Raw genomic sequence first — 137762 nt, forward strand, 5'->3', positions numbered from 1 at the left:
GGGAGGACCCAGGAGGGGATCCAGGAGGGAGGACCCAGGAGGGAGGATCCAGGAGGGAGGACCCAGGAGGGAGGACCCAGGAGGGGATCCAGGAGGGAGGATCCAGGAGGGGATCCAGGAGGGAGGACCCAGGAGGGGATCCAGGAGGGAGGACCCAGGAGGGAGGATCCAGGAGGGAGGACCCAGGAGGGGATCCAGGAGGGGGACCCAGGAGGAGGACCCAGGAGGGGATCCAGGAGGGAGGACCCAGGAGGGAGGACCCAGGAGGGGGGACTCAGGAGGGAGGATCCAGGAGGGGACCCAGGAGGGGGGACTCAGGAGGGGGGATCCAGCCCCGTGTTCACTCAGCCGGGGGCGCTGTGGGCCGGAGGCCACCGCGTTCCTGCTTCAAGGGCTTCCAACGCCCAGAGACAAGGCCACAATTTAAAAACAGGAACGCAGTGTTTTTCCTGATTTCCTGGAAAAGCTGTCTTCAGGGTCAGAGGTCAGCCAAAAATGGGACAAACAGGACCGGCCGCTCGGCGGTGCTGACGCCACTGCACGTGATGTCACAGCTAGGTCCCCCAGGAGAGGATCCGGGATGCCCATGTGACGTCACAGCAAGGCCCCCCAGGAGCGGGTCCGGACTGCGGGGGGGGGGGGGGCGGACACCGGGGCTCCGGGGCCGGGGCGGGGGCCAAAGCCTGGGGCGCCCCCCGCCCCGGGGCCCGGTCTCAGGCCGCGTCGTCCGCCCAGCGCGGCCTCCACTGGGCCCCGGGCCGGCAGGGAGGGCCCCCGCGCCCCGGCCCCCCGCGCCCCCAGGCCCCCTGGCCCCCGGCCCCCCCCCCGGCCCCCCCGCCCCCCCCCGGCCCCCCCGGCCCCCCGGCCCCCCGGCCCCCCGCGCCCCGTCCCCAGGCCCCCCGGCCCCCCGGCCCCCCCGGCCCCCCCGGCCCCCCGCGCCCCGCCCCCCGGCCCCGCGCGCCCCGGCCCCCCCCCCCCGGCCCCCCCCCCCGCCCCCCGGCCCCCCCCCCGCCCCCCGCGCCCCCCGCCCCCCGGCCCCGGCCCCCCGCGCCCCGCCCCAGAGGGAGGGTTCGGGTTCGGCGCCGAGCGGATCCTGAAAGTTCAGGGAAAGGGGAGCCCGGCCTGCGGGGCGCAGCGCATTTCGCCGCCGTTTCGGGTTTTCCTTTCGTCTCCGCGGCGGCGGCGGCCACACGGGGGCCGCGGGGACGGGAACCCGCCCCTCCCGCCCCGGGGGCGGCGCGGATCGGACCCGGAGCCGGACCCGGAGCCGGACCGCGGGCTCCGCATCTCCGCCCCGCGCGGCAGTGCGCCCGGCGGCCACCAGGGGGCGGGGCGGCCCGCGCTCCGGCGGACGGACTGCGCATCGGCCCTCCGCCCCCGCCTGGCGCGGCCCGGGGCGGCCCGGGCTGAAGGGATCGGTCCCCGGGGGAGCCCGGGCCGCGGGAGGGGGTCCGCAGTGACAGCCACGAGGGGCAGCTGAAGGAGCGGCTCTTCCTGGCGCCCAGGCCGCTGTCCCGGTCCCTCCGGGGGGGGGCGCGCCCGGGCGGCACCGCGGACCGGACCGCACTCACCGGACCCGCCCGCACCCCGGCTTCCGGCTCCGGGGCGGCCGGCGCAGCGGGGCCTGGTCTCCGCACTCGGGAGGGGCTGGGCCACCCGTCACCCCTTTGGAAGGCGGGTGCACCGACCTGCCTTAGTCAGCGCCCAGGAGCCACACCTGCCACCCTGCCCCGCAGGCCACCGGGACTAAGTTCATCCACAGCCACAGCCACAGCCACACCGTCAGAGGGAGGGACAGGGCGGCATCGCCAGTGATGAGTCCGCCACCAGCTGCCTCCCGCCGGCCCCACACGGGTTCCAGCCCACCCTGGGCCTGTGCCTGACCAGGACCTGAACCCTGACCTCCTGGCTCATAAGCTGATGCTCAACCACTTTAATTCCTGCCGGGCATGGAATACATTCTTAAAACCCGCGTGCACGTGTTCAAAGTCTCCGGAAGAATTTCAACAATGTATCCTGAGGACGGAGTTCATACCCGAGTCCGGCAGGATGCCTGCACTCCGCTCCCAGGAAACCCACACACAGCCCGCCCCTCACGCCCGCAAACACCCACCCCGGCCTCAGGAAGCAGCCGCCGCCGGTTACAAAGTTAATGTTTATTATCCTCTGATAGATACGCAGGCAGAGCTCTGCTATGCACGTGCGCGTGGGCCTCACTCGCGCTGGATACACTTTATAATGCGAGGAAGGCACCGACACCCACGGCGCGAAGGCAGACACGCAAGGGTTCGAGGCCGAGGCCACAGACAGGCCCCTCGGGCCTGAGGGTTACAGGTTAACACTGAGGGGCGCAGTGACTGGTTAGTGGGGGTTAAGGGGACCCGGCCGGGACACTTGAGGGGCACACGCCTGGAGCCCCAGGACAGCGCCCTGTGCCCGCTGGTGCCAGAGGGACCAGGAGCCGGGCAGGTCCTCCCCAGGCTGAGCCGGCGGGCGGCGGGCTCCCCGAGGGCCTGTCGTACCGCCCAGACCGGCTCCTGGGCCCCGGGCGCCGGTGCACGGGAGGCACGCTGCTGCCGGGCTGATCCACGGTGCCCGGCCTCTCCGGCGTCGGGAGGGGCTGCGAGCAAGGCTCAGGCCCGTGACGCCTGTGGGCTCCGGCTTCCCCACAGGCCTGTCCCTCTTCGTCCGGGAGGGCGGGCGGCCGCAGTCTGCCCTCCGATTCCCGCAGGGACTGCGGACGGCTCCGGGGACCGGCCCTCGGGCAGGGAGGAGGCGGCCGCCCGGCCCGGCCCCGGGCGTGAGGAGGCGGCCGCCCGGCCCGGCCCCGGCGGGTTTGGCACAGAAGGAGGCACTTTGCTCGGTGCTTTGGTGGGGGCTGGGGGCCACCCCCTCGCGGCCCAGCCCCTCGCCGAGCGGCCGGCTGGTTCTGGGGCCGAGCTTGGAGGGAGGAGGTGGGATGCCGCAGGGAGGACCTGCAGGGCCACCAGCTTCTCCTGAGCGAGACCACGTGCAGACGGGCACGCCCCTCTGGAGCCCTCGGCCACGGCGGGGGCGCTCCCGGCGGCTCCCTCCCACGGACCCCACGGGAGCCTGCCCTCCTCACCGGCCCCGCGGGGCTGGCAGAGCCCTGGAGCCCACTCCGCCCAGCAGCTGCTGGGCCGCGGGGCGGTCCTCTCGGGAAGGGCGGGGCGGTCTCGGGGCTGAGGACGGGAGTGGGGCCGCGGGGCGGCGTGCGGGCTCAGATCCTCCGCGGGGAGCCGATCATGACCTTGGACACGAAGTTGACGATGGCGCTGGCGGGCTGCTCAGGGTCGTGCTCGGCGAACAGGTGGCACACGTTGTCCGTGGCGCTGCCTTGCTTCCGGGCGACAAGCCCGAAGACTCTGCAGGGAGAGGGGGCTCAGGCGGCCGCGCCCGGGACCCCAGCGGGAGGCCGCTGCCCCCGGTGACGCCCGAGGGAGGAGCAGGTCAGGGCCGCCCGGGCCCGCCCGAGTCCGGCCGCTGTCCTGAGCTGAGCCCGGCCCTCGGCGTCATCGCAGGCAGCACGGCCCGCGGGCAGCACAAGGCGAGTCCTCGCCCCACACGTGACCCTCGCCGGCCCCTCCCGGGCCCGGGCGGGGCACCCCACGCCCCTCAGGGCGGGATGGGGGAGGCTCCGCCTCCCTGTCCCGGCCCTTCTCCCTCTCACAGGGGGAGGGGTTCGTGTGTCCAGCCGTCCCAGGCACCAGGCCACCCATGGTTTGCACGTTTCCGGCCAGAGAGCGGCCAGCTGCTGCCGGAGTCGACCCGGGGACCCCGGAGGCCTCCGAGGGGAGCGGGGGCTCACCGGCACTCCTGGCCGTCCGCGATCCACCTGCGGGAGAGGAGAGCGTCAGGGTCTGTGCGGCTGGGCGGGGCCTCGCACGGGGGCGCCGGTCTTACTTCCTGTCCTGCGGGTCCAGCGCACAGAAGATGACGCTGCTCACCGGGTAGTGCCTCCGGAAGAAGAGCCTGCAGGGGGGGAGGCGGTGAGGGAGGGAGCGCCGGCCGGACATGGCTGAGCCCGGCCATGGGTCCGGGGCTGAGGGGCGGCGGGGCTGGGGGCACGGAGAAGGGCCGTCCCCGAGGGCGGTGCACGGGCACATGGTAAGTGCTCGGGCTGTGCACGCTGGGCTGGGCCCGGAGCGCCGGCCTGCAGGCTCCGGAGAACCGCAGCGACCCCTCGGCCCCGTCTGGGCCGTCCCGGCCTCGGTTTCACTCCAGCCTTCTGCACCCGCACAGCCTCCGGGAGGACGGGGAGGGGGCCGGGTCGCTCCCCTGGGACGCCCCAGGACGCCCAGGGAGGCCGAGGGACGCGCCCACGTGTGAGCAGAGCCCGCCCACCCCCACCCGCCGGCCCGCCCGCGGCTCTCACTTCCGCTGGTTGTCCGTCAGCGTGATGCCCTGGGCCGACACCTTGAAGTGCACGACGGTGGACAGGGGCGGCGGCTGCTGGGCCAGCGCGGTGCTCAGGGCCTTCTGCACGGCCTGCGGGCCCGTGAGCGACTCCAGCTCCGTGGAGCTCAGGTACCACACGTTGCAGGCTGTGGGCGGGCGGGCGGGGTCAGTGCGGACATGGCGTCGCCCGGCCCTGGGCTCAGGGACTGCTCGACCGCTGGCCCTGCCGGGTGCCCCGGAGGCTGACACCCTGCCCGAGGCGCAGGGAGCGAGTGACGCAGACACACGCGCCCCAGGCCGGACACACGCGCCCCAGGCCAGACACACGCGCCCCAGGCCAGACACACGCGCCCCAGGCCAGACACACGGGCCCCAGGCCGGACACATGCGCCCCAGGCCGATGGAGAAGACATACGTGCCCCGGGCCAGACACACGCGCCCCAGGCCGGACACACGGGTCCCAGGCCGGACACACGCGCCCCAGGACACACACACGCGCCCCAGGACAGACACACGCGCCCCAGGACAGACACACGCGCCCCAGGCCGGACACACGCGCCCCAGGCCGGACACACGGGTCCCAGGCCGGACACACGCGCCCCAGGACACACACACGCGCCCCAGGACAGACACACGCGCCCCAGGCCAGACACACGCGCCCCAGGCCGGACACACGCGCCCCGGGACAGACACACGGGTCCCAGGCCAGACACACGGGTCCCAGGCCAGACACACGCGCCCCAGGCCGGACACACGCGCCCCAGGCCGGACACACGCGCCCCGGGACAGACACACGGGTCCCAGGCCGGACACACGGGTCCCAGGCCGGACACACGCGCCCCAGGCCGGACACACGGGTCCCAGGCCGGACACACGCGCCCCAGGACGGACACACGGGTCCCAGGCCGGACACACGCGCCCCAGGCCGGACACACGGGTCCCAGGCCGGACACACGCGCCCCAGGCCGGACACACGGGTCCCGGGCCGGACACACGTGCCCCGGGCCGGACACACGTGCCCCAGGACAGACACACGCGCCCCAGGACAGACACACGTGCCCCAGGCCGGACACGCGCGCCCCAGGCCACTGGAGAAGACACACTGGCTGTGTGTGCCCGGCGTCCGGGGGCTGGACAGGGCTGACCACCCGGAGTGAAGGAACCTCCTCGGGGTGTGTGTGTGTGTGTGGGGGGGGGGGGGGGGCAGGCACCATCACGGCCCGGCTGGAGCTCCGAGTGAGGCGGCGCCGGGGGCAGCGTGTGGGGCAGATGCATGGACGGCGGTTTGGGAGCGCCCGGCGGTTTGGGAGCGCCCGGAGCTCGCGCGGCAGCCTGGCCCTGGTCGGAGCCTTACAGAGCCGTGTCAGCGGGTGGCGCCGAGGGGGCACATTCACGGGGTCAGACGAGCCCCGCATCGGGGTCCCTGGAGGTCTCACCTCTGCGGGGACCGAGGACACCGTGCCCACGAGGCAGCCGGCGCGGTGACATCGGCCACACGGCGTTGTAGGGGGACACGAGGGAAACGAGTCCAGGAGGGCAGGTCCCCCATCCTGTCTCATGACGTTTCCCCCAAACTCAGCACAGACGTGGCACGAACCCCACGGAACTGAGCCTGGGGCGTGGCACTGATCCCTAAACTGGGCCACGGCAGAGCCCAGGCACATTTCCGGCCACGGGCCACGTGGAAGGAACTGTTGGCATTCAGAGGAGAGGAGACCCAGACACCAGAGGAGACCCCACATCCTGCCGCTGCCCCCCGGGGGGACCCACCTGCGCCCTGCTTCAGCAGCTCGGCCGCGGAGCTGGCCGCCGTCTGGGCCGGGCTGTCCGTCACCTCCTCCAGCGGGTCTGCGGGAAGGAGAACCATGACGCCGAGGCGCTGAGCCGGCTCCCGAGGAGAGACCTGGCCGAGCGCCCGGACGCGGCCTGCTGGGCGGTCGGAGTTCCTCCCGGCAAAGCCGCCCGGCCGAGCCCGCCACCCGCGGAGGAGAGCGGGGACCGGCCACCGGGGCTTCCTGACCCTGGTCTCAGAGTGTCCACAGCAGTGACTCCACCTCCACCCACGGCACTTCCAGCGAGGACGGGCGTCCTGCGGCCCAGCAGAGACCTGTTTGCTGCGCGGCGAAGGCACACACAGCCCTGCCTGTGGTCCGGCCCGGCCGCTCCTCCCGAGGCTGTCCAGCCTCTGTGCAGCCACCCACCCCAGCACCACTGACGGAAGGAGCTCGTGCCCATCGCTGTGTCCGATCGGCAGAGCAGCCCCGCCCGTACCTCGGTCGGGGATGAGCAGCTTGCAGGGCAGCGCCAGGGGCGTGATGGAGTGCTGGCACACCAGGGCCGTCAGGCTCCCTGTGGGCGGCCGGACAAGGGCACGGTCAGCGAGCCCGAGCGCCCAGGAGAGCCCGCTGCCGCCTCGCCGCCCGTGGAGGGACTTTGTGCAAACGCCAGCAGACGGAGGGGTGGGTGTGGGGCGGCGATTCGTGGCAGACACGCGCCCTCCCCTTGGTAAGAAAACCGCCGTCTGAGGGGCCGGCCGCCCGCAGGGGGAGGCTCGTCCCCCTGCCCCGCGGCTCCGGCCCCGGCTCTGCATTGCTGAGCGTGCCCACCGGTTCCCTCGGGGGGAGGCCCCCTCGGGCCACGTCCGGCCGCCCTCACTCACCGAAGTAGGGCTCATTGGAGCAGCCCTTGAGCCGCACGCCCTTCGGGGTGCACTCGACCAGGAAGTGCCGGACCAGCTCGTTGGCCAAGTCCCCGGCTGCGGAGGTTACAGAAAGGAAGACAGTTAGAGACCGAACGGGAGGGTGGTGGTCAGAGAGAGGACAGCGGTCAGAGGAGGACAGCGGTCAGAAGGAGGCGGGGTCAGAAGGAGGCGGCGGGGTCAGAAGGAGGACAACGGTCAGAGGGAGGAGGCGGGGTCAGAGGGAGGACAGCGGTCAGAGGAGGACAGCGGTCAGAAGGAGGAGGCGGGGTCAGAAGGAGGACAACGGTCAGAGGGAGGAGGCGGGGTCAGGAGGAGGAGGCGGGGTCAGAAGGAGGAGGTGGGGTCAGAGGGAGGACAGGGTCAGAGGGAAGACAGGGGTCAGCGGGAGGAGGCGGGGTCAGGAGGAGGAGGCGGGGCCAGAGGGAGGAGGCGGGGTCAGAGGGAAGACAGGGGTCAGCGGGAGGAGGCGGGGTCAGGAGGAGGAGGCGGGGTCAGAGGGCGGAGCTGCTGGAGAGGCCGCTCTGGCACACCCACACGCAGGCGGACGGAGGCGCCATCTCGGTCCCCTGAGCAGGAGGCGGTGCGTGAGGACGAGGGTGCCTGGGGCAGCGCTGCGCACAGTGTGCCTTTTACAGGGGAACGGTGGAGGGAGGAGGTGGGGTCAGAGGGAGGACAGGGGTCAGCGGGAGGAGGTGGGGTCAGAGGGAAGACAGTGGTCAGAGGGAGGAGGTGGGGTCAGAGGGAAGACAGTGGTCAGAGGGAGGAGGTGGGGTCAGAGGGAAGACAGTGGTCAGCGGGAGGAGGCGGGGTCAGAGGGAAGGACGAGGACGAGGGTGCCTGGGGCAGCGCTGCGCACAGTGTGCCTTTTACAGGGGAACGGTGGAGGGAGGAGGCGGGGTCAGAGGGAGGACAGCGGTCAGAGGGAGGAGGCGGGGTCAGAGGGAAGGACGAGGACGAGGGTGCCTGGGGCAGCGCTGCGCACAGTGTGCCTTTTACACGGGAACGGTGGAGGGAGCCCCGGCCGGCCGGCGGGGACCTGGGGCAGCCGGGAGGGCCGCCCGTCAAACAGTAAGAAATAAAACACAAATGGCAGCTCCTTTTGAACGAGGACCGTGTGACCAGAGCGCGCCGCAGGCGGACAGACAGAAGACCCTGAGACACCGCCCGGCGGCCGGCACCCACCTTTCTTGTGCAGCTGCAGGACGGAGGGCGGGGGCGTGGCCACCTTCATGGCCAGCCCGTAGGCACCGCGGAAGGAGTGGCTGTCCCGCACGACGAAGGAGCCGGGCTCCTTGTCCCTCAGCATGGCGATGGCTGCGGGAGGGCGGGGTCAGCGGGCCACGGGCGCCCACGCAGGCCCTGTTCGCCCCTGCCCCCGGGGCCGGCGGGACCCGTGCGGTCCTACTGGAGGCCCCTCCCTCTGGGTCACAGACCCACCCACATAGGGGCCCGCCCTGAAGTGCTACTCAGTGTTCAATCCTATCTAATAAAGAGGCAACATGCAAATTGACCCTCACTCCCTCACAAGATGGCTGCCTATAACCAGGCTGGCAAGGGGTTTAGTGAGGGAACAATCAAATGATTGAACAGCAGGCTGCTGGGGCAACCAGGCCAGCAGGGGGGGCAGTTAGGGGTGGTCAGGATGGCAGAGGGGCAGTTAGGGGTGATCAGGTTGGAAGGGGGCAGTTAGGGGTGATCAGGCTGGCAGGGAGGGGGCAGTTAGGGGTGATCAGGATGGCAGGGGGGCAGTTAGGGGTGATCAGGTTGGAAGGGGGCAGTTAGGGGTGATCAGGCTGGCAGGGAGGGGGCAGTTAGGTGCGACCAGGCAGGCAGGCAGGCAGGTGAGTGGTTAGCAGCCACGGTCCAGGACTGTGAGAGGGAAGTTAGACTGCCGGTTTAGGCCTGATAGCAGCAGTTGGCCATCCCCGAGGGGTGCCGGACTGGAGAGGGTGCAGGCTGGGCTGAGGGCCTCTAGTGTTGATACAAACTCCAGGAGGCCCGGGGATGGCGCGCCAGCCTGGCCCAAAGCCCTCCGAGGACCACCAGCCAACATGGCCGACAGCAGAGCTGGCACGCCGGGTCGTCTTTCCCAGGCGACGTGGGCATCCTGCCTCACTGCTCCCCAAACCTCCCTGCGGCCTGGCCGGGCCTCTGAGGGAGGAGGGGCGTGCCGGGACAGCACCCTCAGGGAGCCGTGCCAGACCCAGCCCACGTCCCTCTGGTAACAACCAGGATTTCCTCCCCAGGGTTTAGTGTTTATGGAGAGAGGAGAAAACCAGGGGGTTCAGGCATAAAGTCACACAAATCCCAGCCCCGGGGCCTCTCGGGCAAAGAGCAGACGGGGAGGGGCAGGCAGGGACGCGGTGACGCCGGTGTCCGTCCCAGGCCCTCACAGGCCCTCGGGCAGCGGGCGGGAGGCCCAGCAGCCGGGACAGCTGTGTCCCATCGTGCTCCTGCGGCCGCTCCCTCCGAGCTCTCTGCTCAGCTCAGAGGCACCGGGCGCACAACCCGTCACACGGCCACTGGCTCCGCAGGCCGGCCCCTCCCCCCTTCCTGAAGTCCCCGTGGCTCCGACCCTAAAGGCAGCGGCCACCGCTGGGCCCGCCTGGGACGTGGCCTCCTGGGACCGGTGAGCTCCCCCCGGACCCAGCTTCTCCCATCCACCCTGGAGTCGCCAGGCCAGCCCTCCCTCCCGCCCGGCCCCGCCCGGCCCGCCCCACGCTGACCGAGCGGCACGCACCCTGCTCCCTGGAGATGTCCGCCTTGTACCAGAACTTGGAGGTGTCCTGCACAAAGCTCACCGTCACCTGCTTCTCTCCCGGGTTTTCTGCGAACGGATTAGATGGTGGCTGGGGGCGCGTGTCACCAGTGCTCACCAGCGCGGCAGGGGCCCCCCCTGGTGTAACACGGGGGAGACACGGAGGCCCGCCTCTGGGAGCACCCAACACGTCCCCCAACAGACGGGCTCGCCCGGCCCACGTGGCTCAGGGGCCGAGTGTTGACCTAGGAACCAGGAGGTCACGGTTGGATTCCTGGCCAGGGCACAGGCCCAGGTTGTGGGTTCAATCCCCAGTGAGGGGTGTGCAGGAGGCAGCTAATCCATGATCCTCTCATCACTGATGTTTCTCTCTCTCTCTTTCCCGCCCTTCCTCCCTGAAACCAATAAAACCCTATCTGAACGCCTCTTAAAAAGAATGGAGTTTTCCTTCATTTAAAAAGCAGACAGACGGACAGACAGACAGATGGTACAAAGCAAGGCCAGTTGTGCTTCCCGGGACCAAGACCTTGGAATGTAAAAAGATGAACTTGACATGAACTCATTGAATTCGAAACCAAAGCATTCCTCAAGGCCCCTGCTCCGAGGGAAGGGAGCACCCGTGGGCCCGCTGCCTCTCCCTGCGGGGGCTCCCGGACCTGAGGGGCGGAGGGTGGAGGGGGCTCCCGGACCTGAGGGGTGGAGGGGGGAGGGGGCTCCCAAACCTGAGGGGTGGAGGGTGGAGGGGGCTCCCGAACCCGAGGGGCGGAGGGGGGGAGGCGGGAGGGGGCTCCTGGGACCCACGGGGCCGAGGGGGGGAGGGGGGAAAGAGGGGAGGCGGAGGGGGGGGCTCCCGGACCCGCGGGGCGGAGGGGGGAGGAGGGGGGGAGGCGGGAGGAGCCAGCCTGGCAGAGGCCCGCTCCCCGAGGCCGCCCCGGAGGGACCACGTACCCGGAGCAGGAGCCGCCTCGGGGGGCTTGGAGAAGTCGGGGAGCACGCTGGGGAAGGGGATGCTCATGGTGCTCCCGCTGTGGGGGCTGGAGAAGCCGCTGGAGGTCGGGGAGATGGAGCCGAGGGAGTGGTCGCCCTCCGAGGCCCGCTTCTTCTCGGGGAGCGGTGGCTGCCCGGTCAGGGGGCCGTGGCCGTGGCCGTGGCCCCCCGGGGGGAAGGGGGGCAGGAAGCCATTGTCCGCAGTGGCCGCAGCTGCCCGCAGGGCGCCCGGGGCCTGGGCAGGGGGCAGGCCGCCTCCCCCGGGGGCTGCGCCGGAGCCCAGGAAGGCGGGGCTGCTGGCGGGGTCCAGCACCCCCGGGGGCTCGGCCAGCGGGTGGCCACGGAGGGGGAGCTCGGCGGGCGGGAGGTGGGGCCGCCCGGGGCCGGGGCCCGGGAGCTCGCTGGGGCCCAGCAGGCTTCGGGGGGGCCGGCTGCTCCCGGGCGGGGCGGGCGTGGGCTTGGGGCCGGTGTCCACCCACAGGCGCTCGGCAGACAGGGGGCTGTTGAGGAGGCAAAGGTCAGAGCAGACGCAGGGGGAGCAGGACTCAGGGGCGGGCCCGGCCCCGCCCGCCCGGCGGCCCGCTGACCTGTCCCCCCCGGCGCCGGGGCTGCCGGCGGGGGCCCGCGGGAAGGGCGGCCCGGCGGCTCCGGGTCCCACGAGGCTCTCGGACATCCCCACGGAGCGGGCGAGGGCCTCTGCGGACAGGGAGGCGGCGTGACTGTGTCTGCAGGAGCAGGCCCGCCGCGCGGAGCGTGGGCCGCCACCGAGGCGCACGGCGCTGACGTGGGGACCGTCTCCTTGGGAGCCGGGAGGCACAGCCACGTCCCCCGCTGGCCACCAGGTCACTTCCCGCCTGGGCAGTGTGGCCCGCGTGTCCTCGCCCCAGGGTGCAGCTGCCCAATCACTCCCATCATGCAGGGGAGAGGCTGAGAGCCTTCAACAGCTGCTGTGGGACACCCAGCCCACACGTCCCACGGTCCCACTCGTCCCACGGACCCACACGTCCCACACGTCCCACGGACACACACGTCCACGGACCCACACGTCCCACGGACCCACATGCCCCACACGCCCCACACGTCCCACGGTCCCACACGATCCCACACGTCCCACACGCCCCACACGCCCCACACGTCCCACGGTCCCACACGCCCCACACGTCCCACGGTCCCACACGATCCCACACGTCCCACACGCCCCACACTCCCCACACGTCCCACGGTCCCACACGCCCCACACGTCCCACGGTCCCACACGTCCCACACGTCCCACGGTCCCACACGCCCCACACGCCCCACACGCCCCACACGTCCCACGGACCCACACGTCCACGGACCCACACGACCCACACGTCCCACGGACCCACACGTCCCACGGACCCACACGCCCCACACTCCCCACACGTCCCACGGACCCACACGTCCACGGACCCACACGTCCCACGGTCCCACAGAACCTCCCACATGCACCGATGAGAAGCTCCTCCACCGGGGCTACGCCAGGGCCAGCACAGGCCTCCAGGCCACGGGTCTGGGAGGTTTAAGACCGGGCCTGTCCGACGCTCCCCGAATGGGACAGACCACCATGGCCCACACAACGCCACGGAGACCACGGGCGGCTGCTTTCTGCCCCAGACTGGGCTGTGAGGAACGGACAGAGAAGCCACGGAGCCGTCGACACCACAGCCTGTCTCCAGCCTAGACTTCCCCACTTGGGAGCGTGTGGAATGGAGGCCTCGGCCGGGCTGTGGCAGCCCACAGTTCTGGGAGATAAAACGGGCTCAGAGCTCGGAGCCAAGAGGCTGCAGGATGAGGGCCCTTGATGCACTGTCTCCCTGCCAGGCACTGACTCCCTCCCGGCCGAGGCAGAGCCCAGCGCGGCACCCAGGGGGCGAGCTGCCGAGGAGCCACATTGGAGCGTGGGCTGGGCACTCTCAGGGCCGGAGGCGGACGGACAGACCCCGGTTCTGTGGGTGAGCCTCAGGGAGACTGCCCACCGGGCCCGGCGGTGCCACAGCCTCCTGGTCGGCCCCGGGACAGACTTCCTCAGGGTCCTCATCGCCAGCAAAGCGGCCGGTCCTGCCGCACCGCCCTCCCTGCCGCACCAGGGCCCGCCTCGGGGTCCTCGGTGTTGGGACTCTGACCTGCCGCTTCCTGGTTCCCGGCGCCAATGGGTGGCCTGGCGGGGGACCGGGCGCCCTCTCTGCACCCCGGATGGGGTCCGGGCGCCCTCTCTTAGCCCGGCTCCCCCTCCTGCACTTCCTGACCAGGGCCAGCGTGGGGTCAGGACCTCAGAGGCTATTTCAGTCCGGCAGCGGGCTGGGCCGGATGGTGCGGCTCCTGCCGTCCACTGTTTACATCGCGTGCGAGGGAACAGGAAGAGGAGCCGGGACACGAGGAGGGAACAGCCCTGTAGTGAAGCCGGGGGGGGGACCCCGACATCAGGTTTACCCCAAGACCCGGAGCTGGGCACAGCAGTCAGGCTCACAAGGAGAGGCGGGCATGTGCTGTTTATGAAAAACAGCATCGCCATTCCCATGTTCTGTGTTCCCGCCAGAGTGCTTACGGAGGCCTGAACATCGCTCACTGACAGTCACTGTGACTACCAACGGCCGCCAAGCTCCTGCGTGACCTTCGGTGAGAACGGGGTCCTTAACCGAGGTCCAGACGGCACCCGCCCGCCTCCGCCTGGGACCACAACAACAGGCACATCCACGATAAACTGAGAGCGAGCATCTTTCTCCCCCTCCCCTCCCTCCTTCCCTCCTTCCCCTCCTCCCGCCCCATCCTCCCCTGCTTTCCTCTCTCTTGCCCTCCTCCCCTCCCTCCTTCCTCCCCCTCCTCCCCTGCTTTCCTCCCTCCTTTCCTCCCTCCCTCCCCCCCCTCCCTCCCTCCCTCCCGCCCTCCTCCCCTCCCTCCTTCCTCCCCCTCCTCCCCTGCTTTCCTCCCTCCTTCCCTCCCTCCCTCCCGCCCTCCTCCCCTCCCTCCCTCCCTCCCTCCCCCTTCCTTCCCTCCTCCCCTCCCCCATCTGCTAGCATCTCCGTCCCCCATGGTGTCCCGCCCTGCACCGGCCCTGGGCACACAGGAGAGCCCGTCCCCCTCCCGCTGCCCTCAGGGGCCCGGGCTCCAATCCGGGATCCTGGCCTGACTCCCCCACATTCCCAGACCCCAGGGCCCAGGCACAGCCTCGGCCTCCGGGACCTCCGGTCGCTCAGCCCGGAGCCCTCCTCCTGCCCTCCCCCCATCAGGGCGACCCGTGTCTCCCCGCTCCCTGCTCCTCGCTGCCGCTCTGGCCGCCGCGGCCCCGGACCACGAGGCTCACACGGAACATTCGGAGAAGCAGCCCCTCGCTGCCAGCACCGGGAGGGGTTTTAAAAGCAGCCTTTGTGCGGGAGTCCTGGCGGAGTTCCTAACCGGCCCTCCTCCTGCAATCCTCTGTTAATTGTCTGTGAACAAGGGGCCCTTCACAGCCGGGAGGGGGCGGGCCGGCGGAGGCCGAGGAGGTGAAGGCCGAGGCGGCGGCCAGCGCCATCGCGTGCTTTTCTGCAGAAAACCCACGCCCGCGTCTGCGGCCTCACGGCTCCGAGCGGCCGCGGTCACCACCTTCCCCGTCTCCGCCTCCTCTTCCCCAGCCCGCAGGACCACACACACACACACACACACACACACACACACGTGTCTCCCGTGAGTCCCCGGAAAGCTCTTCTAGAAGCCTCCGGGAGCCCACTCCCCCGACGGGCGGGGGTGCCTGCCCGGGAGCGACCCTCCACCCATGGCCCCGCTGTGGCACCGGAGAGAACGCCCGCCCGCCCGCGGGCTGGAGGGCGCCTTCCTGGCTCAGGCTGACCCGCAGGCGCCCGGGAATTCCCTTCCCTCGCGGGCGGTCTCCCGGCAACGTCCACCCGCAGAAGGACAGCGGGTCCGAGCGGCCGACATCCCCCCGGCAACCCGGGATTCGGCCGGCCGGCGCCTGCAGCTCCACGGGCCATGCTCCTCCCTCCGGCTCTGGAGCCGCTGGGCCGGGTGCCGAGGGGCCTGGGCGAGGATGGGCCACGTGGAGCTGGGGGTGCTGAGGGCGCCCAGAGCACCCGGGCTGAGAATGGGGGCACCCAGAGCCGGGTCTGGAGATGCTGAGGGGCGGGGCACCCCTGGGGCTGGGGAAACCGAGTCCTCCCCTCCCCTGGGGAGCACTCCCAGGAGCACTCCGTGGGCGGCCGCCACCACGTCCACCAGAGCCTCATCCACGCCGGCAGCTGTGCCCCGCCCGCCCGGCGCACCGACTGCCTTCCGTCTGCAAACCCTCCCTCCCCGGAAGCGGACACCGGCTGCCGGTGGAGACGGCGCCCCAGGCCCGGGCGGCACACGGCAGAGCTTCCCCCCTGAGGGTGTGCGGCCGGGGAGGACCCTGGGGGAGGGACACCTGGCGCCTCCGCCCGCAGCTGCCCGTGACCCCCTGCGGCCGTCTGCCACGGAGCCGGCGGCGACAGGCACGCCGGCCGGCCGGCGGCTCCGTGGCTGAGCATCGCCTATGAACCGGGAGGGCGCAGGTTCAATTCCCGGCAGGGCATCTGCCAGGGTTGCAGGCTGATCCCTAGGGGCAGCCGATCCACAATTCTCTCTCGTCAGTGATGTTTCTCTCTCCCTCTCCCTTCCTCTCTCCCTAAAAACGTAACCCAGATAAAACCTTTTAGAAAGAAGAGCAGACCCCGAGGGGAGGCCCCGTGTCCCCAGCCCCACACCCGGGCCTGCGCCCAGAACTGGGCCCAGCAGGGAAGGGTGGCTGCTGCTCTGAGGCCTCCACCGCACAGTGGCAGTGTCCCCCCGGGCCCCTCCCTGACCCCCCGGGAACACGGACCACACCACAGGTCCCTCCGGTCTGCACTGAGTCCAGCCCAGCTTCACCTCCGTGGGCACGGCTCACTGCCACGCCCCACGCCCCGTGGGCCACCGCTCCCCCAGCACAGGGACGCGGCCCTCCCTCCGCACGCACAGCCCGTGCTCCCCGTGTGAGAGCGCTCGTCCTGAGCAGACACCTCGCTGCAGGCGGCTGGCTGGGGGTCCCGGGAAACCACACGGGGGGGGGGGGGGTGACGGAGCCCGAACCACAGGAAACCGAGCAGACAGGTCCGCAGGCGGGCGGGAGTACCAGAGGGTGACCTCTGACGGCGTCTCCCCAGGCAGTGCCGCGGGGTCCCCTTCCTTCCGCAAACCCATCCCGCCGGCGGCCGCTCGGCCACCCTGTCCCAGCGCTGGCTCCCTGGGGTGGGGGTCAGAGGGGGACGCGGAAGGACGAGACCACCCCTGCGAGGCGGAGGGAGGGCACGGACAGCCTGGCCCCGTCTGTGCGGCCCGCGGACGGATGCGGCAGGCACATTTTTTCCATTTTTCTGCGTTTCTCGGTTTCAGCAAAAGAATGTGCTGCTGCGAAGCAGGGCGGCCAGCCCACATCTGTGAGCCAGGCTCTCGGAGGCAGGAGGCAGGAGCCGCTCAGACAAAGCCGTCTGAGCTGCCCTGGGGCAGGGGGACAGCCAGAGCCTCAGGGACCCCAGTGTGCTTCCCTCCGAGGAACTGGCAGAGCCCCCCCCCTCCGGTTCCACCCCTGCCCCCGCCCCCTGGCTGCAGACCCCACAGCCACCTGGTCCCACCCGGCCCCTCCCCCAGATCAGGTTTCAGCCCGGGAGGGGGGCAGGGAGAAGGGAGAGGGGCGGGGAGGACAGACCCAGTGGCAGGAGCTGCTGGTTGGGCTGAGCTCACCTGGGTGCCGGGCGCAGTCTGTCCAGGGAAGGGCCTGGGGCCGGTCCCCCAGGCCCTGTGTGGCCAGCGGCTCCCACACCCACTGGGCAGAGCCACTCTGATCCTGTCCCGGGGGAGCTGGGCCACCACCCGGAGGCCCATTCACAGACGCCCTGAGCCTTGGCCTGGGCGGAGTGTGTGTGTGTGTGTGTGTGTGTGTGTGTGCGCGCGCAGGGCGGAGTGTGTGCGTGTGTGTGTGTGTGTGTGTGCGCTGGGCGGAGTGTGTGTGTGTGTGTGTGTGTGCTGGGCGGAGTGTGTGTGTGTGTGTGTGTGTGTGTGCTGGGCGGAGTGTGTGCGCTGGGCAGAGTGTGTGTGTGTGTGTGTGTGTGGTGAGGGGGGCTGGGGCGGGGTGGGTGGGCCTGGCGGTCAGTTCGGTCTGGGCACAGTGGCTCCGCCCGCTCAGCTCTGTGGTCGCTTCCTCTGGAGTCCTCCCCGCTTCCTTCTCCTCCCTTTCATCTCGTAAACCCCGCAGGGAAACCCTCTGCTCTGCCTCTTCCCTTCAGTCCGCCAGCGCCACCCGGGGGTCGCCCCCAGGACCTGCCCTTCGGGAGCCCCCTCGCCAATGGGACCTGGTTCCCTGGCTCCATGCTCACAGCGGAGAACCGTCTGGCAGGCACCAGAATGGCCAGTCAGCCGTGCCCCTGCCCCTGCCCCTGCCCCTAGGGGGGGCACCCCCAGGCCCGCTCAGCCGGCCGGCCGCCTGCCTGAGTGCTGGGACCTTCCACCAGCCCGTGCCCTGCCCAGCCCGCAGGCCCTTCCTGACCAGGTGGACTCCCCGCCCGGAGCCGTCTGCGGACTCACCTGCTGGGCCCCTCCTGCCAGCAGGCTGCTCACACTCTGGCCCTTTCTCCCTCTTCTCTGCTCATACTCTGCCCTCTATCTGAAAGGTCAACCCCACACACCAGCTGGTGAAGAACTCCTACACATTCGTCAAAACCCATTTCAAATGACCCCTTGTCACAGGACGTGGGACCCTGTCCCCTCAGGCAGCGCGTGCTCCGTTCCTGTACCTGGAAGCTACAGGAACAAGTCCTTGGAGCAGAGGGCTCTGTGTGTGGGCGGCAGCCACCCCTCCCCTCGCCTGCCTCACGGGTCGGGCACAGCCCACCAACACCCCTGCCAGCGCGGACACCGCCCGCTCACGCCCTCCCGGACACGCCAGACGTCCCTGCCCGGCGGGCACCCCCGGCCACTCCGGGCACCGCAGGAAGGCCCGGGCCCTCCGGTGAGGCACTTCCTCTGCTTGTTGTTTCCTGTCTCGGGCAGAGGCTGTCGGAAATGCAGGCTCAGCGAGGCGGCCCAGCTTTCCCACGCCCCTCGCTCCTGCAGGGGGAAGGCGGCCCAGCGCCAAGCCCAGGAAGGGCTGGGACGGACACAGACAGACTGACAGACGGCGCTCCCAGGGTGGGCAGCGGCGAGGGCCGAGGGGTGGGTGTGCTCTGGGGCACGTCACACAGAGTCTCCGAGACTGCGTGGCCCACGGGCGGGACCATGGCCTCCCTCCGGGGGTCAGGCGTCCCTCCCCGTCCCTCACCACCGGCTGACCCATCGGAAAACAAAGCTAACTTTTCACGTGGCCTTTTCCTCATGCAGAAAAACAGCCGTGACCACACCAACACGCACACACACGGTACACACACGTGTCATGGTAAGTCTACGGGAACTGAAACGTGGCAGGATCTAACCCAAACAGGATGCTCTGCCAGGGCCCCTCTGGCAACGGACACCCTCGTTTGGGGCCCCCAGGTTCCAGGGTGAACACCCCAATGTCCGTCTGCGCCCCCACGGCCCTCAGTGACTCAGAGGGCTGACCCTCCTCAGCTGTCACCCCAAGGCTCCCCACGAGTCCCGCAGGGCCTGGGCCGGGAGGACCGCCCCGCCCCCTCCAGGTCCGCCCGGCCCGGCTCGCCTGGGAAGGAACGGAGGCCGCAGGGCGCCGGCCGGCACCCGGAAGGGAAGCACCCAGGCTCCACCGGCCAGGGCGCCCGCACACCCCCAGCCGCCTGGGGACCAGGCCCGATGTCCACGGCCTGCGGGCCCGACCCAGGCTCAGCGAGGCGGCCGGCGCTCGGAGGGTCAGGCTCAGCTCCGGGGCCGCGGGAGGACGGGAGGGGGCGCCCACGCAGCCAGCCTGTCTGGTCCCGCCCCTCCCGCCCCGGGCCGGAGCAGGCCGGCCGGCACGGAACGCTCCGGAAGCTGTCCCGCCGGCGGCTGCCGTGCCTGGCGCTCGAGGGCCGTGCCCGGCGTCGGGGACACGAGGGCCAGGGCAGCAGGGCACGAGGCCAGCGAGGCCGCCTCACCCACGCAGGAGCGCGGGGCCTCCCGCCTACAGGGCCCGGTTTCCGCCCCCGCCCCCGAGGCGGGTCCCGGGCGCCCTCCCTGGTCCTCACCGTAGGGTGTCGGCGGGGGAGACAGGGGAAACGCCGGGGTGGGCGACCCGCAGCTGCCGGTCTTGCTCGGAGAGAAGGCCCTGCCGTCGACCGCCCCCTCGTCGGGGGTCCCCATCTGAAAGGGACACGGCCGGCCGGGCCGCCTCGTCAGGGCCTGAGGGTGGGGACGGGGACCGGGCTGGCTCCCCACCCACAGCCCCACCCGGGGGTCAGGGGCAGAGGGACCGGGGACAGGTGGGCGGGGAGGGCCTGCGGGGGAAGGAGGGGCTGCGGGGGGAGGGCCTGCGGGGGAGGGAGGGCCTGTGGGGGGGGGCTGCAGTGGGGGAAGGAGGACCTGTGGGGGGAGGGAGGGCCTGTGGGGGAGGGAGGGGCTGTGGGGGGAGGGCCTGCGGGGGAGGGAGGGCCTGCGGGGGGGGAGGGGCTACGGGGGGGGAGGGCCTGCGGGGGAGGGAGGGGCTGCGGGGGGAGGGCCTGCGGGGGGAGGGCCTGTGGGGGAGGGAGGGCCTGTGGGGGGGGGCTGCAGTGGGGGAGGGGCTGCGGGGGAGGGAGGGGCTGCGGGGGGAGGGCCTGCGGGGGAGGGAGGGGCTGCGGGGGGAGGGCCTGCGGGGGGGGGGAGGGCCTGCAGGGGAGGGAGGGGCTGCGGGGGGAGGGCCTGCGGGGGAGGGAGGGGCTGCGGGGGGAGGGCCTGCGGGGGGAGGGCCTGCAGGGGGAGGGGCTGCGGGGGAGGGAGGGCCTGCGGGGGGAGGGCCTGCGGGGGGAGGGCCTGCGGGGGGAGGGGCTGCGGGGGGAGGGGCTGCAGGGGAGGGAGGGGCTGCGGGGGGAGGGCCTGCAGGAGGAGGGCCTGGGGGGGGAGGGCCTGCGGGGGGAGGGCCTGCAGGGGAGGGAGGGCCTGCGGGGGAGGGCCTGCGGGGGGAGGGCCTGTGGGGGAGGGAGGGGCTGCGGGGGGAGGGCCTGCGGGGGGAGGGCCTGCAGGGGAGGGCCTGCGGGGGGAGGGCCTGCAGGGGAGGGAGGGCCTGCGGGGGGAGGGCCTGCGGGGGAGGGAGGGGCTGCGGGGGGAGGGCCTGCGGGGGGAGGGCCTGCAGGGGGAGGGGCTGCGGGGGAGGGAGGGCCTGCGGGGGGAGGGGCTGCGGGGGGAGGGCCTGCGGGGGGAGGGGCTGCAGGGGAGGGAGGGGCTGCGGGGGGAGGGCCTGCAGGGGGAGGGCCTGGGGGGGGAGGGCCTGCGGGGGGAGGGCCTGCAGGGGAGGGAGGGCCTGCGGGGGAGGGAGGGGCTGCAGGGGGAGGGCCTGCGGGGGAGGGAGGGCCTGCGGGGGGAGGGCCTGTGGGGGAGGGAGGGCCTGCGGGGGGAGGGCCTGCGGGGGAGGGAGGGGCTGCGGGGGGAGGGCCTGTGGGGGGGGGCCTGCGGGGGAGGGAGGGGCTGCAGGGGGAGGGCCTGCGGGGGAGGGAGGGCCTGCGGGGGGAGGGCCTGCGGGGGAGGGAGGGGCTGCGGTGGGAGGGCCTGCGGGGGAGGGAGGGGCTGCGGGGGGAGGGCCTGTGGGGGGGGGCCTGCGGGGGAGGGAGGGGCTGCAGGGGGAGGGCCTGCGGGGGAGGGAGGGCCTGCGGGGGAGGGCCTGCGGGGGAGGGAGGGGCTGCGGTGGGAGGGCCTGCGGGGGAGGGAGGGGCTGCGGGGGGAGGGCCTGTGGGGGGGGGCCTGCGGGGGAGGGAGGGGCTGCAGGGGGAGGGCCTGCGGGGGAGGGAGGGCCTGCGGGGGGAGGGCCTGCGGGGGAGGGAGGGGCTGCGGTGGGAGGGCCTGCGGGGGAGGGAGGGGCTGCGGGGGGAGGGCCTGTGGGGGGGGGCCTGCGGGGGAGGGAGGGGCTGTGGGGGGAGGGCCTGCGGGGGAGGGAGGGCCTGCGGGGGGAGGGCCTGCGGGGGGGGCCTGCGGGGGAGGGAGGGCCTGCGGGGGAGGGAGGGGCTGCGGGGGGAGGGCCTGCGGGGGGGGCCTGCGGGGGAGGGAGGGCCTGCGGGGGAGGGAGGGGCTGCGGGGGGAGGGCCTGCGGGGGGAGGGGCTGCGGGGGGGGCTGCGGAGGGGGCTGTGGTGGGGAGGGCCTGTGGAGGGCTGCAGAGGGGCGTACCTCCTTGGCATCGGCTGGCGACAGGAAAGGTGGGGTCCCCCACCCGCACTGCGGGAAGGCGGGCCCTCCCACGTGGTTGTCGTACTGCCCGAGGCTCAGCTTCCGGAACCTTCTGCGCAGCAGCTCGTCGCCCGGGGAGCCTGTGCGAGAGACGCTGCGTCTCAGGGGCCGCCGCAGGCTTCTCAGAGACAGGGCTCCCGGCCACCTCCGGCGGCACCTGGAGGCCTGGAACACGGCTGCACACGGGAGGGGCCAGGAAAACCGAGAGCGGACGCTGACCCAGTGACGGAGCGAGTCCCAGGGCCGGGCACGGGGGGGGGGTGTGTGTGTGTGTGTGGTGAGGGCCGGGCACAGGGAGGGGGCAGGGCCGGGCACAGGGAGGGGGTGAGGGCCGGGGTACAGGGAGGGGGGGTGAGGGCCGGGCACAGGGAGGGGGTGAGGGCCGGGCACAGGGAGGGGGTGAGGGCCGGGTACAGGGAGGGGGGGTGAGGGCCGGGCACAGGGAGGGGGTGAGGGCCGGGCACAGGGAGGGGGTGAGGGCCGGGTACAGGGAGGGGGGGTGAGGGCCGGGCACAGGGAGGGGGTGAGGGCCGGGTACAGGGAGGGGGGGTGAGGGCTGGGCACAGGGAGGGGGCTGGGCTGGGCACAGGGAGGGGGTGAGGGCCGGGCACAGGGAGGGGGTGAGGGCCGGGCACAGGGAGGGGGCAGGGCCGGGCACAGGGAGGGGGTGAGGGCCGGGCACAGGGAGGGGGGGGCAGGGCACAGGGAGGGGGGTGAGGGCCGGGCACGGGGGGGGGGTGAGGGCCGGGCACAGGGAGGGGGCAGGGCCGGGTACAGGGAAGGGGGTGAGGGCCGGGCACAGGGAGGGGGCAGGGCCGGGCACAGGGAGGGGGGTGAGGGCCAGGCACAGGGAGGGGGGGCAGGGCACAGGGAGGGGGGTGAGGGCCGGGCACAGGGAGGGGGGGCAGGGCACAGGGAGGGGGGGTGAGGGCCGGGCACAGGGAGGGGGTGAGGGCCGGGCACGGGGGGGGGGGGTGAGGGCCGGGCACAGGGAGGGGGGGGCAGGGCACAGGGAGGGGGGTGAGGGCCGGGCACAGGGAGGGGGGGTGAGGGCCGGGCACGGGGGGGGGGGGTGAGGGCCGGGCACGGGGAGGGGGCAGGGCCGGATACAGGGAGGGGGTGAGGGCCGGGCACAGGGAGGGTCGGGTCAGGGTACGAGACTCCCGCCTTGTGAACAGGCTCTCCCGGGAGCACTGAGGTGCCGGGTGGGGTCGGAGGAGTCAGAGGGAGACGCCTGGCCACGCTCCTGCCCCCACTCCCCCTCGTGAGCTGCCCCCGAGGGCAGACGGAGGCGCACAGGGACCCGCTGGGAGCCGAGGACCGGCTGGGGCTGTTCCTCCTGCGCCTCAGCCTCACGGCGGCTCGCCCCGGCCCCTCGGGGCCGCCTCTGGGCTCTCACGCAGGGTGCGAGGGAGTTTCCAGAGCCCTCCGAGCGTGCCGTGGCACAGGGCGACGCTCACGGCTTCCGACAGAAGCCGGGGCGTGTCCTGGCCTGACCTCTGACCTCCACCCACTGCGGTGAGTAGTTCTCCCGGGGCCCAGGGGTCCGCTGTGCAGGCCCAGGCCGTCCTCAGCCGCTCATACGGCGGGCCCTGGGCGAGCACCACCGCCTGGCGCCAGGCGCTGAAAGCAGGCGTCCAAACACCCGGCCCGGCTCACGGCCAATTCCGTGCCAGGAAGTCGAACGGCTCAGCAGCCCATCAGCACGGAGCGACACCGCCCGCCACGCGGTCACACACGGAACACGCCGCCTGAGCAGGCGGAGCCCGAGCCGCCCGGTGAGAGGAGGGGAGCACGGTGCTAGTGGGGACCGGACCCGCCCGCTGCCCGCTCTGCCCACCCGCTGCCCACCTGCTGCCCGCTCTGCCTGCCTGCTGCCTGCTGCCCGCTCTGCCCACTCTGCCTACCCGCCCGCTGCCCGCTCTGCCCACCTGCTGCCCGCTCTGCCTACCCGCCTGCTGCCTGCTCTGCTCACCTGCTGCCCGCTCTGCCTGCTCTGCCCACTCTGCCTGCCCGCTGCCCGCTCTGCCCGCTCTGCCTGCCTGAGGCCAAGAGCCAGGCTGTGCTTGGGCCATTTGTGGCTCGGGGTCAGCGGTGCACAGCCTTCCTGCCAGGAGGTCACGGTCATTTCCGGTGTCACAGAGGTCAGACTTTGTGTCTGTTTGCTGATAGGAACCTGCTGACCTGACCGCCCTGAGCGCAGGGCACCCCTGACGGCCGGCTTCCTGCCGGAGGCGGGCACTGGGCGGACATCCTGCCGCTGAACGGAAGGCGAGGACCGCCGGGGCCTGGGGTCTGGTGGCCGTCAGGGCCTCCTCCCCGTCCCCGAGTCAGGGTGCACAGAGGACAGGCGTGCTCTCCAGGCAGAGCTGCGGCCACGCCCCGGCCGGTGGCTCCGTGGTGGGAACACCACCCCCACCCCCACGGCGGTGGTTCGATGCCTGCACACGCCTGGGCTGGGCTGGGCTCCGGGCTCTGGTTGGGCCCATGCAGGAGGCAGGGGTCCACGTTCTCTCCCTTCCTCTCTCTGAAGCCAGTGAGGACGTGAAAGATCTTTAAAGGAACAGTCCCGGGAACTGAAGGGTGTGCTTCCCACACCATTTCAGCACCCTCCAAGGAGCGGCATTCCCCGCCCGCGCTCGGCCCTTCCTCACGAGCGCCAGGAGCCACCAGGACGCGTTCCCTCCTCAGGAAAACCTACGAAGCTAAAGCCACTGGGTGGTCCCCAGCCTGACCCCCTCCCGTCCACACTGCAGGTCACTGCCTGCCACTGTGGTCACCTGGCCTTCCGTCTGGCTGGGCAGGACGGCCGGGCTGCTCCTTCCACTGCATCTCGATATGGGCCCTGCAGGCCGGCTCCTCGGGCACGGCCCTCGGCTGCAGCGTCCCCACCGGCTGCCTGTCCTGTGCTGGGCCCTGGAGCTCCCGTCCTGGGTCCCGCCATCTCAGCCTGCCCTCCGGAACCTGCCTCTCCCCATCGTCCCTCCGCACGCCCCCACCCACTGACAGGACCTGCCGGGCGCTCAGCCCCCTGCACCTGGGGCAGCACAGGGGCCTCCCTGCCTGGCCTGCGCCCAGGGCCAGCTGCCGCCTCCACCCGCTCCCTCCTCGCTGCCTGCACAGCGCAACGCGGGTGCGCCAGGAGGCTCAGCTCACCTTGCGGCCCGGGGGCCCTGCCGGCGTCCTCTCCGCGGTCCTGCAGGCGGCCGCTGGCCCGGGGCCCGCCCCCCACGCCGCCGGGGGCCGAGGGGCTGCTGGCCAGGCCGCCCAGCTTGTTCAAGTGGGTGGGGAGGGGCTCGAAGGTGGGGTCCAGCTCCAGGATCAGCCTGTTGAGCTGCTCGATGGAATGGTCGATGTCCAGGGTGGGGGAGCCGGGGGTGGGGTCCGGGCCGGGCTCCGGGCCGGTCCCGTTCACCACGCAGACGCCCGGGAGCCGGGCTTTGCCGGGGGCGGGCCGCTGGGTGTCAGGGGGGTGAGGTCCGGAGCCCACGGCCACTCTGCTGCCGGCCCCCTGGGCGGGGGCGGCCGGGTGCCCCGGCGGAGCCTGTGCCGCGCGGGCGCTGTCCGCCGTGCCGCGGGCGACGAGCCGGGCCTCCCCCGCGGGCGCGAAGCTGTACTGGTGGGTGGCCACCATCTGCTGCTGGCGCACCCAGGTCTGCGTGGGGTAGCCGCCCGGCTCGTAGGCCTGCGCCTGGGCCAGCGCACAGGGCGCCCGCAGCTCGGGCCGCGGCAGCTGGGGCTCACAGCCGCCGAACGCCTCCCGCCCGCACAGGGGCCCCCCGCCCGGGCCCGGGTCCGCGCCGTGGGCGCCGTGCGGGTCCTCCCCGGCGCTGCTGCCAAGCCCGTCCGACAGCAGCGAGTTGTGGCTGCTCTGGCGGCCGGCGAAGGGGCCCAGGGCGGCGGACGGGTGCCCCTCCGAGGAGGACAGGGTGCCCACGCTGCCCGCGCTGCGCAGGTCGTGGGCGGGCACCTCGTCGTCCAGGATGTCCGTCTCCCGGTCCTTGGGCGTGGCGTCCCCGTTCACGTGGACCTGGGCCGGCACGACGTGGCGCGTCCCGCTGACCCTGCCGCCGGCCTCGGTCATGTCCTGGAGGGGGGTGCCGGGGTCCTCCAGGCCGAAGCCGCTGAGCAGCTGGTCCAGCGCGGCCTTCTCCTGGGGGCTCAGAGCCCGCGGGCCCGGGGGCTCCTCGGTCCGGTCGGTCCGCGCCGAGGCCGTGGAGTGGCCCGAGTCGCTGCTCACCGACAGGGCGTGGTCGCTGTGGTCGGGGCTGCCGGCGGGGACGGCGGGCTCCGGGGCGCTCCTCCGCACGGTGGCGTACAGGCTGCCGTCCACGGGGCCCTGCGTGTGCAGCACTGAGGAGGGGGGGAGGCGGTCAGTCAGGGGCGGGCTGGGCATCTGTCCAGACAGGCCCGTTCCCAACGGACAGCCCGCAGGACCAGGCCCGGCTCTGCCCCGGAAGCCACGGAAGCAGCCCAGGGATCTGTGCCAGGCCCCGATGGCTCTGCCTGTTTCTTTTTAAAATGAATTTTTCTTTTTTCTTCTTTTAAAAAGATTTTTATTGATTCAGAGAGAGAGAGAGAAACATCAATGATGAGGGAGAATCATTGATCCGCTGCCTCCTGCACACCCCACACTGGGGATGGAGCCCTGACCGGGAATCGAACCCGGAACCCCTCAGTCTGCAGGCTGACACCCCATCCAGCCAGGGCCACGTCTTTTTGTGCAGAGACGGCCACTCAGGGCCCTGCCAGAGGGCCCGCTGGCTTCCCCAGCAGGTGGGTGCTGAGCTCAGCTCTGCCTGCTAACCCCGAACACCCAGCAGGAACGTGCCCTGAGGACCGGGCAGGCCTCCCTCCCAGTGGGAGCCCCTGAGCGGGCACTCCCGTTGGACAGACCGCACTGGATCTGCTCACGCCTGTGTGTGTCCCTGAGGGAGGGAGACACTGCGGCGTCTCTGGCCAGGAGGGCCAGCGGCAAGAGGGCAGACTCAGACACGGCCCGCCTGCCCTGGGACACGGAGGCGCAGCGTGGAGGGCCGGAGGAGGAGCGGCCTCATTGCAGGCGGCGGCTGCGTCACCGACCCCACCCACCCCGACCCCTGGCTTCTGACAGGCACTTTCTCACAGAGGGGAGAGGTTCTCAGAAAATACTTCCAAAGTCACCTGAGAAAACAGTCCTTCCCATCACGGCCGAGCACAAATTAACCAGTATCCACCTGTGCACTCAGGCCTGTGCCCAGGTGTGTGCTCACACGTGTACTCACAGGCGTGGCCAGGTGTGGGCTCACACGTGTGCTCAGGTGTACGCTCATAGATGTGTTACAGGCACTCCTTCCAAATGCTAAGCACCGAGCCCCAAAGGTGCAGAACTGAATGTAATGCCCCAGCCCAGCTTCCAGCAAAAAGTCAGCCCCTGGGGTCTCCCTGCGCCGCCTCTATGAACCTGTCCTCCTGGGTGACAGGTTTACTTAAAAAACCAATGTTTTGCCTGGCCGGTGTGGCTGAGCGGTTGAGCATCGGTCAAGCCAGGAACCAACAGGCCACGGTTGATTCCCAGTGAGGGCACATGCCTGCATTGCAGGCTCCATCCCTGGGGGGAGGGGGTGTGCAGGAGGCAGCCAGTCATGATGTGTCTCTCTCTCTCATCAATGTTTCCATCTCTATCCCTCTCCCTTCCTCTCTCTTGCTTAAAAAAAAAAAAAAAAAAAAAAAAAAAAAAAAATTATTAAAATAAATCAATTTTTAAGAAAAGCAACTTTGTGCCCCCTCCCCTGAAGGTCTCCGCGGAGAAGCTGGCCGTCTTTGGCAGGAGGGGGGCATTTGCATCTACCCTCCCCCCTTTTTCTGAGTTTCTTTGGAAATGCCCCCCCCCCAGAACCTCTCCTGAGGAAGCGTGCGCCTCGAAGACGAAGGCGGTCCTCCGAGGCAGAGGGGGGCCAGGGAGGGAAGGAGCAGAGGGGGGCGGGGCCAGGGGGCAGAGGCGGGAAGAGGAGGATGAGAGGGGTGTGGCCGGGAAGGCTGCTCTAGGTGTGCTACTTCCACGTCAGAGGAAAAGGGAGCCCGAAACCCGGTGGGGCCCAGGGCTCGTCCCAGCACCTCCGGAGCCAGGGCGGCCGCGGGAGTCCCCACAATGCGGGCCACAGCGGCCGGGAGCCCACAGGGGAGGACCGGAGGCTGGGGCTGCGGGCTGCGGGCTGCGATGGAACCCGCTGAGCCCCCCCAGGAATTCCATCCGCCTCGTCTGCTTCTGCCCCTTAAAACGCAGGAACCCCAGACCCACCGCTGTCTGTGCCGTCAGCAACTGAATGTTTTCCCTGCAGCTCCACACGCACACGCCACTCCTTAGCCAAGACCCGACCCCGGTCCTGAGGCGGCTCCTGTCCCAGGGAGGCCGGCTCGGCAGCCGCTGGGCGGACGAGCACTTTGGCCCCGGCCGGTCCCCATGGCCGCTCAGCTCGCCCAGGCTCAGCCCGTGAGGGACGGCCCCCGCCCGCCCGCCTGCCCCGCTGCGGGATGGCTCCTCTGGACACAGCCCAGCAGCCCCCGGGTGCTCCCAGGGACTCACTCCCCTGGCCACCAGCCAAACCACCCGGTACGTCCAGTACACCCAGAACCACCTCCACAGCTCCCCATGGCCACGGAGGCCCACGGCCTTGGCCCCCAGGAGACGTGTCCAGAGGAGAGACAACCCACCATCTGCCTGTGTCCAACGCTCTGCGTGAGCACAGCTCCACGGGCTCCGCTCTGCCAGGCCCAGGGCCCAGGGCCGGGAGGCGGGGGGAGGGGCGGAGAGGGGGTAAGGAGGGAGGGAGAGGGGGGCGGGCCAGGGGGGAGGGAGGGACCTGCAGGGAATGACCTGAAAAGGAAGGGTGGGTTCACAACAGGCCAAACTGCTACGACTGCACTATCAGAGTGAACTCCCCTGCATGCAAATCACACCTCAATGTAAAAATCATCGTGAGCCGAAATCGGTGTGGCTCAGTGGACAGAGTGCGGACTGGAAGGTCTCGGGTTCGTCAAGGGCATGTACCTTGGTTGTGGGCACATCCCAAGTAGGGGGTGTGCAAGAGGCAGCTGATGGACGATTCTCTCTCATCGATGATTCTAACTCTCTATCCCTCTCCCTTCCTTTCTGTAAAAAATCAAAAAATATATGTATTTTTTTAAAATGAAGTGAGCCCAGCTGGCGTGGCTCAGTGGTTGAGCATCAACCTATGAACCAGGAGGTCAGGGTTTAATTCCCCATCAGGGCACAGGCCTGGGTTGTGGGCTCGATCCCCAGTAAGGGGTGTGCAGGAGGCAGCCGATCAATGATTGTCCCTCATCATTGACGTTTCTCTCCCTCTCTCATTCTCTCTGAAATCAATAAAAATGTGTTTCAAAAAGTAAAATAAAAATGTTCATGAAATGAAGACAGACCTAAGACGCACACAGAATGAGTCCCCCTGCGGGGCTCCCTCCTCCTCTGCCTCCGCCCCCTGCTCCCCCCAGGGCCTCCCGCCCCAATGGCAGCCCGGCTCTTCCTGGGAGGCGCCTGGCCCTGACCTCCCTGCGCATTAGCCGCGCCTCCTCCGTCCACAGGCAGCTGCCCGTCTTCCTCGCCTTCCGGGCTTCCGGCACCTTCCCTCTGGGCGGCCTCTCGGTGCCTCGCTGGGGCTGCCCTGGCGCCACGGTGTCCATCCCGGGCGCAGAGGCTGGGGGACGGGGAGTCCCCTCGTGTCTGACCACTGCGTGTGCCTGACCCAGCTCCACGGACCTCACGCTCAGAGGACCGTGCTGGAGAACGGATTTAAAAAACGTATCCAGTTCCGAAAGCCCCTGCCCAGGCCACATGCAGTCGTCTGTCCCTCCCGGGTCGCGGCAGCGCTGACTGCTGCCAGATCCGCGTACACCTCCCTGCCACAGAGCCGCCTCCGCTCGGGACGACGCGCCTCCCTTTGGTGGAACTGCTTCCCGCGGGCGCAGGGAGAACCAGGCCAACAGCCGCCACCCGCCCATCCACCGCCCTGGCTTCTGGGAACATCCATTTGGCCGGCAGACCCCGGGCGGCCGACGGCAGCCTCACTGCGCCCTTGGCCTCTTTTTATAAAAACAGGAGCAGCCAAGGATGGTGACAGACCACTCCGTCCCCAGACATGACGTGCGGCCTGCCTTCTGACAGACAAACGCCACTGCTCCCCAGGCGGCTTCCAGCAGTGCCCCCAGCACCTCCTTCTCTTCCTGAGGAGGCATGCCTGGTGAGCCCAAACCCAGAGCCGGGCCCCCAACTCAGAGCCGAGCATCACACTCAGAGCCGAGCCCCGAACCCAGAGCCGAGCATCACACTCAGAGCTGGGCCCCAACTCAGAGCCGAGCCCCAAACTCAGAGCCGAGCATCACACTCAGAGCCGGGCCCCAACTCAGAGCCAAGCCCCCAACTCAGAGCCGAGCCCCGAACCCAGAGCCGAGCATCACACTCAGAGCCAGGCCCCGAACTCGGAGCCGAGCCCCCAAACTCAGAGCCAAGCCCCCAACTCGGAGCCGGGCCCCGAACTCGGAGCCGAGCCCCCAAACTCCTCGGAGCCGAGCCCGAACTCGGCGGCCTGAGCTGCCAGGCGGAGGCTCCGGGCAGTGCCACGCTGCCATGCCGCAGGGGCTGTGCGCGTGGCTGTGCGCGTGTTTTCTGGAAGCAGCAGCCCTAGCTTCTGGGAGACACAGATGAGAAGGAAGAGCAGGCGGAGGAGGCGGCATTCCAACCAGCGGCCGGCGCCTCCGGAGGGGCGTGCCTGTGGGACCAGCCCCAGGGAGGCTCCGCCGGTGTCGGGCGCGGCTCCGGCTCCGGCATGCGGCCGCCACAGCCGCTACGGCGTGGGGCACCGAGTGGCTGGCATGTCCTGGACGTGGCGACTGGACGTGGCGACTGCGGGGGCCGGCACGGCCCCTCTCCTGCGCCCCAACCCGCCAGCACGCCCCGGGCTCCGGCCTGGCAGCCTCTCAGACACGCCGCCTCCAACCTCCCATCTGGAGAGGCAGTAACAGTCCCCCAGGCGGCTGTCACCGGGCTCCCAGCCTCCCCCGCGCCCCACCCCGTCTCCCGCCTCCAACCCTGTCTGCTGCACGGCCCCAGGCAGAACGGCTGTCCGGGTGCTGGGGGATGGCAGAAGCTGCCTGCCCACACCGCACACGTGCGCGCACACACTCGCGTACACAGGCACATGCCTGCCTACCTTCCACACCGCCCAGTCCCTCCGTCTCCGTGGGACCGCTTTTCCTTTTCCGGGAAGAAAGCTCAGCCCAGAGGATCCGCATCCCGGGGGCGTGCCTCCCGAGGCCGCCGCCTCCGGCTCCCGCCCCGGCTCCCGCCCCGTGAGCGAGCACAGGAGGGGAGCAGCCTGTTGGCTGAGCGGGGACTCTGACTCCCCAAAGGCGGGCGGTGTAAACACGAGGTGGGGCTGTGCAATCAGGCTGGTGAAATTTGAACCCGGAGGCCCAGGAGGCGGAGAAAAGCTCCACGAGGCAGGCCGCTCCAGGCTCCTCGCCCCGCCAGCCAGTGCCAAGTCCACTGCCTCCGCCCAGCCCGGCGCCTGCGCCTCCGCCTGTCCCTGGCCGAGCTGTCACAATTCCTCCCCTCTCTCCCCAACGCAGGCCCTGCACACCGTGGGAGGAACGCCCAGACCTCTGCTGAGACGGGGGAGGGGAGGGGACCCCGCACCCACGACACGGGAGGGGCTGTGTGGGGCGCGTGCACCGGGCCCTTCTCTCTGCTCCTGGCTCCGTGAGCACACATTTAAAGGCGGCGGGTTTTCCTCCAGGATGTCTGAGCCTCCCAGGAGGAAGTGCCCCTGCAGGGAGGCCTGGGTCTGCCCCTCAGGAGGAAATGCACCTGCAGGGAGGCCTGGGCCCGCCCCTCAGGAGGAAGTACACCTGCAGGGAGGCCTGGGCCCGCCCCCTCAGGAGGAAGTACACCTGCAGGGAGGCCTAGGCCCGCCCCCCAGGAGGAAGTGCCCCTGCAGGGAGGCCTGGGCCCACCCTCCAGGAGGAAGTGCCCCTGCAGGGAGGCCTGGGGCCCCCCCTCACAGGAGAAAGTCCCCCTGCAGGGAGGCCTGGGCCCACCCCTCAGGAGGAAGTGCATCTGTAGGGAGGCCTGGCCCGCCCCCCCCCCTCCAGGAGGAAGTGCCCCTGCAGGGAGGCCTGGGCCCGCCCCCCCCCTCCCGGAGGAAGTGCCCCTGCAGGGAGGCCTGGGCCCGCCCCCCCTCCCAGGAGGAAGTGCCCCTGCGGGGAGGCCTGGGCCCGCCCCCCCCTCCCAGGAGGAAGTGCCCCTGCGGGGAGCTGGGCCTGCAGTCACCGGGGTCAGTTCTCAGTCGCCGGTTGAAGGAGAAGCACTGAGTTCTCAGGAGCCCAGGAGCCCTCTGTGCCCACGGACACGGATCTCCTCCTCGGCCTCCCCGTACACCGGCACACACCGCCCTCCCTGCTTCACGGCGGCCCCACAGAGGGCACGCTTGGAGGTGTGCCGAGAGCAGGTGTGGGGAAGGCCGGCTGCCACAGCCCCGACCGACCCCGCCGCCGACCCCGCCGCCGTGCGCCACGAGAGGGGGGAGGGGCCGGCCGCTGGGACAGGCCGGCTGGTCCCTTACTGACCGGCACGCCCATCGCCGCCCCGCCGAGAGCCTGGTCCTGGGGACCGATCCCCCCAGCGTGGCAGCAGCCAGCCCCGACGCACCTTCCCCGTGGGCGCCCAGGTTCTCGTACGAGTCCCAGCGGAGCAGGGGGTCGGCCGTGTCGAAGTCCACGCTCACGCCGCGGTCGCCGCGGAAGCGCTCACAGCCTGCGGGCGGGGGCGGGCGGTCAGCAGAGCCGGCGGCCCAGGCTCCTGTGGGCGATGGGCTGCTCCTGGTCAGCCTGCCCTCGGGCCTGGCACCGCTGTGCAGCACCCGCTGTCCGGACAGCCCCCCGGCTCTGCAGGAGGAAGGCCGCGTGGCCCTCAGAGGCTCCCGCCTGAGGGGGGCCGAGCCGGAGGGCGGCACCTCACACCCGATGCATGCGGGGTGCACGGCTCCCACACAGGGATCTCAGGTGCAGACGAACCCTGAGCCGGAGGGAAAAGGGCTGGTGGCTCTCCAGGGTATTTTCAGAAAAAGGAGAATCTGCTTTAAACACAAACGTGTGCCGACGCCAGAGCGTGGATCTTCTTCAGACACATGGGTGTTCGTTAAGGAGAAGAGTAATTTGGTATAATCGTCCCAGGATCAGCTTAAGGAGAGAGCTTAGGGGACAGGACGTGGCCCATCCTCGCCACTGTCTATCAGCCTGTGATTAAGACCTGTATCAGGAGCCTGCACAATGTGGGTACAGCACCAGCCGGGGACTGAAGGGTTGCAGGTTCGATTCCGTACCTGGGTTGCAGGCTGGTTCCCGGACCGATTGGGGGCAACCAACCGATGTGTCTCTCTCACATCGATGTTTTCTCTCTCTGTCTCCCCCTCCCTTCACTCTCTAAAAACCAATGGGAAAAATATCTTCGGGTCAGGATTTAAAATAAACAAAAATTAAAAAGCCTGTATCGCGAACATTTCCAAACTCGGGTGAAGGTGGGAGACAGCCCGGAGACCCCACGCCCCCCGCAGGCAGGCCCCGCCCGGCGCCCACCTTGGATCCTCTCCGGGGAGGCGGAGAACAGGAGCTCGATCTTCCCGCCGGCGGGAAAGCGGTCATCTGCAACGGAGAGCGCTCAGCGAGCAGCGGGCGGGGACAGGGCCACGGAGGCCGCGCCCCACGCCCGACAGGCCCGCGCCTGCACGGAAACGCCGTCCGTCTGTCCTGCCGTTGGTCAGTTCGGTCCATTGGGTCGTTAGGGGGAGGGGCAGGGAGGAGAGGATCCCACAGGCCCCGCGGCGGGTGCCCCCCGCCGTCCGCCCGTCCGCCCGTCCGCCCGTCCGCGGGCTCACCCTGGCAGGCGCTGTCCAGGTCCTGCTTGCCGAACACCAGGCTGCAGCCCTGCACGGCGCCCGTGTGGAACTGCAGGCGGAAGATGACGTCACGCGTGGCCGAGCGGTACTTCTTGTGGTAGCACTTCACCTGTGGGAGCGGAGAGGGGCTCAGGACAGCCCCCGCGGGCCCTGGAGCAGGGCCGGGAGCAGGGCCAGGTGGAACCCCGTGCACAGTGCCCAGCGCTCAGCCCTCAGAGGGCCGCCCCGGCCTGCAGACACCCCGGAGGGCAGTCTCTGGGAGACATGTGCCGTGTGGAATCCACGGCCTTTCTCCTCTACATCAGCACACGCCCGTGATGAAGCTTTTCGGCTGTCGGCCCTCTCCGTGTTCCCACAAAGGCAGCAGGTGGTCATTAGCATGTGTGTGCAGCGTGTGTGTGCATGGGCTGCGGTTAGAGAGACAGCGGGCACAGGGAGGGAGAGAGGAAAGCAGGGGTGGGGGAGACAGAGACACAGAGAGGGAAGGCAGAGATGGGCTGTGAGGTTCGGAGGGTGATGAACGGCTAGGATGCGGCGGCTGTGGGCCTGCACACCCCTCCAGCCTCGCTCGCTCGCTGACAGCCACACGCGCCTGCCCGTGCGGGTGAACGCCGAGTGGTGACGGCGCGCACGGGGGCGGTCCCTTTGTGAGGCTCTGACTGCGGGACCCTGAGCTGCTTTTGCAGATGCTGGTTCTCACAGCCCCAATCCCCGGGCCTGACCCTGGGCCCATCGGGGCAGCTCCACTTCCCTTCTCCACCCGCAGCAGCCAGCCCCGGCCCAGGGAACGAGGCTGGAGGGCGCCTGGAGCCCTGCCCGGGTCAGCGTCCGCCAGTCGGGCTCCCCACGCCCTGGGCCAGCCTCCCCAGCTGCATCCCCCCTCCCCCCCATCATCTCAGCTTCCACTGGCAACACAGACCACAAAAACTGGGGGCCCCCAGTGCACCCTGACGGGAGAGTCGGCATTTCACCAGCTGTGGGATGGCTGTCTAGACAGGCCTCAGGAATGTCTCCTGGGCAAGCGCCCACCGCAGAGCTGGCTGTCCCACAGCACGCGCGGGGCCTCCGAGCCCATGACGCAGGCTCTGCGCCTTCATCCCGCAGGAGCATCAGCAGGCGCTGCCCCAGGACACAGCCCCGCGCTGAGCCCCCCCCCCCCCCCCCCCCCCCCGCTGAGCCCCCCGCTGAGCCCCCGGGCTGAGCCCCGCGCTGAGGCCCCCCCTCCCCCGCTGAGCCCCCCGCGCTGAGCCCCCGGGCTGAGCCCCGCGCTGAGCCCCCCGCTGAGCCCCGCGCTGAGCCCCCCGCTGAGCCCCCGCCCTGAGCCCCCCTCTGAGCCCCCGGGCTGAGCCCCGCGCTGAGCTCCCCGCTGAGCCCCGCGCTGAGCCCCCCGCCCCCGCTGAGCCCCCCGCGCTGAGCCCCCGGGCTGAGCCCCGCGCTGAGCCCCCCGCTGAGCCCCGCGCTGAGCCCCCCGCTGAGCCCCCGCCCTGAGCCCCCCTCTGAGCCCCCGGGCTGAGCCCCGCGCTGAGCTCCCCGCTGAGCCCCGCGCTGAGCCCCCCGCCCCCGCTGAGCCCCCCGCGCTGAGCCCCCGGGCTGAGCCCCGGGCTGAGCCCCCCGCTGAGCCCCGCGCTGAGCCCCGCGCTGAGCTCCCCGCTGAGCCCCGCGCTGAGCCCCTGGGCTGAGCCCCCCGCGCTGAGCCCCGCGCTGAGCCCCGCGCTGAGCCCCCGCCCTGAGCCCCCGGGCTGAGCCCTGCGCTGAGCCCCGCGCTGAGCCCCCCGGGCTGAGCCCCGCGCTGAGCTCCCCGCTGAGCCCCGCGCTGAGCCCCCCGGGCTGAGCCCTGCGCTGAGCCCCGCGCTGAGCCCCCCGGGCTGAGCCCCGCGCTGAGCCCCCCGCTGAGCCCCCCCCCGCTGAGCCCCGCGCTGAGCCCCGCGCTGAGCCCCCCCCCCCCCCCAGCTGAGCCCCGCGCTGAGCCCCGGGCTGAGCCCCGCGCTGAGCCCCCCGCGCTGAGCCCCGTGCTGAGCCCCTGCCCTGAGCCCCCGGGCTGAGCCCCGCGCTGAGCCCCCGGGCTGAGCCCCTGGGCTGAGCCCCCCGCGCTGAGCCCCCGCTGAGCCCCCCCCTCCGCTGAGCCCCGCGCTGAGCCCCCCCCTCCGCTGAGCCCCGCGCTGAGCCCCGCGCTGAGCCCCGCGCTGAGCCCCCCGCTGAGCCCCGCGCTGAGCCCCGCGCTGAGCCCCCCGCTGAGCCCCGCGCTGAGCCCCCGCGCTGAGCCCCCGGGCTGAGCCCCCCGCTGAGCCCCGCGCTGAGCCCCCCCCGCTGAGCCCCCCGCTGAGCCCCGCGCTGAGCCCCCGCGCTGAGCCCCGCGCTGAGCCCCCGGGCTGAGCCCCGCGCTGAGCCCCGCGCTGAGCCCACGGGCGATGAGAGCAGCCCGGCGGCCGGGGGACTCATGGACCGTCAGGAGGACGATGCACAGGAAGCGGGAGGTGGGGTCAGGGGAGGCCGGTGACCGCGAGGAGCCAGGTGCAGGGAGAGGGAAGCCTGCCTCCTGGGCGCTCGCAGGAGCAGAACACAACGGTCTGTCTCTGCGCCCGGAGGCCTGGAGCGTCCCGGACGGAGCCTGCAGCGGGCCGAGCCGCCGCGGCCATGGCTCGCGCACACAAGACGAGACACGCAGGATGGGACGTGTGTACCGCGGAGCTGGCCCTGCTCCCAGGGCCTCCCCGCGCATTCCTCCCAGTTACATAACGCGGTGTTTACGGCACTGGAGCCGCCCTCCCGCGGGCGCGGTGACCTTCAGCGCCAGGTGAGGGCGCGGCGGCCTCACCCAACGGCCCGGGGTGAAGGGGTGACAAGCGCAGCGCCACGCGCCACGGGGCCTTCCCGCCCGCCCAGGCTCGGGAGCGTGGCCTGGGCCAGGCCGGCCTGCCTGCCGCGGCTCAGGAGCCTCTCCGAGGGCCTCGGTGCCGCTCTGGATGGAGAACCAAAGGCTGCCGCCAGAGCGGTCCAGGAAGGCCGAGCGCATCCACGTGCGCCACCCGCAGCGCGCGGCCCCGGCCTAACGCGGCCAGGCCGGCGCAGGGAGCACACGTGTGGCCGCGGGTCACGGGGACCCAGAGAGGTGGCCGGCGGGAGGGGCACCGGTACCATCTAGCCTCTCAGAGACTCAGCAACCAAAGACCTGCTGCTCCCGGGACACGCCCCCTCCCAGGAACACGTCCACCCCGGGACACGCCCCCGGCTCCCTGGACAAGCCCACCGCGCTCCGGGACACGCCCACCCCTCTCCGGACACGCCCCTCCAGGGACACGCCCACTCCGGGGCACGCCCACCCCCATCCCGGAAGGTCCCAGCATTTTTCTTCCGGTGCTGATTCCTCAGATCATTCTCAGGAGGGATGTACTCTGTCCGTTGGGTAAAGGGGCTCCCCTCGCATTAACCAGCTCCTGAGGTTCTGGGCCCAGGTTCACGGTCACTGTCTCTGACTGCCTGAGTGGTGGCCGCACTCACCATGACGTCCCCCTTCAGGAGCTGGGCCGGCTCGATGGCGATGTAGATGCGACTCGGGTTTTCGGGGCCCACGTTGCTTTGGAAAAACAAGGAGGTTGTGGTCACGTCATCGCAGGGCTTCAGGGAGGAAGGCGTTTCGAGAAAAGCACCACCCCGGGGCCCGACCAGCTTCCGGAGCCGCGGGGACATGGCTCAGGAGCGAAGCTGCCAGCGGGCAGTGCTGAGGCCTCGGCGGGACTGCAGGCCCCCGGAGGGCAGGGGCGCGGAGGACACGGCCCCGCCTTGGCCTCTGGAATGAGCGGAGGGGGCGCGGGCCGGGCTGGGGCCATCGCGTCAGAAACAAGCAGCTGGTTCCCAGGGCGCCATGGGGCGGCGAGCACTCTTTCTGCCTCACTCATTTTCATGAACGTCACAAGGCGCTAGGCCAACACCAGCCAGCCCAGAACGGCCAGATTCTGAGCATGCTCCGGCCGGCTTGGCTCACGGTTAAGCATCAACCTGCAAACCAGGTCACAGTTCAATTCCCCAGGGCACAGGCCCGGGTTGTGCAGGCTCAAGCCTGTGTGGGGCGTGCAGGAGGCAGCGGATCCATGGCTCTCTCATCATTGATGTTTCTCTCTCTCTCTCTCTCCCCCTTCCTCTCTAAAGTCAATAAGAACATATTAGAAAGAAAAGTAAGTTGTAGAGCGTACATCGATCCTCTCTAAATGCAAAGGAGAGAGAAAGGCCGCCATAAAGGCCACCACAGGGACGTGCCTCCTTCCCCCAGCAGCGGGCCCGCCCTCCGTCCACCGCAGTGAGCCTGACAGCCGGGCGGGGAGGTGGGAGGCGGGGAGGTGGGGAGGAGGGGAGGCGGGGAGCCTGACAGCGGGGCGGGGAGGTGGGAGATGGGGAGGTGGGGAGGTGGGGAGGCGGGGAGGTGGGGAGGAGGGGAGGCGGGGAGCCTGACAGCGGGGCGGGGAGGTGGGGAGGTGGGGAGGTGGGGAGGCGGGGAGGTGGGGAGGTGGGGAGGCGGGGAGGCGGGGAGGTGGGGAGGCGGGGAGGCGGGGAGGCGGGGAGATGGGGAGGCGGGGGGGGGGGGGGGGGGGGGCGGAGGCGGCAGTGAAGCCAGCCGGGGACGCAGCACCAGCCGGCAGGACACTGACCTCGGCGTCCTCTGCCCACGCCCCTCCCGCACTAGCCCGGAGGCCGCACACTCACTAGATCCCCGAGGTGTAGACGGGCTGCATGGCCTGGTAGAGCTTCAGGAAGGGCCGGCACACTGCGGGGGGGAGGGGGGGTGTGATCGCCCGGGAGTGCGAGGAAGCACGCAGGCCCCGGGAGGGTGACTAGAGGAAGGCGCACTGAACAGCCCCACTCGCTGCTTCCGGGCTGGACTCAGCACCGCAGTCGGACGGCAGCGGGAGGGGCCCAGGGTCCTCTGGGCTGTTTGTCCTTCCTGAGAAGCAAGTGACCCACCACACAGGTGGCCTGTCCAGTCCTGACCAGGGCCCTCAGGATGGAGGGTGCCCGCCCAGAGGGAACGGGGAAGGGGGTCCCGGCGCCCGCCCGTCCAGCGGGGACACTCACCCCCGCCCACGTCGAAGTTGGGGGTGCCGTGCAGGATGACGAAATGCAGGAACAGGGGTGAGGCATTCATCTTCACCGTCCCCGACAGCAGCCCGCTGAGGAACTGGACGTACCTGCAGGCACAGGCAGTGAGCGGCTCAGGGGCACCTGGAGCCCAGCCCGTGGGGACTGGAGGGGGGCTGGGCCGGGCAGCCGGTGTCTCTGGTGGTGCCTGCACGCCCCCGTGTGCACATTCCCATCAGGGGACGGCTCTGCCCGGCCGGCGTGGCTCCGGGCCCACTCCCAGTCAGGGCACAGTCCTGGGTTTTGGGCTCAATCCCCTGTGTGGGGTGGGTGGGGGGCAGCTGATCCACGATTCTCTCTCGTCATAGATGTTCCTATCTCTTTCCTTCTCCCTTCCTCTCTAAGTCAAAAAAATATATTAAAAAAATAAAATAAAAACAATTAATGGGATGTTCCCTCGCTGGGCCCTGGGGCTCGGGGTGTGGAGGGACCGAGCAGGGGCCCAGCCTGCCACGCCTGATGCTGCCCGACCACGGCCCCCTCCTCCCGGGGCCTGACTCCACGTACAAGGAAACCCCCAGTATCTGACCATGGCGTGGACCCCGCCCAGGCCGGCCGCCCTCCGGCCGGACACCAGCAGGCTCAGCTTCGTTATGTTTTTAAAACCTCTAAGTCACGCCGCAGTGCACGCACTGTGCCCCGTTAGTTCAAACAGAGCGGCTGGATCTGTGCATGAAGCGCCCAGCAGGCATTTCTGCACGTTAAGCCACGTTCCGCCGCCGGCTGCCGGCGCTGCTGATGGTGAGGAGACAGGCTCCACCGAGCCCCTCGGTCGCCCGGAACTAACAGGAGGAGCGCCCGAGGTGGCATGGGGCGGAGGGATACAGGGCGGGGAACGGGGACCAGAGGCCCGGCTGCTGCGGGGCCCGGCCGCCAGGGGCTACGGCAGAGCCGCCGGGTCAGCAGGAGGCCGGCCTCCTCCGCCCAGCGAGCCGCCCTCCGCTCCGGGCCGCTCGGCCGCCCCGCGTCCACGCGGACACGCACCGCTTCTGGGAGGGCTGCATCAGGGCCGAGACCTTGTCGTCGAAGAACTTCTTCATGGCGAACCTGTCCAGGGCCTGGTCGGCGCTGGGGGAGAGACGGCTGTCAGAGCCGCGCCCACAGGTCCCGCTCCGGGCGGCACCAAGCCATCAACCTCGGCCCTCTTCCCGGTCCCGCCCCACGGACACGCCGAGGCCGGACCCGCCCCGCGGACACGCCGAGGCCGGACCCGCCCCGCGGACACGCCGAGGCCGGACCCGCCCCACGGACACGCCGAGGCCGGACCCGCCGAGGCCGGACCCGCCCCGCGGACACGCCGAGGCCCGACCCGCCCCGCGGACACGCCCCGCGAACACGCCGAGGCCGGACCCGCCCCGCGGACCCGCCCCGCGGACACGCCCCGCGGACACGCCGGGGCCGGACCCGCCCCGCGGACACGCTGAGGCCGGACCCGCCCCGCGGACACGCCCCGCGGACACGCCGAGGCCGGACCCGCCCCGCGGACACGCCGAGGCCGGTGGGCCCAGCTGCAGCCCACACCCCGAAGGAGACAGCGGCCCCCCAGGCCCAGGGGCGCCGCTGGCCACTCGCCCGGGCTTCGGAGGCTCTGGCGAGATGGGCGGGCGGACCACTTAGCGCCACGGGAGTGGACACACCCGAGGCCCAGAGGCGTGATTGGAACCCACAGGGGCGCCCGATGCTCCCACGGGGAGTCCCAGCCTGACACGCTCAGAGGTCAGACCACTCCACGCCGGCTCCTCCGGGCACCCCTCCCGGCTCCCCCACCCCGACCTCAGCACAGCCGTGGAACGTGCCGGTCAGACAGCGTCACAGGCTCACGGCAGCCCAGAGCTTCCTGGAAAACCAGGTCCGCATGTGGCCTCTGCTGGGAGACACGTGCTCACGGCTCCAGACACACGTCAGAAATGGGGGCCAGGCTGAGGTGCCGAGCAGACGGGAGGACGGCGGCCACCCCATTGGGCCGCCGGAGGGGCCGGGTCCCGGAGTTTTGTAGAAAAGCCCCTGCGCCCCTCGTCTGGAGGCCCCTCGTTTTGGTGGCCGGGGCTGTGCTCACGCTCGGCCAGCTGTGAGTGGGGCCTGCCTCCCTCGCGTCTCCAGGAGCTGGTGCCCGGAACTTTCCGTCTGGACCTCGGAGGGAGTCTGTGGCCCGGGCGCACCGCTCCCTGACGCTCCGGGGTGGCAGGCACGCTGACAGGCCCCCGTGGCTCTGCCGCCCGGGCGCAGTGGCGGGAGGGGCGGGCAGGGTGGGCGGGTGGGGAGCCACCTTCTGCCGAGGGCCCTGTGGGTGCGTCTATCGTCACCCGGGCCACACTCCCCGCTCACGTCGGCGGCTGCGCTGGGTCAGCGTGCCACGGACCCACGCCATGGCGGGGCCTGCCCAGCCGCAGCCGGCGTCCCGCGTCCCGAGAGGCTGGGCCGTGGACGGGGCAGCGTGTCCTCGCGGGCCGAGCGGGAAAGGCGGCTCTCGGCCCGCTCGAGGGTGACGGTGAGGAAGCCCCACCAGCCCGCCCGGCGGTCGGTGCAGACAGAGCCGCCTTGTGGGGCAGGAACACGGGGGCTCTGTGCAGGGGCCGCGGGAGGGAGCCTGGTCCCCGGCCAAGTGCCGCTGGCCTCGCCGAGGGCTGGAGCGGGAGCGCACACAGGGCTCATTATCCGCTCCTCCCGGGCGGGCGGGCGGGCGGGCGGGTGTTCCTCCCGGGGCCCCAGCTCCGTTTCCAGGGAAAACAGAGGGAGCAGGCGGCCTCTGCAGGGAGGAGGGGCTGGCTCCCTGAACTGGCTTCTGTTTCCTGGGACGGACGGACGGACGCAGAGGCACAACGTGGCCACTGAGACGCCGGGGCCGCGCAGGGCCGAGTGGACGGGGGTGCGCACGGGCTCCGGGGGTCTCGGGTGCCTGCGGCCCCCTTGCTCGCTGTGCTCCCATGGGGGGGCGGGAGCGGCAGCTCGTCCCTGCGGCTCATCCTGGGACGGCTCTTCCAGCTCCAAGAGCCGGCCCCGCCGCTCCTGAGCCGGCGCCGGACCCCACCAGCGTGTCCTCCTGTCGGGGGGAGCCTGACCTGCCTCCGGGGGACTCGAGGGACAGGATGCGAGTGCCCTGGCCGGCGTGCACACCCTGAGTGCGGCCATCTCTCCCCGGCCGTTCCCAGGGAGCGGGCTCCGCTCCTACTTTGAATATGGCGCTGCCCCCTGCAGCCCGGGGGAGGCAGTGCGTGCACGGTGTCTCCCAGGCCCCAGGTGTCAGCGTGTCCACGCGTGCACAGGCCTGTCCCCGACCGGGAGCATGGCCTCCGCCTGAGCTGGCTCTCCCGGGGCCGCACAGGGACAGGCCCGGCCTCCCGCCGCCCGGGCAGTGCAGCCTACCTGGCGGAGACGTTGGTGAAGTGCATGTAGCAGGCGATCACCACGCCGATGCGCCCCTTCCCGCCCTGCGGAGACAGGAGCGTCAGTGTTCCCGCCCCTCGCGCCGGGCTGGCTTCCCGTGGGTGAGGGCGGGCCAGCACGGGGCCAGCAGCCCGGGCAGCAGGGCACGCACACGGGCCCAGGGCAGAGGCGGTGCTGCCCTCCCACGGCCGCTCGGCCCCGCGAGGACAGAGTCCCATCGGCGGGCGTCCTGCCCACAGGCCCGGTCAATGACCAGACTGGGGGGTCCGAGCAGCACACTGGGTGCCTCTCTCTCTAAAAGGGGCTCCTGAGACCGGACACCTGCTCACGTGCCCGGCCGTGCGTGACCGAGGCCACTGCCCTGGGGACCTGGTCCACAGGCCGCTGCCCCCCGGCCCGGAGGGATTCTGGGAGGGAAGGGCGCCCCCCCCCCCCCGGGGCAGGAGGGATTCTGGGAGGAAGGGCGCCCCCCCCCCGGGGCAGGAGGGATTCTGGGAGGGCCCCCCCTCCGGGGCAGGAGGGATTCTGGGAGGGGAGCCCCCCCCCCCCGGGGCAGGAGGGATTCTGGGAGGGAGGGCGCCCCCCCCCCCGGGGCAGGAGGGATTCTGGGAGGAGGGCCCCCCCCCCCGGGGCAGGAAGGGTTCTGGGAGGGCCCCCCCCTCCGGGGCAGGAGGGATTCTGGGAGGGGAGCCCCCCCCCCCGGGGCAGGAGGGATTCTGGGAGGGGAGCCCCCCCCCCCCCCCCCGCCCGGGCAGGAGGGATTCTGGGAGGGAAGGGCGCCCCCCCCCCCCCAGGGCAGGAGGGATTCTGGGAGGGAGGCCCCCACCCCGGGCAGGAGGGATTCTGGGAGGGAAGGGCGCCCCCCCCCCCCCCCCCCGGGACAGGAGGGATTCTGGGAGGGAAGGGCGCCCCCCACCCCGGGGCAGGAGGGATTCTGGGAGGGAAGGGCGCCCCCCCCCCGGGGCAGGAGGGATTCTGGGAGGGAAGGGCGCCCCCCCCCCGGGGCAGGAGGGATTCTGGGAGGGAGCCCCCCCCCCCCCCCCCCCGGGCAGGAGGGATTCTGGGAGGAGGGCCCCCCGGGCAGGAGGGATTCTGGGAGGGAGGCCCCCCTCCCCCGGGGCAGGAGGGGTTCAAGGAGGGCCCCCCCCCCCCCGGCAGGAGGGGCTTGGGGGGGACCCCCCCCCCCCCGGGGCCCCCTCTTCCCCCCCCCCCACGCCCGGCTCACCCTGCAGTGGATGACGACCACGTGCTGCGGGTCGCTCTGCAGCCAGGACTCCTGCGCCTTGCAGATGGCGCACACCTTGTCCAGGGGCGGTGCGTGCAGCTCGGGCCAGCCCACGTCCAGCACCTGCGGGGACGCTGCCTCAGAGGCGGCCGGCGGAGACGGGCCCGGGGGACAAGACGCCAGGCCTCACCCGCCGCCGGCTCCCTGGGCGCCGCCCTGTGAACCGGAGTCAGGGTGCGACTCCGGATTCGGCGCCCAGGGGGGGCGTGCAGGAGGCCGGCCAACGGCTCTGTCACGGATGCCCCTCTCTCCCGCTCCCTTCCTCGCGAGTAAATTAGAAAAGTGCAGCCACGCCTGGCGGGGACGGGCAGGGGCCGCCCTGCTCACCGTGGCACCTGCCTCGGCCGGCGTCTCCGCAGACACACGGACCTGGAGAGGCCCAGGGCCAGGCGCTGCTGACCTCGCCATCGAGTCAGGGGGGAGTGAGCGGCCGGCGCCCGCAGGACGAGCGTCGGGAGAGGTCACCGACAGGGAGGGCGGGAGGGGGGGGCGGGGGGGGGGCGGGGGCGCACCTTCCGGTTGAGCCGGGTGAGGTCGTATCTCTTTTCCGAGAGGTTCAGCACCTGCGAAGGGGAGAAAGGAGTCGGACGCTGAGCTGGGCTGACACATGGCACTCAGCGCAGTGTGCAGGGTCAGAGCGGGACACAGGGGATGGTGTCCAGGTGTGCGGTCGTCACAAAACAAAAGGAACATACAAGGCCCTCAGGAGGGGCTCCGGCTGGAGGACCGGTCCCTGAGAAGCGGGGACACACACACACACACACACACGAGACACGGAACACCAACCTCGCCCCCCGCTCAGGAGGAGACCATGTGTGACGGGATTGGCAGGCCAGGCCACCGGGGCGTGTGGGACACGAGGGAGCCTCCCCCGCCGCCCCTGCCCTGCCCGCCCCCTCACTGCACTGTGTGCTTTAGGGACGGAACCTCTCCCACAGGCAGCCCTGCCCAGCTCAGGGAGCCCCACCGTGTCTTATCCACCCCCTGAGGGGCAGGACAAATGCGCCCGGTGCTCCTGTAACCAGCTCTGTCCCATGACCCTCGGCTGCCTGCCCTTCATCACGGCGCTCAGTCCCCACGTCTCAGCCAGCGCAGTGCCCCGTCCTCACGTTTACCGTCCCCCGTGGCCCGCTCAGCGTCCCGTCCTGTCCCCCCTCAGCGTCCCATTCCCTGACCCCCCTCACTGTCCCCGTCCCCCCTCAGCGTCCCATTCCCTGACCCCCCTCACTGTCTCCGTCCCCCCTCAGCGTCCCATTCCCTGACCCCCCTCACTGTCCCCGTCCCCCCTCAGCGTCCCATTCCCTGACCCCCCTCACTGTCTCCGTCCCCCCTCAGCGTCCCTTGTCCCCCCTCAGCACCCCGCCTCCCCCCGCTCAGTGTCCCCCGTCCCCGCCTCAGCGTCCCCCGTACCCCCTCAGCGTCCCTCGTCCCCCCTCAGCGTCCCTCGTCCCCCCCTCAGCACCCCGCCTCCCCCGCTCAGTGTCCCCCGTCCCCGCCTCAGCGTCCCCCGTACCCCCTCAGCGTCCCTCGTCCCCCCTCAGCATCCCTCGTCCCCCCTCAGCACCCCGCCCCCCTGCTCAGCATCCCCCGTCCCCCAGCTCACTGTCCTCGCTCCCTCACCGTCCCGCCCCCTCACCAGGTAGTTGTCGCCGTGCTTGGACCGCAGCATGCGCGTCACCTCCTGCAGGCTGTGCAGGTAGGCCTCCTCGGAGCAGCCGGCGGGGAAGGACACGGCGATGATACGCTCGGTGACGTAGGTGAGGTCCAGCTCGCGCCCGTCCTCCATGGTGGGGCTCAGCGCCGGCCTAGGGGAGGGGCGGTGTGAGGGACCCGCCGAGTCTGCTTCCGGTGTGGGCTCGTCAGACGTGCGGACGGTATCGGCGATCCGATCCGTGCTCAGGGCCTGGGGACCCTGCAGGGGGCCTCGCAGGAGGCGGGTCCTCTGTACCCCCCTCAGCCTGGCCTGTGGGACCCACCCATCCCCGTCCCGTCCCTGTCCCGGGCCCATCCCGTGCCCCGCTGGCAGCTCAGCCCTTGGCAGTGGCAGTGAGTGGCAGGTGTGGGTGCAGAGGCCCGACGGAGCGGCACCCTGGGGTGGGGGCGGGGGCGGGCGGCCGGAGCTGTCACCTGAGATGGGGACGCAGGTGTGAGGAGGGCAGGGGGAGGGAGCGGAGGAGCCAGCAGAGGGGGCGCTGCTAGGCGAGGGCTGTCGAGGGCTGGCTGTGCGGGCAGCCAGCCCAGACCTCCTCCCGCTGCTGGGGGACCGAGCTGGGCACCCCAGGCCGGGGGGTGTGTGGGACGGAGGGAGAACCTCCAGGCGAGAGGGCAAGGTCCCCCGCACGGGGGCAGCCGCAGTGAAGCCAGAGGATGTGGGCGCCAGAGCAGGTGAGCCCAGCTCGGCCACGGCCACTGCGCCAGCTGTGGGGCCACGGCCGCTGCGCCAGCTGTGGGGCCACGGCCGCTGCGCCAGCTGTGGGGCCACGGCCGCTGCGCCAGCTGTGGGGCCACGGCCGCTGCGCCAGCTGTGGGGCCACGGCCGCTGCGCCAGCTGTGGGCTTTGTGGCGATAGTTGTTCTGTTTACTACCTGAGTTTCTCTCTTCATTTGGAAAAATTCAAAAACACATAAGATGGCTTCTTAGCCTGGCAAGCACCCATCCTCTGGCTCAGAAACTGACTCACACCAGATCCCCTCCCCCCCCCCCCCCCGCCTCCCACCGAGGCTGAGGATCCAGGCACCCTTTAGAAACACCTGCGCCACGACCACCCTCACAGCAGCACCGCCCCGACCCCCGGCACTCAGCCTGGCCTCTGGCGCCGACCTGGGCCCTTACCAAGGGTCCCCTCCCTCACGCACACACACAGGGAGAGCCTGCCTGCCTCTGTGAACACGTGGGTCCAGAGAGGGCGTGCGCCCGCTGCCGCCGGGCTCGAGGGGCCTGCACGCGGGAGCCGGGCTGTGGCTCTGACGGGGCGCGTGCAGCTCCGGCACACGCCAGAATCAGGTCTGGGACCCCCAGCCCTCTCACAGCCGCCAGCCGGATTATTCCCGGAGGCAGCCACGGCCCAGGATCGGGGCTCTGAGCCGGGAGACCGCATCAGACACGCAGACGTGACGTGGACACGTGTCCCCTCCCTGTGACATGTGCTTACAAACAGGAGACCCGGTGACTGCAGTGAGGGAGGCCGGTCAGGACAGGCGCGCAGGCGAGGCGGGGACACTCACCTGGACGGCCGGCGGCAGTGGGGAGAAGCGGACAGCGAGGCGGGCCCCGGAGCCTGCGAGGAGAAGCACGGTCACCACGGCCTGGGGCCTGCGCCCACGTCAACCCGGGAGGAGCGGGCGCCCTGGTCACAAACGAGGTCACACGGCCACTCCTGTCACGTCACCGGAGGATGTCCGGTCTATCAGGCGATCTGGCCCCGGGGCAAGTGTCACAACTCCACAGCCCGCAGCGCAGCACCCGGCGCGTGAGAGCTCGTCTCTGCAGACAGGAGGCGCTCTCGGCACAGCCCCACCCTCCCGGCCACTGTGCCGAGGCACTGGAAGAGGACCCGCACCTACTTCCTCCTTCTTCTTTAAAAAAACATACATTTTGCCAAAACCGGTTTGGCTCAGTGGTAGAGTATCGGTCTGCGGACTGAAAGGTCCCAGGTTCGATTCCGGTCAAGGGCATGTACGTTGGTTGCGGGCACATCCCCAGTAGGGTGTGTGCAAGAGGCAGCTGGTCAATGTTTCTCTCTCATTGACGTTTCTAGCTCTCTATCTCTCTCCCTTCCTCTCTGTAAAATATCAATAAAATATATTAAAAAAATAATAAAATAAATAAAAAACATACATTTTATTGACTCTTTTAACAGAGAAGAAGAGAGATAGACAGAAAGCTAGAAATATCAATGAGAGAGAAACATCAACCAGCTGCCTCCTGCACACCCCCCTTCAGGGATGTGCCTGCAACCAAGGCACATGCCCTTGACTGGAATCAAACCCGGGACCCCTCAGTCCACAGGCTGACACTCTATCCACTGAGCCACACCGGCTTTGGCCCTACTTCCTTCTTAAGGCCCGCCCATTGGAAAGAAGCTTTGGGTCTTCGACTGTCTATGTGTGCGTGTGTGTACACGTGTGTCATACGCCAAGGGGCACTGAACTATTGCCCCTGTGTGTGCACATGTGTGCCATAGGCCAAGGCCCCTGTATGTATGTGTGCATGTGTATATGTGTCATACACCAAGAGGACACAAACTATTGCTCCTGTGTGTATGCACACGTGTGTGTCATACACTAAGGCCCATGTGTGTATGTGTATGCGCACATGTGTGTCATACACCAAGGCCCCTGTGTGTATGTGTGTGCACACATGTGTGCCACACAACAAGGCCCCTGTGTGTGCGTGCACATACATGTGTCATACACCAAGAAGAAATGAACTATTGCCCCTGTGTGTATGCACACGTGTGTGTCATACACTAAGGCCCCTGTGTGTATGTGTATGCACACTGTGTGTCACACACCAAGGGGACATGAACTATCGCAGGAAGTGTTCCCACAGGAGACAGACTCGGGGCCGCTCCCCATTCTCCCGAAAGCCCTCGGGCCCGGCCCCTTTCTCCTGCCTCGGGGAGCCCCACCTCGGCCCGCGTGCCTGGGACCCTGCTCTGTGGACAGCCGGGCACCCAGCGGAAGGTGACATGGGCCCTGCGAGCAGGGGACGGAGCCCCTCAGACAGGCTGACACCCTCCCCCCACGGCTCCCACGGAGGACGGGGTGAAAGCGAGGCCACGTCAGGGTCCACACACACACACACACACACACACGCCTTCCGGAAACCGGACAACTCCTGAGCCAGCCCACACCAGGGCGGTCCTGCCCGCACAGAGGCGGCCCCTCGTCCACTCGGTCAGGGGTCTTCCTGGCGGACGCATTTCCTGTCCTCTGCCTGCGAGGAGGGGTCTGACTGGCCGGGGTGGCCACACAGGATGCGTTCTCGGCGGCGGACAGACCTCGGGCGGGGCGGTCGCCCGGGGCTGCACGCTGGACGGACAGCTCCAAACAGGGCGGGTCGCCCAGGAGAGCAGGAGGGGCCGGCGAGCACGGTGCAGAGGCTCCCGTGTCTGGTGAGCGGAACCCGAGCCGCCAGCAGACACACCCACGGCCGCACGTGCGGGCCGGCAGCTCAGGAGCCGTCGGCGGCAGTGCCGGGCCGTGCTGGGCCGGCGGCGTCTGCACCAACGGCTGCCCGGCGAGAGCTGGTCACCGTGAGCACAGCGGCCCGTCAGCCACCGGCAGGGCCACGCCGGGGCGCCCGGGGCGGGCACGTGGCCGGCACGGGAAGGCCCGTGACTCACGCACGCGGGGCGTCTGGGCAGGCTGCAGCGTGGGTCTAAGCCCAGGTGGCCGTTCCCAGCGGAGGACAGGGACCCTGGAGGTCGGAGCCACACACACCACACCCTCCACAGAGCAGAGCCCAGAGGGGCTTCCCACGCTGCCCATGGGGCGGGCGGGGCCGGACGCCTTTCCTTGGTCCTGGCTCCCCCTCAGACTGCCTGGCCCAAACCAGACTCGGTCCCTCTGCACGGAGACCCGTCTCTGCAGAGCAGGCCCACGGGAGCCAGTGCCCCTCCGGCCACGTGACCTGCTCCACGTGACCACGGGGAACCGAGGGCGGGAGAGGAACTGTCAACGGAGAGGAAGTGCCGTACGAGGTCACTCAGGGGCAGTGTCCCATGTCGGGCAGGCGGTGCTTCCTGAAGACACGTGTGCACATATGTGCACATGCACAAGCTCACACAGGCATACACGCGCAGCACACACATGCACCGCGGGCCTGCCCTGGGGTGCGTCCTGCAGGCAGAAGGGCCTGGAGAGCACATTCACAGGCAGCAAGTGACACCTGTGCGGGGTCGATGCCACGGCGACGGGTGAGGGGCGGGACCTGGCCGGGCCGTGAGCCTGGGTGACCTGCCCCGCCCCATAGCCGCCCTCACCCTCTTCCCTGCTCCTCAGACCCCAGCATGGCCCACTCCCTCCGCCCAGGGCCTCTGCACGTGGTGCGGGGCTCCCTCCCCCTGGGCAGCCGCTCCTGGCTGACTAACGCCTGCCCCTCCCCTCAGCTCAGACAGCCTCTTCCCGCAACGGCCCCGGCCCCACTCACAGGTCCCGCTGCCGCCTCCTCACAGCCTCCCGCACGGAACGCCCTGGTGTGGACTGCCACGCTCTGCGTCCGCCAGCCGCCGGCTCAGCGGGGGGGGAGGCCCGACCCCCGGTGCCTGCACGGAGCGGGTCTGGGCAGTGGGAGGCGTGGGTGCTGCCCACACTTCAGTGGTGAACCTCGCTCGCCCCTCTCAGGGACCGAGTCCCCGAGCGGCTGACGGACCTCGCAGTGGCAGAGCGGAGGCGAGGCTGTGGCAGCCGGTCTACGGCGGGGCCGGGCGGCGAGTTTAGGAGAACTGTCCCGGCACAGCCTCTGCTGAGCACAGTGACAGAAACCCGGGAACGCGCCCCCAGGGACCCCTGGACTCTGCTCGCTGACTGGGGGCTCAGCAGCTGTGCCAACTGGGGTCCTGTTCCCCAGGTCCCACTGGCGCTGTCTGCTGGGGTCCCCGGCTCCCCGGTGGCTGGCTCCTGGCCCTCCCCTTCCCCCAGCCCCCGGAAGGGCAGCACGCGGGTCCGGGCGGGAGGGCCGCACGGCCGGCCCCCGGCCCCCGCCCCCCGCCGGCCCACGCCCTCTCTGGCTTCTGGACGTGAAGCAGCAGAAGCTCCTTGGCAGGTGCCACCCCGGGAGCCGGGGCGAGGCCAGCGGCCGTGGCGAGGACGCCTGCATTCCGGAGCTGAGCTGCGCGCCCTCTCAGCGCCCGGGCCCTGCGCGCCCTGAGCGCCCGATCTGTCTCTGCGCACCGGCCCTGAGAGCCTGCGCCCTGCGAACTGCTCGCTCCGTCCGGGAAAAGGAACAGGGCGGACGCTGAGTAACTAACGGGAGCCCGCGGCTGACGAGGAAGCGGCTGCCTGGGGGAACCCGCACAGGGTCACGCACAGGGAACGGATGTGACTTTCCAAGGCCATGACCAGCGACACACCTGGAGGCGGTGCTCCTTCCTCCGGCTCACCGTGGGGGCGGGCCGGCGGGCGGGACACTGCCTGGGGCCCCGCCGCTGCAATCCCAGCACCGCGCAAGGCCACCCCCTCTCCAGCTGCCTGATGGGGGGGGGGGAGCACCTGGCCTCCGGGGACTCAGGGCTGAGCCGGGCTGAAGGAGGAAGCGTGTGCGGCCGAGGCGGCCTCAGGCCGGTTCTGAGCGCGAGGTAAACGCCAGCCACGAATCGAAGCCTTGTTCTCCGGCGCCAGGGGACAGGCCTGCACCCGGACTCCCCGCGCCCCCTCTGGACAGGGAGCAGCCGGAGGGCCCGCCCCACCGCCCGCGAGGAGACAGACGGGGCGCAGCTTCCCAAGGGACGAGGCCAGCCGCCCCCTCGCCCCCCGGGACAGGACACAGGACAGGGTGCCGCGTCCCTATCAGGAAGGCCCCTCAGCCTCACCACCGAGGGGGTGCAGGGACCGGAGAACTGGCGCCGCGGCAGAGGCAGAGGCTGAGGCTGAGGCAGAGGCAGAGGCAGAGGCTGAGGCAGAGGCAGAGGCTGAGGCAGAGGCTGAGGCAGAGGCAGAGGCTGAGGCAGAGGCTGAGGCTGAGGCAGAGGCTGAGGCAGAGGCTGAGGCAGAGGCTGAGGCTGAGGCAGAGGCAGAGGCTGAGGCAGAGGCTGAGGCAGAGGCTGAGGCAGAGGCAGAGGCTGAGGCAGAGGCTGAGCTGAGCAGAGGCTGAGGCAGAGGCTGAGGCAGAGGCTGAGGCTGAGGCAAGAGGCTGAGGCGAGCAGAGGCTGAGGCAGACGCATGAGGCAGAGGCAGAGGCTGAGGCAGAGGCAGAGGCTGAGGCAGAGGCAGAGGCTGAGGCAGAGGCTGAGGCGAGGCAGAGGCTGAGGCAGAGGCAGAGGCTGAGGCAGAGGCTGAGGCAGAGGCTGAGCAGAGCAGAGCTGAGGCAGAGGCTGAGGCTTGAGGCAGAGGCTGAGGCAGAGGCAGAGGCTGAGGCAGAGGCTGAGGCTGAGGCAGAGGCAGAGGCTGAGGCAGACGCAGAGGCAGAGGCAGAGGCAGAGGCAGAGGCTGAGGCAGAGGCAGAGGCTGAGGCAGAGGCAGAGGCTGAGGCAGAGGCTGAGGCAGAGGCAGAGGCTGAGGGCAGGAGGCAGAGGCTGAGGCAGAGGCAGAGGCTGAGGCAGACGCAGAGGCAGAGGCTGAGGCAGAGGCAGGCAAGGCAGAGGCTGAGGCAGAGGCTGAGGCAGAGGCAGAGGCTGAGGCAGAGGCTGAGGCAGAGGCTGAGGCAGAGGCAGAGGCTGAGGCAGAGGCTGAGGCAGAGGCAGAGGCAGAGGCTGAAGCAGAGGCTGAGGCAGAGGCTGAGGCAGAGGCAGAGGCAGAGGCTGAGGCAGAGGCTGAGGCAGAGGCAGAGGCAGAGGCAGAGGCTGAGGCAGAGGCTGAGGCAGAGGCAGAGGCAGAGGCTGAAGCAGAGGCTGAGGCAGAGGCTGAGGCAGAGGCAGAGGCAGAGGCAGAGGGCTGAGGCAGAGGCTGAGGCTGAGGCTGAGGCAGAGGCTGAGGCAGACGCAGAGGCTGAGGCTGAGGCAGAGGCTGAGGCAGAGACCGAGGCCGAGGCAGACGCAGAGGCAGAGGCAGAGGCTGAGGCTGAGGCAGAGGCTGAGGCTGAGGCAGAGGCTGAGGCAGAGGCTGAGGCAGAGGCAGAGGCTGAGGCAGAGGCAGAGGCTGAGGCTGAGGCAGAGGCTGAGGCAGAGGCAGAGGCTGAGGCTGAGGCTGAGGCAGACGCAGAGGCAGAGGCAGAGGCTGAGGCAGAGGCTGAGGCTGAGGCAGAGGCAGAGGCAGAGGCTGAGGCAGAGGCTGAGGCAGAGGCTGAGGCTGAGGCAGAGGCAGAGTAGAGGCTGAGGCAGAGGCTGAGGCAGAGGCAGAGGCAGAGGCTGAGGCTGATGTCAGAACCAGGATGACACCCTCCGCCCAGCTCACCCGGGAGCTGAGGCTCTACTTGCCGATCTGTCACCAAACCCGGACTCGAGCCCTGAGGGAGGAGGAGGCTGTGACGCTGGACATGCAGGAGGGAGGGACGGTCCCCAGACCTTCCCACAGTCAAGCCTGACCCCCGATGCGGGCACCGGCGAGGGCCACGAGGCAGAGTGAGGCGAGGTGGGCGGCCGCAGACCCAGAGCCAAGTGCAGCCGCAGCTCGGCCGGCGGGGCTCATGCGCTGGGCGGGGCCCGGGCTCCTGTCTCGGGAGGTACAGACGCACACAGAGGGCACACAGGGCGGGCGGACTGGTCCGCCCACACCCCTCCTCCCCGTCTGTCATGGGGGGGCGGGGGGAACCTCCAGACCGTCCGCACATGCCCTCCCAGGCCGCCCGGTGTACCCGCCTGAGGGAGGGACTCCCTGGCTGGGGTCCTGGTCCTGGCCCGGCATGCTCATGGCGGCCTGGGGCCACACTGCTGAGCACGGCTGTCCCCGGGAGGAGCGAGAGGGTGGTGCGGACACGGCGTGGACCACAGGCCAGGGCTCCCCACCTCACACGCGTCCACCGCCCTCCGCGGGGGCCGGCCCCGAGCGCCGTCACACTGAGCTCGCGCCCGGCAGACACCGCTCGGCGGCCGTCCGCGGGGCAGGTGCTGCCGGTTAGGACGTGCCGGACTGCAGCTCGTGCTGCTGGACGGACCGGCGGTGGGGCCTTTCCGGAACCGCGGCCCGGAGGCCGCACGGCCCGGAGGCCACACGGCCCCGGAGCCCAGCCACGCCAGCCCTCCCCGGCGACGGAGGGAGGGCTGCTGTTCGCTTTTTCCTTTTCACCTTTTAAAAAAACACATCCTTATTAATTTCAGAGAGGAAAGGAGAGGACGAGAGAGATAGAAACATCCACAATGAGCCCTGCACACCCCCACCTGGGATTGAGCCTGCAACCTGGGCCTGTGCCCTTGACCAGAATCGGACCCGGGACCCTTTAGTCCGCAGACCAACGCGCTCTCTGCCTGCTGAGCACACCGGCCAGGGCGGGCTGCTTTGTCAGTCCTTGTGGAAGTCTATTGTTTAGAGCAGAACAGGACGCCCAAAGTCACAAAGCTGGGGGTGCAGCTGCAGATCCGGGCCACGCCGACACCGAGGCTGACGCCGCCCCGGGCCCGGAGCCAAGGGGCCCGGAGACGCCGCGGCAGCGATGCAGGCGGGAACCGCCCTGTGCCCGGGCGTCTCCGGACCGGACGCTCTCAGGAGGACGGCTGCAGCGCACCCTTCGGGGGAGCCAGAGCGGTGACACCGTCACAGGGCGAGGGGACAGGGCGGCCGCTGCCCCGCGCCGGCGTCGTCCCAGAAGGCGTTGCCGTGGGGCGCGTGCTGCCGGGCCCTGTCCAGGTTGGCAGGAAACGGCCTTCACTCTGGAACACCGCGCAGAGCTGAGGCCTGTCCTGACCCGAATGCCACGCTGGCCCTGCCTCTCGGACGGAACAGTGAGCACTGAGGCCGGAGGTTAACCATTAGCCAGGCTCTGCGCTGCCGAGTACCAGGGACACCACAGCGTGGCCGGCCAGACCCTTCCCACTCGCACAGGCTACTGGCTGCCTCAAACCCGGCCGTGAAGAGGCAGTGGCGAGGGGAGCTGGGCCGGTGGGGTGGCTCCTCGCCTCTGCGGGGCGCCCTCTCCGTCTGGGGCGTCCTCTCCGTCTGGGGCGTCCCTCTCTGTTTGGGGGCGTCCCCTCCGTCTGGGGCGTCCCCCTCCGTCTGGGGCGTCCCCCTCCATCTAGGGGCGTCCCCTCTCCGTCTGGGGCGTCCCCTCCGTCTGGGGCGTCCCTCTCCGTCTGGGGCGTCCCCTCCGTCTGGGGCGTCCCCTCCGTCTGGGGCGTCCCCCTCCGTCTGGGGCGTCCCCCTCCGTCTAGGGGCGTCCCCCTCCGTCTGGGGGCGTCCCCTCCGTCTGGGGCGTCCCTCTCCGTCTGGGGCGTCCCCTCCGTCTGGGGCGTCCCCTCCGTCTGGGGCGTCCGTCCCCTCCGTCTGGGGCGTCCCCTCCGTCTGGGGCGTCCCTCTCCGTTTGGGGGCGTCCCTCTCCGTTTGGGGGCGTCCCCTCCGTCTGGGGCGTCCCCTCCGTCTGGGGCGTCCCTCTCCGTTTGGGGGCGTCCCCTCCGTTTGGGGCGGTCCCCCTCCGTCTGGGGCCGTCCCCTCCGTCTGGGGGCGTCCCTCTCCGTTTGGGGGCGCCCCTCCGTCTGGGGCGTCCCTCTCCGTTTGGGGGCGTCCCTCTCCATTTGGGGGCGTCCCTCTCCGTCTGGGGGCGTCCCCTCCGTCTGGGGCGTCCTCTCCGTTTGGGGCGTCCCCTCCGTTTGGGGGCGTCCCTCTCCGTTTTGGGCGTCCCTCCTCCGTCTGGGGCGTCCCCTCTCCGTTTGGGGGCGTCCCCCTCCGTTGGGGGGCGTCCCTCCGTCTGGGGCGTCCCTCTCCTCTGGGGGCGTCCTCTCCGTCTGGGTCGTCCCTCTCCGTTTGGGGGCGTCCCTCTCCGTTTGGGGGCGTCCCCTCCGTCTGGGGCGTCCCTCTCCGTCTGGGGCGTCCTCTCCGTCTGGGGCGTCCCCTCCGTCTGGGGCGTCCCTCTCCGTCTGGGGCGTCCCCTCCGTCTGGGGCGTCCCCTCCGTCTGGGGCGTCCCCTCCGTTTGGGGGTCCCCTCCGTGGGGCGTCCCTCCGTGGGCGTCCCCTCCCGTCTGGGGCGTCCTCTCCGTTTGGGGGCGTCCCCTCCGTCTGGGGCGTCCCCTCCGTCTGGGGCGTCCTCTCCGTCTGGGGCGTCCTCTCCGTCTGGGGCGTCCCTCTCCGTCTGGGGCGTCCCTCTCCGTTTGGGGGCGTCCCCTCCGTCTGGGGCGTCCCTCTCCGTCTGGGGCGTCCCTCTCCGTTTGGGGGCGCCCCTCTCCGTCTGGGGCGTCCCTCTCCGTCTGGGGCGTCCCTCTCCGTTTGGGGGCGTCCCCTCCGTCTGGGGCGCCCCTCTCCGTGGGTCAGGCGGGAGGAAGCGGCCAGGAGTTCCTGTGAAGAGAAGCCGAACGGCCCCGCCTTTCACTGCCGCCTTCCCACAAGTCCCGGTGCCTCTTACCCGCCGAGGCCGGCGCTGCGGGCGGGGCGGCGGATAGAAGCAGCCTGCGTGCGAGAGCGCCTGCGGTTAGAGGGCGGCAGGTGCCGGCTTCCTGGGAAGCCCTCGCCGCGGGGCCAAGGTCAGGTGCTTCCTGTCCCGGGAGCCAGGAGCGTCTCCGGGAAAGGCTGCTCCCTCCGGCGGGAACGGGTCCCGTCTCGCCAGCACCCGGGCTCAGGGCAGGCTCCCCCGTGGGGCGGCACCAGGGCTCCGGCCTCACGCCTGCCCACCTTCCTACGTGTGACCTTCACCGTCCCCACCGCCTCTCCGTGTCCTCCAGGCCTCCTGGGCACGCAGGCACACACATGCACATGCTATGCATGTATCTACGCACAGCACTGTGCACACGTGTACGCACCCCCCGCCCACGGTGCGTGCATGTACGTATCACAGGTACCTGCGCGCGCACACCAAGTGCATGCGTGTGCGTGTGCACGCTGTCAGGCGCACACAAAGGTGCAGCTGCGGAGCTCAGGCCGCCCTGGGGTAACCTGAGCCGCGGTGTCGCCTTTCACAGAAGCCGCCCCATCCCTCTTAAGTGAGACAACGGAGGCGCCCAGCTTAGGAAACACGCTTGGTTTCAGAGGATTCTCCTCGCGGGAACCACAGGCAGGAAGACCGTGCACCCGGGGAGGCCTGTACCTGCCCCAGGCTGGTGCGCTGCCCGCCCACCCACATGCTGGGCATGGCCTCCTCCAAGGACCCAGCCTCCTGGACACACAGGACTCAGCCAGGAGGGTTCTCCCCCCAACGGCCCCCACGCCCTCCCCCCAGACGGCCCCCCCCACTGCCCTCCCCCCAACGGCCCCCATGCCCTCCCCCCAGACGGCCCCCCCCACTGCGCTCCCCCCAGACGGCCCCCCCACTGCCCTCCCCCCAACGGCTCCCCCCACTGCCCTCCCCCCAGACGGCTCCCCCCACTGCCTCCCCCCAGACGGCTCCATGCCCTCCCCCAGACGGCCCCCCCACTGCCTCCCCCCAATGCCCCCATGCCCTCCCCCCAACGGCTCCCCCCCACTGCCCTCCCCCCAGACGGCCCACCCCACTGCCCTCCCCCCCAACGGCTCCACCCCACTGCCCTCCCCCCAGACGGCTCCCCCCACTGCCCTCCCCCAGACGGCTCCACCCCACTGCCCTCCCCCCAGACGGCTCCACCCCCACTGCCCTCCCCCAGACGGCTCCCCCCCCCACTGCCCTCTCCCCCAACGGCCCCCACTGCCCTCCCCCCAGACGGCTCCCCGCAACAGCTCTCCCCCAGATGGCCCCTCCACGGCTCCCCCCGCCATGGCTCTGCCCCCAGAAAGCTTCTCCCCAAACGGCTCCACCCCCATGGCTCCCCAGACGCAGGAAGAGGAGAAAGGCCGCGGAGGCTGCGGGCTGGAGGCCTTTGCTGCCCACTGACTGCCCAGCGCAGACTTGCGTCCCCGTTCCCTGTGCTCCCAGAGCTGAGGGCGCACCTGGGGCCTCATCCCGGCATCACGCGCTGGAGCCCCAAGACAAGGGTCCAGGTCAGGCCCGGACGAGTGTCCGGGTCACGCCTGAGCCTGTCTCCTGCGGGCACCCTGGGGCGCACACGCAGCACAGGGACAGCTGGGCAGGCGGGACTCAGTCCCAGGAGCCGGACCCCGCCCGGCCTCTCCCGATCCGTCACCAGAAGCACAGGCGGCTGCTGGGACCACGGCCCTCAGGAGCCACGCCTGTGACCGACAGGCCCCGCCGCGCCTGAGCCCCTCAGCCAGCCGGGCCCCTGCTCCGGCCGCGCCCCACTGCGCCCACCTCACAGCCCGAGGCCCAGGACGCCAGCCTGGACACGGCGCCGTGCAGACGCCTCTCCGGGCACGTGCTGAGGGCACCCTGGTTTAAAACAGAGGCGAGACCCCGACACGCGCAGCACAGCCTTTCTCCCCGTGGCTGCGCCCGCTGTGCCCCTGGCCTCGGCCGGGAGCTCGCTCTTCCTGCCCAGCCGCTGAGCTGAGGTGGCCAGGCAGGAGTCTCCGGGGCCGGACACCGGTGCTCCATGCCGGCCGCAAAGGAAGGAACCGAATGGGAGCTCGGGGGCCTGGCCTGGCCCCACCCAAACCGGGGAGTCCCAAGGTCACCTCTGGGGCATGGGTGTCATTCATCCAAAATGTGGGCCCAGGTCCTGGAAGGTTCTGGGCGGACACAGGGGGGAGAAGGAAAGGCTCGGTGTGTTCTGCCGGGGCGGGGGGAGGGGGAGGGGAGGCCTGGGACAGGCTCCGGGGAGGGGAGGAGGGGAAGGGCGAGAGAGGAGGGGGTGGTTCCCACGAGGAGGGGGTGCGCTGTGTGAGCGTAGCAGGCAGCCAGGCCCGAAGGGACCCAAGCGCTGCAGGGAGCACCTGCCACCAGGCTCAGCCACCAGACGGCAGGGCAGGCCCCGCCTGGACCCTGTGCCAGCCGCGGGCAGGTGCCGAGTCCCTGGGATGTGGGGACACGCCTGCCGACACCCTGGAGGGGTGGACCCCCCCCCCCCCCCCCCCCAGGTATGGAGGGAGGCCCCGCAGTGACTCCCTGTCCTCGGGGCCCTGTCCACAAAGGGCAGGGCTCTGCAGGCACTGCCAGCGGGGGCTGAGGGACCCTCTGCAGCCAGCGCCATCCGGTGCCTCCGGTCCCCGGGCGGCGGCACCTGTCCGCTTCCTGCTCCAGAGCCACGCATGGCAACAGCCGCAGACGGTGAGCATGGGGCTCCGCACAGAGAGGGGGGCTCCAGCTCAGGTATCGGGGTCCCTGCGGGGCACAGCGGGCGGGAGCTGGGCGGGGGCTGGGCGGGGGCTGGGCGGGAGCTGGCGGGAGCTGGGATGGGCGCTCACACGGGACAGGACCTGGAGGCGTGGGGGACGCCCCTCGGGGGGCCGGCCCCTGAGGAGGCCCCGAGGACTCACCTGCCCAGGGGCACACAGGGCCAGCAGGAGGGTCCCCAGAAAAGCTGGGCGTGATGAGCGAGCGGGCTCCCGCAGCTGACCCCGACTGCGGCCGAGGACGGCCTCCGGAGGAAGCGCCCGCCGCGCACACACAGCACTTCCTCCTCCACGTCTGGGACCCCGTCTGCCGTGGAGCGGGCACAGGTGCCCACGGCGCCGTGTGAGGAGGGGGCTCCGCGGGGCCACCAGGCTCAGCGCCGCCCGGCCTCCTTCCTCCCGGAGCCGCCTCCACGCAGGAGCGGAGGAGAGTCCCTGCTCCCGGCCGGAGCTGTGGGGACGGGGACGCAGCCCCTCAGCCACCACGGTCCTCCCCCAAGACGCCGATGCTGTGAGGCCCCCCAAACGCAGGCCCAGGAGTCACAGATGCGGCTCCCACCGCTGGGGCCGGCTTCCTCGTCTGCGAACCCGAGCGACGAGGGCGGGCGTGGAGGGGGCGGAGGAGGAGGGAGTGGAAGTGTGAGGGAGACGGAGGGTGTGGTGCTCTGAGGGCAGCTGGTGGCGCTGGCTGTTCTGGGCAGGAAGGGCGGTGAGGGGCAGGCAGCACCCATTGCCCAGGCGCAGCCCCTGCTCCCCCCCCCGCCCCGCCCTGTCCCGAGTTCGCTGCAGGCGCACAGCGCGGACCCAGCGCGGACCCGTCTGAGTGACCAACGTCTGTGGCTGCGGGGGCGGCAGCCGCCTCGTCCCACCGCAGGGCCTATTTATAACCCTCAGTCCCAAGTTCCTCCGGGAGCCGCGGTGCTTCCTCCAGGGGCTGCTTATTACCGGCCAGGTCCTGACTCATGTCCTCATGGGGCAGGGCACTCTGCTGGCACCCCGTCCTCACACACGCACATGCACGCACACACACACACACACACACACACACACGCAACAGCCCCTCCCCTCTCCAGAACCACCTTCTATGCTGGTCTCACCTACCAGCAAGTGCACATGTGCGCGCACACGCACACGTGTGCATGCACTTTCATGCACAGATTGTATACACCTGCACACACACAGAAGCCCCTTCACTCTCCAGAACCTCTGGCTTCCGCTCCCTCTCCCACTGGGAGGCCCGACAGGCAGGACCCGGCCTTCCCGTGCCCTCGGACCCGGGGCCGTTAGGGCGGGCGACAAAGTAAGCGGACCAGTGGCTGCGACGCAGGGGACAAGCACACGAAAAGCAGCGGCTTTGGACGCGAAGCCGGCGGCGGACACGCAGTTAGCGGGGCCCGAGGCTGATTCCATCGGACAGCACCCTGTGGCCACAGAGGGAGCGGCCCGCCCGGGAGACAGCTGGCCGGGGCGCGGCACGGGAGGAAACGGCTGTCAGCGTGGCGAGAAATGCGGAACCCAGCGCCGTGACTCAGCGCAGAGGCCATCTGCAGGGCCACGTGCGGTGGCTCCCCTCGGGCGTGCTGCGGAAGGCAGAGCCACAGGCGGGACCAGGGCTGGGAGGACGGTGAGACGGCTCAGGGCGGTGAGCGTGCGGTGACGCCCGAGCGGTGGACACGTCACCGCACAGCTGTCCAGACGCACAGAAGGCACAGCCCCTGGGCTACAATGCCGACAGCGCCCACAGCAGAGCCCTGGCCGGCTCCGTGGGCTGGAGCGTCCTCCCCATCCTCCAGGCTGGGGCTGGCTCCTGGCCGGCACTCACAGGATCAGCCAGCGCACGCACGAGTGAGTGGACAGCAGATCAGCGTCCCTCTGTCCCCTCCCTGAGATCAGTGAGAAGACTGTGTGGAAAGAAAAGAGATGCCCAGAGCCCGATGGCCTCCTCTCACAGTTTACGGGGCTGGCGGCGGGTGTGGGCACTGGGCCTCCCTACCTGCCCATTCTCGTAAACTTCAGTGCCCGAAACATAAAGCCGCCAGTTACGCCTGCAGTTCGCTGTGGGGAAGGTTGTGGAGAGCACAGGCGGGAAGACCTCGGCCACTAGGGGCGCAGTGTGCTGGCCCCCGCCAGGCCCCCCAGTGGCCAGGTGGGGTGTAATGACACCACCCACCCAGCCGGTCGGAGGGTCCCCTGAGAGTGCTCGGAGGGCCCCGAATCCATCACCAATCCCCCAGCACACTCCGATCCCGCCCGTGCATCTCCTCCTGCCGAGGCACCGGCCCTCGCAGTGGTAAACAGCGCCACGCACTCACAGAGGGACGTCCACGGCACACAGACTCGGGGCCTGGGAGGGCCTGGGAGGGCCTGGGAGGGCCGGGCCCCAGCTCAGCCACTACCGCCCGCCGGCCGCACAGGCCCGAGACGCAGACCTACGCCGGGGAGACGTCCACTGGGCACCTTGCCGGGACCATGCACAGGAGCCCCCGGAGAAGGGCTGTCGGGGGTGGGAGGGGTGTGTGTGACATTAGCGCTGCTGGGTCGCCAGCAAGTGGACACACGCCGGCCTTCCCTCCCCGCCCCCTTTGCCCCCCCCGCCCCCGCCGGTCCCAGGACGGGGCCCATGGAGAACAGCCAGTTTCCGTGTCCCGACCCCGTCCCTTGAAGAGGAAGGCAGCAACCAGTGTGACAGAGCCACACAGGGGTCGGGACACACACGCATGTGGTCACTGGGCCACGGGCTGCAGGTCCTGGTACTCAGCGTCCCTCCGCTGACCACAGAGGCTGAGCACCCAGCTTCCGTGGATGCCCAGCAGGCACCCACACAGGCCCAGGACCCCTGCCTGCGGCCCCACCCTCAGGGCCACCTCCGAGCCTGAGACACCGTGTAACTCCCCGAGGCGGGCCGGGGCCAGGCGGGCTCAGGCACGGCCGGTGCTCACCGCGGCCTCCCGCTCGCCGAGTGGACTCGGTAAAGATGTGCCCGGGCCACGTCGAGGCTGCTCGGCCTTCCTCCCGGCAGGAAGGACCGAGGGACACTTCTCCAGCTGGCGGTTCTGCAGGCACCCACCCCCTCCTGACGGAGCGAGACGCCACGCGGCCACTGCCACGTGCTCTGCCGCCGCCACCCAGCCCACGCGCTGCCCCTCCCCGCACGCCGGGCGACGGGCAGGCCCCGCCCCCGCACACTCACAGGGCCCAGGTCACCGGCGCTGGCCCTGTCTGCGGCCACCTCGACCGCACCTCGTCCTGGTCTGGGCACCGGGGCCTGGCGCCGTGTCCCCGGCCGCTAGCAGATCCAGGAAGGAGAGGGGACGCACTGGGTCCAAACTCCACGCCTCCCGGCAGGCGGCTCCGGGCAGCGGAGCCCGGGAGGGGCGGAGAGGTGGCGATGGGGCCGGCAGGGACTGGGAGGCCTAGGCCGGAGGCCTGCTCCAAGACACTTTATGGCTTTCTCATGGCTCCACTGGGGCCCCGTCACCGTTACCACGGCGACTGTAAACAAACAGGCTGCACCCAACCGCACCTGCCGACGTGGCACCTGCAGCCTCCGGTATCAGCAGCCTGTCCCACAGCGGCAGGTGGCCAGGCGGCAGGTGGCCAGGCGGACAGGTGGACAGGACAGAGGGGCCTCGCACCGGAGCCACTGTGCCTGGGAAAGGGCGTGTCCGTGTGTCTGGCTGTGTGTCCGTGTGGCCCAGTGTGTGAGTTTGCAAGGGCTGGGTTAGGAGAGTGCGTGTGGGTGTGCGGTTGACCGTGGATGACTGTAACCTCAGGGTGAGCCCAGGTGACGGGGTCGGTTGGACCCTGCAGCACAGACCCGGCCTCCGTGGCTGCATTTCACAGTCAACCCTCCTGGGGCGAGCCGGGCACGGACCAACACCTTCCCACCAGTTCCTCTAACACCCGGTGCAGCTCAGGCCACGCCCCCATCGTGTGGGTCACGTGGACAAGCGCCCAGGAACCCCATGGACCCCACGGACACGGAGACCCTGTGCATGTGTCCACACGCAGCTGGACAGCCGGACGGCTCCACTCCGACCTCCTCAGGCAGCTGCCAGGATGCCCCTGACGGACTGAGCCAAGGACGCTCATGCCCCAGCCGGAGGGCTCTCCGTGGCTCCCTGGAGTGTGGGCACTGCCTGCGTGTCCTCCCCGCTGTCCCCTGGGGGCCTGCACCCTCTCTCCCCTCAGGACGCTCGACACCTTAGACCGCCCATGCCCTCGTGCTGCCTCTTCAAAGGCCACCTCTGCTCAGAGTCCTGGGGCGGGAACCCCTGCTCAGTGTCTGCCAGGCACCCACACATGCACACTCGTACACACCCAGTCACACACGCACACTCGTACACACCCAGTCACACACGCACACTCATACACACCCACAGTCACACACGCACACTCGTACACACTGTCACACACGCACACTCGCACACACCCACAGTCACACTCGCACACACCCAGTCACACATGCACACTCGTACACACCGAGTCACACACGCACACTCGTACACACCCACAGTCGCACACGCACACTCGCACACACCCACAGTCGCACACGCACACTCGCACACACCCACAATCGCACACGCACACTCGTACACACCGAGTCACACACGCACACTCGTACACACCCAGTCACACACGCACACTCGTACACACCCACAGTCACACACGCACACTCGTACACACCCACAGTCGCACACGCACACTCGCACACACCCAGTCACACACGCACACTCGTACACACTGTCACACACGCACACTCGCACACACCCACAGTCACACTCGCACACACCCAGTCACACACGCACACTCGTACACACCGAGTCACACACGCACACTCGTACACACCCACAGTCGCACACGCACACTCGCACACACCCACAGTCGCACACGCACACTCGCACACACCCACAATCGCACACGCACACTCGTACACACCGAGTCACACACGCACACTCGTACACACCCAGTCACACACGCACACTCGTACACACCCACAGTCACACACGCACACTCGTACACACCCACAGTCACACACGCACACTCGTACACACCCACAGTCACACACGCACACTCGTACACACCCAGTCACACACGCACACTCGTACACACCCAGTCACACACGCACACTCGTACACACCGAGTCACACACGCACACTCGTACACACCCAGTCACACACGCACACTCGTACACACCCACAGTCACACACGCACACTCGTACACACCCAGTCACACACGCACACTCGTACACACGCACACTCGTACACACCCAGTCACACACGCACACCCAGAGCTCCCGTCTCCGAGAGCTCTGGGTGCTGCGCTCCGGCTGTCGGAGCCTCGGCGCGGCTCCCGGGGGCCAGCTGCACCGCGGGCTCCAGGGCGGCTGAGAGTCTGTGGCCCTCTGCCCGGGACACGGGGGCTGGGGAATGAGAGGGGCTTTGTCACTGGGTGCGTGCTCTCTGCACCGAAGCTGCATTCTCCGAGAAATGAATACGCCCCCCCCAGCCCCCGATCTAATAAGAGCGAAAGCTTATCTGCCTCTCAGCCAACTGCCAATTTCTGCGGCTACAAATGGCACAGTCAGTGATAGCTAAGACTTCTGGAATATTCTTTGAACCAAAGAATTCAATCCCCTAAGTAGTTGGCTGGGCCACCTTTAAGAAACGGAGCTAACAGCAGTGGGCTCAGTCTGCAGCGCAGGTCAGGGTGGCCGGGCAGCAACACCACCACAGACATGTGCATCCACACCCACACATGCACTCACACATCCACATTCACACCCACACATGCACACCCCCACACATCCACATTCACACATGTACACCTATACACGCACTCACATGTACTCCTACACTCCACACACGCACCCACACATGCACACTCCCACACATCCACACCCACACCCACACATGCACTCACACATGCACACTCACACATGCACACTCCCACATACCCACATTCACACATGCACTCACATGTACTCCAACACACAGATACTCATACACATCCACAGTCACACATGCACACCCATACACACTGTCATGCACCCACACATGTACATCGTTGCACATACATGTTATGCACGTGCCTGCATATCTGCATACCTGTATGCTTACATGCACCCACACCCACATGTCTGCACAGTCATGCATGCACACCCACACACATGCAGGAATGACGCGGGACAGACAGCTTCGCTGGGTGGCTCCCGTCGGCCACACCGCCATGGAGATGAGTCGCTGTCCGTGCTGGACAGGCTCCCTCTGAAGGGGACCCTCAGGTCGGGGCTCATTAAATCCTCACAGGCTGAGGGGCCTCTCTGAAATCCGCATTTCCCCACGCCCACCACACATGGGCCCTTGGCTCCCACGGCTCGGGTCATAGGTGCGGAGCACACGCCAGAGGAGCGTCGTGAGGCACGGCGCCACCCAGGCCGCCGGACCCCAGTCCTGCCCACGGGGTGCGAGCGGGACCTCCTGGCTCCCCAGAGCGAGCCCCGAGGTGAGACCCCAGGTGACCGCCCCGCCCCGCCCCGCCCCGACGCCCGCACCAGTCCACACGCAGGCCGTGGCCTCGCAGGAGAGGCCGGACGGTTGGTGGGGACAGAGGTGGTGGCCGGGCTGTGCCAGCAGCAGCGGTTTGCACTTCCTCTCCTTCGGGTCCAGTCCTCCCCGGGGAAGCATTTAGAGAGGAAGCCGCTCTCGTCCCTGAAAGGAGAGTAAGGGCTGGTTCTTCCCCTTCGTGCCTGACACGTGTGTGTGCACTGTTTGTGCTGGCCTGAGCATGAGTGCACTGTCTGCATGCATTCATCTGTGTGTGTGCGCAAGTGCACGTGTTGGTACACCTGTGTGCGTGTCTGCAACTGTGTGCATGTGTGACTGTTCATGTGGGTATGAAGTGCATGTGCCTGCATGCACATACAAAGTGTGTGTGTGTGTGTGTGTGTGTGTGTGTGTGCGTGCGTGCTGGGAGGGTGGAAGAAACCAGGTCCCAGGTCCTCCAGGCACAATGCACCCTGGGAAGCTGCCCACGGCACTAAGTGCCTCTGCACGTGTCCTTCCCAGTCGGGAGGACCAGGTGGATCTCAAGACACTGGCCCGCGGGGCCCACAGCTCCCTGGAGCGCAGAACGGCCGCCCGGGATGTGATGGGCCACAAAGGGGGCCGCGTGGGACCCGTGTGCAGAGAATGTGGGGGTGCGGACACGGTGACTGGGTGAAAACGGGACCCGTCCAGGGAGCCAGCAGCTTCCCGCTAGTCAGGTCCCTGAACCGCCCGAGCTCCCGCCTCCCCGGCTTCCTGCGGGTCCAGGGAGCACGCAGAGGCAGGGCCTACCTCAGCTCAGGGCCCTATTCCCACAACAGCCTGCAAACCGCAGCCACCCTATGAACCAACAACGCCCCAACGCCTCGGCCAAGCGGCCCGAGCCGAGCACACCGTGCCCGAGCGCGTGTGCCGGCAGCAGGCGTGGCGTGGCGTGGCGTGGCGTGGCGTGGCGTGGCCAGGACAGCCAGCAGCTCTCCTCGGACCGAGGCCGGAGGTGTTTCCCACAGCTCAGCCCCAACGCCGCGGCCCAGGAATCCCGGGGACCGATCCGCCTCGGAGCCGGCCGCTGCCCCGCTCCCTCCTGCCCGGCGGCCGCCCAGCCGTGTGGTTGGCAGAGCCGAGGAGGAAGGGCCCCGGGCGGGGAGGGGGCTTACCTGGGCTGCACATCGCCCGTGGGCGGGGGACCGAAGGCTGGAAGGGAGGAGCCTGTGCTCAGCGGCCTGGGCAGCGACACCTCCTGCATCTCCAAACCCCAGCCCCGAAGAGGCCGGAGGGAGGGCCCCGCCCCGGGCAGCGCTGGGCGCGGTGTCGGGGCCTCGTGTGCAAGGCCCCGCCGCCCCTGCGCGGCGCCTCGGTCAGACGGGCCGTGCGGACGGGGCCGACCAGACCCGGATGCCCTCGGGGACCTGAGCAGCAGGATGCACTGCGGTCCACCTGCCAATCACAGCTCCCCCGGCCGAGCTCAGCGGACGTCCACGCCCAGTCGCACTCCAGACTGACTGTTGGACTAGGTCCACGTCTCATCTCCCGCGGGACCCTCCCGGGCACCGCCAACCCGAGTGGCAGTGTGGACGGCCTGACCGTGCAGGTTTCCCGCCAGAACCCACGGGGGAGCAGCTCTGTGCGGGGACATCCCCTCCCCACGTTCCAGGCAGGACAGAGGACACGCAGGCTCCGTGTGGACCCCGGGCAGCAGTGGACGAGGGGCCTGGGCCTGGGCCGGGGCGCGAGCTGGGCTCGGGGTCTCCCCAGGGTCCGGCCATGCCACAGGGAACGGCCCGCGGACCGGCTCTGAAATGGCAGCAGCGCGGGCCCCAGATGACAAGCCTCAGAGGTCAGAACACACGCCCCAAACCAGGTCGGCGCGCAGAGACCCAAGCGTCTCAGGCCCCCTCCCTCCCCCTGCGAGCCAGCGCCCACTCGCTGGCCTCACATGGTCCGCGTGGGGCCGGGGCGGTGGCCCCGGGCCAGGGGGTGGAGAGCAGCCTGGCTTTTAAGTTCCTGGGGTCGTTTCTGAGCTGCCTGTGTGTGTGCCTCTGAGGGTGTGAAGTGACTGATCCTGCACCTCACGGGCCTGCCCGTCCCCAGGGGAGGAGAGCCTCTCAGAGACGTGCCCATCACTGAGGGGAGGGCTTCCCCTCCCCTAACTCCCCCCTCACCCCCGGCTACTGGGCTCAGTGGTTAGGCAGACCCCATGCTCCGAAAGGTCGCAGGCCGATTCCCTGGTGGTGCTCATGCTGTGTGTGGGCTCGCACACAGGAGGCAGGATTGATGTTTCTCTCTCTCTGCCTCTTTCTAAAAACCGATTAATTTAAAGCCAAGCCAGTGTGGCTCAGTGGTTGGCCGTTGGCCTATGCACCAGGAGGTGAGGGTTTGATTCCCTGGCAGGGCACGTGCCCGGGTTGCAAGCTCGATCCCCAGTGTGGGGCGTGCAGGAGGCAACCAGTCAATGATTCTCTCTCATTGTTAATATTTCTAGTTCTCTTTCTCCCTCTCCTTTCCTCTCTGAAATCCATTTTAAAAAGTTAATAAATAATAATAAATAAAAGCCAATTTAAAAAAACGTTTTTTTAAAGATGCAGATGGAGAGCAGGGGGCCCTGTCGGAAGCGGTGTCTGCCGGCCTGCGCACAGCGAGGGGGCCTCCCTCCCTGGCCTCCACACAGCACAGCCCGACCCAGGAGGGAGGAGCCACAAAGCACTAGAACTTTCCCCAGAAACCTGCATGCTGCACCCACAGGCCAGGACAATGTGCACGTCACTGGCCGCCAGCCCGACCCCTGCCTGCCCCGCCTCCCGCGTCAGAGGTGTCACTGGCAGGCGAAACCACGTGGACTCAGATTGTAGAGCGACCGTTTGATCCATGGCCGTGTCTACCACAGCGGAGGTGGCCCGCCCCCGCCCCCCTCTGGTCCACGGCGGGGCGGGGCGGGGCGGGCGGCGAGCAGACTGCCCTCGGGGGGCGCTGGCCTGGCTCCTCCGGGCCTCTCAGCCCGGGCGGAGGGAGCCTCCTCGCAGCCGCACCCGGCTGGACCGCCGGGGCTCCCTGGTCTCCGCCTGCATCACCCAGCGCCCGGACCCCAGACAGACTCTCCTTCCCTGTGGGCCCTGCGGCTCCGCCTCCCCGGAGAGCCTGCCACCGCCACCGGAGCGACGGACGCAGGCGCGGGCCGCCCCGCCGAGCCACGGAACAGGAGCGCGGACACCACACAGCACCCGCCCGCGCGTGGCTCCTGGCCCACGGGAAAGGAAGCCCAGCACCCACACGCCAGTGGCCCCGCAGGGAGCACGTGGGAGGACCAGGCTCTAAGGCTGGCACGTGGCCGTGGCTGCACAGGCAGGAGGACAGGCAGCTGTGGGCGGGCACTCGGACCCGCGGAGGAGGCAGGGCTGAGCGAGCACACGGCGGCTCGGCAGGGGACACCCCTCAGCTCACGTGCGGAAGGGGGGCGCCGGCCAGGCTCCGTGGTGAGAGCGGCGGCATCGCACTGCAGGATGCTGGCTCAGCTCCCCGTCGGGGCACGGGCCCGCTTCCGGTTCAATCCCAGGCCCTGGCCGGGCGTGTGCAAGAGGCAACCCATGGACATCTCGCTCTCACGTCGATGTTTCGCTCTCCCCCCTTCTCTCCTCTTCCCCTCCCTTCCTCCCACTCTCTCTCAATGGGAATAATATCCTCGGGGAAGGATGAACAAACAGGAAGGAAGAAAGGAAGGAAGGAGGGAGGGAGGGCAGGCTCACAGGAAGTCCCGTGGGAAAACTGGTCGCTCATGAGGAATAACAGAAACCGCAGGAATTCCAGGGGGATGAGCCACGAAAGGGCCAGAACGGGAGCGGCAGAGCGAGCACTGAAATAAAACCGGCGCCCTCCTGACCGAGGAGAAGGGCGGGTGGAGCAGGAACAGCAGAGGCTCTGACACAGGCGGCTGAGCTCGCGCCCGGAGCTTCCCCACGGCCCTGTGAGCACCAGGCCAGCGGCCGCCGACAACGGCTCAGAAGCGAGAGGGAAGGCCGGTCTGTACGTGAGCGAGTGTGAAAGGCCGTCTGCTTCTGCTTAGGTGCTTGGCCTCCACAGCCGCCAGAGGATGGCACTCGATGGCAGAGACTCTCTCGAGCAGCGGCCGGCTGGGTGTGGCCTTCAGCGGGCGGCCCAGGCTGGGAAGAGTGCCCCCACTGGGCCCATGCCCGCCCCCTGCACACGGAGCCCCCACTGAGCCCCCTGAACACTGAGCCCCCTGAACACTGAGCCCCCTGCACCCCCAGCGGAGCCCCCACACCGAGCCTCCTGCACACGGAGCCCCCACTGAGCCCCCTGCACCCCCAGCGGAGCCCCCACACCGAGCCCCCTGCACACGGAGCCCCCACACTGAGCCCCCTGAATACTGAGCCCCACACTGAGCCCCCTGCACCCCCAGCGGAGCCCCCACACCGAGCCCCCTGCACACGGAGCCCCCACACCGAGCCCTCTGCACCCCCAGCGGAGCCCCCACACTGAGCCTCCTGCACACGGAGCCCCCACACTGAGCCCCCTGAACACTGAGCCCCACACTGAGCCCTCTGAACACTGAGCCCCACACCGAGCCTCCTGCACACGGAGCCCCCACACTGAGCCCCACACCGAGCCCCACACCGAGCCCCCTGCACACGGAGCCCCACACGGAGCCCCCTGCACCCCCAGCAGAGCCCCCACACCGAGCCCCCTGCACACACAGGCCCCCACACCGAGCCCCCTGCACACACAGGCCCCCACACCGAGCCCCCTGCACACACAGGCCCCCACACCGAGCCCCCTGCACACACAGGCCCCCACACTGAGCCTCCTGCACACGGAGCCCCACACTGAGCCTCCTGCACACGGAGCCCCCACACGGAGCCCCCTGCACCCCCAGCAGAGCCCCCACACTGAGCCCCTCACAAGGAGCCCCTACACTGAGCCCCCTGCACACGGAGGCCCACACGGGGCCGACATTTCTCCGCGTTGTCCTGGACCCTCTATTCTTCCTGTCTCCGGAGCCTTGGGAACCGGCCGCTCCCAGGACTCGTGGGAGCCTTCGTTCCTCGTCGGCATGCGCTCCCAGGGAGAGAGCCCGGCACGCCGCTCCCGCCTCCCTCAGGGCTGCCCCCCTGCGTCCCAGGATGGAGGATTCCGGTGCTCAGGGCACAGGTGACCCCGGGTCTTCTCTCGCCAGGTCACCGGGTGCCCTCAAGGGTGAGACAGCAGCCCGCCGGTGTGGCTCAGTGGTTGACCTGTGAACCAGGAGGTCAGGGTTCGATTCCCCGCAGGGCACAGGCCCCGGGTGCAGGCTCGACCCCCCAGTGTGGGGCGTGCAGGAAGCAGCCGATCAGATTCGCTCTCATCATGGCTGCTTCTCTCTCTTGCTCGCTCTCCCTTCCTCTCTGACATCAATAAAAAATATATTTTTACAAAAACATAAGTCCCAGGGGTCACATGGCGTCTGGCGAAGCCGGCTTTGCTCTGTGGCCGAGGACCTCCCCAGAGGCCGAAGGGCTGCCATGCACTGAGCCTGCCTCGAAGACCAGGAACGTTTCTCCGAGTGCAAACTTTGGTGACAGCAGAAGGAAGAAACAGCCCCTGAATCATGCGGCTTTGGGGGGGGGAGGGGGCGGCAGGAAGTGTGTCCTCTCAACCACCCCCCTCCCTACTCCCCCTACACCTCCCCCCCCCCCGGCCCCCTGCAGCGCTGCTCTCTGGGGAATTCCTCTGAGCGAGGGAACCTGAGCAAACACAGCTGGCCCTGCCCAGGGCAGCGGGGGGAGCTGGGGGGGACAGGCTGCGGGGAATTCCAGGCCTGAACCTCAGAAACCCCCGGAGCTCCCTCCGCTGTGGTTTCACCCGGGAAGGCTGAGCGGGGCCTCACCTCGGCACGGCGCCCGGCCCGGCGGGACCTGCGCACACACCCCGCGGCCGCCGGCTTCTGTGCAGACCTTGTGCTCAGAGCCGCGCAGGCTCGCTGCCAGCGCCTCGGGCTGCAGAGCAAAGGACGCGGTCAGCGCCCGGGGCTGGCTCTTCCCCTCCTCGGGCCCCACGTGGCGCAGAGCCCTGAGGGGCTGGAAGGGGGCTTGCCCCGGCAGGAGGCCCTGCCAACGGGTCCTGGGGCCTCGGACGCCTGTCAGCATCCCCACACCGGGTCCCAGCCCGCCCGCTCACAAACCCCAAACCCCGGAGAAGTGTGCGGGGCCACCCGGACAGCTCCACTTCCAGACGAGAGGCTGGCACCCACCACGCCCGAGGCCCACGCGCTCGGCACCAGGACAGGAGCCCTCTACCACCAGCTCACGTGTGTGGCTTGAGGTTTACGGCAGAGGGATGACCGTGTACAGATCCAAGTCGCCTTGGAAACCAGTGCCAGGCCCTGTCCCTGATACGAGGTATGTGTCCGTCAGTAAGTCCTGTCCACGCCAATCCCCCGAGGCGGCCACTCCCCCCCAGAAAAACAATTCACCGAGAAGAGGCTGTTTTCTGGAATGTGACACCACCTGATGAGCATGGCTCAGTGTTTGAGAATCAACCTGTGAACCAGGAGGTCAGGGTTTGATTCCCAGTCAGGGCACAGGCTCAGGTTGCGGGCTCGGTCCCCAGTGGGGGGCGTGCAGGAGGCAGCCGATCTGAGATCCTCTCTCATCACTGATGTTTCTCTCTCTCACCTTCTCCCTTCCCCTCTGAAATCAATAGAGACCCAAATCAAACATCTATAGAAAAAAAATGTAAAAACCAGAGGTGAGAATACACTGGATGGGGTTCTTGGTAGATTAGACACTGCAGAAGTCAGAGTAGCAAACTTGAAGACCTCACAGAACAGCTTCCCAAAATAAAGCTGGGAAAGAAGGACCCACCTAAGCGGTGAACAAACACACAGACAGCGTCAGAGAGGCAGAGCTGTGGGGCCTCTTTAAACAGCCGAACATACCTGTGACTGGAGTTTCTGAAAAGGTGAGGGGGGCAGGGTTTGAAGAAATAATGGCCCAAGCTTTTCCAAACTATAAACCCAGAAACTCAAGAAACTCAACAAATCCCAAACACAAGAAATGCAATGGAAACCACACCAAGGCACCCGAGCATCAAGTTGCTCAAGCCCAGCGACACAGAGAGAATCATAAAAGTACCCAGCCAGGGTAAGGTGCATTACATACATGGGCCAACCATCAGCAGAACGGCAGATTTCTCAATTGAGAAAAAGGAGGCCCGGCAGACAGGCTCAGGGGTTGAGCATTGACCTATGAACCAGAAGGTCAGGGTTCGATTCTCAGTCAGGACACATGACCGGGATGCAGGCTCCATCTCCAGTAGGAGGAGGGCAGGAGACAGCCGATCCATGATTTTTCTCTCGTCATTGGTGTCTCTATCTCTCTTTCTCTCCCTCTCAGAAGTCAATAATAATAATAATAATAATAATAATAATAATAATAAATAATAGTAAGAAGACAGTGGATCAACATAAAACACGGAGGAAACTACCAACCTAGAATTCTGTACCCAGCAGAACACCTGTTAAAAACGAAAGGGAGGTCAAAAGTTCTTAAGACTAACAAAAGCTTCAACCATTCCCACCTTCCACGTGCACTGACCAGCTGACCATCTCCGTGTCCCTGCTGGTCAAGCTCTCTGCTGGTGACTAGACTTCTCCTCATGACAACCTCTACCACCCTCCACAGCAGTCCTCTTCCTGAGCCGAGCTTCACAGCAGTCCTCTCTTATCCACGTAGCTCTGCTCCTGGTGGATTTTTTGTCTGTGCTTTTTTAAATCCTCACCTGACAGTTTTTTTGTTTGTTTGTTTGTTTTGTTTTTTTTTTAAGAGAGAGAGTGGGAGGGAGGAGGGTGGGAAAGAGCAAACACTGCTGTGAGAGAGACACGTCGACTGGCTGCCCCCTGCACTCACCCTGACCTGGGCCGGGCCGAACGCCCTTGACCGGGAATCGCACCCATGGCCTGCGGTCCAAGGGCTGACGCACTGACCACGGAGCGGCTGGCCAGGGCTCTCGTGGTGCAGGTTGGTCTTGCCAAACCTGTCCGACGAGGGCAGGCGTCCGGAACCACACAGGAGCCGTCACGCTCCAGCCCCGGGAGCCGCCGAGGACAGGCCTCCTGCGTGAGCGGAGCTGCAGGGACCGAGCCAACGCGGGCCCTGTGAGCCGGGTGCTGCCCGCGGGGGCGCTGGGCAGAGTTAACCAGCTCCGCCTGCGCCACAGCCCAGACTGGCGAAGCCGAGTCGCTGCGGGCGCCCCCTGCCCCCCGCCGCCGGGACTCCCACGTGCAGCCTGGACCGAGCCACCCGAGGGTGCAGACACCAGACTCTGCTCCAGCCGCAGCACGGCTCCGCGCTGAGCATCACCCACGAACCAGGCGGTTCGCCTCCCCGCCGGGGCGCATGCCCTCTCACCATGGATGCCCCCCCCCTCCGTTTCTCTCTGAAATCAGTAAAATATACTAAAACCAACACAAAGCAAAACACACGGCCAGGGGCGGAGGGTACGGGCTCGGTGGGGTCCCGTCCAGTTCACGCTTAGACACCGGGTACGCATTCAGGCAGCTGACACACGGCCCACGGCCCCCCAGCTGCAGACAGTCCCCGGCCGGCACAGGCACGCTTCCCCCAGACCCGGCGGCTGTGTCTGCGCTCCTCTGCCGTCCGCCGTCCGCCGTCTGCACCACCCCGTCCCCGTCCCCCCGGCTCTGCCCAGCGCCGGGACGGGCCTCCGGGAGGTGTGCTGACCGAATGAATGGGCCACAGTCTGTGGGCCAAGGCAGGACACTGTGACCTTGGATTCCTCCAGATGTGATTCCACCGGGAGGGGCTGTGTCCGAGGCCCCGCAGCAGGGGGCACCGGGTGGTGGCCGAGGCGGGGGCTGCGTGCCTGCCGGCCGCCGATACCCGAGGGCCCACCGCAGACGCTGCGCCACGGCTGGCCGTGCCGATGCCCGAGGGCCCACCGCAGACGCTGCGCCACGGCTGGCCGTGCCGATGCCCGAGGGCCCACCGCAGACGCTGCGCCACGGCTGGCCGTGCCGATGCCCGAGGGCCCACCGCAGACGCTGCGGCCACGGCTGGCCGTGCCGATGCCCGAGGGCCCACCGCAGACGCTGCGGGCACGGCTGGCCGTGCCGATGCCCGAGGGCCCACCGCAGACGCTGCGCCACGGCTGGCCGTGCCGATGCCCGAGGGCCCACCGCAGACGCTGCGCCACGGCTGGCCGTGCCGATGCCCGAGGGCCCACCGCAGACGCTGCGCCACGGCTGGCCGTGCCGATGCCCGAGGGCCCACCGCAGACGCTGCGCCACGGCTGGCCGTGCCGATGCCCGAGGGCTCACCGCAGACGCTGCGCCACGGCTGCCCGCACAGAACCTCTCGCTGACATGGGGAGCAGCGGGAGCAGCCCCTTTGTTCTCACCTGAGACGCACTTTCATTTCTCCCAGAGGCGGCTGTGGTGGGGGCGGGGCCGCCGCGGGAGCCAGAGCAGGCTCGGCTCAGGAATCCAATGGCAGCTAATTGCTGGGAGCGGGTGGTGGGGAAGGAGAGACGGAGCCGCTGGTCCCCCAGGGTGTGGCGATCAGTGCCAGTCCGGACGGCGCGCGTTTTTACAAAGAAAAGTCTGTGCTGGCGTGGTGCTGGGCGGAGCCGCCCTCGCTCCACCCCGGCCTCCGGCCTCCGGACCCGCTCCCGGGGACGCGGGTGACACCCAGCCGCGCACAGGCTGGGCGGCCGGGCCTCGACCCCGCTCTCAGGGCACCGGCCTCAGGCTGCATTCAGATCTGGGCAACGTCACACATTCCAGAGAGGCAGCCACAGAGCAAAACCACCACGCAGTTCCCCGGGGAGTCCCGGGGCCCGGGGGACCCCAGCCCTCTGGGGTATCTGCCTGGAGACGGTCCAGCACTGGTGGCCACAGCACCCACAGGGGCCGCCCTTCCCACACCCAGCGTCCCCAATGTCCCAGCCCGCACCGGCGGCTGCCTGAGCTCAGCGCACACTGAGGGATGGAGGTGCTGACACCGGGAAGACTCCTCACGGACGTTTCTGGGCAAGTGGCACCATAAAGGCCTGAGGATTACACTCAGATGCCCACCCCGCCCGCCCGCACTGCTGTTTGAGACCCTGTGGGGGTGGGCATGTGACGTGCCCGTGAACCTGCACCAGCCAGCTCGGCCACAGCCGCACAGAGCTCCGTCTCTCCTTCCCCACCACCCACTCCCAGCGCCTCTGCAAGAAACACAGGCTCTGCGGGGCCAACGGCCCAGGTCCTGCTTCCGTCCGAGGAAGTGCGGGAGGCAGCGGGGTCAGGAGGTAAGGTCGGCCCCTCTCCACGGGGCCCCGGCGCCCGCCGCCCGCGTGCACACAGGGAACACAGCACGCAGCCCCGGGCACAGGAGCACGCAGGGCACGCGCAGACAGGGGATGAGCAGGATCCTGCGGCCGGAAAGAGCTGGGGACAACCCCGCGCCTCCCCCGCCCCCGCCCCCGCCGCCCCCGCACCCACTCACTCGGCGCCGGTGCCTGCGCTCCGGGGTCCGGCACATGCATCCTCCAGGCGGCCCCCGGGTCAGGGCGCGCAGCCGCATGGCCTCCCGGCACCCGCAGGAGCCGGCCTGGCCAGCGAGGACCCTCCGGGTGCTGAGCGGGAGTGCAGCGGCCTCTGGGAGTCCCAGGAAAAGTTCCACACGGGAGGCCTCCACCTCCACCTCCACCTCCACCTCCACCTCCGCTTCCACCTCCCCCCACAGTCAGAAGTCGGCGGCGGTGGGAACAAAAGCCAGCGAGCAGGGAGCGCGCGGTCCCTGGCGAGCCTCCATCTGACACGAATTAGCCCTCCCTCCCTCCCCCGCCCGACCCGCCGCTCGGCCTAAGGCAGGCTGCTCAGCCAAACCCAGGGCCCCGGTGCGCTGCCTGCCACAGGCAGGGGTGCTGCGGGGAGCCCCCCCCCCCGCCCCCCCGCGGATTCCCGGGCTCCGGAGAGGGTGCAGCCTGCTCCGGAGAGGGTGCACCCTGAGCCGGTTCAGACCTCCCCAAGCACGCAATCCAGGCCTTAACACCAACCCTCCGGTCTCCGACTGGGGTTTACATCTGGAGGCCACCCAGTCACCCAGTAAGCAAGGGGTTAAGTACTCCCCACGCTGGGGGGTGCCGCCCCAGCCCCTCCCGACCTCCCCACCCCCAGTGCCGCCAAAAAGTCACATTCCACTTTCAGTCCCCTTTTTCCTCCGGGTCTGCAATTTTATTTTGTATTATTTTATGTTATTGATTTCAAAGAGGAAGGGGGGGAGAGAGAGAAAGACCAATGAGAGAGCATCATGGATCGCTGCCTCCTGCATGCCCCCTACTGAGGACTGAGCCGGCAACCTGGGTGTGTGCCCTGACCGGCAATCCAATCAGGAACCCTTCAGCCCGCAGGCCGAGGCTGCCCACCGAGCACACTGACCAGGGCTGGGTCTGCGATTTCAGAAGGAAGTGTACAGCCTGGCCTTTGGGAGGTGACGGGGACCAGCACGGTGGGGGCGGGGGTCACATGACCAGGACCCAGGCGCCTGGAAAGTCCCTTTGGTGGAAGGGCAGCCCCGGGGGAGGGGGCATGGCCCACAGAGAGCCTGGCAGAGCCCAGGACTGAGCGGTCGGGCACCATGTGACGGTGCCACCACCTGCAGGGGCGCTGGGCTCTCACCAGGGAGCACTGCCCCCGGTTGATGGGAGGAAGGGAAGGCTGCCCGGACGGTGGGCACATTGGCTGCCCCCCCCCCCCCCCCCCGCCGTGGGGCGCAGTGGCCCTCGGACCCCGCCTGCCTCGGTGCCTGTGGGGCGTCCACGGTGCAGGCCTGTGTGGGTCTCCCCTCCCCCTCCAACTCAGATTGTCGGCTCTGCTTGCAACTCCTGATGCCTGGCCCGGAGTGCAGTCTGGGTGGCCAGGCGGCCTTTATGGCTAACACATGTGCGCATTCCAGCCCGGCTCCGGCATTAACCTCTCCGGCTCTGGCTGAGCACCGCCGTCCGTTCCTGCCGGGGACGGGTGTGGGGGGCAGAAGCCGCAGACGACCGGGGCACCCTGCGGCTGGCCCTCGCCGGAGGCACGCTCCGGCTCCCTCCGCGCAGAGGCCTCGCTCAGCCCCGCGAGCACTGCCGCCTTGCTCCCAGAGCCACGCGGCGCTGGCCGGCAGACACGGCCGCACCCCTGGGGCTGCAGGGCCCCAGGACGCCGGAGCGGCCTCTGTCCCGCTCCCCAGCACCTGGCGCAGACGGGCGCAGGTGGGACGCGCGGAGCCAGCAGGGCGCTGTTCGGTCTGGGACGCCAGGTGCAAACGCCCTCCCAGGAGTCGGCGAGACCCAGCGGACGCCGGCCCTACTGCCAGCAGGAACCCGCAGGGCCCGGCTGGTGAGCCCTGATGCCCGGGGCCAGACCGGGCGACGCCTCCGCCCTCTCCCGCGTCTTTAAGAGGCACAGCATTCAGACCCCCCCCCCCCGAATTATTAATAAGTCCCGTCTGTGATTCACCTCCCACGGCAGGTGAGTGTTAGTGGTCAGGACGCAGTCTCAGGCCAGGCCCAGCCACTCAGTCTGCAAAGTGAGCTTCCCCAAACTCCAATCAGGGAACCCTGCCAGACCCCTGCCCCCCCCACACACACCGCCCCTCCCTCCAGCCCTGCTTACACTGTGGCTCTGCCGCTCTGAGCCCTGCACACACACACACACACACACACACACTCCACCACACACACACCCCACCACACACACACACACAGCCCGCCCCTCCCTCCAGCCCTGCTTACACCGACGGCTCTGCCGCTCTGAGCCCTGCACACACACACACACACACACACACCCCACCACACACACACACACAGCCCGCCCCTCCCTCCAGCCCTGCTTACACCGACGGCTCTGCCGCTCTGAGCCCTGCACACACACACACACACACACACACCCCACCACACACACACACACAGCCCGCCCCTCCCTCCAGCCCTGCTTACACCGTGGCTCTGCCGCTCTGAGCCCTGCACACACACACACACACACACCCCACCACACACACACACAGCCCGTCCCTCCCTCCAGCCCTGCTTACACCGACGGCTCTGCCGCTCTGGGCCCTGCACACACACACACACACACACACACACCACCACACACACACACACACACAGCCCGCCCCTCCCTCCAGCCCTGCTTACACCGACGGCTCTGCCGCTCTGAGCCCTGCACACACACACACACACACACACACCACCACACACACACACACAGCCCGCCCCTCCCTCCAGCCCTGCTTACACCGACGGCTCTGCCGCTCTGGGCCCTGCACACACACACACACACACACACACCACCACACACACACACACACACAGCCCGCCCCTCCCTCCAGCCCTGCTTACACCGACGGCTCTGCCGCTCTGGGCCCTGCACACCCCTCTGCGCACTGCAGGTCGGCCCGGCCCAGGTCTCCGTCCAGCCGGCGACCAGAATCTCTGGGCCTTGGCTACCGAGTCCCAGGCAACTCCCAGCCACCCCCTCCCCCCCACCCCGGGTCACGCGGTGTCTTTTAAGGAACAAGGTGGCGCCCCGACACCCTCGCCTCCGGTCTGGCCCGTGCCCAGCGCCCTCGTGCTGGCGCTCACTCCGGCTCGCCCCTTCACTTCCTTCCCGCTGCCTCCACTGCAGAGGACGCCTCTGGGCAGCCAGCTCCCTCAGAGCGTCCGACCTCCCGCTCCCTCGCAGCAGGCCCTCACTCCGGCCGCAGGAGCAGGGAGGACGCAGTTACAGGGCGCCCGTCCTGAGCAGGGTCTGCCAGTCCCCTCTTCCCTGCTCTATCCCCGCCCCCGCCCCCGCCCCTGCTCGGCCTCCGGGCCCTCCAGCTCCTCAGTCGGAGGAAGAGGGCGGGGGGACATGGGCGGCCTCCGGGCCCTCCAGCTCCTCAGTCGGAGGAAGAGGGCTGGGGGACATGGGCGGCCTCCGGGCCCTCCAGCTCCTCAGTCGGAGGAAGAGGGCAGGGGGACATGGGCGGCCTCCGGGCCCTCCAGCTCCTCAGTCGGAGGAAGAGGGCGGGGGGACATGGGCGGCCTCCGGGCCCTCCAGCTCCTCAGTCGGAGGAAGAGGGCGGGGGGACATGGGCGGCCTCCAGGCGGGCAGCCCAGGAGGGATAGGCAGGAGGGGCGTGGGGCTCCTGCCTCGTGGACACGGAGGCCCCACCTCAGAGAGAAGCAAACCCCATCGCTGCCACCGATCCCCGCCACCCGTCCCGTCCCTGCCTCTGCCCCTCGCAGCCCGAGCCCGGTTCCCCGAAAAGGGGCTGATGCTCTCGCCCCCGGGAAGCCGTGGCCGGGGTGGGGGTGGGACGGGCAGACACCATCAGGTGGTGACGGGAGCCACCTCGGGCCCCGCAGGCTCTCCCTCCCTCACACTCACACTCAGGGTCCCGGAGCTGTCCCCAGCGCTCCCCGCCATCCCCGTCCACTCGTCCGCAGCTCCCACAGAGCCTGGCCCGCGGCCTGGGCCGAGGGACGGCCGGAGCCCACGCCCGCCGGCACCTCTGCACATGGCCGGCCACCGCGGCCGAGGGACGGCCGGAGCCCACGCCCGCCGGCACCTCTGCACATGGCCGGCCACCGCGGCCGAGGGCCGGCCGGAGCCCACGCCCGCCGGCACCTCTGCACATGGCCGGCCACCGCGGCCGAGGGACGGCCGGAGCCCACGCCCGCCGGCACCTCTGCACATGGCCGGCCACCGCGGCCGAGGGACGGCCGGAGCCCACGCCCGCCGGCACCTCTGCACATGGCCGGCCACCGCGGCCAGCGCTCTCCGCCTGAGGCCCGGGCGCTGCTGTCGGGCAGCCGCGGAGGGACGCACCTGGGCAGACCCACGCGGGCTGCACTGCCCAGGGGCCGGACTCCGCTTCCTCTCACGTGTCTGCCGCGTGTCCACGGGACACACGTTATGTCAGGAACGAGGACCATAAGCCAACACAGACAGACAGACAGACAGACAGACAGTCACAGCGGCCCCACCTGCACCACGCCTGGGCAGCTCCGGCTTCCTATCTGCGCCCTTTGCTTTCTGATTAGCTCCTATCTGTGATTCACACCCCGCACCCCCGCCGGGACCCGGCTCCCCGCGGACGGGGACAGGCCCGGCTGGAGGGAGGCCCGGTCACCCGCACGGCCGGGCTGCCTGCGAGGCTGCAGCCACCTCAGCAGCCGCTGAGCCGGGCGGAGTGAGCAGCCGCCCCAGCCAGCACATCTGACAAACCCGACTCCGTGCTTTCTCCTTCTCTCCCCCGGGGCTGTTTTGGCTGCAAGACAGACTGAACAGAACAGCGGGTCTGACACACAAAAGGACTATTAACGAAGCGTCCACGTTAAGCTCGAGCCAGAAGCCGGCTGGAGTTCAGCACCCAGGGAGCCGGCGGCACAAAACACAGCCGACAGCCAAACCCTGCGCCGCCTCCATCGCAGGAGTTGGGGACACATGTATACATGCGCACATGTGTGTACCTTGTAGACACGTGTGGGTACACGTGGATGCACGTATACACAGCACATGTGTGTGTGCACAGGCGTGTGCACACATGCTCACCATAAGGGGAGGCAGCAGGGGCCTGTGAAGGGTGTGCTTGGACTCCCCGAACCCCAGGTCCCTCTTACACGGAACAAACCCCAGTGGCGGTGCTTCTCTGATCACAGGTTTTGTGGGTGTTTCCACACACAGTGACAACCTCAGAAGGCCCCGGAATGTTCTCATTGCAGCTCAATTCCGTAAGCACTGACTGCCACACAGGGCACTCCGGGCACTCGGGAACATCCGGGTGTTTCTATCCTCACTGGCGCCCAGTGAGGGAGGCGAGGACTCTGCACAGTGACGGCCAAGCCTCCAGCCAGGAGCGATCCACCCAAGACGCTGCGGTGTGCGCGCTCAGAGCCGGGCCACAGGCGTGTCTGCGGGATTTCCCAGAGAAAGCCTAACCCTGGGAGGTGCCCGAGTTCAGAAGGCTGGGTGAAGGAGGGCGTGACCGGTCCGCTGGGCACCCCCTGCCGGCCTGGACCCTCCCACCCACACGACCGCCTGTCCCACCCTCTCCTGTCCCCCCCCCCCCCCCCGAGGCACATGCTCCCTGCAGGCCCTGGGGCTCCCGCATGAGGGGACGGCAGGCCCAGCACGCCCCGGGCTGGCAGCAAAGCAGCGGCCACTCCGGGTAACCCCCAGGTAACCCCCCAGGTAACCCCATAGGGAGCCCGCCGGATACTTCCTCGCAGATGCTCTCTCTCCTTCCCCTGCTGCTCCCCTTCTTTCAAAACGACATGACCCCCCGCAGAGGGCCCCACCCCACCCCCCAGGCACCCGGCCCTGCAGTGCCTCCAGCTTGGCCCCTGAGGGCAGAGAGGCCTCCAGGGTTTCCTTCCAGGAAGTGGGGTGCACGCCCACCCGCCTTCAGCAGCTTGTGAAGTCAGACTCTTTCCTCGCTGAAAGCGGGGACCCAGTCGCCCCCACCCCCAGCAGGCGCCGTGCGCACGGAGGAAGGACAGGGGCGGGGTGGGGTGGCCTCATGCCCGTCCGCCTCTGCCCGCCCACTGCCATCGTGTGGGGTCTCTGTGCACCCGGAGGGGAAGCGAGCCCCCCACAGGTTTGTGTCCAAGACCGGGGCAGCAGGGGGCTCTGCACCCCTCAGGGGCCCAGCCCAGGGAACAGATGCCCCCCCCCCCCGGAGCCCAGACACCCCAGGGGAGCCGCAGGAAGGCGCAGGGGCCAGCGTCCATTCACACAGACAACCGAGGTGCATCCAGGTGAACACGCAGACGCGGGCCCCACACTCCTGCTCACGCTGGCGGTCACGGCGGACGGTCACCGGGACAGAGGCCGTCAGGATGAGGCATAATGAGCGCAGTGACCTCTCGGTGCAGGTCCCAGGGCCACACATGGAGAACGGGGGCTGGAGGTGGGGCCAGAGGACGGTCCCGCCAGCCAGGGCCAGGGCCTTCCTGCTCTTCTTACCTCAGGCCCCGGTCAAGGTCAAGGGCATGACCCCTGACCCCCTGACATCAATCCCAGGGCCCTGAAGGCTGCTATCTGCTGCCAGCACCAGGCGAGGCCGTCAGCCGGGCTCCTCAGCCTGCGGTTCCGGGCCTGCTGGGAAGGACGGCGAGGAGCCAGGGACATCAGGGACATGAGTGCCTGGCGGGGTCAGGGAGGAGCCGAGTTTGACTCCCCGGGGGTGCAGGTGTCTGAGGGGCGAGAGCACACCGGCCCCATCGCTCGGCGGGAGGGAGACAAGGATGGCAAAGCCAGACAATGGCCCAGTCTGGGTGCTGGCGTCAGGGCCTCTCCTTCGCTTGGCGGCGTCTGAGAGCTGGCCCCGGGGGAAGGCATTCGGGACGGAACAAGCCGGCCCTGGCAGCGTGGTGAGCACAGCGGCCCGCACCCACAAGGGTCTTGGGTTTGATTCCCGATCAAGGACACAAGGGCTCGTACCTGAGCTGCAGGTCACTCCCCAGCCTGTCGGTGTCTCTCTCACCTCGATGTTTCTTTCTCCCCCTGCCCCTCTACAAAAATCAACTGGAGAACAATCCCTGGGTGAGGGTTAACAAAAAAAATTAAAAATTTAAAAATGCTATATAATAAAAGCCTCATATGCTAAGTGTCCGGCCGTTCATTCGACCCACCGCTAGGACAGATTAGCTTGCTGCTGGTGTCCGGGTGATGGGGCCTGGGCGAGATGGCGGGACCTGCCCTGGGCAAATCCGTGCACGGGGCTGGTCTCAGTCCCCCGGAGGCCAGGCCGAGGGGCAGTAATGATAAAAGAAGGAAACAAGCCCAACACAGGGACCCTCAGCTCTGCGCACGCCTCTCAGAGGGCCCGGCCGGCCTGGCTCAGGGGCTGAGCGTCGACCTGTGAACCAGGAGGTCAGGGTTCGATTACTAGTCAGGTGGTCAGGGCACAGGCCCAGGTTGTGGGCTCCATCCCCAGTGGGGGGCGTGCAGGAGGCAGCCGATCCATGATTCTCTCTCATCATGGATGCTTCTCTCTCTCCCTCTCCCTCTCTCTCTGGAATCAATAAAAATACATATTTTTTTAAAAAAAGAGGGCACAGCTGCAGCTCACAGGGCACCAGCCTGTGCATGGGCAGTGCCGTGCCCCCACCGAGCAGCTGGGGACACTGGGGCTTGCTCCCATCCAGGGAGCCCCCTCCCTCTGAGCCTGAGGCTGCCACTGGAATGCAGTGCGCAGCGAACAAAGGGAGAGACAAAGGGAGCGCTGGGGGATTTCAATAATCAATGCGGCCCGCCCACCGCCTCCCGGGTCCCAGCTACAGCCCAGGTGCACGAACGGATGCCCAGGGCCCAGCACAGGTGCCAGGGAGGCCGAGGCAGGCGACACCTGTCCCCCAGGCCCCGGCCGGACTCCCCACATTCACTACACGGGCCAGCAGGGGGGGACACGGGCCAGCAGGGGGGGGCAGGGGCCAGCAGGGGGGACACAGGCCAGCTGGGGGGACACGGGCCAGCAGGGGGGCACAGGGGCCAGCAGGGGGGACACGGGCCGGCAGGGGGGGACAGGGGCCAGCAGGGGGGGGACACGGGCCAGCAGGGGGGACACGGGCCAGCAGGGGGGGGACAGGGGCCAGCAGGGGGGGACAGGGGCCAGCAGGGGGGACACGGGCCAGCAGGGGGGGACACGGGCCAGCAGGGGGGGACAGGGGCCAGCAGGGGGACAGGGGCCAGCAGGGGGGGACACGGGCCAGCAGGGGGGGACAGGGGCCAGCAGGGGGGGACACGGGCCAGCAGGGGGGGACAGGGGCCAGCAGGGGGGGACACGGGCCAGCAGGGGGGGACAGGGGCCAGCAGGGGGACAGGGGCCAGCAGGGGGGGACACGGGCCAGCAGGGGGGGACAGGGGCCAGCAGGGGGGGACAGGGGCCAGCAGGGGGGGGGCACGGGCCAGCGGGGGGGGACACGGGCCAGCAGGGGGGGACAGGGGCCAGTAGGGGGGGACAGGGGCCAACAGGGGGGGACACGGGCCAGCAGGGGGGGACAGGGGCCAGCAGGGGGGGACAGGGGCCAGCAGGGGGGGACACGGGCCAGCAGGGGGGGACAGGGGCCAGCAGGGGGACAGGGGCCAGCAGGGGGGGACACGGGCCAGCAGGGGGGGACAGGGGCCAGCAGGGGGGGACACGGGCCAGCAGGGGTGACAGGGGCCAGCAGGGGGGACACGGGCCAGCAGGGGGGGACAGGGGCCAGCAGGGGGGGACAGGGGCCAGCAGGGGGACAGGGGCCAGCAGGGGGGGACACGGGCCAGCAGGGGGGGACAGGGGCCAGCAGGGGGGACACGGGCCAGCAGGGGGGACAGGGGCCAGCAGGGGGGGACAGGGGCCAGCAGGGGGGGACAGGGGCCAGCAGGAGGGGACACGGGCCAGCAGGGGGGGACAGGGGCCAGCAGGGGGGGAAAGGGGCCATCAGGGGGGGACACGGGCCAGCAGGGGGGGACAGGGGCCAGCAGGGGGGGAAAGGGGCCAGCAGGGGGGGACAGGGGCCAGCAGGGGGGGGACACGGGCCAGCAGGGGGGCACAGGGGCCAGCAGGGGGGGAAAGGGGCCAGCAGGGGGGGACACGGGCCAGCAGGGGGGGGACACGGGCCAGCAGGGGGGCACAGGGGCCAGCAGGGGGGACACAGGCCAGTAGGGGGGGACAGGGGCCAGCAGGGGGGACAGGGGCCAGCAGGGGGGGACAGGGGCCAGCAGGGGGGACACAGGCGTGGAGGTGCCTCGGGAAGCGAACGAGGCAGTCAGCCCCACAAGCTCACAGCACCCCGAGGAGGGGGGGGGGGCACCTCGCTCTCTTCCTCCAGAAGGTTCCCATGAGAAGATGGGGGAGTCTCCGAGTGAGGTCCCCCTCATCCAAGGTCATGAGAGGTCACGCCTGTCCAAGGTCTCCCAGCTCCTCCCCAGCTCTTATCACATAAGAAGGCCAGAGCCTCGGGCCTCCCTGTCCCTGGAAGAGCTGAGAGCTCGGTGAGGACCAGAGGAACACAGCACCCCCCCCCCCTTCCCCAGACAACACAGGACAGGCCCCGGGGGGCCGGGAAGGCAGCGCGGGGCAGGGTGCTGGGCTATGGGGACGCGGAGGGAACGTGTAGGGGCCACCGGGCTCACACACGCACAGCCAGCACTGGGCTGGGAGCGGCAGGCGCCGTGAGAGGCTCCGCTCTCCCTGCAGTGTGGGGACCGTTCTGATTTAAACGGGGTGCTCGCCCAAACCTCACCACGCCATAGCAGCGGGCACGGCGGGGGCGGGCAGCCGGCTGCTGTGGAGCGGGGCGCACTGCTGCCGCTGTTGGAAAACGGGCCTCAGGTGCTACGAGGTTTCCCCAGCGGCCCCAGCACAGGGCCCTCCTCAGCGCGGGGTCCTGGACTCTCTCGGGGAGGGGACCCCGAGTCCTCCGCGGGCTGTGCTCGGGGACACAGAGCCCCCCGATTCCCCTCAGCTCCTGCAGCCCCCGAGGAAGCCGGCCCGGAGCCTCCTGGCCGGGACCCTGTGACGAGGGCGGGTGGGAGGTGCCCGCCACCCTCCGCACCTGGCACCTCTGCCAACGCCCAGGGAGTCGGCGCCGGGGCCCAGTGGCTCCGGGCGGGGCGGGCAGGGCCGAGGGCCAGCCTTCCGCCGGAGACGGAACACCTTCTCTGGGTAAAAATTAACCAGCGGCCACCAGATGGCCCGGGCTGGGCCTGCCGCTCGGACCTCCCTGCTCGCAGGCTCGGCCTCCCCATCACCACGGTGTCACCATCACCACGTCCCAGGCCGAGCCTGGGCAGCCGGTCTGCTCCCCGAGAAACGGAGCCGCAGGGACAGCGAGTAACTGCTCCCCGATCGCCGGGCTGGAGCGGCTCCCAGACGGGACCTTCACCCCAATCAAAGCCGTCTCCGGAGAGAGAACGGCCTTTTAGCGAAAATAAAACCAAGCAAAGGCCGTTTAAACAAAAGCCGTTCTCCCTGCTTGCTCGTCGCATCCATCACGAGTTCACACAACCTGTCAGGCTGGGCAGACGCCAGCCCGCTTCCCTTCCCGCGGGCCGGCTGCTGCCGCAGCTCCCTGCCCGGCACAGACACGCGTGGGCACGGCGGGACCCCATGACCGTGCTGGGCCACACAGGTGAAGGGGCTTCAGAGTCTGTGCTCACCCAAGGGTCAGCCCACAGCTGCAAAGTCAAAGCTCGGGAGCCGCCCAGCCCCTCAGCGCCTGCGTGACACCAGATGTGCCCACCACGCGGTGGGGAGCACGTGGCGGGGGGGGGGGGCGGGAGCACGTGGGGGGGGGCGGGAGCACACGGCTGGGAGGAGCACGCGGCCGGGGGAGCACGCGGCGGGGAGTACGCAGCGGGGGGAGCACGCAGCGGGGGGAGGGGGGAGCACGCGGCCGAGGGGGGGGGGGAGCACGCGGCGGGGAGTACGCAGCGGGGGGAGGGGGAGCAGGCGGCCGGGGGAGCACGCAGCGGGGGGAGCACGCAGCGGGGGGAGGGGGGAGCACGCAGCGGGGGGAGCACGCAGCGGGGGGAGGGGGAGCACGCGGCCGGGGAGGAGCACGTGGCGGGGGGGGGGGGGGGCGGGAGCACGCGGCGGGGAGCACGCGGCGGGGGGAGCACGCGGCGGGGAGCATGTGGTGGCGGGGGGAGGAGGAGCAGGCGGCCGGGGGAGCACGCGGCGGGGAGCACGCGGCGGGGGGAGCACGCGGCGGGGAGCATGTGGTGGCGGGGGGAGGGGGAGCAGGCGGCCGGGGGAGCACGCGGCGGGGGGAGCACGCGGCGGGGGGAGGGGGAGCACGCGGCCGGGGGAGGCCATCGCACCTGCGGCAGCTCGGGCGGGCCCTGGGACGTGATGCGGAGGAAACAGGCGGTCACAGGCAGACGCTGTGGAGTCCGCTCTCAGGAGGCCCAACAGTAGCCAATTCATCGGGACAGAAAGGAGCCGGTGGTGCCAGGGGCAGGGGCGGGGGGCGCTGGGGAGTGAGTGGGTAATGGGGACAGGCTCTGCTTTGCAGGAGGATGAACTGTGGATGGACGTGGTAACGGCCACACAACATGGGAGTGCTTAGTGCCACTGAGCTGTGCACTTAAAAACGATTAGGCCTGGCCGGTGCGGCTCAGTGGCTGATCATCAGTGCTGATCGCACCGGGTCACGGCTCCATCCCATGTGGGCGTGCAGGAGGCAGCTGGTCAATGACTCTCTCATCACTGATGTTTCTAACTCTCTCCCCCTCTCCCTTCCTCTCTGAAGTCAATAAAAAGTATTTTAAAAATAAAATAAAAATGATGAAAGTAGTAAACTTTGTTACATGTATTTCATCACAATCAAAGAAGCGTGTGTTCTTTGACCTTGAACGGCCTTCAGTCCCTCCAAGGACGTGGCTAGTCGGGCCCTTGCCCCTGGATGACCCTAAGGGTGACTGCGGGCCCCATGGTCACCGAGCCCGGCCGTCCACGGACAGCCCCCCCCCACCGTGCTGTCCTCCACACGCGTGAGCGCAGCTGTCACGGGGGGAAATGCTGTCCCAGCCACGTCGATGCCAAAAGGCACCAGACAGTGCGTGTGATCTCAGCTTGTAATCCGGATGCACAGAGCGTGCCCAGTGCAAGCGAGGGACACGCCGAGGGCAGCACCTCCTTCCTGCGTCCTTTCTCCTCTGCTCCGCCTCGCACGTGTGGGTGACTAATCCCTTTGTAGGCTGAGTCAGAGGACGACTTAGGAGCAAGACACGCCCACGACCTGAGACTCTCCCGCCCTGAGCCACACGGAGCCAGCCTGGCCCGCCAGCCTGCCAAGCACTGCCCAGGCCTCTCCCGCATCCCCACCTGCGACCTTCCGAGGAGTGACAGCCCCTCGCCCTGTCCCCGCCGTCTCACGGCCTCCCCTGGGATCACGCCGGGGCCTGATGCTCCAGCAGGGCCGGGCCTGGAGCCCAGGACCCCGGTGCGGGCCCAGAGGTCACTCACAACCACACGGGCGGGGAGCCCGTGGCGGTCCCGAGAGCCGCCGGCCCGGCTGCGGGAGGGGACGGGCGGCACCGTGACAAAGGGCGGCTCTCCCAGGTGGTGGTGGCCGGCGGCCCCTCCCAGCCTGGAGCCTGCGCCGCACCTTTGATCTGCGTCCAGGATCCCCGTGGGGGGGGGGCGCTCGGGAGGTGATGGATTCCAGAGCAGCGCCAGGACCATCAATGGGGCCCTTTTGTTCGGCTCCGGGGGAATGTGTGCAGAACCGCCGGGCCCGGCACGGCCCGGCCTGCCCGGGCGCAGCGGCCAGATGTGGGCCGCTCCCGTCTGGCTGCGGCCAGAGGGCACTCCTCTGGCCTCCGAACCTCAGACCCGCGGGCGCTCTGGCACAGCGAGGGGCCCCGTGCAGGCGCAGCGGCCGGAGGGACCGCACTGCGGGCCCCGGAAGCAGGAGAGGGTGCCGGGGTCTAACACGCGCGAAAGCAAAGCTGGGCAGGGGCTGCGTGGGGGCTCCTCTCTCCCAGGACAGAGGAAGAGGAAGGCAGCAGCCTCCACGAGCAAAATGGGCCCCGAACTAGAGCAGCGGAGGAGGGAAGGGGCCGTGCAGAGGTGCAAGACCCCCTGTACCCCCCTGCCACCCCCAGGGGGCAGCTGCCGCGAAACCCTGGCCACTGTGGCCCCAGGCTCCTCGGAACCCTTTCTGGGCGGGACCGGTTGGAGCCCCTGGAGACCCCTGGTCTTAGGAACAAGTCCCAGCACCACACCCCACACACACTCGCAGGCTCGGGTCCCTAGGGATTTAGTGGGTCCTCACCTTCTGTGGATGACGGCCAGGCCCAGGCTCTGTCCCCAGACACATCTGGGTTCCAACCCGACCTGGACCACCAGCCCTGGGACAGGCGAGTTTTTTAAGCTCAGGGAGCCTCTGCCCGATTCCAAGAAAGGAGACAAAGCCATGCCTTGAAGTTACTGAGCTGGGAGCAGGAGATCCTGCTGCTTACCCAGGGGACACATTAGCAAAGGTCTATCTCCTGGAGGTGGTGGCTCTCAAGACTGCTCCACCAGAGGGCCTTTTCATGGCCACTGACAGGGACACCAGACACATACATGTTTTTATTATTTAGCCCATTGGGACAAAATACAGTAGTTCCGGATCACTGCCTTCTTTTTTAAAAGAATTACTATGACTCTTTTTAAGGGTCTAGGGGGCACCATGCTGGCGGTCAATCCCTCCCTATACTTATGGCTCCTAACAGTGGCCCAGGCGGTGGCCACCTGGGCGCCCTCCCTCCTGTCCAGTAGGGGTCTGGGACACCGGGTGGGGGACACTGGGCGGGGTGGTAGGGAGCACGGTGGTGGCGGGACATCCCTGCTCCCCCCTGAGCTCCCTGCCTCCTGGCCGCAGGGCAGGCAGAGCCAGAGGGCTGCCCAGCCCTCCTCCTCGGTCCCCTGCCTGTGAGAGGGGCCTCCACCCGTGCTGGGCCAGAATGCTCCCATCTCGGCCTCGCCTCTCCCCTCCTCCCTCTGGCCAGTCTGCCTCCCTCCCAGGCCATTTGTACCCCCAACACCAGCAAGGCCACAGCCCGGGCACAGACTCTGACCCAGTGACCTTCAGCGCCCAGGGTCACATTGCAAGTGGCTCCATTTAAACCATGAGGTGCCAAAGCTACTTAGTAGGAGTCAGTCCATTTGCAACCAGAAGCACCAACGGGGCCCAGCTGTTTCTTCGGCGGGGGATGTGTAAACAGAGAATCCGGTGCAGCCAGACCCAGGGCCCGCTGTGAGGGGAGGATCCACTCACCGGGCGGGGCAGGCCTTGGCACCCACGGTCCTGGCCGAGTCCCGGCTCACCACCCACGCCACGTGCTTTGCCTCAGTTTGCACACCTGCAGAATGGATCTTAACCCCGACTACCCCCCAGGGTTGTTATTCGGATGGAATGAAAGCAGGCAGGGCCAACACTCCCCCTCAGACTCGGGCTGTGTGTCTGAGCGGGGCTGGTTCTGTCTCAAAGGACGGTCATCACCTCCTTGTCTGGGGCCAGGACTGTCCACAGAGGCCCAGATCCCCCGCCAGCAGCCCTCCCCTCCAGCCCGCAGGCCCCACAGCACAGCCTTTAATACTTGTTGATTGATTTGCAAACATGAGCTCCCAGGGCCTCAGGGACAAGCACACCCAGTTCCATAGGCGCCCGGCCCGCACTTCAGGGATATCCAGACCAAACCTCCGACCCAACTGCACAGCAGCGGTTCCGAGGGCTGCGCACCAGGCATGCGCCTGCCTGCACACCGCCTTTCACTTAGGGCGAGTCCCGCAGGTCCTGCCTTCATGGGGCCACCAGAGATCAAAGCTGTGAGGGCTGGGCGCCCTCCCCCCCATACACACACACACCAACTCACACACACACACTCACTCACACACACACACACACTCACACACACACACCCACACACTCACTCACACACACACTCACACACACACACACACTCACACACACACACACACTCACACACACACTCACACACACACACACACACACACCCACACACTCACTCACACACACACACACACACACACACTCACTCACACACACACACACACACTCACACACACACACCCACACACTCACTCACACACACACTCACACACACACACACTCACACACACACACACACTCACACACACACACACACACACACACACACACCCACACACTCACTCACACACACACACACACACTCACACACACACACTCACACACACTCACACACACACACACTCACACACACACTCACACACTCACACACACACACACTCACACACACACTCACACACTCACTCACACACACACACACACACTCACACACAGTTGCTGCCGCCCACACGGCGCTTCCATGTTGCAGCGGGTTAGAGGGGGCCCCGGCCGTCCCAGACGGAGGGGTCTGTCCTCCCGCCCCCGACTCCCAAGTCCCTTCCAGCCAAGCCCGGCGGCGCGGCGCGGGCGCAGGAGACGTCCCTCCGCCGCTGTCAGGGCGGCACGGCCACAGGTGGGGCGCCCGGCCCGGCCCCGCCCGCAGTCCGCGTTCGGTCCCCGAGAGTGAAGTCCAGCAACAGCGCCCTCCGCCCGCGCCCCAGCCCAGCCCAGCCCCGTCCCCCACTCCGCCCGCCGCTCCGCCGCGGCCCCGGCCCCGGCCCCCATCCCGCCGAGGAAGTCCCTCCGGCGCCGGACCGTGTCTCCACAGCCCGTCCCGGGTCCCGGACCCCGGACCCCGCGCCCCGGACCCCGCGCCCCGGACCCCGGACCCCGCGCCCCGGACCCCGCGCCGATCCCTCCGCGCCCCGGACCCCGCACCCAGGTCCCTCCGCGGGCGCGGAGCAGCGCCCGAGCCAGACAAAGCGGCCCCGGTACCTGGAGCGGGTCCCGGCGATGGCGCAGCAGCCCGGCCGGCGGCGAGCAGAGCAGCGGGGCGGGCGGTGCTCCCGCTCCCGCTCCCGCCGCCGCAGGGCCCCCTCGAGGCCGCCAGGGGCAATCGCGCCCGCGCCGCTGGCCGGTCACCTGGCCGCGCGCCCTAACAATGCGGCCCAGCAGGGCGGGCCGGCCCCGAGCGCCCGGGGGCCTCCCCGCGGGGCCGGGCGGGCCGGGGCCCAGGGGGCCCAGGGGGCTCCCCGCTGAGTGCTCCCGGGCTGCACCCGGGGGCAGGCCCAGTGTGGTTCCTGCACAGCTTCTCCCCTTCCCCGCTCCGCGGGGACAGGCGCAGGCCGCACCCCCTGCCCACCTGCGGCCTCGGGCCGGGCTCCTGCAGCCGGAAAGCCCAGAGCGCTCGGGCCGGCCCCCGGGGAGCGGGGGGGGGGGGGGGGGGGCGCCTTTGGGGGTCATGTGACTTCTCCAAATGTGCGGGATCCAGAGAGGCCAGGGTGGGCGGGAGAGCAGGGCCCCGCAGAGGGATGCTCAGAGGAGTCGAGGCAGGTGGATGCCAGCACCCCAAGATCCAGGGCCCGCTCATCCCTGCCTCGGTTTCCCCACTGCAGCAGTCTGGGCTGGGCACAGGCTCTCAGACACTCCGGCAAAGGCGCGCCCTCCGCAGGGAGAGAAGGGCTCTCCCTCCGCACTCCCTGTGACGCAGGGAAACCCAAGGACACCCCAAGGTCACAGCAGGCGCCAGCTGGAAACACTGCCCTACCTCCAGGAGGCTGGGCGGGGTGTTTTATCAGGTACGGCCCCACCCAAGCCCACCGCCCTCGGGGAGGGCCTTGCGGTGCTGCCCCTTCAGGGGGCAGGGGAAGAAGGGAGCTATGGAGAGGGGCCGGGCTCCTCTCTGACCCTGCACCCCCAGAGACTGGAGGCCCGCTGCCTGCGGGTGCGGGTCGTTATTACCAGAGAGGCCAAAGCACACGGCCCCCTGACTGGGCTGGTCATCCACCCCCAGGTAAAAGCTTCCGCCTCCAGAGGGACACCCTGCCCGAGAGGCGAGGGGCCTCAGGGAGCGGAGGGTCCGGCCACCTGACCCTGAGCGGGGCTCAGGCTGGTGCTTGCTCTGAGCCCTCGCTACCGAGAGGGGCCAGGTTAGAATCCTAGGTAACTTGCCCGGCTGGCAGCGTGGCTCAGCTGGTTGGCACCATCCCATGCACCAAGAGGTCACCTGTTCCATTCCCAGTCAGGGCAGAGCACCAGGTTACAGGCTCGATCCCCAGTAGGAGGCAGGCAGGAGGCAGCCAATTAATGTCTCCCTCTCCCACTCCCTCTCCCTTCCTCTCTTTCTAAAATCAATAAAAACATACAATAAAAGGCTAATATGCAAATTAACCAAACGGCAGTGACTGGTCGCTATGACGCACACTGACCACCAGGGGGCAGATGCTCAATGCGGGAGCTGCCCCTGGTGCTCAGGGAACTCCCAGAGGCTGGGCTCACGGCTGGCGAGTGCAGTGCTGGTCGGGGAGCCTCTCCTGCCTCCGTGCAGCGCTAAGGATGTCCGCTCCCCGCGCGCTCCTGGGCTGTGAGAGGGCGCAGGCCAGGCTGAGGGGCCCCCTCCCCTGAGCGCATGCATTTTGTGCACCGGGCCTCTAGGCAAAAATGGTGATCTGAGGCAGCTTCCCGGAAGTCCCACAGCTGATCAGAGCAGAACCCCTCCCGAGCTGCCGGCTCTGCACAACCGGACGGCTTCCTCTCCGGTGAAACACCGCCCCTACACACCGGCTTCGGGCCGACACCGCCCCCCACCGGGCATCACAGAACCTGTCACAAGGTCAAGGTCGTCTTGGGTGGCATGACTAAGTGACCTTGAACTCCTTCAGGTACTGAGCAGACAGGTCTCAACCTCACAGCTGGAAAGCTGAGGCTCCCCCCCCACCCCCCCCTGCTCCTCGGCTCCCTCCCTCAGACAGCCGCCCCTGCGTCCCTGCCGGCTGGGACGCCTCTCCGGAACCACAGAGCCTCGCTGTGCACACCGGGCCTGGCCCCGCAGGAGAAGGCACGCCGGCCGGTGTCCCCGTGCTGACCCGCCGGCGGCCTCCGGGGCGCCCAAAGTGCGATGCCCACATCCTCCCGGTGGAAGGCTCCAGGCTAGGCCTCCCGCTTCACAGGCCGCAACTAGAGTTTCCAAGAATTTAAACAAAAGCAGGGCCTGTGGCAATTATCCGGAGAAGGGAGAGCACATTTTTCCCATTCTTACCCACCCCAAATGCCTCAATCTGAAAACAAAGGTCTCAGCCCGACAGAGGGGGGAAAGCGGCCAGTGCCAGACCCCTGCCCCTCCCCTGCGCAGAGGAGGGGCCGGAAGCGCCCCCCCTCCCCCTCCTCTCCCCCCTCCCCCAGCCCCTCCCGCCCTCTCAGCCAGGAGGTCTGGAAGCACTTTCTGGAAGCCTGTCATGCAGAACGCGGTCTCAGCGATGATCAGTGTCGCACAGATTTGTGTCCCTCGATCAGGAGGTACGGGGGCCATGCCTTGGGTCTTTTCTCCCGTTTCTCTGCCGCTGCACATTCCTTCCCAGAGAGCCGCAGAGGGAGCAGCAGGACGCGAGGGGAGATGCAGCTTCCGGCTCCCGGCACGGCCAGGAGTGTGGGCACTGCCTGCCTGGTCCCTTTGACACCGCCCCCCGCTGCCCCGACACGCCGGCCACTGCTCCCTGCCCTGCTCTCCCAGACACGGCCTCACCTTCCCGACCGGCCCCACCCACACCAGCCTCTGCAGACAGGGCCTCAGCCTGGGCGCAGTGACCGCCGGGCTCCCTCGGGTCTGGGGAGGCTCCCGAGGTGACGGTCACTCTGAGCGGCCGTGTGTCCCGAGGCCACGCGGTCAGTCCTGGATGGAGCCCCCAGGGGTGACCTCAGACCAGGCCCCTTCGACCCGGGGCCATCCCCGCAGGAGGCCGCTGCCTGTGTCTGGAACATCATCCCGGACGCCGAGTGCTCTCACATGGGCATCGGCTAAAGCAACAGGGTCGCCCGTGAGAATGTAGGGGCGGGGCGGGCGGAGGGGACAGTGTGTGTGTGAACACCATTCATGCTACCGTGTGACCGTGTGACTTTCTGACCTTTGCTCCGCCTGTACAACACCTGACTTACCCCGAGGATAAACAGGAGAAGCACAGTCACCCTGTCCACGCGTTTTATACCACCAGACCGAGGTGTGTCTACACAGTGTGTTATAATAACAGCAGCCGAACCACGGATCCACGGCCGTCTGACTGCCTTGTCCTGTGGGAGCCACCAATGGCAAACCGCCTGGATTGGTGGGGTCGGTGGCAGTCCGATCTGTGGGCTCCCGCTCTCACGGAGCACCTCCCCGGAGCCCGGAGAGCGGTGCATGGGGAGGGCAGGACTTCCGCACAGCGCCATGGCAGCCCCGGGCACCGGACACCCAGCACAGCCAGAACCCAGTGACTCCTGGGAGGCACTGGGGCTGGAGGGCTGTCCAGTCTTCCCGCTTCTACACTAGACAGCGCAGAGAAATGCCCATCAGCGCAGCAGCCGCTGACCAGGCTGTGGGTTTGCTGAGCTTTTGCACGTAAACAATGACAACTCGGGAGAACCTCTCAGCTGTTATGGGCAGCTTTCCGCGGAGGACCCACACCCTGCACACTTGGTGCTCGGACCCTGTCCCCTGCCCGGCAGGGCCTGTCCTCCCCGCCTCTCCTCAGACATCCTGGTCCTAGGGACCCCGGCTGGGGCGGTGGTGGTGGCGGTGGTGTGGCTGGGACTCCGTGCCGCTACCCTCCCGTCCCATCAGCCTGTGCTGCCCCCGGCCCAGTCCTCACCGCTCAGAGCTGCCCGCTCCGGGGAGGACCTGCCCTCCCCTGGCACCTTCCTGCCTTCCATGCTCCGTGCCCTTTGCACGATGCGCCCACTTCTAACCCTCGGACCACAGTTCTGGGCAATGGCACCATTTTCTGGGATGACGGGGTCTGGGGGGAGGAGGGGCGAGCCACAGCCACCTACCCACACAAGCCCAGGTCCCTACGGCACTGCCGGGCCCCTGAGGCCACTGGGAGCTCTGCGACCATGAACTGGGGCCTCCCGCAATCCGGTACCTGAGTGGGTTTTCTCCGCAAACACCCGCAGTGTCAGACTCCGCCGATAGCCACCAGGAGCGGTCAGGAAGGACGCTGTGAGCTGGGCATCCCCCCCGGCCTGCTGGGCGCCTGCCGGGCCTGCTGGGAGCCGCCAGACCAGGGCCCTGAAAGGTAAGACAGGAGCATCTATGACCTGCTCCCCCACCCCCTGCGCACACACAGACACCGTCCCAGGAATTACATATAAAACCGTGCTCCTTCGCACGGGAGGTTCCTCCTGGACACGCCTTCCTGCGGGGCAGGCGCCTGGCTTCTCAGAAGCCACAGGCTCCCTTTGGGGAGGCATTGCTGCTCCCGGAGGCCCCTCCGCCCCAACCTCTGGCTCCAGGACGCGTCCGGGCAGCAACCGGGAGGCAGTGCGAGGGCCTGCTGGTGGGCGGCCCGCGACCTCCGACCTCAGGCCTGTGCTCTGCGACGGCTCTGGTTCTGGTTCTGAATTTGAGAGCGCCCCTCTGCCTGACCAAGTGCTCTCCCTCTGGCCGTGTCCCTCTGCCCCCTCACTGGCCACGGGCACGTGTCTCTGACTGCAGCTCCCGAGCCCCCTGAGCCCCCTGCAGGTGGAACCCGCGCGGCCAGGGAGCTGCTGGGCGGCATGGCATTAACGGCCCTCTCTGTGCCTGCTTCTTCCTGCCGGCTCAGTGGCTCAGCACCAGGCCAGCCAATCCGCGCATGCCCCGTGCTGGCAGCCAGCGAATCCCAGGCCTGGGCGCGATGTTGGCCCTCGCCACTCTCCTGGGCCAGAACGTGACCCACACTCGGGGGAGCCCAAGAGCAGCAGAGGTCCTGGGACCGGGCCTCCCTCTGTTCTGGAAGGAAGCCCGGCTCCTCCCCATGAGAGAGCCTAGGCCTGGGAGCCCAATGGGACCTGCCTCTCGCACAGCGCGCTGGGGGAGGGGCGGCTGCAGAGGGTTCCCGGCCCAGCTCCGCATTCCAGCCGAATTCCAGCCGCCCAGGAATGTGCTGCCCGGGGCCTGCCTGTTTCTGTCCCTCTGAGCTCAGTCACCTGGGGCTTCCTCAGGAGCCCTTTCTGCTTCCCGGGGGTGGGGGAGGGGGAGCCTGTGTGTGGGGTGTGGGGGTGTGGGGGGAGAGCCTGTGTGTGTGTGTAGGGGGAGGGGGTGCGGAGGGAGAGCCTGTGTGTGGGGGGGGGTGGGGGGGGAGAGCCTGTGTGTGTGGGGGGCGTGGGGGGAGAGCCTGTGCGTGTGTGGGGGTGTGGGGGTGTGGGGGGAGAGCCTGTGTGTGTGGGGGGTGCAAGGGGAGAGCCTGTGTGTGTGGGGGGTGGGGGGAGAGCCTGTGTGTGGGGGGGGGTGCGGGGGGAGAGCCTGTGTGTGTGTGTAGGGGGAGGGGGTGCGGGGGGAGAGCCTGTGTGTGTATGTAGGGGGAGGGGGTGCGGGGGAGAGCCTGTGTGTGTGTGGGGGGGGTGCGGGGGGAGAGCCTGTGTGTGTGTGGGGGGGGTGCGGGGGGAGAGCCTGTGTGTGTGGGGGGGGTGCGGGGGGAGAGCCTGTGCGTGGGGGGGTGTGTGGGGGGAGAGCCTGTGTGTGTGTGGGGGGGTGGGGGGGTGGGGGGAGAGCCTGTGTGTGTGTAGGGGGAGGGGGTGCGGGGGGAGAGCCTGTGTGTGTGTGTATGGGGAGGGGGTGCGGGGGAGAGCCTGTGTGTGTGTGTGGGGGGGGTGCGGGGGGAGAGCCTGTGTGTGTGGGGGGGTGTGGGGGGAGAGCCTGTGTGTGTGTGTGTGGGGGGGGTGCGGGGGGAGAGCCTGTGCGTGGGGGGGGTGTGGGGGGAGAGCCTGTGTGTGTGTGTGGGGGGGGGGGGCAGGGAAGATTCTGAGTGAATTAGGAATCTGATGCCCGGCATCTGGGCCCAGCTCACTGCTCCCCGCAAAAGCAGCTGCCTGACCGGGAAGTGGGGGGCATGGGGAGTGGGGCTCACAGCTGCAAACTGTTGTGCAGTGTGAGAGCAACCTGGACACAAAAAGGAGGCTTGGAAGGAGTCGAACTCAACACCACTCCCCCCAAGGGCAGAAGTGCCCCCGTGTGTCCCTCACCCAGCCCCCCGGACCCACACCCTCTCACTCCTCCCTCACCCAGCCCCCCGGACCCACACCACTCACCCCTCCCTCACCCAGCCCCCCGGACCCACACCCTCTCACCCCTCCCTCACCCAGCCCCCCGGACCCACACCCTCTCACCCCTCCCTCACCCAGCCCCCGGACCCCACACCACTCACCCCTCCCTCACCCAGCCCCCCGGACCCACACCCTCTCACCCCTCCCTCACCCAGCCCCCCGGACCCACACCCTCTCACCCCTCCCTCACCCAGCCCCCGGACCCACACCCTCTCACCCCTCCCTCACCCAGCCCCCCGGACCCACACCCTCTCACCCCTCCCTCACCCAGCCCCCTGGACCCACACCCTCTCACCCCTCCCTCACCCAGCCCCCCGGACCCACACCCTCTCACCCCTCCCTCACCCAGCCCCCCGGACCCCACACCACTCACCCCTCCCTCACCCAGCCCCCCGGACCCACACCCTCTCACCCCTCCCTCACCCAGCCCCCGGACCCACACCCTCTCACCCCTCCCTCACCCAGCCCCCCGGACCCACACCCTCTCACCCCTCCCTCACCCAGCCCCCCGGACCCACACCCTCTCACCCCTCCCTCACCCAGCCCCCCGGACCCACACCCTCTCACCCCTCCCTCACCCAGCCCCCCGGACCCCACACCCACTCACCCCTCCCTCACTCAGCCCCCCGGACCCCACACCCACTCACCCCTCCCTCACCCAGCCCCCCGGACCCACACCCTCTCACCCCTCCCTCACCCAGCCCCCCGGACCCACACCCTCTCACCCCTCCCTCACTCAGCCCCCCGGACCCCACACCCACTCACCCCTCCCTCACCCAGCCCCCTGGACCCACACCCTCTCACCCCTCCCTCACTCAGCCCCCCGGACCCACACCCATTCATTCCTCCCTCACCCAGCCCCCCGGACCCCACACCCACTCCTCCCTCACTCAGCCCCCCGGACCCCACACCTACTCACCCCTCCCTCACTCAGCCCCAGAGGGACCAGTGGCCAGATTGCTCAGTGGCTGCCAAACAGCACCCAGGAAACCCCAGTCCTCAGGGGGTACCCTGAAAAAACCCAAACCCCAGTGTGGAACCCTGAGAAACCACAGCTCCCCATGGTTTCACCCCAAAAGCCCCAGGCCCACAGGATCCATAGAAACGGCCGGGATCCCACCTGTCATACTTCGAGAAACGGCGGGATCCCCAGGGCTGCACCTCAAGAACTACCAGGACCTCCAGGATTTCTGAGCATGTGCAAGTGAGTGTGCAGGACACATGTCCGATGTGTGTTTGCATACATATGCACGTGCACACACACGTCTGCAATTAGAAACAAAGTCATGTGCCTGTAGACGCAGGCAGAGTGGTCATGGGACCCGCGGTTCCGGGGGGACCCGGGCACTGTCCCCTCTGGCCAGGGGGGGACTGCCAGTCTCCGGCCCAGCTGGAGTGATCCCTCCTCCCTCCCACAGTGGCGGGGGAGGAGCTAGTGGCCGAGGCCTCCAGCTGGCTCCCTTTGTGAGCGCCCGGGGCAGACTTAGAAAACGCTTTCAAACTCTTTCATGTTCAAAAGTCTCAGCAGGGAAGCCATGGAGCCTGTGTGCATGTGCCTGGGGGTAGGACAGCGGCCCTCCGGACCCCACACCCACTCACCCCTCCCTCCCCCTCCCTCCCCCTCCCGCTCAGCCAGCCGGCCACGCACCTCGCTGCCCTGGCCCCTCTCCCCATCGCAACCGCATTCCTCCCAGGTCTCTACTGCGACTCAGGAAGGACCTTGGCAACAGCCAGATTTCAGGTCCGAGCCCAAGGCCAGGCGCCAAGGCTGGTCTGTTTAATTTCCACGTCTCCCCCTCAGCCACTCCCCCTCCCCGTTTATATGAGAAACGCACTCCCAACGAGAGAACCTGAGGGAGCGCCACACGTGCCGAGCTCGCCCCTGCCTCCTCCTCGCCCCCGCCCCCTCCCCGCCGGCCGCTCCGTCTTCCTGGCGGTTCTCGGCCCGAGCTCTGATACAGTGGCCCAGCCGGTCTAGCCTCCCCCGTGCCCCCACAGGGCCTCGGCTGAGCCTGTGGCTGTCTGCCCGTCACCCGCAGGTGCCTCCTGGAGGTCTGTTTCTGTCCTTGCAACCGAAGGAGCCAGATGAGCACCGTCATGTGCCGCCCGGCAAGTTCAGAGGCAGAGGGGAGGGCGCCCAGCGCTCACACCAGCGAGTGCGGGCCGAGGTGCGGCCGTGTCCATCTTCCCTGTCCCCAGGGCGGGCCCCGGGCTGCGGGGCACACAGTCAGCGGGCGGGAGTTAAATGCCATTCCCAGGAGTCCAGCTCGAAGGAGCGCGGCCTGCTTGGGACCCGGAAGATAAGAAGTGAGGAGATTAAATTATTAAAACTCTCAGTCTGGGGGAGGGGCCAGGCCGTGGTGAGGAGATGACACACACCCCAAATCTTGCCGGAAGTGACCTCTGCCTTTCCATTCACACAGACCATTGAAATGATCTCTTCCTTTGTCTCACTCCCCAATGAACCGCTGACGAGTACGTTTCCTTTTGGTGGAAAGCAAACGAGAACCAACATGAAGGCCTAGGAGGACATTCAGGCTATTAATCATGTTTAACCCAAAACTACGCCCTTGCCCAGTGCGCACCCCCATCTCATCCGCCAGGGGGACACCAGGAATGACATGGCCACACTGCAGCCGCTCGCGGGAGCCAGGCCTCCAAAACAGACTGGAAATTACAGGACGCCCGAGGGACCCGAGCTGGCCGAGGTTCCCACGCCAGGCCTGCTCCCATGTTCCGGAGGATCAGGGTGCCCGGGCCCGGCCCCAGGGAAAACCCAGGCTGCGCGCCCTGTGGCCCTGCCCGGGATGCAGGTATGGGGCGCGGGTGCAGGGTGTGGGGTGCGGGATGTGGGGTGGCTGTGAGCTCTCAGCCTCGCCTGCCTCTCAGGCCTTGCGATTGGCAGTGGGATGGCAGAGCGAGGTGGCCCTGGGAGCGGCTCTTGTGGTCGGACAGTGGCTGTTTGTGGGGCAGCGGCGGGCACTGGGAGGCCACAGGGGCCTGGGAGCAGTTAGGCGGTGCGTCCACATCGTGTAATTCACTGGGCGTGGGAGCCCTTTGCTGGCTGTTCCGGGAAGCACCGTGGAGGGGAGAGCGGTGACGACACCGACTCTAATTTCATCGAACGCTAACTGGAAAGCCGGGGAAAAACACTTTCAAGAAAACGTGTAAGTAACTTTGGGGGGTTTCCCCAGTTTCATTAGACGTAACCGGCCAGGTGTGGTGTGGGGCACGGTGACCCCGCTCAGGGGCACCGTGAGTGTGACCATGGAAGCTCAGAGCTCCCAGCGTCCTGCTGGCAGAGAGAAAGAAAAGAAAAAATGCACATATTCTTTGAGCTTGTGGGAGAGCTCAGGACTTCCTCTAGGCCACGTTCTGTGACTGAGTGTGTCACCACGGCCGCCACGGTCACTGCCCACTGCGCCCCCGACTCACTCATCTCGGGGCCGGGGGTGCCTTCGGCCCCTGCCCCACGCTGCCTGCCCACCGTTCCTCTGGCGGCCACGGACCTGCTCCCGTGTCTGTGGGTGAGGTGCCGGGTGTGGGGCGTGCTTTCTAAGGTCTCATGTGTGGGATGCCACGCAGCGTGTCTTCTCCTTCTCCCTGAGTGGACCCACCCCATTGTACAGACACAAGCCCACACTGAGGGTGGACACCACGCTGTCCCCCGTCCTGGCCACAGTGCAGAGCGCCACGATTGGGTGCAGATGCAGGGGCGCGTGCATTTTTTGAGTCTGTCTTTTCTTTTCTCCCAATATACACCCAGAAGGGAATCAGGGGTCGGACGGTGGTTCTATTTTTAATTTTTGAGGACCCTCCCGCTGTTTGCACAGTGGCCTCAGCAGCAGCATTTGCATCCTGCTGACATTCACAGGGTGGGAGGTGGGGCCACCCATTCCCCCACGCCCTCACCCCCGCCTTGGGCCTCCTGAACCAGGGCTGAACCCTGACCCTGACCCTAACCCTGACCCTGACCCTGACCCTAACCCTGACCCTGACCCTGACCCTGATCCTGACCCTGATCCTGAACCTGACCCTGACCCTAACCCTGACCCTGATCCTGACCCTGATCCTGACTCTAATACTAACCCTGACCCTGACCCTAACCCTGACCCTGACTCTAACACTAACCCTGACCCTAACCCTGACCCTGACCCTGACCTTGATCCTAACCCTGACCCTGACCCTGACCCTAACCCGGGGCAGACGCTCACTCCCTGGCCCTTAGGGAGGGCCGGGACGCTGGCTGGAAGCCCTCTCCTCCTGACTGTACGGGCTCCAGCAGCAGCACCCGAAGTTTCTTCCGCAAACAGATCGTGTGGGAGCGGCAGGCCCGAGGCAGGTGGCGGCCACCTGCCGGGGCAGCCCACCTGCAGCTCTGCCCGCCCCAGTTCCCGCTCTCTTTTTGGGCGTTTGCTATTCTTAGCCCGGCCCGACACTTCCCGTCAGCAGCATGCAAAGTGGGGACAGCCAGCGGTCAGCAGTGACATGACCTCCCAGGGCCAGCGCTGAGCCTCCCTGCCTGTGCCTTCCGAGGCCTGTGCCAAGCGGGCTGCCCTGCACCGCTTCCAGGCCCGGTCTGCGTCACTATCCACAGGGACAGGTAAGGTGACGAAGCAGTCAGCGGCGGCTGGTCATACACCAGTCACTGCTTCCCTCCTCCCCAGGGACTCTCTGGCCTCCAGCAGCCGTGTCTCACTTGCCAGGAGGCCCACACTCCCAGGAGAACGCTCAGAGGTGCAGCAGCATTGCGGGGAGACCAGGGTGAGAAGGGACACAGGGCCCTGGGCAACTGGGAGGTGCAGAGCCACCAAGAGCAGCTGACCCGCCACCCCCCCCACCCCCCGCCCCGTCCTCAGAGCCACATCTGGGCCGAGTGACACCTGCCTCGTGAGAAGCTCCGAAGCTCCGTCCTGGTTGACAGGGACCCTCACCACGTCCCCATGAGGAGCGAGGCCACCGCCGCCTGGGGCTCCGTCCCGCTGTTTAAACAAACGACGGCACGTCAGAGGGGCCGCTTAGAGGCTGGGGAGGGGCCGGCCAGGAGGGGTCACTGGGAAGGGTGTGAAGGGCAGGGAGTGCCCACGCAGGGACCATCTCCTGTCCCTCCGAGCAGGAGCGGGGTGATGGACGCCCCCGGGGCAGACACATGGGGAGAAGGCCTGTGCGAGCGGTCAGGGTGGAGTCAGCAGCTGCCCTGAGCCATCAGCTCCTCCCCGCAATGCACTGTCCCTTCCCCGGGCCCGCCAGACCCAGCCTGCCCGGGGCGACCTCTCCGGTCCCTGTGCTCACGGCTCCCTGGGGGGAACTTGGGGGCCCTGGACACACAGGACAGAGGGAAAGTCAGTGACATCAGCAGCAGTGACCCGGGCAGCAGTGTCCACGGTGGGCTCAGGGACCTGGCGGGGACTATGGGAGGAGAAGGGGCAGAGGCCGTGATGTGGTTACACAGTCACTCACTTCTGTGTGTGCGACACGGGCACAGGACAGCCCCAAGCCACATGGAACCACACAGGCCCACGTGGGCTCGGCCGGACTGTGTCAGTTTCACATTCGGCTTCATAGCCCACTGCTTTAGGCGAGTGAAGCGTGTTAACCAGCACAGCCAGCGTGCCGGCTCTGACTCCGCGTTCCATCCTGCGAGTCTCTGGCCACGGTACAGTGTGAGGCGTGTTCAGTCCTCCCTCCAGCAGTGACTGGGCGCCGCTGGGAAGCCTGCTCCCGTCTCCTGGTGGTTTAAATGCGGGGTTGGGGCGTTCCCGGGCTCCAGACCACATGCCCAGGGTCACACAGTCCGGTTCAAACCGTTCTCATGGGAGAAGGCACCGCTGGGCTGGCCTGGTGGTCTACCTTCAAGCCGTTTTCTTCTTAGGTGCCCTTCGTTGGTCTTCCCTCACAGTGACGCTCGGAGAGGCTGAGCATTCACATGTGAGCCCTCGTGGACCGGACCCCGGCTCAGCCAGGTGCAGACCACGTGGGCTGCCTGCACTCAGTGCTCAGCCCACCTCCCGCACCGGGCCCGTCCCGCACAGAGCGATTAAAACACGCGTTGTTGTTAAGACAGATGGCATCATATTTATTTATATCTTTTCTGCAGAGTTTTGAACAGTTACCGAAGGCTGTTCTGGATCTTACTTTAAAAGATAGACTGGTTTACATTATATGCAAGTAGAAAATTTGACTTTTTCCAAGAGCAACCCATAAATTTTTAAATCATCTTTCACTCGCATTAAACATGTGGTTTCTGCATTGCCAAAAATATCAGAACAGTTTATGACTTTCAGAAAATCCACAGCGTTGGTCGTTATTTAGAAAAGCAGGTGCGGTGTGGGGGTGGTGTGTGCTGCGCGAGGTGTGTTCCTGGCTATTTCGGTACAGAAAGTTGTAAGTAGAAAAGCAGAACTGTGTCCTTGAATCTTCGACTACGATTTTCTCTCTCGTTTGTGATGGTTTTAACATTCCATAATATTAGTTCACCATTAAATCGTTAAAAATTTACATCTTCCCCGAAACCGGTTTGGCTCAGTGGATAGAGCGTCGGTCTGTGGACTGAAAGGTCCCGGGTTCGATTCCGATCAAGGGCATGTACCTTGGTTGCGGGCACATCCCCGGTAGGGGGTGTGCAGGAGGCAGCTGGTCGAGGTTTCTCTCTCATCGACGTTTCTAGCTCTCTGTCCCTCTCCCTTCATCCTCTCTGTAAAGTATCAATAAAATATATATTTTTAAAAATTTACATCTTCGACATTTGCTTCCCTCTTGTGGCAGAGGGAGTGAGGAGACCTGGAACGGAGAGGTGTGGCAGGCTGAAAAGCTCAGCTTGGAGGGGCTGGAACGTTCTGGAAGCCATGGCTGTAGGGGAGAGCCCTGGTGGAATTCCTGAAGGCCCGCTGGGCACTGCACTGGTGAGGACACACTGCCCCCTCCGCCTGAACTGTCGGGATGTGTCTGTCCCTCTGGCGCTGATCTGCGTGGCGACCTATGCCAGCCGCCTGGGTGGTGCCTGCACTGGCCATCTGCTCCAAGGCCGCCCCACATGCCCAGATGACCTCATCCACTCTCAAGGCTGGAACTGTCACCTGTCAGCCATGTGTACCCTTAAGGGTACCCCTAGCCGAGGCTCACTCTGAACCTCAGTCCCCGAGGCACCTTCACCCACCCAGTGCCCTGGCTCAGACCCACACTCTCACACACTCTGCATCCTCGCAGGCCCTGATTCCCAGCGGCTTAGGCGAGAGCGACCCATCTGCTTGCCTTCTGGCCTCTGTCTGCCCCTGAGTCTTGTTCTGTTGATTTCATGTCCTAGATTTCTCTCTAAACCCTCCATCTTTGTTCTGCCACATGCCTTAGTTCAGCTGGTCTGGCTATCTCCCACCGCATCTTTAGAATATATTTTAGTTGATTTCAGAGAGATGAGAAGGGAAAGGGAGAGGGAGAAAGATCAATGAGAGAATCATCGATTGGCTGCCTCCTGCATACCCCACACTGGGGATCGAGCCCGCAACCTGGGAATCGAACCTTTGACACTCAACCACTGAGCTATGCCAGCCAGGCTAGCCCACATTTCTTAGAAAGCACCCTGAACAGGCTCGGTCTTTCCCATGGCGGGAGCTGGTCTCAGATGCTCGGTGGGGACACGTTACTCCGGCACGTTGGGCTCCAAGGTTATCCCCGGGGATGAGATTCCAGAGAAGGTTCCGGTGAGAATTCTCTCGCAGACACTACTGGGTTGAGTCCCAGGCTTATCCCTGCCATCTGGAGCTCCGCACTGAACAGCTCACAGTGTGTCTTGTAAAAGCGCGTTGAATGCACGCCGACTGTAAGGAGCAATAAATCCCCTCGGATTGCGTTCCAGGAAATGCTTGGTCTCCGCCATCAGAGGCGCCTGCTCTTTGTTGCTTCAGGTCTGTAATGGGGTCTCCTCTGCTGAGGAGCCGGAACGGGGGCAGATTCCTCTGCTCCTCGGCGCGCGCCCCCCCCCGCACCCGGACAACAGCTGGCTGGTTTGTTCCCTAACAGCCTCGGAGACTCCTCGGTGCGCCCTCGGCCCTCGGCGGAGCCCCGGCTCTGTACCCTGTCCTTACCTCCCGCCTCACCCTCACGTTCGTGCCAAGTTGTAGCTTCACTCCCGTGAGAGGAGGAGCACGGTCTCGGGGCCTCTCCGTGCCGCTGCTTCCCTGGTTCAGACCGCAGACTCTCGGGCTGGGAGAACACCACCTTCCTTTTGTCTCCTTGGCACCCGACTGTCTTCTGCCAACCAGCTCCCAACCACCCGCAGCGCGCTCTTCCTGAGACTCCCGTGTGGGTCAGCTCTGACAAGGGAGGGTTCTTACGTGTGCACATACGAATGCCCGCATGCATGAACACACGTGAGTGCACACGCACCCATACACAGTGCATGCACACGTGTGCATGCATGTACATTACTGACCCGAGGAAGAGAACTGCGGTGCCAAGCCTGGGCTTTGCTACGAGTGTGAAGTGCTCAGAGCCACACACACCTGAAGGCTCTAAGCAGGTGGCGGAAATGGCGGAGGTTCCAGCTGCCTCTGGAACGGCGTCAGGTTTGTGCTGAGCCGGCTCGCCACCCCAGCTGGACACTGAGTGAGGCCCGATGGAGGGGACAGTGAGGGCCCAGCTAGAGGAGTCCTGGCCATGGCAGGCTGCTTAGCACCCCGACGGGAGGGGCTGAGGAACAACAGAGGAGCCAAGGCCAAGGGCATGCTCACCTGGTCGTTAAGGGCCTTTCCCCTGTAGGTTCCGCCTCCTTCCTTATCTCCTGCAGGCAACGTGAGCACTGGGGGCCGCTGTCCCGAGGCCCCAGGCGGCTTCCCACAGACATCCTGTCGCTGCCCACGCTCTGGCCGCCTGTGACCTTGCTGTGAACTTGTGGAGAGGGCCTCTCCCCAGTGGCCAGGCCACTGTACACACTCAGGATGATCATAATAAAAAAGCCGTGGCGGCAGCGGCAGGAGGCTGGCCAGGCCCCAGACTCACTGGGGACCGAAGGCCGTCGGGTCCAGGGCTGCTTGGGGCACAGAGTTCATCAATCAGGATAATTGGCTGCTGCTCCGAGGATGTGGGATTCTTTGTCAGCATGCAGCGTTTATGGGAAACAGGACGATGGCCGGCCACCCTGGCCACACACACACACAGCCCAGGGGGCCCTGACTTAGCACAGTGCTGCCTTCCCACGCTCCCTCAGCCTGGCCCCCCTAAGCCACGCATTTCTGTCGGTCCTCCCGCATGCAGGTGGGACGGCGGCCAGGACGCCGGCTGGTGGGAAGGCTCCCCTGAGATGCAGGCCCAGGGCTAGGCTTTGGGGAGTAGAAGCTAACAGTCAGTGTTACCCTGGGTCTGGGCCAAGCTGAGCTCCCCACGGTGTCACCCCCATCCTCACAGCCAGAGAAGGACCTGGGAGCCTGGGCGTGAGTCCCGACCCGGGTCTCCACAGGCACCTGGGTAGTCAGGCCGGGCTCTGCTGCTGTAACAAAGATCCCGAACCTCAGGGTTTACCTGCAAACACTGTTTTCCATGCAGGCAAGGTCCCGGGTGGCCCGTGGCTGGGCGGGCAGCCATGCCTGCGTGATCCCAGCCCGCGGGCCGCTCCTGCATGCTGCTCGCCATCTCCATGGAGGTGGCTGTGCCTTCCCACAGGGCACAAGAGTTCATGGACACCCCCACCTCCCACCCCAACACGCACACACATTCCAGCTGCTGCCCAGATGTCTCTGCTCTTCTGGGCGCACTCGGGACCCACCCCCAGCTGCCAGGGGCCTGGGGAACAGAGGGTTGCTGTGTGTGTCTGCATCAGGGGCCTGGAGATGAGGGGGCCGCTGTTGTCTGCGGGCAGTTCCCACAGCACCCCAAACTCAGTGCGGCTGGGAAGCCCAGCAGATAGCCAAGCCCACAAGGCCCTCCCCAGGGCCCGCCAGCGGTGGGGGTGAGGTCATCAGGACTCCTCCCAGAACCTGGAACTTGGACACAGCAAGTCTCTGCGCTCGGAGAGAACCCAAACTTCTGTGCCCTTTGATCTAGCGGCCAAGGGCGGAGCCAGCGTGGACAGGACGGGAGACAGGACCCCGGTGCCCGCGGTGACTCTGGGACCAGCCAGAGGGCCCGCTGCAGCGCCCAGTGCAGAGTGAGGCCGGCAGGAATCCTGCGTACCCGTCAGAGGGGGAGGTTGGCACTGACGCGGGTGGTCTGGGCCCCCATGGATGGCCCTGGTCAGCTCAGAGCGGCTGGAGTCCTGACCATGACCCTCGAGTCTGACCTGTCCAGACCCTCTGGCTCTGAGATTCGAGCAGGGAAGAAGGGGGAGGATGTCTGGGAGAGACTGGAGGGCCATTCCCCAGGCAGGCGCTGGGATAACCCCCTCTGAAGCAGATGGGCCCTGTGAGGCCGAGTGCCCGCATGCCTCCTGTCCAGCTCTGAATACTGGCCACAAACTGATCAATCGTGTTTCTTTCTCTCTCTCTGTCTCTGTCTGTCTGTCTGTCTGTCTCTCTCTTTGTCTCTCTCTCTCAAAAAACAAAACCAAAACCAAAAATCAATAAAATAAATCAAACAGAGAGGAAGTGTTACAGCACAGTCGCCCACAGTGAAGTCGGGGGATTTGGTGCCCTTGGCAGACAGGTTTCCTGGTGTGTCTGCCTCAGTTTCCTCACGGCCACCCGACAGTCCTGCCTCCTCTGTGGCTGGTTAAATGACCAAAGGAGGGGGAGGTGAAATGGCCCATGGAGCCAGTGACCACAGATGCCGGCCCTCTGAGGGTGTTGGCGAGAGGTCAGTCAGACCAGCGGGGACTGGGCAGCAGGAAGCATGACCCCCGGGCGCTAGGGCTTCCCACCCAGACCAGCTGGCACTCCAGCTGCTGCCCGGCTCTGTTTTTTACCAGGACACCCTGCTGCTTTCCCATGAAGCCAGCGCTGAGCTCAGCCAGGCCGAGCCCCCCCTGCCCACTTGAACGCCAGCCAGGCGCTCCCTGGAGCCAGGTGGAGGCAGTCTGGCCGGATGGCAAAGCGCTAAGCCGATTACTGCGCAGTGAGGCTGGTTAGGGAAGACGTAATGTCCCATTAGCGGGCGGAACAGGATCTGCTCCGCGTCCAGGATGGGCAGCCAGGCCAGGTCAGAGCTCAGCCCGGGCCCACCGTCACGTCTGTCAGGGGAATGGCGCAGGCTCTGGGCTCAGGGAGCAACAGGAAGTCTTGTTACAGAGAGCGAGGGTTCGGGTTCCTCTCACGCTTCTCGGGCAGTGACGACGGCCACTTGCTCTGTCATTGGCTGGAACGTGGCAAAGACGCCCAGAACGACGGGTCCTGTGAGGTCCCTGTCCCTTCCCGCTCTCCTGCTGCTGCCGCCTGTCCCCCCGCACGTGCTGGCTGGAGAGCACTCGTGTCACAGAGCTGGTTCACCGAGGAGTTTGGGGAGGGCAGATACGGCGAGGGACACTCCCCGGAGGCACTGCGGGCTCCGTCCTGGGGCGGGAGACAGGGGCGGGGAGGAAAGGCGGGACCAGGTGCCCAGCGGAACTCGGGTACTGGCCGCGGTGTGTTCTCTTAGACCCGTGGTTGGCAAACCGTGGCTCCCAAGCCATATGTGGCTCTTTTGCCCCTTGAGTGTGGCTCTTCCACAAAATACCACGGCCTGGGCGAGTCCATTTTGAAGAAGTGGCGTTAGAAGAAGTTTAAGTTTAAAAAATTTGGCTCTGAAAAGAAATTCCAATCATTGTGCTGGTGATATTTGGCTCTGTGGACTGATGAGTTTGCCGACCACGGACCTAGACCATCCAGGCGTCGCCCGATTGTTCCTCGCTCTGAGGGTCCCTGGAAATGCCGTTTCTGAGCTTTCCGTGCTTCCCCAGAACAGCCAAGGGGAGGACGATGCGGGTGCTGACCCTGACCTTCGGCAGGAGCTGCCCTCTCCTCTCCGCGCGGACGGAACTGGGTGCCTCAGGTGGGCGCGGCCCTCAGCACCCCGGGCGCAGTGGGAAGGCGGTGGAATTGGGGACGCGCGGCGGAGGCGATGACCGACACCCCAGACACAGCCAGGCAGCCCCTGATGGAGGACGCCCTCTCCGCTCCCATTGCTTCTTGGCTGTTATTTCTCCCGCTTCCTCTCTGTGCGTCTGATTGCGGAGGAGACATGTAATGTGGGCCACATGTGCACTTCCTCCTAATGCTCAGAGGATCCGGGAGCCAGCACAGAGAATTACAAGGCTGTAAAAACAGCCACATCCGGAGCTCGCCTGGAGCTTTAGGTCCTCATCTTCTCCCCAAATGTCCGTCCATGGAGAGCCGTGCCGCCCCCGGGAGGCTCTCAAAGACCTTCAGGAGGATTGTTTACAGTGAGAAGACCCAGACGGGCTCAAGCTTAAAAAATGTTCCTGCCCAAATAACTCATCGTCTTCTGTGCGTCGTGTAGCTCAGGCGGGAAAGGTTCCCGCTCCCGGTGGACACCCGTTCACAGGGGCTGGCAGGGGAGGCGGCGCAGCAGCTTCCGGGGGTTCAGGCCGAGCCACAGCCAGGCCAGCAGTATCCCGCCCGCCCTGAGCACAGGACTCCATCAGGGACTGATTCTCGTCAGCGCAGCATCGTGACCACACGTCTGAGGCACGCTCACCGACTACGGACGCCCCAGTCCCCACACCCCCTCCACCGAGTCCTTGCGTGACTCGTCCCCACCCCCCTCTCCGTCTCCCAAGGTTACCGCTGTGCTGGCCTCCAGTGTCATTGCTCAGTCTTTATCAGTGCCCCTCCCCCATCTGCAGTTTTACCTTCCGTGGTTTCAGTTGCCCATGGTCAACCACAGTCTGACAATATGAAATAGAAAATTCCAGAAATAAGCAACTCATACATTTTAGCTTGCATGCCATTCTGAGTGGCGGTGAGTCCTCCCACCCTCTGGCTGTGCTGAGTCCCAGCGCCGGGCGTCAGCAGGCTGGTCGCCCAGCCACAGCTCTGCGGAGGAGCCCCTGGAGACGCTGGGCTCAGGACACGATCACAACCGGGCCTCAGTGGGAGGGCCGTGTTCAGATTCCAGACAAGCAAAGGCCAAAGGAGCCTACCCCCATGAGATGCGGAGGGACTGCACTGAGCTGGACAGCAGGGGAGCTGGCTGGTAACGAGAGAACGCTTGAGAGAATAACCTCACTGGAAAGGTAAGTATACACTGAGCGGCCAGATTATGATCTCTGAATGCATAATAATCTGGCCACTCAGTGTGTGTGTGTGTGTGTGTGTGTGTGTATAGTAGAGGCCCGGTGCATGAATTTGTGCATGGGTGGGGTCTAGCCAGCCTGGCCAGGGGGAGAGGACATAGGCGGTTGGCCAGCCTGCCTGCTGGTTGAACTCCTGATCGAGGGGACAATTTGCACATTAGCCTTTTATCATATAGAATATGCACTGAGTGGCCAGATTACTATGCTTTCAGAGATCATCATCATCTGGCCACAGTAGCTGTGGTAGATCAGTCACCGGTAGAGGCAGTGAGAAGACTAAAGGCACAAGTAGGGTAAGTGACCGTAAGTAGGACAGTGATGTCAAACCCATAAGCTACGGGCCGGGAGCGGGTGCTGTGGCCTGGGACGGGATGAAAGAAGCTGTTATCCACTTAAAATGGAGTTGGGCTGTTACCTGGGAACGAACAGGCTCCACAAACTGACACACAAGCACCCGAAGGAGGAAGGACAAGCACCTGAAGTGAGGAAGCCAGCGGGCGGGAGGACAGGAGAGGAGGGTCACGCCTGCAGGAACAGTGCGGGGCCTGACTGGCTGCAGGTGCAGGCCCATCAGTAAAGCCTTCACCTGTAGATGGACTAGCTCTCCAGTCAAAGACAGAGTGGCTGATGAGAAGAAAAACAAGGCCCGCCTACACGCTGCCTGCAGGAGACTCATTTCAGGTGTGAGGCACACAGCCTGAAGGGAAGGGATGTGGATGGGAATCAAAAGGAAGTTGAAGCAGCTGCATGCATATCAGAAAAATTAGATTTTAAAACAAAACTGTAATGAGAGACAAAGATGGGAGTTACAGAGTGATACAGGGGTCAATCCAACAAGAGGAACTAACATCTAAAGTAATCTAAAATAATAAAAGCATAATATGCTAATTAGACCAGATGTCCTTCTGGATATCCTTTCCTATGACCTTCCGGGCGAAGCCGGGCTGCGAAGGAAGCCCAGGTCCAGGTGCCAGGGGAAGCCGGAGCCGGCAGCCAGGGGAAGAAAGGTCTATTCCTGCACGAATTTCGTGCATAGGCCTCTAGTTTGTAAATATGTACACACCCAACATAGGAGCACCTACATATATGAAGTAAATATTAACAGGCCTGAAAGGAGAAACAGACAGCAAATGTAATAACAATAGAGATTTTAATACCCACCCCACTTACATCAATGGACAGACAGATCATCAGGCAGAAAACCCACAAGGAACCGTCAGCCTTGAAGGACCTCAGGCCACATGGACTTATATACAGAACATTCCATCCCAAAGCAACAGAACACACATGGGTTCTCAAGGGCACAGAGCTCCTTTTCCAGATAAAACATTTGCTCGAACACAAAATAAGTCTTAATCAATTCAAGAAGACTGAACTCATACGAACCAACTTTTTGAATCAAATGGTATGAGACCAAAAATTAACTACAAGAAGAAAACTGGAAACTTCACAAATATGTGAAGATTAAACATCATGCTATTGAGTAACCAACGGGTCAAAGAAGAACTCAGAAGAGAAATGGAAAAGCACCGTGAGACACGCAAAGACGGGAACATGGCTTGGAAATGTGCGGGTGCCCAAAGCAGCTGTAAGATCACAGACATGAGCGTCGTCATAGAAACGACTCAACCCAGCGTTGCACCTCAAGGAGCTAGAAAAGGAAGAACAAATAAAGTCTCAAGTCAGTAAAAGGAAGGAAATAATAAATAAAGATCAGAGAAAAAAATCAATGAAACACAGACTTAAAGGGCAACAGAGAAGAACAAAAGAGCTAAGAGCTGATTCTTTGAAAAGATAAACAAAATGGACAAACCCATAGTGAGACTCAATACGAAAACAGATATTAGCCTCAAAGTCAGAAATGAAAGAGGCAATATTATAAAATATCACAGAAATGCAAAGGAGTATAAGAGACTGTGATAAACAAAGATATGCCAACAAACTGGACATTTATTATTATTAAATTATTAAACTCCTGTAAACATTAACCTATCAAGACTAAATCAGGATTGGGCAGAAATCTGAATAGCCTGGTGACTAGTAAGGAGATTGAATCAGTAATCAAAACCTCCCAACAAACAAAAGTCCAGGTGTTCCATTAAAAATGGGAAGAAGATCGGAACAGACATTTTCCCAGAGGAGACACGCAGGTTGCCATCGGGTGCATGAGAAGATGCTCAACATCACGGATCATCAGGAAAATGCAAATCAGAGCAATAGCTGTTGCCTCACACCTGCCAGGATGGCCGCTGCCGCAAGAAACAGTGCCTGTCGGTGAGGACGTGGAGGAAGGGAAGCTGCGGTGGGTGTGAACTGGTACAGGCACCATGGAAAACAACTGGCATAAGCCCCAGCTGTGGGGTATTTACCTGAAGGCAATGAAATCACCAACTGGAAAAGATTCTGCACCCCATGTTCACTGCAGCACTACTTACAACAGCCACGATAGGGAAGCAACCTAAATGTCCATGATGGAGGAATGGTACCGAAACTTCGAGACCACACACACACACACACACACACACACACACACACACACAAGAATACTATCCAGACATAAGAAGGAATGAAATCTTGCCATTTGTGACAACTTGGATGGACTAAAGGGCACTGTATTGAGGAAAGACAGAGAAAGACAAACTGCATATGCTCTCTCTCATATGTGGAATCTTTAAAGACCAACCAAACAAAAACACAGCCACGCTCAGAGGTATGGAGAGCAGATGGATGGTTGCTGAGGGAGGAGTTGGGAGATAAAATAAATGAGTGCAGGGGATATAAATTTATTTTTAAAAATTTAAAAGGAGTAACTAATGTAAGAGCTGGTTAATTCTGCTGAGAATAAATAAATAAAAAAATACAAACCCCAGCACCTGGGTTCCAGTTCTGGCTCCCTACCCCCTGCCACCCCGTGGCCAGGACCCACACACGCGCGGGCCAGCGCCCGGTGAACTCAGACCCCTCTGCAGGGGCAGCCAGATCCCATTCCCAGATGGTAAGTGGCTGATTCGGCGTGAGCTGCCTCCTGCGGACAGAGTCACTCTGGGACCGAGTCTATCAACAGTCCCCTGCCCTCTGGGACAGACCACGGAGCTGTGAATGGGCTCCAGGTGTCCTGTGTTTCTGAGAAAACGGAAGGATGGCGGGTGTTTTCTCGAGTCCGGTCCACGGGGTGACTGACGTGACGGCAGGGGAGTGGGATCCCGTCACCGGGACAGTGGGAAGTCCAGCCCGCCCCCGTTCGCTCACTTCGGCCCTTCCACAGACCAGGTCCTCTGGGCTCGTCCATCAAGCTTAGTCCCTGGGATGGAAATGAGGCTGTGATTCGATTTCCCGCAGGTCATCAGAAGGGGGAATTGAATTTGCCCAGGACAGGAGGAAGCGGCTGAATGGGGAACATGACCGGTGATTGAATTTGGGTCCTTCACACTCGCCGTGATTCAATTCTGACCCACAGACCCAGCCACGAATGGCACAGGCCTGCCCTTCCACGCAGGGCTGGCATCCGCGGGAGCAGCCGGAGCTGGGCATCTGCTCTGAGGACCACATGGCCGCCTCGCTCCGCAGGCAGCCCCGGGTCCGGAGGCCGGCGGGGTCCTCAGCCGCCCCTGAGAGCTGTCCCCCGAGCCCCACACCCTCCCAGGGCAGCTGTCCCTGCGTTCCTCCCAGAGGAGGAGGCCTCAGGCTGGGGTGCGGATGAGGAAGCGCTAGGCTGGGCATCCCTTCTGGAAGGAGCTTCCGTGTGGAGGGACCTGCAGCCTGCGGGACCTAGTCTTCCCCTCCAGGGCGCCATCGGTCCTGCCCACGGGGAAGCACTGTTTGCGGGAGGCCCACAGCCCGCTCCGGCTCGGGAGCCCGTGGGAGACCCACCAGTGGGGGTTTCAGAGAGATAGCAGCGTCCAGGGCGAGGCAGGGCTGACCGGCGCCTGCTACGAGGGGCTGACTGCCTTCGTCTCTGGAGAGCGATTTGCAATCATCCTGGGCTGAACTGTGTCCCTGAGTCCTGATGTCGAAGCCCCAGCCCTGGGCCCTCGGGCACAGGTGCCCGCCTCCTGCCTGTCCCCTGTCCTGAGAGGCAGGATGACCACAGAGCCCCTCGGCCTCTCGCCGTGTCCTGGGCTTCAGGTGCGGACACAGGCGAAAGGAATCCCACAGATACAGCCTCTCACTGTGTGGCCTGGGGCAGCCCTGTGACCTCTGACCCCCAGCAGAAACAAGGGGGTCTCCCCGAGCCCCCCGGGGAGCCTATTCCACTCACTTCTCTGCGGGCGAGGACGGCCAGGCCTGCGGCCCTTTGGTCACTGCTCTGGTGCTGGCAGCGGAGACAGACGCTGTCCTTCACCGCTCCCCAGCGGAGCGCACTCCCGCCAGCGCCCCCTTCTCTCCCGGCTCGGAGGGGCGCCTGGGGACTCAGTGGCCACAGACCCTGTCACAGGCCCGGACGTGTCCGGGACAAGGCCTTGGAGCCTGGCACAGCCGGCCTGAGGACATGGCGAGGCCCGGGGACTGTGTCAGTGCCCCGAGCCGGACTGACCAGGCGCACGGAGGTTCTCACCGGTGCCCAGCAGCATGCGGGTTTGCTGGCTGCACCCCAAACCCTCATTTTAACTTGCGCTAAGCTGGTGCATTGGTGACAATGAGGGTCATTTTCCTGTGTTTCCTGGCTGCTGGTGGTTTGGGCAGCTCCCATTTGCGTATCAGCCGTGCAGCATCCCCTTCCTGCTTCGCCAGGTCATGTCTGCCTATTTGGATGGATTTGCCTTCGCGTTGAAGTGGACGCTCTCTCACGTCCTGCACATGATCCTTTGTCAGCTCTCCGCGTTAACAACCCTCTTCTCACTCTGAGCTTTCCTGTCATCCTGTCACTTTGTACAGGTGACATTTTAAAATTTTAAATAAAAAAGGAAATTAAGAAAAGAATTCCATTTGCAATAGCATCAAGCAGGGTAACATACTTAGGAATAAGTTTAACTGCGGAGGTGAAAGATCTATAGCTGAAAACCATAAGACGCTGGAGAAAGAAACAATGACAACACAGCCGAATGGGAACTTACACCCTGTTCTCAGATGGGAAGAGCTGACATTGTAAGCACGTCCTCAGTACACAGGAACCCGTATGTTTAATACAGTCTCTACCCAAACACCAATAGCATCTTTTCCCACAGCAACAATAAACAATCCTAAAATGAGTATGGAACCACAAAAGTCCCTGAATAGTCAAAGCAATCTTGAGATAAAACATACACAAAATGCTTCCTTATGTCAGACTATATTGCAAAGCTATAGTCCTCCAGACAGTATGGTCCTGGCATAAAAACAGACAGAGACGATGGGACAGAACAGAGAGCCCAGGAACAAGGCCACACACCTACTGTCCACTGCCTCTGACCAGGGCCCTGGGAGGGAGCACACGCAGGAGGGAACAGCCTCCTCACACGCGTGTTGGGAAGACGGGACATGCACCTGCTGAGGGAGCAGACTTGATCTCGTCCCACACCGTCACCAACAGTGACTCCAATGGACAGAGAGGAGCCCACAGCGAGGCCCAGGCCTGAGCACACGAGCCCCAGCCCAGGGGCAATGCGGCCCCTCCTGCCGCCTCCCTGCCAGGACAGATGCTCTGGAAACATACGTGCTCGATGAACGCTCTGGATGAGTGAGTCCTGAGAACAGCCAGCTACTCCAGAGCCCATCGGACGAAACAACAACGTTCAGTGAGGATGTATTCTCCGCATCTGTGACTGCCAGGAGGCAGTGCTCTCTGGTGCCCAGCAGGCATCGTGCGAACCATAGGCCACGCGGCTCAAGCAGGGACTCCCTGCCTGTCTCCTCATCACAGCTCCGAGATGTAAAATGGGGCCCAATCCTCAGCCTGCCAACCACGCACTTGACCCCCCTCCCAGAGGAGACCTCGTGTTCCTGGAGGCATGGAGACTCAAGTACGTGCTCTGAGAGGCCGGTGCTGGCTATCAGGCCTGCGCCCCGTGCCCATGTGGACCATCCCGGTCTGGTGAGACTGCCCGCAGGTGCCACTGGGCCCTGCTTTCAGGCGGGCAGGCACCCTGCCCGAGGATCTGCCTGATGGGACACCCCTGACCCTCCAGGGGGCTGGCCCAGCCTGCCCCATCGCAGCCCAGACCCCAAGACCCGGGAGCCGTGTCCACACCCCGCCTGCTCTCACGCCCCTTCTCCCACCCTCCAAACAGGCTTGTTGAACCTGTTTTGAATCCAAAAATAGGAGTGTCTGCTCCAAATTCAATAACCAGCTTAGCAAATTCTGATCTGAGCCTACAGGTCTTCACAGTTTCAAACATCAGCCCAGCCAAACTCGACTGTCCGCCTGCATCACCATGTCATGTGGAAGGGAGTCAGGAGAAACAAGCTATTAGTCTGCAAGACTCAATTGTTAACCTGACAAAACAGGACTTCATTTCAGAATCTAATTTAACGGTCTGACTTCCATCCTGGCCCGTTTCGGTGCATTTATTAGATTTCCGAGATAACGTGCACAATCAGACTCAATAGACAGAACAGAAATTCCACAAAATAAGATTTTAGCCTTTGATACCGAGTCAGTCAGTCAGGCAAACGCACAAATGAGTCTCCCACTCGCAGCTCCAGGGCGCCTGGCAGAGGAGCCCGGACAGAGCCGAGGTGGGTCGCACCTGCCCCAAACCCGACAGACAAGTCTGACACGCACACCTGGTTCCACGTGGCTTCTCGCTGCGCGTGGGAGCTGGCGTTCCTCGTGCGTGAAGAGACCATGTGGTGAGCACCTCAGCACAGCCCAGGCCGCAGCGGATTCTCGATGCCTGAGGGCTGAAAGGAAACAGATTCCACATCAACCTGCATAAGCGGTAGAAGGAAGAGCCACCAGTGCCCCTGCCATTGGGAGGGGAGGGCCCCGTGGGTGTCCGGGCATGGAAGCCGTGGGCAGAAGCAGTGGGGGCACGCGCACACTCAGGTGGGAGACCCTGTGCACCTGCCACAGGACAGCCTGGTGGTGCCCATCCTCACTCCCTGCCCCCTCACAGCTGTGTGACCTGGGATAAATTACTAGACGGGAACTCTGCATCATCAGAGCGAGTCAGGAGGAACAGTGTGGAAAACCCACCTGGCACTGCCAACGTGCATGGGCACTCTCCGAGGCCTGTAGCCCTGGCAGAGCCGGGCACCAGTGTTGGAGAGGGGCCCGCCCAGGGTAGCCGGTAGAAGGCCACAGCGTGCAGCTACTCTCTCGTGGGAACTGGGACCGGGAGAGGAGCAGGAGGAAGAGGAGGAGGAGGAGGACTGGCAGAGGAGCCCAGCAAAGGGCCTCGGGGAGGCCAGAGGAGAGCCCAGGAAACCCCGGGCGAGGAGACTGGCAGCTGGCCTCCCGCTGCACTAGTCGCTTGGGAACCAGGGGACAGTGGGACCGCAGGTGGGCATGCACAGCTGCAGGGGCCGGTCCTCACCCCCACAAAGATGCCCTCCTCACTGTGAGGGTGCAGGCGAGAAGCAATGCCCCAGGTTAGACACTCCAACGGGGCTGTCTCCCGAGACCTCAGCACACAAAGGCCGGCCTGTCCCGAGTCAGCCACTGTGATGCCAGCGACACCACCGTGAGCCCCAGCCCCTGCACAGCTGTGTGATGCACATATGTGTGTGCATTTCCCTTGCCTGCTTGAGGTGAGTACATACATGGTTTACTGTCATTGGTTGTTGCCCCATAACATATGCCACAGATTTTCCCTGAAGCCACCAGCCTGTCCTTGTTGTAACCCTGTAACCAGAAGGCCAGTGTCAATCTCATAATGTGAAGGTAAGCGCATGCTCGTCTGCTGTTTTCAGTTCACCGTTTTCTGTTACAAACACAAATAGTACCCTATCCTTTTTCTTTACATACGTCCTTTTCCTTTGCACTCTTTCACAGTTGGTCCTTATATTACCTCGTCTATAAAATGATGTTTTGCTCAGTTTGCTACTGATATGCACATGTAAAGTTTTTAACAAGTAAGTGACAACTGGCAAGTAGCTTGGAAGTAACTGAACGGTCTCACTCACGCGGAGGTGGCTGAAGGGGACCAGGAGGTGTCGGGTCCCAGTGGGACCACCTCTGTGCCTTCATCCATCGCCTACGGGACTTGTTCTGCTTTTAACATGTGAATCCATTTCTTTCCTGGACGTGACTTATTTTAAATACATAAATCTATGTCTTTAACCCAGGAATGTTTTGTAAGTTACATCTTCCAGTACTGTTCCCTGCTCCTGGCTCTGAAGGGACACTGGCAGGGTGTCCTGGAGGACCTCCACATGGTCACCTTTCACGTTGGTTTCACTCTTCTCTCATCTCATCTTTCCGACGCTCCTCGAGCTGCCGTCCACACCCTCCCTCTCCTGTGAGCTGACTCCTGTCGCTCACCTTTTCTCCCCCATTTCTGACCTCAGCTCTGTCTCTCCCTCTCCTTCTTGCTTCGCTTAGCTCTTTCCTCAGGGCTTTCCCACGAGCTCACGTGGTGTGGGGACCACAGGTCCCAGACGACCTGTCAGCAGTCGCATCCTTCCTCCACAGCAGCTGGTGACGACCCTTCCCCGCCATGCGTCTGCACAGGCCTGGCGACGACACGTGTCCCTCCCTCGGTACCTCTACCCCAGACCCCATCTGTGCACGAGGGAGCCCTGCCCGGGAGAGGCTAGGAGCCCGAGAGCAGGCGCTTCCCGGGAGACAGCTCAGCCACCGGACAATGTGGCTGTGCAATGACAGCTCTTCCCGGGAAGCCACCACTGGGTGTCAGCACTCGGCCAGCTCCTTCCTGTCCAGTGTGCGCCCGGTGTGGCTCCGGTGTGAGCCACCAGCACCCTCCCCCGCTGCCCGGCAGCGCTGTGGACAAGGGCGGCTTTCCTTCAGGCCTGGTCCAGGCTCTGTGGTGTGGGGTCCAGGCAGGCTCCGGTCACTCTTTTTTGTTCTAGTGCCTCTACTTCCAGACCAGGGTCTCCGTGGCCCTCCGTGCGCCCTGGACATGGCGTGTCCCCTCTGCGTGGGCCCAGTGGGTCCCGCTCACGTTCTGGGTCTGGACACTATTTCTCGGGCCTCTGAGAATGGAGCCCGTTCTGTCCCCAGTCTCCTTGCGGATCCCAGCGTTAGTCAGGCGCCAGGGAGCAGACGGACATGCTGACGCCATGTGGAGCTGGAAGTCCCATCGCACACGTCACACGCCCGCAGTCCCGCGAGTGCCTCTCCACAGCTGTCACCCCTGCCCACCGGACAGGTATGCACACGGCTGTGGAACGGCGACTATCTCAGACTTCCTCAGACTTAACAGTAAAGAAATCTGATCAAACACAGCTCACGGGCTTACCCCCGCAGCCTGGTCACCAGAAGCCCCCTCCGAGGGGCTTCCCTCTGCCCTGGCCCCAGCCCGCAGCGCGTCCCAGGGCGGCTGCGCTGGGAGAGGGAATGGGAGCGGAGCGGACAGACGGTCGATCTTCAGCAGCAGTTCATCCAGCAGGTCCGCAAACTCCTCCAGGGAGGTGGTCTGGGGGGAAGAAGAGAGACTAGCACTGCCTCCAGGGGCCCAGTCCCCCTCATCCTGTGAGCGTTTCCCGGCACTGACGCTGGGGAGCATGTGCGGTGTTAGGCAGCACATGGGCCCCCCATCTCAGCTCCCTCGCGCCCTGCATGGTGCACAGGTGTGTACGACCCGCATGGTGTACGGAGCGTGCACACCTGCCCTCATCAGCACACCGCACAGCTGTGCGACTCCTGCTGAGGCTCAGGCGCGGGCAGAAGGACTGCAAGGTGGACGTGGAGGCATCGTCTAGGGAGAGCAGGACGAGCGGGAAGCACACATGCCCACTGCTCCCGCATGCGGCTGCTCAGAGCTGCCCGGTGGCGCCGGATGCCAGCCCTCGCAGCGGCTGGGCCCAGTGTGCCCACACCTGCTTGGTCTGTTTGACTCAGGTCGGGGTGACGACTCTCAAGTGGCTCCAAGGACAGAATAGGGTGTGTGTGTTGGGGAGAATCTTAACGCCCTCCCCCTCCCCATCTCTGCAGGGTCATTCTGAGGACGGAGGGGTCAGTGGAGAGCGGGAAGCCGTTAGAGCTGGGAGTGAGGCTCTGTGGCTTGGCAGGGAAATCGGTGCAGAATCGCAGTCTTGCTTTGGTAGCTAAAAGCCAACCTCTGCATCGAAAGCAGCATCTGGGACAGGCTCCTTGAGGCAAGCCCGCAGCTCACCTGGCTCGTGGCCGGCTCAGCCTCCTCCGGAGGCCGCCTCGCCAGCCCCAGCGCAGAGCAGGCCCCCCGCACGTAGGCCATCACATCTCCGAGGCTCACAAGAGATTGGCTTTGGGAAGATTTTCGTTTGGGAACAAAAGCCATGCGGGAACCTCTGAGCTGGGAAAAAGGAAAAAATAAAGACCAACGTCATGTTATTCAGAAAAAATAACTGGAGATCATATCTGATGGTGTTTTGTTTCCTGTCCATAGGCAGCAGTTACATAGCAAAAAAGTCAGGCAACTCTCTCAGGAACTGAGCTCAATTGCAGCAAATTCTGAACTGGACCTGAGTTTCCAGGAAAAATTCGCGTCTGCGTTTTGGCTCCCCCTGGCGGGCCCCGTGGGCTGTGCAGGCCCTGCCCGGGGACTCGCTCCTGCCTGGAGGCAGAAAGGGCCACCAGAAGGACGCAGCTTGCCATTTGCACAAGCAAAGGTCCCTGCAAATGGGGTTGTTTGTCTCCCACCGCAGGCTGAGGCCTGTGAGCACCCTGGACCGTGTACAGAGCCCAGACAGCCGCTGGAGCCTCTCAGTGTCCCACAGGCCCCACAGCCGCTGTCACCCCTGGAAAGACGCGCCCTGCAGGTGTAAGCCCCAAGGCTGCTGTCCCTGTGAGCTCTCGGACCTGGAGACTTCCCGTGTGCTGCTGGGAAACTTCCCCCACACAAAACCCTCCCAGACTGGTCCCCCGCCCGGTCCCCCCGACACAGCCCTGGGTGTCTCCGGTGTCTCAGGTGTGAGGGACGTAGGCACAAGTCAACCTGTCACCACGGCACCACACGCAGCTGTGGGGCGGGCGGGGCAGCCGGGGAAGCTTGGGGTGACCACACACTGAACACTGTCTTCTGAGGATTTACACCTGCGGGTGGAGGGGCTGGGTTAAGGGGGCGGGGAGGTGAGGGGCATGGCCCACGTGCCTTCAGGCTCCCAGGGCACTGTGCCTGGTGGGACACAGAGCAGGTTCCCAGCACTTCTTCAAAGGAACACCTGGAGGAGTTTCTGAAAATGGGGGTGCTGGGCCCCACCGCTGGGAAAGGAGACAGCAAAGCTGGGGAGCAATTAGGGAGGGCCCGGCTGAGAACCCGCAGACCAGGGAGCCAGAGCAGGTGGGGGCGCAGTGGGGAAGGGTGGGGCAGGGCAGGGGAAGGAAATGGGGAACGTTGAAGGAGTCTAAACCAGAAGCTGTGTGTGTGCAGTTGTGTGTGCGTACATTTGTGCATGTGCGTGTGCACGTGGTGTGTGTCATACGACTAGGTTTGCAGGAGGGTGGGACTCAGGGAGCCCCATTCCTAACTCAGCCCCGAGCCCAGAGAGCATGTGCTGCACAGCTGGCTGATGGGAAGATCAAGGTAAAGGACGGGGCAGCATGGACAGCCGCAGCGAGAGCCTGCCTGGAATCCGGTGGGAGAGGGTGTGGCTAGGCTGGGAGGCTCCCTGAGGAGGCAGCACCCAGAGTGATGGTCATCTCTTGGAGACTGTCTAGCTGACTGGACAGGTTCAGCTCCGCCCAACGCAGGAGCGGTGAGCCTCAGGGAGTCTTGGCCGTGACACGTGGCCGGCAGAGGATGGAACGTCTGCTCGCCCTGCCCTCAGGTCCGGGCTGGCACGTACCATTGCTATCCACAGAGCGGTCACTGCTGCCAGGAGGGCCGTGCAGCAGGCAGCCGGGGCCCGCCCCGCAGACTGGGAGAGGCCCAGCAGCGTGTCTCTTAGGCTGCTTCCTGGAAAACGGTGGGAGGCGTCTGCGAAGGTGCCCGACGGAGGAGCCACAGTAAAGAGCAGCATCCCACGCAGGTGGGTGTGGGCGGCCAGCACCAGGACCCCCGCCAGCTGCAGGGGAAAACCCGCCACATTGACCTTCTGAGCATGGGTCATGCGAGCCCCAGAATCTTGAGGGAGCTTCTAAATGCGCTAAAGCAAGGAGAAGCGTGGGGAGCCTTTTTGAGAGGTTGATCACATCATCGGGTGTAGGACTCGGCCCCTCTCCGGGCCTCCTGAGCCAGCTCCACCCCACTCGTCCACGTTCTCAGCGTAGGCGCCCTTCTCCCCGGTCCTCCCCCCACCAGCTCCCCTCCTGCCATCTGCACCCCGACTGCTGAAGGCCATGCCTGCTGCCAGGGGCACCTGTCTCATGGCCTCTGCTCCTGGTGCCCCTTGAGGGCTCAGGAAAACAAGCCACTGAAGAGCAGTCGTGTGCGGAGAGTAGCTCAGGGGAGGTCCCGCTGTCTGGGGTAACAGCCAGGCACTGGGCCCAGAACACACGTTGCTCCCCCATCCACCCACAGAGGCAAGAAGCGAGGGAGGCAGAAGGCCCATGCACCACTCCTGGCACCACGCAGACACCAGGAGATGGTGCTGACACATACATCCTGACAGCAACACCCAGGGAGGGCCGGAGCAGAGCATGTACACGCCCAAACGATAGCCCGAGAGAAGTCTCACCCCTGGTGCGATGACACGCTGGAGTGAGCGGCGTGTGGCGGAGGTGCAGGACACCACTGCGCGGTGAGAGCCGAGCAGACGGAGGCATCTCAGGGTCAGGAGGAACGACAGGGTTCCCTGGAGCCACCTCGCCCTCTGTGGTGGAGAACAAGCAGCCGCGTGTCACCCTGTTACAGGGTGCACAGCGTCTCACCTGCGGGCGGGCACTAGGGGGCGTGTCCTGGTGTGAGGAGCCACAGCCACGATGGAGGGTGCTCGTGCAGGGTGTCTGAGGGGAAGGCACCAGGGAGGAGCAGCTATTACAGCTTTTCCGAGGGCCAGCTCCGGGTCTGACCCTGCGGCTCACAGAGGCCAGGCCCGCTCAGGTCCGCACTGCGCACCGCAGCCTCAGGGCCCGAATGGGGAAAGGCCACTTCACACGGGCACATGGAGAGCTCAGTGCCCGCTCTCCCTCGCCTTTGTGTGGGAACGAGCTCCTGACTGACAACATTTCTCATGCACATTGGTAAAATTGTATCTTAAAACTAGAGGCCCAGTCACAAAATTCATGTGCAGGGGTGTGTGTCCCTCAGCCCAGCCTGCACCCTCTCCAATCTGGGACCCCTAGAGGGTTGTCCAATTACCCATTTAGGCCCAATCCCACCTAAATGGGAAGTCGGAAATCCCTCTCACAATCCAGGACTGCTGGCTCCCAACTGCTCACTTGCCTGCCTTCCTGATTGCCCCTAACGGCTTTTGCCTGCCAGCCTGATCACCTCCTATCCATTCCCCTGCCAGCCTGATTGATGCCTAACTGCTCCCCTGCCAGCCTGTTTGCCCCTAACTGTCCTCCCCTGCGGGCCTGGTCACCCATAACTACCCTCCCCTACAGGTCTGGCCCCTCCAACTGCTCTCCACTGCAGGCCTGGGTCGTCGCCCCCCCAACTGCCCTTCCCTGCAGGCCTAGTCACCCCTAATTTCCCTCCTCTGCTGGCCTGGTCACCCCTAACTGCCCTCCCCTAAAGGCTAATCACCCCCAAATGCCCTCCCTTGCAGGCCTGTTCCCTTCCAACTGCCCTCCCCTGCTGGCCATCTTGTGGTGGCCATCTTGTGTCCACATGGGGGGAGCCATCTTGTATGTTGGAGTAATGGTCAATTTGCATATTACTCTTTTATTAGATAGGACTAGAAGTGCCCTGTTTTCTACTGACGGAACCTGGGGCTCCAGGAAAGGAGATGACAGAACAAGAGCCGCCTGGCTGAACAACAGCAGGCCCCCAGGGCCCACCTGTGGGGTCCCAATGCTTGTCCTACCTGGTTCCATGACGCCATGGGGCTGAGGTCCACAAAACCCTGCAGGAATCCCATGTGGAACTGGTCAGCCACCTCCCCGGCCAGCGAGAGCAGGTGGCCAGAGGCTGCGTACCAGGCCAGGATGGCCCCGGCGATGGGCAGCTGGGGGGGGCAGAGAGAGACCATCAGACGGGCTACGGTTTGGAGTGCAGGGAATGACACCTGCCTCAGTGCCTTCAGGCTCTCAGGCCATGGGGATGGCCCTGTGCCGGCTTAGCTGGTGTGCAGGCAGGCCCGCTCAGCTATGTCTGCTATGAGCTTGAGGGCCTACCTCCAGCCAGGTCCCTGGTTTTTGCCAGTAGCCACGAATGCCCTCCTCGGCCAGGCGGAAGAGCTGGAGACACAGGTGGGTCAGTGTGAGCACCAGGAAGGCCAGCTGCAGGAGCGGGAACGAAGAGACGACAGAAGTCGCATGAATTGTGTGGGAAGCTTGAAACTCCCGCCCACCCTCAGCAGTGGACTCCATCCGAGCTTGTTCCTGCCGCATGGAGCTCTGAGACACATGTGGTCGCCGAAGGCTCCGGGCATTTACACTGCTCCACCGCCAGCCTCAGAGCCCGCTGCAGGGACGGGGGTGCAGGGAGCTCGAGATGAGCGCCCCCGTGGAGCCTGCCCTGTGAGAACTGCCCAGCGCCCAGGGGGCTCCTGCCCACCCCGTCCTTCCTCAGGATGCGCAAGACAAAGAGTGCGCATGAATTTGGAGAACATGAAATGTGTTAACGGTTTTCTTGGCCACCTAAAACCTTTGAAAGATCCTACACTTGAGAAATTTCCTCCTTCCCTCCCTCCCTCCCTCCCTCAGGCCCTCACTCTCTCCCTCAGTGAGAGCAGCAGTGGCCCTGGCCTGTCTGAGCCATTCGGCCTTGTAGGCCCTGTGCACCTTCCAGTGAACAGTTACAGCTAAAAACACCTCTTTTGGGACCCTCCCTTCCTTTGCTGCCACCACAGATGAGGTGCTGGGCTCAGGACAAGAATGAGATCAGTAGTAGCCATCACAGAAGATGGAGCGTGTGTGGACAGCATTTGGTAACCCACAGCCACGCTTCGAATACTAATCTTCAGTTCCCACAGGGTGAGGGATGCAGTGTCTGAGCTGAAGCCGGTGAGAGGCACAGGTAACAGCAGCCTGAGTGAGGCCTGGACAGGGCCTGGGCCTCAGTCCCAAGGCCCCACATGGCATCTGTACCCCGAGAGCTCTGCATCTGCACCAGCCACTCAGACGGGCGGGATCTGCCTGTCCTGTGCCCACACCCCGCGGCATGGCAGGGTCCGGTGGAGGGCCGTGGAGGCCGAGGGGCCGGTGAGCTCACCTGGGGTATCAGCAGGTGGTACCTCGGGGCTGCGTCACGGTGGAAAACAGGGACTGACTCCACGAGGAGGGACGGGGTGAGGCCCCCGGACGGGAGCAGCTCAGCACGCAGGGACACGCTGGAGAAGAGGCGGGTGGGAGGGTTGTAGAGGACGAAGTGCATGGACACGGCCCTGGTGTGCTGGTCCACCCAGCGGCCAGCCCTGAGGCCGCTCAGCACTGCGCGGGCTGCGGACCTGCAAAGCGTGCGAGTCAGAGGGGGATGCCGTGAAGGAGGCTTCCAGCCCAGACCCTGCCGACCCCTGCTGACCCCTGCTGACCCTGCCGTGGCTCTGCCGGGCCCTGCCAACCCCTGCGTGGCCTGGCCAACCCCTGCGTGGCCCTGCATTCACAGGACTGCACAGGTGGCCGTCTGTGTCCTCCGACTCCTCACTTCCCATGCCCCCCTCTTGTTGCCTGGGTGGGACCCCAGGCTGAGGAGACCCTGGAGAAGGGTAGCCTTCCGTCCCAGGGTCCCACTTGGAGATCCCATCTCCCCCAGGCCGTGGGAGCGATGGACGGCCTGTGTGGGTGACCTGGACCCCACACACTGACCTTGTCCTGCCCAGGCTGAGTTCACAGAGCTCCCTGCAGGCGGTGGGGGCACTCAGGGCCGCTCTCTGGGTCTCTGCATTGGTCACAGAGGGAGCTTCAGAGCCTCCGACTGCGGGGTGACACATAGGCAGAGAGTCTTCGGGAAGCACTGAGCGTGGCCTGAGAGGCTGTAGGAGCAACCGCACCAGAGCAGGAGTCAGAGGTGCCTCCACGTCTGCCCTGCACCCTCGGGTGTCTGGCCGGGCCGTGCGGGCACATGCTGACCTAAACATGGCCCCAGCCCCTCCTTTTCCTGCATGGTCCCCGGGTTCAGCCTGAGCCCAGGCCCCGACCCCTCAGGAAAGGCTGCACTGGCGGGGCCCCAGTCTGAACTGGGATGTCAGAGAGTTCCTGTCGAAGATGCAGGGGATGGGCCTTCCTCACCCCTCCTGTTAGGACAAGGTACGTGACACTCCAGTGTGAGACGGGAGTGCCTGGGTTTGCAGAGCCAGGACGGAGGAGGGGGAGGTAAAGGCGGTCAGCCCCGCCCCCCAGCCCAGTGCCCATGATTACTCACAGCCAGAGATGGCACCAAGGGCCTGCGTTTCCTGCCCATGGTTGCTCAGACTTTTCACATTCCAGGTATTTTTAGAAGTAAAAAAAATAAGGGCATCTGACCTCATTGCTTCTTACCTCACACGAAGGGCCAGGAGAAAGTTTTAGCTGCTTAAGGACTGCCGGGCCTATGAGGTAGCACGTTCCCCCGAGAGCTCCGGGCTGCGGGAGGGAGGACACAGCGCACTGTGAGCCGTGCACACCCTCACCCAGCACAGCGCACAGTGAGCCTGCGCACACCCTCACCCAGCACAGCGCACAGTGAGCCTGCGCACACCCTCACCCAGCACAGCGCACTGTGAGCCTGTGCACACCCTCACCCAGCACAGCACACTGTGAGCTGTGCACACCCTCACCCAGCACAGCCGCACTGTGAGCCTGTGCATACCCTCACCCAGCACAGCGCACTGTGAGCCTGTGCACACCCTCACCCAGCACAGCGCACAGTGAGCCTGCGCACACCCTCACCCAGCACAGCGCACTGTGAGCCTGTGCACACCCTCACCCAGCACAGCACACTGTGAGCTGTGCACACCCTCACCCAGCACAGCCGCACTGTGAGCCTGTGCACACCCTCACCCAGCACAGCGCACTGTGAGCTGTGCACACCCTCACCCAGCACAGCGCACTGTGAGCCTGTGCCCCTCACCCAGCACAGCGCACTGTGAGCCTGTGCACACCCTCACCCAGCACAGCCGCACTGTGAGCCTGTGCACACCCTCACCCAGCACAGCGCACTGTGAGCCTGTGCACACCCTCACCCAGCACAGCCGCACTGTGAGCCTGTGCACACCCTCACCCAGCACAGTGCACTGTGAGCCTGCGCCCCTCACCCAGCACAGCACACTGTGAGCCTGTGCACACCCTCACCCAGCACAGCGCACTGTGAGCCTGTGCACACCCTCACCCAGCACAGCGCACTGTGAGCCTGTGCACACCCTCACCCAGCACAGCGCACTGTGAGCTGTGCACACCCTCACCAAGCACAGCGCACTGTGAGCTGTGCACACCCTCACCCAGCACAGCGCACTGTGAGCTGTGCACACCCTCACCCAGCACAGCGCACTGTGAGCCTGCGCACACCCTCACCCAGCACAGCCGCACTGTGAGCCTGTGCACACCCTCACCCAGCACAGTGCACTGTGAGCCTGAGCCCCTCACCCAGCACAGCGCACTGTGAGCCTGTGCACACCCTCACCCAGCACAGCGCACTGTGAGCCTGTGCACACCCTCACCCAGCACAGCGCACTGTGAGCCTGTGCACACCCTCACCCAGCACAGCGCACTGTGAGCTGTGCACACCCTCACCCAGCACAGCGCACTGTGAGCTGTGCACACCCTCACCCAGCACAGCACACTGTGAGCTGTGCACACCCTCACCCAGCACAGCGCACTGTGAGCCTGTGCCCCTCACCCAGCACAGCGCACTGTGAGCCTGTGCCCCTCACCCAGCACAGCGCACTGTGAGCTGTGCACACCCTCACCCAGCACAGCGCACTGTGAGCCTGCGCCCCTCACCCAGCACAGCCGCACTATGAGCCTGTGCACACCCTCACCCAGCACAGCGCACTGTGAGCCTGCGCACACCCTCACCCAGCACAGCCGCACTGTGAGCCTGTGCACACCCTCACCCAGCACAGCGCACAGTGAGCCTGCGCCCCTCACCCAGCACAGCGCACTGTGAGCTGTGCACACCCTCACCCAGCACAGCGCACAGTGAGCCTGTGCACACCCTCACCCAGCACAGCGCACTGTGAGCTGTGCACACCCTCACCCAGCACAGCCGCACTGTGAGCCTGTGCACACCCTCACCCAGCACAGCGCACTGTGAGCCTGTGCACACCCTCACCCAGCACAGCGCACTGTGAGCCTGTGCACACCCTCACCCAGCACAGCGCACTGTGAGCCTGCGCCCCTCACCCAGCACAGCGCACTGTGAGCCTGTGCACACCCTCACCCAGCACAGCGCACTGTGAGCCTGCGCCCCTCACCCAGCACAGCGCACAGTGAGCCTGCGCCCCTCACCCAGCAGCATCATTCTGGACCTGCCCGCCTACTGTGCTGGTGGAGCAGAGGGAAGCCCACCTGGGCGCCAGGCACGCCGACCCGGTACAGGCCGTCCAGCAGTGTGGTCAGGCTCCAGTCCCACCAGGCATCCACGCTGCTCAGGCTGCCGGAGAAGCTCCTGGCACCTCTCAACACAGGAGGAGGAACAGAAGGTCACTTTCTGGGACATAAATGGAGGCAGTCTGGTCTGCAGCATGAGGCACAGGGCCTTGAGCGCCCAGCCCCTGCATGGCGGTGACAGGACAGGATAGTGACTCGCTCCTGTGGCTCACCCGCTCAGTCACCCTCTGAACCTGGGCCACTGGGAAGACCACCACCTGTCCATCCCTCTTCTGGGTGCTGGGACATGGACAATCAGATCCCTGTCCTGTCAAATCCCACGTCACAAACACATAAGCCAAGCATGCCCGTGACAAACATCGGGAGAGAGCAGTGAGGGACCCCGGCGTGGGCAGTGGGCAGTGGAATCTTAATGTAAGGCCTGGAAACTTGAGCATGCGGGGACGTTTCAGCAGAGACTGAGGTGATGGAGGTGCCCACAGCGACGTATGAGGGGACAGAGGCACAGGCCTGGGTGGGCATGTACCCGGGGGTCACGGGAGGGCATGGTGGCTGCCAAACTGGTGCTAAGCCAGCGTGGGACCCTCAGATAGAGACACGGTGCTCTCTGCACCGCCACCCGCTGGCCATGGCTTCTCCGCCCTCCCAGCCGGCAAGCCAGAGCAGCAGACCCAGCTCCGACGGCTGAGTCAGATGAGGTGCCGGGCCGGGCACACACGGCACTTAGTAGGGAGTCATCAGACGAAGTGCGCTGCCTTCCAGTGAACCTACTGACCCGTGAGGCAGCGTCTGCTGTCCCTCCCCCAGGGGGCCGACTCCAGCACACTGAGCGTCTCAGACAACGAAACCCGTCAGCTCAGCCGAGACACCCGCTAAGCAGAGCCTGGCCATCATGTGAGGACAGGAGACAGCAGGTCAGTGACATGTCACCAATGTGTGGACTCAGAGAAGGGAAGGGTGGGTCGCCCCTCTCCCGATCATGGCCTTCACCGCTCAGAGCTTCCTGCTTTTCCAGAGCCCAGGCCCCCCTGCCACCCTCCCCACTGCACGGGCTCCTGGCCAGCTCTGTGCCCAAGTGAGCAGGCTGGAGGCCCCAGGCTGAGTTTCCCAGGTCCAGAGAGACCGCCCAAATGATCACTTTGTTGAGCACATGGCGCCACCTGCTGGCAGGAACTGTCCACACCGATGGTGAACACGGCTCAGGTCCTACCTGGTGAAGGTGCTCCGGATGGCATGGTTGAGAGAGTGCTCATCCCGGGAGGACGTCGCGTGGGTTATGAGCAGGTGTAGGAGCAGCATGAGGACGGACATGCAGGTGTCCCTGTAAGAAAGGCAGTGGGAATGGCGTTCTCACAGGCCCGCTGCACAGACCCCGCCGCCCGTTTCCAGTGGCCGTGGCTTCTACATCCCGAGCGGACGCTTTGGTGTCAGGGATGTCTGTGTGAGGCTCACTTTTCTGCATGTTGGCATCTAGGTTTCCTAGCACCGTCCTCGGAATGAATTGCATTTGTGCTGTTGTCCAAGACCCGGCTGGGCATCTGTGTGGGTCTATTTCCAGCTCTCTGTCCTGCCCCTGGTCTGCGTGTCTGCACCACCAGTGTCTCTGGTCCAGGGCTTTATGCCAGGCCCTGAGGTCGGGGACTGACAGCCTCTGACTGTCCTTTTCCAGGACTGCTCTGGCCAGCCCCTTGCTTCCCACACACAGTTTGGAAGCAGTCTGTCGGCACTGATAGGCTCAGCTTGCGGGTTTGGGTTGAGACTGCACTGGCTCTGCCCTGGAAAGAACTGACACGGACCACACTGCACCTCCGGTCACAAACATGGTGTCTCTCCGTTGCTTCCGAGCGCTGATCTCCTCTCTGAGGTCTCGTGGTTTTCAGCATCCACACCCCGCGCTCTCTTCGCCCTGGGGCTGAGCACAGGCAGAGGGGGAACCGGCCTGGCTCACCCCCGCTTGATCCTGGGACCCTTCGGGTTCCCTTTGGCGAATCCCAGGAGCCTTTCTCAGGATCATTTGGGGTTTTCCGTGTAGACTATGCATGTCACCTGCCAACAGGCTGTTTTGTTTCTTCCTTTCAAATCTGTAAGCTTTCCTGTTTTCCTTGCCTGGGGCACGGCTGGGACTTCCTGGGAGGGGCAGGAGGAGCGGTTTCTACCTGAACAAGCACGCAGTCCCAGCAGGTGTGAGGCTCAGTCGGGTCACAGATGTCCTCTGAGTGTGGAGACAGTCCCTCTGGTCCTGTACTGCGGAGAGGCTTTCTGTTTTGTTTTCATGAAGGAACCTCAATTGTGTCAAATGCTTTCTGTGCGTCTCCTGAAATGCTCACGTGACTTGTCTTATTGGATCTGTTCGGACGGTGAACCACGCTAACTCCTTCTCGTCTGTCTCCATCGGCCTCTGTGCCAGGATCTCTCCCGCCCTCCCCGATGCGCACTGGGTGCTGCTGTCCTGGGAACCTGAGTGGGCACAGACTTGACCACATTAGGACCCGGCTGAGTGGGGAGGTCACCCCACAGGGGAAGTGTCTGCCGTCAGGAGATGCTTGATGCCTGGCCCTTCTTTTTCTTCCTTTATGTTAGTCGCTGTGAGGATCAATGTTTAGACCCATGAATTCATCACAGGCTGCCCATGTCAGGGGGGCTCTGTTGCTTCCTGTAGGGGCTGTGGCAGGTCCATAGGGAAAAGGGCCATTAAGTCTGCCGCCACTCCCCAGGCCTGGAGTCCACGGCAAGACAGCCGAGCCTCCGTTGCGTTTGCTGACACGGCTGCCCGTCCTGTGTGTGGGTGTCAGGGATTCCCACATCTTCACAAACGGCACCAGCAAGATGAGGGAAGAGCAGGCGACGCCCGGAAGTCAGAGAAAGATCAGTGGCCAAGTGCACCAGGCACCCCACAGCCGTCCAGCCCCACCCACGACAAGCCCACGACGAGATGAGGGTGTCACCCAAAGGTGTCTGAGTGCACGCTGGGGAGGCTTACCAGGCACACCACTTCCTCACTTTTGGGTTTCATTTAAAAAGCATGGCAATATTTCGCTGAGCCCCACCACACATTTAACAGTAAGAGGTTTGAGAACACTGGCCGCCACCGCCTCATCTCCCCCCGCCCCGGCTCCATCCACGTCCTGGGCAGAGGTGTTTGGTTCCGGCACCCGGTGTCACCCCTGCTCACCACCGGTCCCTGCAGAGCCCAGGTTACTCCAGCTGCTCAGCCTCCCGTGGACTGAGGCGCACGGCGGTGGCTCTGGGCCAGCAAGGAGTCCCCCCTTGCTTCCCCTCCCAGACGCTGGCAGGTTGCTCTGGACCAGAGCACAGGATCTCCACCCACCTCAGCATCGCTCCGGTGCGCGTCTGTCTCCGCATCCTCTCCCGTGTGGCCCTGAGCCACGCTGTGGTCGGTGGATGTGCCCGGCGCAGGCGGCGAGCTCGCTGCCGCTCAGCCAAGACCTGCGGGGAGGAGAGGACCGTGGCCTGGGCTGCAGAGCAAGGGAGTGAGGCCTAGCTGCCCGCCAAGCCCGGAGGATCGGGTCACTGCCTCTGCACTTGGCCTGGGGTTTCGTCCCACAAGCCAGGCTGCTGGGCAGCTGTCCGGAGCGGCAGGAGACTGTTCTCACTCTGTCCCGTCGCCACGGCCACACTGATAGGGCCCTGACACAGTCTCGGTCACATCCGGCTACGGGGCAGTTCGCTTCCAGAGCCTCAAAGTGGGGAAAGCCGTTTCAAAGTGTGCTCATGCCCAGCCAGTGTGGCTCAGTGGTTGAGCATCAACCTATGAACCAGGATGTCAAGGTTCAATTCCCAGTCAGGGCACAGGCCTGGGTTGTGGGCTCCATCCCCAGTGGGAAGCGTGCAGGAGGCAGCCCATCAATGATTCTCTCTCATCATGGATGTCTCTCTCTCTCTCTCTGTCTCTCTCTCTCTCTCTCTCTCATTTTTGTCATCCATGCAACCAGGATAATGCTGCACACGTCGGGAGCAACCGGTGTGGAAGGGAGCAGGAGGGAGGGAGGAGCTTTCTGGGAGCCCGCTGCCACGAAAAAGCCTCGCATCTCCCCAGTCAGAGCCCAGAACCAGACCTCCTCCGCCTCAGTGCGGTTTTGAGCGTTTTCTCGGGGTCTGGTTCTTTCGGGTCGGGCGAAGGTAAGGGAGTAGGCCTGGGAGTTCACCGGTCACCGGTCACGTGTCACCGGTCACGTGTCACCAGTCACCGGTCACAGGTCACCGGTCAAGTGGCACAAAAGAGCCGAAGAACCAGAACGCCCCGCAGTTTCTCTAAAGGTGCAGGCAGACGTGGGTTCCGAATGGCACAGACACGCAGGCCGAGGCCACAGCAAGCCCTCAGCTCAGTGACCCCGCAGGCCCCACCCCGTCCTCACCCTCTCCACCCCGCCGGGGCCGCGGGGATCGCTGCTGCAGGGCGTGTGGGGTGCGTGGGTGGGGGAGAGCCCCGCCAGGCCCTCCGTGGCCTCCTGTAACGACTCCGTGAAGAAGCTCTCGTCGTCCCTCCTTCTCCACGCGAAGCCCAGAGCCAGCAGGCCCACCTGCGGGAACAGGGACGCACATCATGGCACCCGTCTGTGCCCCTCAGAGCCGCCTGCACCCTGGTCAGGACCTGGGGCCAGTTCAGATGCACAGGCCGCCTGCCTTCACTCCCGCCCGCCGGCTCCCAGCGCGGCCTCTCTGAGGCTGGATGTCCTCTGGAGAAATGGGTGCCAAGGGCCGTGTGAGACCCCGGCCCCACCGTCAGCCCTGCCCCCGCCTCTCCTCAGGCTGTGACATGGTGGGGCCATGTCCCCGCACGCAGGCACCAGTCCCTCCCGGCCAGATGGTGGACGTGACTCCCACGCCGAAGGCTGCTCACCATAAGGGGCTGGGTGACGAAGACGCAGCAGGTCACGGAGACGGTCAGCAGGCACAGCCACTGCCCACACTGCATGGGGCTGAACCTGCCCAGGAGACACACCGTCACCTCCTGTCTGCACTCAGGGCCTGCCCGGACTGTCCCCCAGGACAGGGGACTGATGAAGGTGGGGTGCTGGGCAAGGGGCAGTAGGTGGGCTGTTCTGTCCAGAGAAGGGCAGTGAGGTCTCCTCCTGCTCAGAGGGGTCGCCAGCCTCCCTGAAGCTTCTCAGCGGGAGAGAGAAAGGAGACCCACAGGCAGAGATGGAGCTGGAGAAGGGGGGATGGGGGACATAACAGTGATGACAACTTCACATCCGCTGAGGACCGCCTCTGCTCCCTGAGCCCCGAGCAGGCCCATCCGCTGGGCCTCGCAGCTCAGGACATGGGCCCGTGGAGCCATGATGAGTGACCCTGGGGTGCAGGCAATGGGCCGAGCTGCCGGGACCAGCAGAGCAGGCGTGGGTAGCACAGCGTCGCCGCCTGTGACCATGCTGGCTTCCTCTCCAGGTGTGCCCTTTCTCCATCGCCAGGTGACTGTTAGGGGCACGCTCTTCGCCCTGTCGGAGCTCAGCAGCGGCTCCCTCCGCCATGGGGGCAGTCCTGAGACCTCTCCCAACACGGAGCAGCAGGCCTGCCACCCTGGGGGGTTTGCAGAGGCGATGGGGGAGCAGCACGGCTGAGATAGCCAGAGCCACTTTTGGGCCACCTCACACGTTCCCCAAGCCAGGGTTTCCTTATAGAGAGTAGACTTGCCGTCCGAACACCTGAGAATGTCTCTCAGCTCACCTGTATCCTAGATGTACTGTCCCCACACCACAGGCCACGGAGACCGTCCCGCAAATGGCCCACGCTGCATAGCGCAGCCACGGCCGCGGCGCCCTTGGCCATGGGGTTGTGACGAGTCCTCTGAACGCACTGCTGGGGGCTGAGGAAGAGAAGACAGGCAAGCGTGTGAACAGACCTCATCACTTTTGGTCACTGGTTTTGTCATTCCTGACTGGCTCACAGGGCGCCCCAGCTCCCGAGACACACCCTAACTCTCCCCACGGCCAATGCAGAACGGGCAGGACGGGGCCAGGCGTGGCACACCCACACCCATGTCACCTTGTAAACCGAGAATGCAGTCTCTCTTCTCCCTCGGAGCCCGCTGGCCAAGCTCAGCCCTGCATGCCTCCAGCTCAGGGGGCGTCTGGGTGGCCCCCTCCCCGCTGACTGCGCTCTGAGTCTGGGCTCCCCCACAGAGAACGGCCGGTGCTCTTTGCTAGAAAAGATCAGGTCAGAGTGAGGCTGTGCCCCGGAACGTGGTACCCTCCACGGCAACTCCCTTGTGAGCCTCTCGGGAAGGCATGGCCTGGCGACTCGTCATGCCTCAGGCTGGGATGGATTCTGGGGGAGGCGAGGGGCAGCCCTGGCAATGATAGTAACTACTAACAGGCTCCTTGAAGCCGAGAGAGTGCGCACCTGCCCCTAGGTGGCCACGTGACCTGGGGCAGGGGGTGGGGCTCGGGCAGAAGGGCAGGGAGCCAGCCTGGTGTGGGGACAGGGCAGTGGAGGCCAGAGCGGCCAGGAACACAGCCTGGGGACCAGGGCCATGCTCAGGGGCAGGCTCTGGGCTAGGACTTAGAGTCCAGAGAGCACAGGCCACACCGACATGCTGCCAGGACAAGAGCTCACTGAAGCCACCGTGACTGAGGCCTGGGATGGCGGCACCAGCACAGGCAGCACCGCATGTCCCCGCCCCCCCTCCGCTGTCCAGCATCTCTCCCACCCCTGCCCACCCCGCCCCCGCCCTGCACCGGGGCCTGGGGCCTGTCCTCAACAGGTCCCGTATGTACTCATGGACTCCTCATCCCCTTCCCACTCTGGGCCTGGGCGTCTGTGGCTCAGGGACCGGGGCTGCACTGGGTGGGGCCCAGGCATCCTGCAGGGTAAGGACACTGTTAAGGATGGCGCCCAGGGCTGCCCAGGACAGGGCCACGCAGACGGGACCCGGGCACCTGGCTGAGCCTGAAGAGCAGCGACAAGAGCTGCGCCCCCGGAGAAGCCAGGAGGGTGCACAGGAAGCCCGTCCAGAAGCACCCAAGGGGGACGCCGGCCGGGCCCACACTCAGCGGGAGCTGCAGGGACAACAGAGAAACATCGCCTCAATCAGCGGGGCCCAGAGTCGCAGTCATTTGTCATCACGATGCAGTCCCCGTGAGCATGTGCGTCGTGTGCAATCACACGGCGGTCCGTGTAAGTGTGTGTGTCATACTTCACAAAGTTCTCTCTCACTGAACCTCGGACTCCCACTCAGGGGTGAGAAAAGAAATGGCCGGAAATCCTGCTTTCCCCTGCACAAGCCTGGATGCAATGAGCGTCTGCTGAGCGCTCGCTTGGCGCCAGGCACCTCGAGCAAAGGTGGTGGGATCCTCGCTACAATCTGACAGGAAGCCGTCTGTCCACATGTCCCCAGCAGAGAAGCAGAGATCAGACAGCTGGCGGCCTTGGAGGAGGAGCCAACCTCGGGTTCCGGGCGTGGCCCTCTCACCCGGTGGGTGGACACAGCTGTCCCCTCACGCTGCTCAGTGAGACTCAGGACCACCTTCTCACAGCCCACACACTCGCTCTTTTCCAAGAAGCTGCTGACCGCCGCCGTGGCAGTGACCCCGGAGCCCCAGTGCCCTCTGGAAGCACACCGCCCCCGTGAGAGACCCGCACCACCTTCCCGCTGCGGGGCCACTGTGACTGCTGTCCCTCCACAGGGTCACTGCGCTACCCGCCTGCCGCGAATCAGAGCTCGCCTGACTCCTGGGAACACAGACCAGGGCTGCCCTGCAAACCCGCGTCCCGCAGCCAGGCGTGGCCGTCGCAACTCCTGCTTTTCCGCCCGAGGGAATTTGAACTACTTGCCAACCTGAAGCAAGTCCGGGGGCTCTCACAGGACCTTCCAGGCTGCTGTCCCCTGAGCACCAGACTGAGGGTGGCACGGGCTCCCTCACGGCCAGTCAGCGGAGACACGGCAGCCGCCCGCAGGCGCCCCTGGGTCCCCCAGGCCCACGTCACCCCGGCCTTGAGCACCAGGCCCCTTCCCTGCTGTAAGCCCCTCGGAGAAGCGTGAACATCGCTGACATGAGTGTCACCCTGCAGGTCGGGGCCTCGGGGCCTCTTAAGGAAAGTGTCCCACCTGCTTGTGTCCCGTGGCCGTGACCAGGGCGGCCAGGCAGGCGTAGGCGCACAGCAGGGCGAAGGCCACGCTGAGGCGCGGTGTGTGCGGGAGGCCCCGGCCCGCCGGCCGGCTGTGCACCGAGGCCCACACGTGGAGGTCCTCCAGCCGCTCGGTGAACCTGGAGAGCAGGAGCTGCAACGGAACGCAAGGCCGCGCTGCACGGGCGCTGGCACCGCCACATGGACGCCCGGGGTCTGAGAGGCACGGCTCCTGCTTCTGGGCCCCAGCCTGAGCACAGACCCCGCCGCGCACACCGACCGCGTCTCTCCCTGCTGGTCCCGTAGCTCCGAGCCCCTCACACCCGGCCCTCCCGGCCCAGCTGGACGCACGGGAGAAAGGCCAGCTCTCTTCACCTCCCGCTGTGTCTGCCCTGGCCAGGGTCAGCTGGGGACCGATGGCACCCACCTTCCGGAAGCCGAGGCCCCCACGCAGACAGGCCAGCTCCCGCTCCACACGGCCGTCCCGCCTGCCCGCGGCCAGCCAGCACTCGGCGGGGAAGAACCAGCGGCCCCGGCCCTCCGGCAGCTCCTTCACCATCACGTGGCTGACGTACCAGGCGGGGTGGGCCCCGCCGCTGTCGTGCCACAGGCGGACCTTCCGGAGCGGGCCCAGCGTGGCCGGGGTGCTGCGGACACAGGAGCGTCAGTGAGGGCGGGAAGGACCGGT

General features: G+C 66.6%; 2 protein-coding genes across 4 annotated transcripts in view; both read right to left on the reverse strand.

Annotated features, from left to right (window-relative positions):
• Positions 1-2144: 2144 nt before the first annotated feature.
• On the reverse strand, positions 2145-94982 carry TNS3 (tensin 3). 3 transcript variants are annotated; one of them, XM_045587169.1, is made up of 27 exons: positions 94958-94982; positions 46188-46240; positions 44600-44768; positions 43476-43526; positions 42904-43026; positions 41658-41722; positions 39279-39362; positions 38232-38344; positions 37863-37923; positions 36663-36738; positions 33144-33273; positions 32845-32910; positions 31919-32023; positions 24373-25569; positions 21157-21296; positions 19049-19163; positions 11453-11561; positions 10827-11365; positions 9861-9947; positions 8303-8434; positions 7079-7174; positions 6691-6768; positions 6190-6267; positions 4397-4565; positions 3925-3993; positions 3830-3856; positions 2145-3386 (listed from the first exon to the last, which is right to left on the reverse strand). In XM_045587169.1, the coding sequence occupies exons 3-27, from the start codon at positions 44747-44749 to the stop codon at positions 3242-3244; spliced, it is 4005 nt and encodes a 1334-aa protein (XP_045443125.1). In that variant the 5' UTR covers positions 44750-44768; positions 46188-46240; positions 94958-94982; the 3' UTR covers positions 2145-3241. The 3 variants fall into 3 exon arrangements, with proteins under 3 accessions (XP_045443125.1, XP_045443124.1, XP_045443123.1); XM_045587168.1 differs by lacking the exon at positions 94958-94982 and adding an exon at positions 90837-90894; XM_045587167.1 differs by lacking the exon at positions 94958-94982 and adding an exon at positions 74948-74972.
• A 21574-nt stretch (positions 94983-116556) lies between these two features.
• The window catches only part of PKD1L1 (polycystin 1 like 1, transient receptor potential channel interacting), a 51473-nt gene continuing 30267 nt past the window's right edge, over positions 116557-137762 (reverse strand). Inside the window, exons 32-51 of the mRNA XM_045587160.1 lie at positions 137502-137721; positions 137055-137228; positions 135886-136005; positions 134993-135149; positions 134675-134813; positions 133848-133932; positions 133363-133527; positions 132315-132433; positions 130197-130307; positions 128945-129053; positions 126938-127021; positions 126266-126432; positions 125673-125907; positions 124634-124738; positions 124324-124464; positions 123031-123165; positions 122200-122418; positions 120549-120707; positions 119673-119849; positions 116557-117180 (exon numbers count right to left, since the gene is read on the reverse strand). Of these exons, the coding sequence (XP_045443116.1) occupies positions 117112-117180; positions 119673-119849; positions 120549-120707; positions 122200-122418; positions 123031-123165; positions 124324-124464; positions 124634-124738; positions 125673-125907; positions 126266-126432; positions 126938-127021; positions 128945-129053; positions 130197-130307; positions 132315-132433; positions 133363-133527; positions 133848-133932; positions 134675-134813; positions 134993-135149; positions 135886-136005; positions 137055-137228; positions 137502-137721 (2890 nt within the window). The 3' untranslated portion in view covers positions 116557-117111. The remainder of the gene's footprint in view (positions 117181-119672; positions 119850-120548; positions 120708-122199; positions 122419-123030; positions 123166-124323; positions 124465-124633; positions 124739-125672; positions 125908-126265; positions 126433-126937; positions 127022-128944; positions 129054-130196; positions 130308-132314; positions 132434-133362; positions 133528-133847; positions 133933-134674; positions 134814-134992; positions 135150-135885; positions 136006-137054; positions 137229-137501; positions 137722-137762) is intronic.

The sequence above is a fragment of the Pipistrellus kuhlii genome, unplaced genomic scaffold, assembly GCF_014108245.1.
Source record: "Pipistrellus kuhlii isolate mPipKuh1 unplaced genomic scaffold, mPipKuh1.p scaffold_m20_p_26, whole genome shotgun sequence".
In the NCBI taxonomy this organism is placed as follows: Eukaryota; Metazoa; Chordata; class Mammalia; order Chiroptera; family Vespertilionidae; genus Pipistrellus; species Pipistrellus kuhlii.

What these genes read in the sequence shown, in the direction of transcription:
- TNS3 (XM_045587169.1), bottom strand. Translation starts at nt 44,749, where the DNA reads ATGGAGGACGGGCGCGAGCTGGACCTCACCTACGTCACCGAGCGTATC. An exon ending in TCACCCGGCTCAACCGGAAG is followed by an intron (nt 43,027 to 43,475) that starts GTGCGCCCCCGC and finishes GCGTCCCCGCAG; the next exon opens with GTGCTGGACGTGGGCTGGCC. An exon ending in CCTGGACAGCGCCTGCCAGG is followed by an intron (nt 32,911 to 33,143) that starts GTGAGCCCGCGG and finishes TCTCCGTTGCAG; the next exon opens with ATGACCGCTTTCCCGCCGGC.